Source organism: Molothrus aeneus, chromosome 16, assembly GCF_037042795.1.
Source record: "Molothrus aeneus isolate 106 chromosome 16, BPBGC_Maene_1.0, whole genome shotgun sequence".
In the NCBI taxonomy this organism is placed as follows: domain Eukaryota; kingdom Metazoa; phylum Chordata; class Aves; order Passeriformes; family Icteridae; genus Molothrus; species Molothrus aeneus.
In genome coordinates, this window is record NC_089661.1 from 10,356,208 (window position 1) to 10,500,386 (window position 144,179).

Genomic DNA, 144,179 nt, shown 5'->3' on the forward strand with positions numbered 1-144,179 from the left:
ATCCAGGGAAAGTGGGCAAAAACCTGGTGTCAACACTGTGGTTGAATACATAGGGCAAAATTTCCACCTTGACTTTTCTCTGGAGCAAGAAATAATGATTCCACCAGCTCAGAGGGCTCTTTACACAACCCACATCATCCCTCAAAGGAAAATGAAACAAGCAAAAACTAATTTTCTTGGAACTGGCTTGACTGGGTTTGTAAAGGCTTTTAATAAAGAAGCACCAACTTCCAAACCTATACACAAGCCCACTCCTGAACAACAAGTGTCTGATGCACCCTGCATTTTTTACCTGTTCTTTTTACCTGTTCTTTTGCTTCAAAAGCAAATGGGCCTTTTTTGGAGTATATGTGGAGTAATGTCTTTTGGACAGCTTTCACATTAGGTGTCATTTTATGAAGCTGATATTCTTGGCTACTCACACTGAAGCTCCAGTTCTTATAAGCACATTTTAATGCAGCAATTTATATTCAGAATGAAGAACCTATGGTTATCCCATCATCAGAAATCCTTATGAGCTCAATTTTTTGCTCTTTCCATCGTGGGGGATTATGGATTCCATAGAAAAATAAAACAAAGGTTTTTTTTCTTTTTTCCTTTCCTTTCCTTTCCTTTCCTTTCCTTTCCTTTCCTTTCCTTTCCTTTCCTTTCCTTTCCTTTCCTTTCCTTTCCTTTCCTTTCCTTTCCTTTCCTTTCCTTTCCTTTCCTTTCCTTTCCTTTCCTTTCCTTTCCTTTCCTTTCCTTTCTTCTTCTCTTCTCTTCCTCATGCAATTTATTTTTGCAATAGCAAATCTTTATGTTTGGGGGTGTGGGGTTTTTTTTTAAACCAACAAGCATTAGTTGTGTGTTACAAGTTGGGATGGAACATGGCTTTTCCCACAGATGTGTTGACCTGCTGGCCAGATGTGTACTTTGGCACATTGAATGCTGATTCTCTCATGTAAAGATCCACAGATCAGACACTTTGGGTCTGATCCCTGTTTGCATCTAGGGATGCAAACATCTTGCAATATCAAAAAGTACCAGATAAGGGTTCCTTACCTCTACACTTTTTTTTTTCAAAGCATGGAGAAAACCCTTTAAACTCTAAATGATTTATGTGAAAGCCTTGAAGTGCCTATTAAACATGCTCAAGTAGGGAAATTTTCTCTAGTGTGAGGTAGCCAAAAAAGAATAATCTGATTCTTCTCAGCAATACTCAGAGATCTGCTCCTTACTCACAAGGAAATGACACGTCAGTGTTGTTCCATTTGCCAGAATATATTTGTGTTTATGAAGGCAATATGAGCCTGTAGCTCCCAAGGCAAATTTATTTTTCCCAATTAAAACTGCAAAAAGGCACCATCTCCCCCGCTTCAGAAATTATATTTTCTTGAGAAAAAGCATCTTGATGGAAAATTCCAACTCAGCTCTTCTCAGATTAAAGGAGCAAAAAGAGCAGCGTGAATTCTGTCATGGTGGGTGAGGACATCCCTGGAGGGCAGAACCTCTCTGCACAGAGCTGCAGCAACCCCTGGGGGCTGCACACCAGCAGACAGCTCCATGTGTCCTCTCTTTGCAGAATCAAGGCCTCACCTGGTGTTTCTGAGTTTTCATTTACATAAGTATCTGTGAAAGAACATGATCTAAGTATTTTGCTCCATTTAAGCCCATAACCCCAGTGGAGGAAAGAGGAGCAGAGAGAATTTATGCCAAGATAGAAAAGGAGGTGGTTTTACAAATGTCTCTGTCCATCAACTTAAATTTGTTTGTCTTTTTGTTGCCTTCTATACTATAATTCCTTTGCACAGCAAACTCCCTGGGCAATACCTTCAGATTTTAAGTATTTGGGTATAGTGAGCATTCTGAATTTTTACAGGGTGTTCCACCTCTTTCCTGGATTCTTGCCATGGCTTTGCAAGTCTAAAGAGATGAGAATGGACCTGGGAGTCAATCCAGATATTTGACATCAGATAATGCTGGAGAGGTTTCATCCTGAGCCTATACTCTTCACTGATCCTGCTCAGGAAAGAGAGAATTTGCTGTATCTATGGGGAGAAAATGCATGTACAGAAATCTGGAGGGCAGAGAAAGATTCCTGAATCCCACCCATAACCCATTTCAAGAGAAACAGAACTTGAGCTCTTAAAAAAAAACCAAACCAAACTACTCAAAGCTATCAAAGATCCTCAGGTCTATTTTCCAGAGTAAGTTTGCTTTGGCTGCTTTGAAATCCCAGGGCTTGCTTTCCTCTCTGTGTCTCACTGTTAATCCTTCAGTCACTTAAACTGAGACAGAGTTTGCAAGAAGCTTCTTGAATGATGCCACCTAGAAAAATCCACATGCTGTCTAGAAGCAGTTCATTGAGAATTTATCCATCACTGATAGCAGAAATAGACACTCACAGCATTCAATCCAAGCATGTGACACTGCAGGAGAGAGCAATGCATGCTGAGTATTTGTATTTATGAGGAAATTAGAATGGAGAAAAGCTGGGCTTTTGGCTTCTGTCCACCACTTTCCTTCACTTTAAATGTCTGCCCAGGCTTTGCTGTACCTCTGCATATTGTATTAGCCTGGACTTACAAGCTCTGTTTTCAGTATTAACCTACAGAGGAATTATTGGAAGGCCCTGGTGTGCTGTGTATCACATAAACCCTCACTGGGCTGCCATGGCAATAGGCTGGACACCAGCACTCATTTTTAAATGCTCTGGGGATTGGACTGGTACTTTCAGGGAGACTAAATAACTTGTCCCAAACAAAGTTACTTAGAGCTCAATATAATTACATTTTCCCCTGCAGTGGTGGCAGCAAGAGACTAAACTGTGTTCTGGGCTTCACATTCAGTAACATCACTTTTCTGCAAAAAATAAAGTCAATGTCATAGTTTATCCTCATTTAGGATTACAAAATATGCTCAGGGTCCTGTGCAAGATGATTAATGCCTTCAGCTGGCAGTGAGGCAAATGGGAGTTAGAGATGCTCAGGTTTTCACTTTAGTTAAATAGATTTCTGCCTGGACACAACCCCTGGGCTGGAATCCCCGTTCCTGTGGGACACCAGTGGCTGGGGCTGCTGTGCAATTAAGGAAAAGCTCCTGAGAAGAGCCAGGCTGCACCAGAACAGTTCAGGAGCACCTGTCTCCAGCAGTGCTCATCAAAAGATGCTCAGTGAAAAGCTCAAAATGAGGATCTGCACAGACCCACCCTTCTCAGACACAATTTGCAGAGCTCCATTTCTGCTTTGTGAAGGTGATGCCGCTCCCTCAAATTTCCAGCACTGGGACAATGGCATCTCCCTGCAAGCAAAAGGCAACACTGACCTTTGTTGGAGTTGTCTCTCTAACCTGCACTGCCTTTTGCATCTTGTCCCACACTCTGAAATCTGCCCCTAGCACCAGCAGCACAGACAAATAGCATTTCCAGCCTTCCAAGAGAAAGGGAATGAAGGACAAAAATGTCCTTTCATTTTTCTTTTGCATGCTGGGCTTTACTGCAGATTTATTAATGTCTGGGCACAATCATTAGCATTCTTTAAAAAGTCTAACTCTCCAGCCAAAACTAAAATTAATTTGATAAATTCTCCTTGACTCTCAGTTATTAAGTGAGTGCAGAAAATGTTCATAAACATGAAGGACCTTGACATTGCATACTGAAAATTGCCCTCATAATAAATTAAAGATTACTAATATAATTTCTCATTGCACATTTTGCCCTGCTCCTTCTACCAAAGAAGGTTTATGTATATATTTCAAGCTCCCCAACTTTTATGTGACTGAGCTGTGTACTTTAAAATCTTGTCTTTGCCAAATAGTTCTAACAGCAAATGGGAAATAACAACATGAGCAGAACTGCTCAGCATCACTTCAAGACTTCACAGTGTGCTACAGTTTGGTTCAGATGTTCACAAAGATATTCTAATTAAAAATCCCAGTGGATTTGCTTTCTAAGGAAACTACCATTTACATGATAATGTTTTATGTCTCAGCAAGAAACTGCAAATAGGCCCTGCAAAGAGAAAGAAAAAATGCCAGTGCTGCAAGGACATTTATATATGAAAACTGGGTCAGAAATGATTTACAACGATTACAATTATTATGAATACTGTGTTTTCAGCTGGAAAATTTGGTTTTTCAAACTGCTTTTTAATTTTGATGATCTGATTGGAAATCTGGCATTGTGACCTGAGAATGACATCCCTCAGTCCTTCCATCTCCATGCAAATGAGAATTTAGCACCATGAGAGTGATGAAAGTTTGTCTTAACAAGAAATGGAAGTTGTTGTCCAACATGAGACAGATCTGAGGGGTGAAAAGCAGTTTCTTGCTGGGCACAGGTATGAGATGTTGTCACTAATGTCATCCTGAGAGATATTTTCCTGAATTTAAAACTGCAGAACCAAACTGTACTGTGTAGCCACGTGCATTTTACTAGATTATGCCAAAATCTCTATAAGTGGCATTTTTTTATTTGGTTGTTTCCCTCTCTCTACATTATCCTTCGTGATAGCATGCATATGTCTCAATTGTAAGATAATTTTTCATACATTATTTTGTCTTTTTATAAATATTTACATTGTCCTGTTTCTTCTGAATAAATAACAGTCTCTGTCTCACTGTTGATCACACTTTCACTGCTTGTAAAACTGTACAACATTTTCACACATCAGGTGAAAGTGATAAAATGGCTCTTTTGCTGGTGTGCAGCACATTAATTCAAAATATTTTTTTTCATATTTTAAACAGCTAATAGATATCCATTTTTCTGTAGAGAAACGAAATATTTTGCTTTCTCTGACAGTTCTCAGGATCAATGCCACCCTTAATTACCACAAACCATCTGAGATCTACTGACTGAGGTGGAGATACACCATTCTAACAAGAGAACACCTCCTCTCTAACATGCTGTGAAATGTGAAGATTTCCTAAAAATGTAGTACAATGAACTTAAAAGCTAAACAGAGAAAATGTGATCTTTCACTGCCTTTTTTACTTAGGGATCCCAAATAATCACAGTGACCCAGTCTTCATATGACTGACTAGCAGCTGGCAAAGACACTCCAGGAAAAAGGCTTAAACTTTCAACCTGGACATCTATCATAAAGTTTCATTACATTTTCAATGTTTTTTCCACAGTGAGGGCTCATGCTATGATGCTTTTGTCTTGGGCCATTTTAGCACAACCACTCTAAAACAAAATTTAATAACGTATATTAACAGAAGTTCAATGTATATTTATTTATACATATATATGTATGAGAAAATTATTCTTTCTCCAGGTTCTGCAGTCTTCAAAGGGCCTGAATTAGTTGAGTTCAAGTTGCCAGGAATACTTTTCCAGGCTCACAGAGAGCCTGTGCAACAGAAGGGCAGGTTGTTGAACAACTTCTGTGCTGGTGTTCCCACTGGGATTCCCTAGCCAGCTGTGTTGGAATGAGATCCCAAACCTCACATCTCCCTTGCTCCAGCAGTTCCTTGAAATCTGCAGAACTTAGAAACCAAATAGAAAAAATCAGTCTGGTGATGTATTGTATGATTAATTGTTCTGTAATCATGATTACAGGGCTCTCATCTCAGGTAACAGTAATTAGGATTTTCATTCTCCTGAACAAATTTGTGATAGCAGAGCAAATTCACTGCAGTAACACTGGAGAGGCCACATGCAAAGCCTCTCCCTATCCTCACCAACCAAGCCTTAAAATCCATATTCAAACATGTGATTATTGAAATAAGGCACAGCCTCAGTTTATGTAGTGTCTAAAGCCCAGGGGAGCTGCAGAGGAGCCCGAAGGAGGTTGGGATGGATCCTCTCTGCCTGCACATCCAGAGGTCTGGAGAGCACAGGGAGTTAAACTGGTTACCCCAGTCCTGTGTTTCAGGCTACTAATGCAGGAAAAGAAGGGAGGAGGGAGAGGCAAAGCATGGGAAAGCACAGGGGAGAAAATAAAAACTAAACCAGACTATAACTGCTTAGTAAACATAGTTTTTTCTCACCCTGGGAAAACCCTGTTTTTCTGAATGTATTCTGCATCATAATGGCACATGGAACAAATTAACTTGCAGTGATGACCTACATTAGGATCAGAAAAAGACTGTTCTAAAACAAAGTTGTGAGTGGATGTTGTCAAAATACTGAGCTGTTGTTTTCTTACAGCCTTTAGGATGATCCCCTGCAGCAAAAGGCTTCAATGTACTTTACAGCAGAGTGTGTCTCTTAATAGATTTCAACCATTTAAGTCCTCAAATCCCTGGGAAGCATGGCTATCCCTCAGTCATTAGCCTCATTTGATCTAAGGACAAGCACAAACAAGAGCAAAAACCAGGAACTGCAGGAGTGGAAACAACATTTCCCAGAAACATTCAGTAGGTGTGAAATATTTGGAGTCCCCCAGCACAACCACATCAAACCAGTGAGATGTATATGTACTTGGCACACCCGTGCTTGCTTTGAGATTGCTTTAGCCCTTTTGGCTCATCTCCAAGGTGAGGGAAAGCCAGTAGAGCCTACTCTTCTGCAGAAGAGGCAAAGCAGCGTTTGTTTGTTCAAGCACCCGGTGCTCAGAATGAGTGAAGCACATAGAAATTGCTGGCAGAAGGGTCAAGATCCTGGCTTTGAAGCCTTATTTTTTGTGACCTGAAGAAGGCAGAGAAGGGTTTCAACTGGGATGTTGAGTTCCAAGCCCACAAGCAAGCACAGAATCTTCCCTTTCCCTCTGGCTGGTTTTAGTCTCTCTGTTTTCAGCAGTCTGGCTCTGCCTTCGCTCACATTCCCTGTGTCCCAAATTCAGGCTACACCCTGTGTGTGGAAATGAGCTTCTTGAGAAAAGCTCTGCAGAGCTCTCCCTGACAAAAAGCTCCAGTGTGCTCTCCCTGCCACTCCACTCTCTGAGGCTCTGGAAGCACAGACTGACCCACAAACCAGCCCTGCCAATGAACTTAAATATCAAGTTGCAACTGGGAGGCTGCAGTTGACAACGCATGACACAGGGAGGTATGACAAGACTGACAAGGCTGAAGGAGTGCCACAAAATGTCACCAGACAATATCAACCCCCCTGGGGCCTGCAGCTTTCCTGGGGAAGGCTGCCAAGGAGGCAAGAGAGCACCACTGCTGACTCCATGGCAAGGGGCCTCAGTCAGTATGAGAGACCCAGAGCTGTCGTGTTTAAATCTCTCAAGGGTGGTGGAAAAACAGCTCATGAAAGCAAGGAAAGCAGCAGGGAGACAACTCTGGAGGCAAATGTTGGAGCATCACCGAACCATATGCAACCCTACAAGGATAATGGCCCTAAATTACCCCTCACTAGCCTTGGTTCATTAAGAACTCGATAGAGCTCTACTGGTGGCACTGGAAGCCTGTTCAGGGAGCCAAGAGGACTCTGGATCAGGCCCTGGGATTGGAAAATGTATTAGGTCATAAAGTACTGTTCCATATTTTATAAGGGAACAGCTATCAATGTCTGCTCCACCCGCAGAATATACAAAAACCAGCTGGAAGCACAAACAGCTGTGCACATCCCAGCCTCTCTTCAGCTGCAGCTTCTTTCAGATGCTCCTAAACTCATGTTAGAATGACATTTCCACATCTCCCTGTCTCTAAAAGGACTCTTAAAACACTGAGAAAACAATTATGTTTGGTGACATATGTGAGTAAAATAATTATAGCATAAATGAGATGCGCTTGACATTATTGTCAGTTATTTGAGCTAACCTCTGGGTATGCAAAATGGGGAGGATGAGAGATATGTTTGCAGGCAGCTTTAACAAGTGCTTCTGATATCACAACTTTTCAGTCAAGATTTTGGCACTTGTTAGCCAGATTTGAAACTATTCTATGAACACAGCCCAAATCAGAGCATCCATTGCTTGTGCATGAGATTCTTTCCAGAACAATGGGCAACAGGGATATGTGGAGGGTGGAGGTGCTGCTAATGAGACTGCTACTTAATGCTGAGACAGAAATTTTTAAATCTGTTCTAAGTTACCAGATTCTTTGGCAAAATTCTTCACTCTCACACACAAATTTGGTTTTGATCACACATTTTGTGCTATAGATACATTTGCCAATGGATCTATAGCATCCAATTCTACCACAGTGTCACTGGCACTTCCAAGGAGGAAGAGAATCTGTAGATGGATGGTTCCATGGTGCATCTGGATGGATTTGCATTTAATTTAGTTTTTGGTTGGGCACAAATGGTCCTTCTGGCATGATTTTCCTTCTCCTTTAGCCATATAAACTAGAATATGTGTTTCATTGAACTGTCTTCTTGATCCCTGAATCTAAATACCAAACAACTGATGAAAAGATTGGTTTACTTTTCTGGCATTATACCCCTAGCTTCCTGAGAGTAACAGATGGGTATTTAATTGTTATAAGGCTTCTATTTATTTTCCTAGAGATAAATGATAAAAAAAGAATGCTGTACTTCACAGAGTGCCCTTAAAATATAATGTCTCTGAGTGGAAATCTTGCCCAGAGTTTTCCATAACACACCAAATTAAATAGAAGCTCTGTTTGAAAGACTCCCAGAGTGCCTGAGGCTGTTTTTAGTGCTGCTCACATGGAAACGTCACAGCTCAAGTCTCCACTGCAGCCCACACAAGGCCAATATTGGTCCCCAGGAACTCAACCATGGCCTGTGCTGGTGGGGAAATGGATGTGAGTCTGCATGGATCATTGGGAGATTCCTGCTGGCTGAGCTCTCTGGAGTAATGCTAGCCTCAGCACAGGACAGATTTGAGTGATTCACTGCCTCTGACTATGGCAGAACTGCAGAAACCTTCACACAAGAGAAGACTTCTGGAGACTGGTGCTTGCTAAAGCTCGTAGATCTCATTTGTCCTCAAGTTTTAGGTGCAATGTTTCTATCATCTGATTTTATCCCCACAATAAGAAGGAGAACTAAAACAATCACCCAGTAATGACAGAAAAGCCCAAAGGTGATAACATCTGCCAATTTAACATGAAAGTTGCTGTGATGTAGAGGAATTGCTGGATGACAGTGCTGTGATGACAGTGTCCCCTCCCAACTCTTACTAGGAAAGCCTCTGGAGAGGAAGGGCCCAGAGAACAGCAGTGACCTGAAGTGTCTGAGCCACAGAGATCGAGCCTGCTGGAATTAGTTTTAATAAATATGCTAACATGGAGGAAATTCCTGAAAAGTGGATGACAGCTCATGTGGTGCCAAGAGTCAAGTGGAGCTCAAGTGTGAGCCAGCTGGCCAGCATCAATGCCAGCCAAGGCAAAGCTGATAAAAACACTGATTAATAAAGATAATTAATTGAAATAATCTAGTAGAGAAATATAATTAACGCCAGTAATCATGGCTTATGGTAAACAGGCCTCATCATATAAATCTGATGTCACTCCCTGATGAAATTACAAATTTGCTTGATAAAGAGAACCCCAGAAATGCAACACATGGAGTTTGGTGAATCACAGGACTCAGCAGAACTCAACTTGCTGGTTATAAAACCATTATAAAACATCTGTAAAGAGAGGTTGTTTGTAGCATGACAGGTTTACAAGGCAACCAGAGCCAGTGGTTGCAAAGCCCCAGCAATCTGACAAGCAGGATCAGAATATAAGGGGTTAATCATGGGGATCAACATGCATTATTTATCAGTTTTGGGCTCTGAAAACAAGGTATGTTTAATTCTACCAAACTCAAAGTTTGACAGCCATCAGTGAGGAATGTAGGTCATCATACAGACAGCAAGGAGGACTCCAAGAAGCAGAGGGTTGGGAGAGAGTTAAGAAACTGAATGTGAGCCCTCGTTCTAGAAAAGAGAAAAAAAAAGGCAAATAAGCAAATTTGACCTTTGGATATTCTAAAAGAAGAGAATTGGGGGTGGATTCTTACCTCTGCACACAGCACCAGCAAAACTGTCCTGTTTTAGCACTTGCATTTTTTAAGGCTGCTGAAAACTTGAATAAGGAATGAGTCTAAAGTAATTTAGTAAAATGTCATATACTTTTTATGGAATTCAATCAATCTGGTTAAGCAGCAAAACAATGGAAAGGTGATTGCAGTGTGTTTATACACACAAAAGGAGAAAAAACTGGAGGACCCTTTCATCTAAAGCAGCAAAGCATGACAAGAAGGAAGGTCTGAAATGTGAAGACAATTTTAAGGAAGCAATCACAGCACATTTTAATTGGGAAAGTTATACCCTGCTCATAGAAAATACAGAGGAAATAGTGGGTACTGCAGTTCTCAGTCTATACAAGTCAAAACTAGACTCTATTTGCATTTCTGGAAAAAAAGTTAACCAAATATAAGTTTTCAGGCTAAATATAGGGGTAACTGGCCTTCATTAAATAAAATGTCAGAGTAAATGATCTAAAGATCCTTTCTGGTCTTGAGCCAAATGAATCTAAAGTAACAGAGACTGCCTTTTCTTTAAAAAAAAAATCACATGATGACTTCTGGTTTTCAGCCAGTTGAGAACATGCTCTAAATTTTTCAGAGTTTTGACTGTTTTTTCCATTCTGCCTTTAGTATGTCAAGCAGAGCAGCATAAATATTGATAAAACATTTCCCACCAAAAAGGAGATTGTTCAGTCAATAATTTCCATTGGCATTCATATATTCTTATATGTTTATGACTGGCTTTACAAAGTGCTGGACTTCTCTCAGCATTTCTTGGTGCAAAACAGACATTTTGTCATTTAAACATGCACAGAATTTTGGTTTGTACTATTTTTCTTACCTACTAGCTGCTATTCTCACAACTATTCTCTTTATCTTTCTAGCACTACAGTCACAAAGTAAAAAAAATAATATTTTGTGAGTAATCAACAAAGTGAATGAACTTGACATATGAAGCTGATGTTTATTCCTATCTTTGCAGCAGAGTTACATCAGTGCCATCTGCTAAAGTTTTAATTTGTGTAGCACATGACAGGATCATGTTAAAGTAGAGCAGTTTCTCTTTGCAATCCTGTGTGTGGTGGGACATTATTTGCACACCTCCATTGCTGCACAATACATTGGATTAACAGACAACCACATGGATTTATGCAAACCTCGGATCCAAAAATAACAGAAAACATAGAAATTTAATTGACCTAATGGGATGTGACCTCCAGGGCCAGTTTTTCCCAGCATTTCTGATCTCCTTGTCTTTCCCACTGTTTTTCCATCTTGCTGGGAAGGCCCTTCTGTGCTGCTGGACCTCATGGTGCTGATTCACTTGGTCCAAAGGGCTCAGCATAGCTCACACCCACGCAGCAAACAGCTGAAGGAACAACATCCTTTTGTCTCACCAGCAAGATCAAGGCTGGTTATTTATTTTTTTTTTTAAGTGATACGACCAAATATGAGTTGGTTTATCTCATTGGGGAATTCCACTTTGGGGAAACAAAAGATGAAGTGGTGTGTTCTAATGAAAAGCATACACTGCTGCAACCTACAGGCCACAGCCAGAATGCATCTGCCAAGAAACACCTTCCTTTAGGTGGGAAGACATTTTTCTCTCTGTTTTCCTCTCAGTATTGTACTGACTGTGGAGTTATCCCTAAATTGTACAATATCAATGAAAGGAGAATTAGGACTCTATTTCCTGGTCTCTAACAAGCACCAACATGTCTTCCACCCATCTCCAACCCATGCCAGGTGTTTACAGCTATTCCCTTTATCTTTCTAGCGCCATAGTCAAGAAGTAAAAAAATTAAATCCTGCTCCACACATTTGTTTAAGGTATATTTGGAGCAAGTACATGGCAGAGTCTCAGTCAGAGTTGAGAACTGCACACAGCCTCCCTCCAAATGAAATGAAGGACTCAGGGGGACTCAGCTTGTTGTAAGCTTGGGCACCTTCCTTAGATTTTCCCCATCTACCAACTTTGAGACCACAGTTTGTCAAGCAGCTACATCCAATTCAATTCCTTTACTACAGACATGTGAGGAAGCAGTGAAAACACTTGGAAATATCTCCTCCTCCACCTATGTGAGCTCACAGCCCCTCGGTTCTGATGATGATGAGGCAAAACTCCTTCCACAATCCTGACCAAAGCATGTTGTAATTATGGGGAACATCAGTCTGGGACCCCAAGGAGCAAGATGCAGGTTTTGCCTGGCTGGTGGTAGTCAGACTCACCATCTACCCCTCCCTTCACATCATTTTTCTTCTGTAACCATCACATCACAAATTCAAAACCAAGGTGGCTGATTATACTCCACAAATAGTAAATAGCCAAGTCCCCTAAAAGGTTGTACATCTAGGACATGAAAGCTGAGCTTTTCCAGTCTTTCAGTGCTTGTTTGTCATTCATGTGGCACCTCTGTGCTTTAGAACATCTCCCTTTGTACAGGAACATTTTGTGTGCTGTCAATGATTTGCTTGAATTATACACATTTCCAAATAACTACATGATCCAGAAACTAATGGTAAGCTCAGAAACCAGCAGCAGTTTGTAAATCATTCACAGATCAACCAGGGAACAGAGCCTTGAAAGTACTATTCAAACAGCTATAATGTACTTAATAATATTGCAATAAAATTTTGACACTTGGAAATCAATAGGGTCTGACAGACTAAGTATAACTCTGTGGTCACAAACAGGAGTATAACTAACTTCAGAAATATTGTCTAGGCTGGAGGAAGATGAAAATTGGCCTTTCCCTTTACTGAGGGAAGAAAACAAGGCTTTCCTACTCCGTGTTCATGTAGAGATTTCAACTCCCTGCCGCCGTGCCGCTCTCCTGATAAGAAGCTGTTTAATCTCCCTGACCCAGGGAACACCAATTCTGCTGATTCTCCATAGGAAGTCAAGACACACAACGTGCCTTCATCTCATCCCAGACGTGTCTGGAGCCCTGAATGAGCAGCGTGACAGGACATGCAGCAGAGCTGCAGCGAGCCATGAGTCAGCCTCCTCCGGCCATAAACCCCAGTCATGGCAAAACTCCCTCCCCTTTATTCCAGCTGATCCTCTCCCCTGATTAATTTTGCAATGTTTTAAAAGAACAGGCCTTCTCCCTCAAGAAGGTACAGAGTCTCTGGGGAGACTTGGAGCAGTATTGCCAACTCACATGATTTTTATCTTGAGTCTTGATGGTTTCTGAGTGTTCTCCAGCCTTGGCTGCCAGAAGCGTGCAATGACATGAGAAACTCCGCGAGCTCCTCTCTTAATTTTTATTAACAGTAATTTTCTAGACTTTATGGTTATACCCTAAAGACCTAGAAATCAGGACACAAAATGAAAAAGGGACCAGTTTAGCCATTTTAACTGTGATTTTTAAGATTACTGTGTAATTCATGAAAACCTGACTCAATATATTTTTCTATTGAAGTTGGCAGCACTGTTTGCATTTCATCCTTGCTAAACTGCCCTTTAATATTATTCTAATTTAACTGTCTAGATTATTAAACAAATTGGAAATACAAACTCTGTATCTGGAGGTAGAACGGCAACCTGAGTAATTTTTTCAGGTAGAAAGGTCTTGTTGGCACTGGATGAGAAACAGCCATGGAGATGGTGGGGAGAAGAGAAGGAGATAGGTCCTAACTGGAAAGGCAGAGAAGAGAAAGAGTTTTCTTCTCTTAAGGGAATGACCCTCCATGGAGCCTCCCAGAGGAAGAACAGCTGTTTTGGCTGAGATGGGCTGGCAAGAAGCAAAGACATCTTCTGCAAAGCGGGTCCCCAAGCACATGGCTCATCTGCTTCTCCTCTGGTTTCCATAGGACAGAGCCAGCTCTGAGCCAAGGAAATGCTGCTCTTGGGGCAAAGAGCAGCCTGTATTAACCAGCCTTGAACCCAGAGGGGCAAATGACACACATACATGATGCAATTCTTGCAGTCACCCTGCTCCCAAGCTGGTCTGGGCTTCTCTCCCCCTGGCCTGTCCAGGTGCCAGGGGCTGAGCACGCTCTGGGTGCCTCCACAGCGTCGCTGCTCTCCAGCACACCCAGGCTTGCAAATGAACAGAGGGTTCCAATTGTTTCCTCGAGCATTCAGAAAGGGTTTGCTGAAGTCTGCTGCAGCCAAGTGATGCTGCTGGCAGTGCCAAAACCTCTCTGATGCTAACAGAGCAGCCAAGCTCCCATAAAGGGGCGCTTTGTTGGGGACAACTGTTGTGACGCTGAGGAGGCACAGGACCATCAGAGCGGCTGTGTTCCAGGGGGCAGGCAGGAGGTTGTGCACAAGTTGTCTTTGCCTCTAAGAAGAGCTGCTTTGACAGCAGTCAGACAATGGCTATCATTGCTCCTGGAGGAAGTGCCTCTGCCCAAAAACATCGTGGCAGATACTCTGTGGGTGTGTGTTCCCTCACTGAGCTGTGGCATGGTCACTCACTGGTGCCCACAACGCTCCTGTGTGATGCTTGGCACCTTTATAAAAGTGTTACTACTGGAAGCATTTAATTAACTGATAATTTTAACCATCAAAACAAACAAAACACAACACAACTGTTTTGCTCTGATGACTTTGGAGAAAACCGCAAAAACATAACCTGGGCATTCCCTGTAGGCACCGGAGGCAAATGGAAAGGTTGCCAGACTATATTTTGCTTTCAGAGGCTGTGGTTGTAAAGTCAGCCTCCTACTTTTAGAGAATCTAACATAATTTTTGCATGGGAGGAGGCAGTAACAGCTTCTCTGGGCATTATCTTTGAGACAAAAATCATTTAGCAGATGTTAAATATCTCTGGATAGTAATGGGCCAGTGAAGAAAAATGTGTTTTGGTTAAGTGTTCATTACCACTGCAAGTTTCACTTGCTTTGAAACAACTTGCATATTAAGTAGCAATAATGTAAGCCTCATTAGGGGCTTCCCATATGTCTGGCAGGGAAAGGATACATAGCCCTGGCACTGTGAAAAAAATCAAAGCTATTCCCAGCCTCTGGCAATCCCACCCTGCCACACTCCTGGGCTGACCTGCAGTCATTCCTCCTCCCCTTTATGAATAGCTACTCACACATCTTCCCATCTGTTAAAAACTGCATTACTCTGTAAGTGCAAAATAGCTGACTGGTATGTCCATTACTAGACTGGACTGCTGGTGAAATAAAGGGATATTCAAGGGAGATGAGTAAATGCATCAAAATGCAGCACTAAGGAAGCATTCATCCCACCACAAATGGAGAATTATGCTCAGCTGCACTGAGCTTGGTCCCAGAGAGAGGGGGGAACAGACCTGAAGCACTGAGCATGATAATATGTATGTTAATATCAATGGGGAAAGGGTTTTGACAAATTGAACATTTAAGTATGCAAATATACATTTGTATATTTGCAAATGTAAATTTGCACACAAAGATGTAGATTCTAAGTGTACTGAGTATTTTGGAAATGTGGAGATTTGGCTCTCTCTGGGGAAAAAAATAACAAAGAATCAGGATTTTGTGTACCAATAGCCAGACCCAACCAATAATGGCACAATTTCACCCAAAACTGTAAGATGCTTCACATTTTCAATCTATAACGCAAAACAACTTTAATTTCTTTGAAGCATGCATTTTTATGAAGTTAAAGGAATCAAAATTCTGACCTTGAAACACAATCATATTTATAGTAACAAATGACAAAATACTTACAATTCAGTTTATCGTTAAGCCTCAGTTAGATGAGATTAGCTAATCAGGCAGTTTATTTTCCAAACACCTATATGCTGCTGTTGTGTGTTTGTTTGTAGTTCTGGCAGACAGGCTTTACAAGGATGCACAACATGATTAAGGATTTATTTACATTTTCTTTAACATCAGCAGCATTATTTTATAAATGACACCTCTAATCACCAACTCAATTCTGTGTATATAATGCCAATAAATTCAGAACACCGATTTGGTTTTTTTGATGAAACTTTGCTGCTTTTATGTGCAGACCTCTGGAGCCTTATCTAACCCTCATTAAAGAATCAATGGCTTTCACAGACATCTGGGCATTCAACCAGGTCCCATCAGTACTTTTTCAATCACTGGCAATAACACAAGAGCAACAGAGAACTTGCAGCTTCACCTCAAAATATAAAGTCTGTGGTTTTAGAGCCAGTCCTTGGAGAGGCAGAGGTGAACACACTCGTTTTTACAAAGAGCAGATCTCCTCTTGTGGGTGGATTTTTAGCAGTAGCTCTGAAATCCATGCACATTTTATCTCAGTTTCAGACAGGCATAGTGTGAAGTTACTTCGTGCACCTGAGCAGACGCACTGGCTGCCATTGCTAAATGTGAGAACCATCCTCCCTCCTCCTTCAGCCCCTGCTCCAACCTCCTCCCTGCACAGCCTGGCCCTTGTGAGATCCCACTGAGCCAGTTCCACACCTAATACAGCACAAAACTGTCCACATTTCCCACCCAGTCAGCAATTTTACCACAATTACCTTCAACCCACACATGTCCACCCCCAGAGCCAACTTACTGCCAAGGACTGCCACGGTATTACCAAAGAATTATATAAAATTATCAGCATCAAATGCCTTGAGCCTGATCTTTACCCTGCACAAATCAAAAGGAACCATGCTGGAGCATGAGACAGCCATAAGTGAGGGGATATTCAAGGCTTCATCATCCCTGGGTACCCCAAATTTCTCCTGCCTTTGTGGGCTGCACCCAGGCTGTCCACTCACACCTTGAATGCTGCCTCTGAGAGGGGAGGGAAAGGAGTCAAAGAGAAACAAAGAAGGTCATCCACCAGCTGTTTCAATCCTGTATTTTAACCACAGCTGCCAAAAACTAAGAGCTGGAAAGACTGAATAGGTCACCCAAGTCAACACTCTGTATTATTTTCATGAAGGCTTTTATCCAGTTTATATTCAAATGATTCAAGTAATGGGGATTCCACAATACACCAGAATTGGCTGTTTGGAAAAAACCACACTGCCAGCCAGCTTACATTTCCTTCTGCTCATTTTTCATGCTGCTCCCACTCACTGTGCCTCCCTCTACCAACCAATACAATTTTTCCTGTGCTTGCCCTGTCCCTGCCATGCTATGCTCAGGATGGGATGAAGCCAAGGGAAAGGTTGAGTCATGTAAAATGCAGCTTGAAGCACAATTTTTTCCTCAAGATCTTGGGAATATTTTCTCCTTGGCTGCTGGCATAAAGCACAACAATCCTGGGAATATCCTGAGAGATTTCAGGCACAAACTGGTGAACATACTCTGCCCTGCTGGCTGTCTCCAGTGTCACTATTGATATCTGAATTGCACTCCTCCCTGAGCTTTCATTTAAGCATTCAGGGTTCTTTTGAGCATCCCTCTATGTAAAGCCCTCCCACTCCACTGACATCCTTCTAATCTGTCCAAGGGACCTTTTGTTCTCCCAACCCACTCCAGAGAAACGGCCCTTTACAAATGGCAGACCATCCCTTCAATTATATTTCTATTGTAATGCTGCCACATTAGTTCCACTTATCCTTGGTTAATAGTTCAGCTTATATTCAAAAAGCCATTAACATAAAATCAACACAGCAATTTTGTATGAATTCTCATATCATTAATCCATTTAAAGTGGATACACAGTTCACACTCCAAATTCACTTAATTATTGACTCAATAACATTTAAAGAGACCATGGTCTTTGGCTCCACTGGAATGCAATATAGTTTTTATTCCTCTCTCCCTACCTTTATAGGTTTCCTGCAGAAGTTAGTTCTGCAAGGTTTGGGTAATGCTTGGAGGTGTCTCACCTCACCTCACCTTTCTGAGAGAACTCCCCCTGCAACCACAGACAGTTTCAATCTCATGAGGAAGAGCCTGCTGCCTGGTTTGCTGGGGAAAGAGGGGAAATGTCCATGATGGGCTGCACAAAATGGGCCCCATTTGCCCAAATTCCTCTCAGATGGCAGCCCTGGGCATCCCAGCCCAGAGCATCCTGGGGAAATTCCTTTCAACCTTCTCCATTGGCAGGGACTGCACGAAGCCCTCAGGTTTTCCTGCCCTAGTGGTCAAGCCCTGCTGAGGAAGGGAAGAGAATTCCTCCTTCCTCAGTATTTGATAAAACAAACTTTATAGTTCTGGCATGGGCAGTGAATAGATCACAATAATTTCTAAGCATACACACAAAATTAATAGTTTGATCAAAACTGTCTATAAAGAAGCTGCTTTTCCTCCATAATTTGATTCAATACTTCTTTTTTTCTCACCTCTTCCCTGTTCCTCTTTTCTCTCCTTGTCATCATCCACAGCAAATGATGTTTGTGCTTCAGCTGCTGTTACAGGCCAAAAGCAATCAGCGAGCGGCAGGTCCTGCATTTCACTTTGAAAAATGTCAGGTTAGGACTTGTTTGAATCCTCACATAATTTGTGTCACCGTTGGAGGCCTTTCCCTGAGACTTGTTTTCCTCCAGTGGCTCTGGCGGGATTTTGGAGCGTGAGCAAAGGTCTGGGGAGGATCAGAAAAACATCTGAGAGCTGTGAGGAAAATATGTTCATGGCTGACAGGGACCAACACCCTTCCAGCCTATCCCTGGGTGCCTCTGGTGCAGAGGAAGGTCCCAGCAGCACAGTGTGCCCAGCTGGATTTTACCTTGCTGTCAAACAAGGCAGGACTATCACTCTCAAACCATAGCTAAGGAAGTCCATGCTGGACGTGCTGTTTGCCAAAACTCCTTGAAAACTACTTTGAGCCATCCCTGTGGGTACAGCAACTCATTTGATCACCTTAAAGCCACTTCTGCCTGCCCTGGCCATGTGGGAAGCTGCATCCCACAGCACAGACACATCCTGAACACCCTTTGTCCTCTCCAAGCCAGCAGGACGAGCCAGGAATCCCCACTGCTCATATATGGTACATTCACAGCACAATACTGGCAGGAAAATTCCACTATAATAGACTCAAATAGAGCCTAATTGCATCAGATTTTGTGCTGGAAATGGTCATTGGAGCCTGTGAGGCCACTCTTCTTCTCCTTGCCTTTCACAGAGAAGTGAATGCTTGGAAGATCACACTAATGTACCCTTGCCACAGACATCAGCAAGAGCAGAATCAGGTGCACACTGCTGTAGGTCATAAGCAAACATTTTAATCTGGATAGTGTGGTAAAGAAAGAGCAGAATCTCCCAGCACAGACAATAATGGTAAATGTGTGGTTTCTCCTTCTCAATTGGGCCTTAGGGTGTTTCCCACACCTTCACCATACTTAATACTGTTTCCTCTTAATTCAGGTACATGAAAATTCCCAGGCGGCATTTTCTTGGGATTGCCTTTAAAAGATTGCATTGTACTTGATACAGCTAAGTGCAGTTTTGCACCCATAGTGCTTGCTTTGTTATAGCTCTGAGAATGAATATTGTTTCCTGTTTGAGATCCAAGACATATCTGCAACAGTAAAAACAGTCCTTTCTTCGTTTAGTATCTACTGATGCATCTATTTCTGTCATAAACTAATGCTGTAGCCCAACTTTTACTATAAAATGCAATAAAAACATTGAAAGGAGTCATGAAACTGCCCCTGAAACTCTGTGACATGTCATAAACTCTGAAAGACATTTCCATGATGCCCTTCCTAAATTTGCCACAGATTTCCTAAGCACTGTGTTTAGCAAACACAGCCCTCAAAAATTCCTCTGAACAAGACCCAGAGCCCGGTTCTGGGCATTGAGCAGATCAGTGCTCTGCAGGCACCAACGTGTTTGGGATCAGGGCTGCCCCTGGGAGATGAAGTAGCTCAGCCCTTGCCTGTCCCTACCTGTGCAGTGATCACCACTCCTGGCAGTTTGAAGGGTATGACAGGACAGGAGGAATTGACTAACACAGCTCCCAAACAGCTGCATCCAGGCTGGAATATCCATTCCATCAATGTGTGACCACAGCAGGGCCTGGACCTGCAGCGGCCTCAGGCAGGGCCTGGACCTGCAGCGGCCTCAAGCAGGGCCTGGACCTGCAGCGGCCTCAAGGCCCTTCACAGAGAAAAGCAAGGCACAATTCTTCCCAAGGATTTCTGAGATTCACATTCTCTGAACCTCAGAGAAAGGGAAAACACACTTGCTGTGCCTGTGTTGTGCCAAAGTAGAATGCAGTATGGAGATTATTTCCCCAGAGTGATGGTGTTTTGTTCCTTGGCCTGTCAGGGCCTATCAGTGTGTGTGTGTCGGGACTGTCGCTGGCAGTCATGAATTCTGTGCAGGGTGTGCAGAGTTGAGTGCTTGGCAGATTCAGTTTAGATGAAATGTATATAGTATAGTATAATAAAGTAATTAATTAGCCTTCTGATATCCATGGAGTCCTCCTCATTATTCTCTCCCCCTTGTTGGAGTCACCTTTGATTTACAATACTCCAGCTCAGCTGAGCCTGTGGCGTGTGGGACACCTGGGAGAGACAGGGGTTTTGGAAGAACCACCACAGCCTTATTTCCACACAGCATTCCTAAGAGAAAAACACCCCAACAAACCCATGGTGTATGGGTACAGCATGTGAGAGGGTCAGGGTGCAGAGGGCACCCCCAGCCTGCTCCTGGCCAGTCCATGTGCTGGCAGAGGGTGGGTCCCACAGGCAGCCCTGGCAGCACTGATGGCCTCCCTGTGCTGCTGCTCACACTCAAACACTGGGAGGTGTTGGAGTGTGAGCAAACACTGGGATGTGTCTGGATACCAGGGTACTGAGCTCTCACCTTGAGCCAGCACGGGATCAGCAGCAGGAGTGGAAAAATACCTTCTGTCCATGTGTAGCCATTCATGCCTCCTGGCTGCTGCCCCCTGCTCCACTCCATGGGACACAGGAGTTCATCCAAGCCACCTTGCAGGGCTGCCCTGAATTTGGAGATTCACGTCATGCTTCCTGTTGGGCACCTCGCCACCCTCATAAATATGTACTGAAACCATGGTCCTGGTTCCCAGAATAGATCACATCATCATCAAATCTGGAACTATGTGGTTAAACATTATCTCTGGCTTCACAGGCCCAAATATTTGCTGTGGAAAATCACAACTGGAAGGGACAACTTAAGGTGAAGTGATCACAGATTTAACTCACATAGCTTTTAATGAAAAAACTTCAGAGAAGGAAAGGAACTGAGTCACTGCTGGGCTCCTCTGGGGCTTGTGCCAGCAGTCCTCAGCCAGAGGGATGTACCTGTGGATGTCTCAGCTGGAGCCAACTCCCAGCTGAGACAGCTTCCCTCTTCCAAGGAGAACTGAGATGCTCAAAACACTAGTTTCAGAAATAAAGCAAATTTCCAGGTGTCTACACTCCCATTGACTTTGGGGGGATGAAGGCTCAGAGCCCAGTTGTGGGCCTAGACATCATACACAGCTCTAAATCAAAGCATAAGCAACAAGAACTGCCTTTACCTGTGGAAGTGATGCAGACACTTCATATACCTGCCAAGAGCATTTGCACATGGCAGGCACTACACAGGAGATCTTACAGCAGGATCTGCTTTGTCTTGCAGAAACAGGACAAAGAAGAGCAATTCTTTGTTTAATTTCCATTCTTGTATGAGAACAACATAATCCTGATTACTGTACACTCCTGTTGAAGGGTAAGATGCCTCTATGCTTACATATTTTTTTCAATACAGATGAAAGAAAAATAAGAAAACATGTTCATACCAATCAACAAGGCAGATTAGGATTTTATTCATTTTATGTTTTAGACAGATGGGCTTTTCTTAATGCCTTGCACTTTCTCTCTCCAGTTTTTTTTGCAGTTAAGATGCCCAGAAAACTATTAAGTATTTTTCTATCTGTGCTGAGCCCTGCCCACTCCACAGAAAAGAATCCCATCCAAAATCTCATGTCCAGCCCTGCTTCCCAGAGCAGAGAATTCACCCTACTTTTTGTAGAATTATGTTTCTTTGGTAACTCAGCTCTACCTGAAGTCTTTAGATCCTCTCATGATTTTAATCTACAGCTCTATGATCTGCAGAGTCCTGATAATTTCTGCACAGATAAGAGGTGCAGAAAGACTGAACTATTTAAATATAACAAAATCTATGATAATGAAAGTATTTAAGGCCACATCCACCAAATCCTTGATGGGGCTTAGACCACTTGAACTTTATCAGTAAGAGCAATTTATTGCAGCTCTGGGTCACAACTGGACATCTTGTTTCATGAAGAATATGTTCAGATGAATTTCTCTTCCACAATAGAACAGACCAACATTTCAAAATTCCTGGCAAAAGAAATTTTTGAGGAAATAGTTGCTTTGCATTTATCAAAACATTTGGTTTTGGCATGAATTGCTTCTTATTTTTGACAGTTTCTATGACAGTGGGAAAAATATAATTTGAAATTCCCCAAGGGGAAATTGCAGTTTCTTATTTTACTAATGCAGACATAGACCAGACCCATGCTGCTGTAATTTCCTTGTCATTTTTTTTTCTTTTTTTGTTTCTTTTACAACAACAGCAACAACAAAATGACTAAACAACATGATTTCACAAACAGTTTTGGTTCTGGCAGAATTCAGACTCAATGAACATCCCTATGAACAGTTCATTTGTGTTGTCAAAGGTACCAGTCAACACCTGCAGCTGAACAGGCAGGTTTTGCTTTGCCTTTTTTGCTTGCCATGTGCCTGTACTGCCCAGCACCCTTTCTCACACTATTTTTTCCCCTCCTTCCTTTGCTCCATCAACACAACCTTTCTGCAGCAGGGTGGGATGTGAAGTTTGAGTTGGCCAAGCTACAGCTCAGCACGGGACTCCACAAGTGCTGGGGTTCTCTGATCCTGAGCAAGGATTTAAAATGAGAGATATTTGGTGTCACATGAGGCAGTTTAGTTTAAACTGAGGTTTTGGAGATGAGCAGGAACTTCTGCAGCTCTTCAGGAAAAAAGGCCCATCTAAATTGTTATATCAGTTGTTCAAGGGGGTTTCACAGAACTCATGAACTACCTTGGGGAGGGTGGAGTGATTATTTTTTTGCTCTGCATCAAGTACAAATTGCTGTTCATGTGGGGTTTGGCTTTAGGCTGCTACATATTTTGCTATTGTCTCTTCCTTCCCCCAAAGACATTGAGAATTCCTCTGCCTCATGTTTTATTTACAAGTTTTTGTGGGTTTGTGCTTTATCAGCTTGAGTGGGTGGGAGAAGCTCAGTTTTATGGATTTTTAATAGAAAAGCAGAGAATAGCTCACCTCGAAATCTTACACTAATGGTTTGTAATGTGTCAGGAACTCTCCTACTTTCTAGAACATCGAATATATATTTCTCTGCTTTGGGTCCTGAACTGAAACAAACTTTCTCTGAGGAGGATCAAGTTTGAACACCACACAAAACAAAAGAGCACTGCAGCTCTGGTCCCACAGTGATTTGAGGCTGACAGCTTTTTTTCCACTGTTGGTTTTGCTGTATTTGCTGGATCAGGGTAAAGCTCCTCCTGCCTTACTCAGGCATCAAAGATGGGAGGCAGATTTCCACCCTCAGAGGATCAGGATCCAAGGAAATAACAACTATGTAAAAAAATATTGCACATGAAGGGCTTAGAAAAACACAAGAGTGTGCAGAACTCCTCCCTTTTTCTGGAGCAAAAGTTGTATATATGATGATTATTTCCTTGCTTGGTCCAATCCTTTTTATCAGAGCCCCTGGCTCCACCTCAGCACGTGGCACAGCAGGGGGATCTCTGAGGGATTCTTCCAAAACCCAGGCATGGAACAGCCCACCCTAGTCAACACATGGAAAAATGCAGCTTTCAGACCCCTCAGGGGCTGGGAACAAGCAACACTCAGGACAGAAACATTCACCTCTTGGAGCTAACAAAGGGAAGGGGTCTGCATGAAACGTTCTGTCTGTGCAGGTGAAAAAAGCGCCCTTGCTCTAGCTGAGAAATTTTTTTTTCACCACCCCTATTTTTTCAGCTGCATTCAATACAGTTCTATAATTGCATTTAAATCAGCACCCTTGGAGCAGGGTGGAGCCCAGGTTTGAAAGCCAAGAGTCATTTGAAAACATCTTTCTCTGTGAGCCAAAAACTTCTCTTATTTGATAGGGCCAGAAGGATGGGGAAAGCTTTAAAGGAAGGTGCTCATTGTGAAGTGTCCTGTGAGCCAGAGCTCCCACAGAGCCCCTGCTCAGCAGCCCCTGCCTCTCTGGCTGTCCTCAGCAGCAGAAGGGTCCCTGTCCTGTCCCTTTTTGCCCTGAGCCTGGGACTGGCTTGCATTAGCAAGGATGTGCTGGTACAACTTGACTACACACAGCCCTAAGGGAAATACAGCTCACACCCATAAAAGAATTCATTTGTCAGGATAGCTAACTTGGGCTGGCTCCCTGAGCAAACCAGCTCTTACAGAAAAAGGATGGTGTTGCTGTGTAAGCATGTCTCCATTAAGGCTTTTCTCCAAAATGGAAACAAAGGGATATGTAGAAAAATCATGCTTCTGTGAAGTGGTGAAGTGAGGGTCAGCATTTGAAAAAAAAAACTAAAAAAAGACTTGTTTTGCAAAAGCAAAGGTCTATAATCCTGATCATTTTTCATTTCACTGAAAGAAATCATGGGTGGATACTCTTATGAAACAGGTTTAAAGGGAGGTCACAAAAAGATGATGGAAATTGGCTATTTAGCATAAGAAAAACTCATGGTTTTAAGTATGGCATGATTTTACTCAAGCAACTAAGATGGGTGATAAATATTAAATAAAACATAATAACATTCTATTATTTATAATGCTTACTGCAAACATGAGGATTTGAAATAGAAAATTGAGCCAATTTTATAAATACTAGTGATAAAATGTTTTAACCTCTGCATTAGCTGTTACCCATACTGTACCTTTGATTCCACGAATCGATCTTAATTGATTAAATGAAAGCTCTTCGTCTTTGGATTTTATTGCCAGCATATTCTGCCACTTTCTACTACAATCCATTTTGGAAGATACCTGATGATCCTACTCTTCTCTTTTCTTCACACTTTCATCCTCTCATTAATTATCTGCTGCCAGCCCAGCTTTCTTGCAACAAGGGACTCCAGCACACAGGCACACCTAAAATGCAGCACATCCAGCACAACCAAGAGCAAATATTCTTTTCTACTCGAGTCTCTGCCTTGGTCAATCATTGTCCACCACAGAAGACCCCTTTGGTTCATGTGTTCTTTTCCCTTGGATGTTCTTTGGGCATTTTTTAACAGGGACTCAATGTAGAGCAGCTTAATAAAGAGTTTTGTATGTGCTCCAACACTCTATTTAAATCTTGTTAATATTAAGATGTTTTTCCTCTGAAATTTACCCTGGGTTTCAGGGTACAATTCTCCTCTAGAGAACCTACAGTGTACCTAAATGAAGGTGAGGGTAGCAGAGAAAACCCGACAAACTTGGATAACATGAAAGTTGTAACTGCATTTTTCAGGTTAAGGAATTTATTCACCTAGAAGGGAAATATTCCCTGAGCAAGCAGTCAGTCAAACACCTAAATTATATTTTGCATATCTTTAATCATGAAGGGATAGGTACTCAAGCACTCACATAATGAGCGGTGTACTACAACCAAGTTACTAGAGGAATACAGGCCTGTATTTGGGTTATTTGTCCCTAGGTGCTTCAGTCAGAGCTCATCATGCAAACTCAGAATGTAATATATAATCTGACCCATATATGCTACTAGAGCACTGCACAGAGCACTGGGAAAGCACAGAGCAAGGGGAAATGTGTGAGCACAATCCCAGGAATCTTTATTCATGAGAGCCAGTGAGGTAGATAATGTGCAGCCATGGTTTAACCCCAGACAGAAACTCATCCCCAAACAGCTGCTCACTCTCTGTCCCCTTGTGGGATGGGGAGAGAAGCAGAAGGGTAAAATTAAAAAAAACCCAAAACAAACAAACAACAACAACAAAAAAACCCAACCTCAGACAGTTAACAGGTAAAGCAAAGTCCACACCCACAAGAAAAGTAACTTCAGAATTCATCCACCACTTCCCATGGGCAATCAAGTTCAGCCACCCCAGGGAAGCAAAGCTCCATCTCATGTAACAGTGACTTGGGGAGGCAAACACCTTCCCACAAATCATTCTGATTGTGTTCCCCTTTCTTTATTTCTCACCCCAGCTTTAAACATGGAGCATCATCCATATGGCCTGCAATATCCCTTGGGTCAGAGGGGCTCACCTGTCCTGGCTGTGTCCCCTCCCAGCTCCTCGTGCACCCCCATCCTCCTGGCAGGTGTGTGGGGTGAGGAGCAGGAAAGGCATTGACTCTGTGTGAGCTCTGCTCTGCAATACCTAAAACATCCCAGACTTACCAATAAATCCAGAACAGAGCCTCAGACCAGCTACTGTGATGAATATTAACTCTACCCCAGCCAAACCCAGCACATGGGCAGAAACCAGTGGTGCAGATAATTAAGAGAAAATGGAAATAAGTTCTTCAAGGGAAAAAAATGGACAATTCTCTTGCTCTGTCACTGCTTTGAAAAGGCAGTGTTCCCATAAAATAAAAAAAAACCAAAACCCTGCTTGGTTTTGAGTTGCCCTAATGACTGGGAATGCTGCCACCACCAAGGCTCAGGAATGATAAATCTGGAAAAAGTCTTTTTCACCCCACCATAAGAAGGAAATTCAAATGTGGATGGAAATACTCATCCACATAAGACACAAGCCTTGCAGCCTTCTAAGGTCAGCAGTTTTTGCAAATGACTGCCACACATGTTAGCATGGCATGAAGGCTGTCCCAGAGCAAACTGAACTTCCCCAGCTCCAAAAGCTTCAGAGAGGAGAATTACAACCTGCAGATGATACCTTGGTTACAACCCAGTCTCCAACAGAAAATACACTCAACCAACAACAGGGCTTTGCTTATACTAGAACACAGTACAAATCCATGCTTGTTTTATTTTTCATAAACTGATGCCTGCTAAGCTTTTTTCTCCTAGAAAATGTCTCTTCCAAGTTCCTGCTGCACTTAAGTTTTATCTCATATAAAGATATTTATCTTATCTACTGCATGAGTCAAGAAGGGGAGGAGGCTTTCTTATCTATCTTAGCCAACAGGGAAGAGCTTAATGAAAAAACCTTATTGTTCTTCAGGAGCAATCTGCTCCCAGCTCCCAGCCAGGCACTGATACCCAGTGGAGATACACTGATTCCCATCACACTGCTACAAACATTCCTTTAGATCCAAATCACACATCTGAGCTCTTCTACAAGGGCTCAGACAGCATTTCACCATCTTTTCCCCCTTCTTCTGCTGGACTTCTGAGGTCCATGAAGGTGTTCTTGAATTCCTCAGCTGGAAACTTGCTTCATAAATGTTGAAGATTGTTAAATGTGATAAAGTTCATCATGTTTATACATGAAAGGTGACTGGAATTAAACCAGCAGTCTGTAATGGTTGTTTCTCACTAACTCCTTGTGCAGACAGCTGTCATTCCAAAACATCATCTCCAGGGCAGACCTTTATTTGGGGCAGGCATTAATTCAGAAGTTAAGATTTCTGCTGTTTCAGGAGAACTTGGAGTCCACTTAATCTTTCTGAAGAAATGCAATAATGAGTGCAACACCTAAAGGAGAACCAACAAAAGTCTCAAAAGTCTCTTCTCCTGAAGCATCAGGAAGTATTTTGACTTTGCTAATTTATTCCTGCAAAGGGAAACAAGTAAACTAACCCAGCATTTGTCAGTTTTCATGTCTTTAAAATTTTCATGCAGGCATAAATGCAGATATAAGATTCTCTTAGCCTGAGTTAGGAACACCAGAGACTCAATTAATCAGGTGTACAAAGGGCCAAAGCCCTGACTGGTTTTGTTTTTCCTTACCAGAATGCAATTAAAACCCAAATTCCATCTTCTCCTTGCATCAAATTTGTGAAAAGGAGCCATTTTCCTGCAATAAATTCCTAAAGATTCCGTGACATGAGCAGCAGAGCATAGTACAAGTGCATAATAAATCAGTCCAAATCCTAGCTGTGTCTAAAAGGTTTATAGAAAGCTCTCTATCCATTTTGCACACTCCAAAATCTGAATTATAATTAATTTCAGGAATCAACCAACCTACCCCTTACTTTAAAAATGTCAAGCTAAGGAGTGCATTATGTGAGATTACAATTAAACACAAGTGGAGGCGCGCACACACACACACACACGTCTTCCCACTTCAATTCTTTGGCCAAAAAAATATTACAGCAGCCTTGGCAGATACTAAATGATCTTTTCAAATAATACTCCCTGATGATGAATGCTGCAGTTCTGCAGCCTTGTGCTAATACAGAGCTTTTCAGCAGTGAGCAGGCATCATTTGACAACTCCTGCATTAGCTCTAATGACATGCTGATGGCCCTGACACTCCCTGCTCTCTGGGATGCACTACCCCATCTGGAAAGAACTCCAGGGATAGAAGAGCCCAGCATGCTAAATTATATAAAAAGAATTATCAATGTTGGCAAAACATTAATGAAACATTAGACATAACTGTTTTGTAGGACGATGTTGTTATTTACTCATTTTCTTGCACAAATTAAAGGAGTTATTTATAGCTGCTGTCTTTGGCCCTAATAGTACTTCTAGTCTAATATTGCCCTGCTGAAAGGCAACTGGGCTTTCTCTGCCTAATCCTAAATATTGGGGAGCCTGGGCTGCAGTCACAACATCCTCAAGAAACCCAATTTCCCATTTAGAGCAGAGCACTGGTACCTCTCTGCCATGGCAGCAGCAGCATGCACAAAGGAGGGGCTGTGTGGGCACCCCCTCTCTGGGCAGGTCCTGCCCACACCCTGGCTCTGCCCTGCAGTGATGCCCAGCCCTGGTGCTGGGAGAGAGGACATCCAGGTCATGCACAGCACCCGGAGTTAAAGCAAACCCAAAGATGAGCTTTCCCGCCCTCCTCTGACCTTCCCTCCTCTCCTGCCCGACAATTCCACCAAGGGAAGGCAGCTCCTTTCCCTGCCTCGGCTCCTGAGGTGCTAATGAAAAGGCTGGACAGAGCCTGTACAAGGCAATATCCCAAAAATATCATTTTGCTTCACTGTCAGCTGCAAGGGGTGAGGAACAAAAATAACAGCTCCCTAATTTTATGTGGGCTTCGAATAAAAGCTCTTCCCCTTCCATTTTTCTACCTGTGGAGCTATTTTTGTCCAGCTTACTAGGAGAATTTCTCTATTCTATTATGCCTAAAATATTTTGCTTCTTTAATCACTGCACAGGGTTGGTTCCCACCTGCAGTAAGTAAGTGGACTGAGCAGACAAGAGAAATTTATTGCAGCCACCACCAGAGATCAAATTCATCTCTCATCAATTATTTGGGACACTATTGTTTCCAGCAGTTCCTCCTCTTAATAAAACTGATCACAGCTGAATGTTTGGCTGCTTCTGTAGAAAATGCCAAGACTTGTTATTTCATTATACATGTATTCTTCTTACCTGTATATTCTGTGGAAGGATTTTATATATAAGTGATGAGCATTGTCTGGTTGACAAAGTGTGACTAAAGTACAAGCCAAAGAGCTTGAAGATAAATTCATCCTTGCAGTGCTGCAGCTAATTTTCTATGCAAAAATTAATAAAATGTGCTTTTCCTTTGCTCCTCCATGAGAGGCAGAGCTGACTGTTTGGTGTTTTGTGGGGAGGAAAAATAATAATGCAGAAAAAATCTGGGCAAAGCCATCCCCTAATCCAGCAGTGAAGGGACAACACAGGGTTTGTACAGCCCTGCAGGTAAGGGCTGACAGAGATGGGGCACAGGATGGCCTTGCCCCTAAGGAATGGAACAAAATGCAGGCATCAAGTGATGCAGACTTAGAGATTACATTGTTTTTTTTCTCACGTGTAGGGCACAGGATATGATCTATTCCAAAAAAACCCAAAAAATCCCTTTTAAATCCCAGCCCACCTCTACAACAGCTCATGGGGATGGGAGAGCAGAGTCAGACAGTGCAGAGACAAGGAGCAAAGAGGAGAGACAAGAGTGCCACAAAACCAACCTGGGGAGGAGTGGAAACACAGCAGGATGCTCTGTCAGCTCCAGAGGAGCAGCAAACCCCATCAGAAGCCCCAGCTCTGCAGGGACATGACCCACAGGGGCTGGGGAGGAGCAAGCTGCAGGCAAACCCTCCCCTGGCACAGGGAGCATCTGGAGAGGGACTCAGCCATGCCAGGGAGCAGCCAGCCTGTGCCCAGCACCCTCCAGCTGCTGGAAGGTGAGGATAGACCCCAGCATTTATCACTGGGAACACAGATGACTCTCTTGGAGGAGCCATCCTGAGAGCTTCCCAGAAGCAGGAGATCACAGTGGCACAGGAGGGCATGGGCAAGGTGTCCCTGCCACCCTGAGCCTGGCACTGGTGGAAGGAGCTGCTGGGAACAGGCCTGTTTCAGATGTCTCTCTTTAAGCGTGGCACTGCCTCAGGAGGGATTAGAGTGAGCAGCCAGGGCTGCTCCCCAGCCTTACAGGAGCTCAGCATCTCATAAAAGAGACACTGGCAGCTTTAGGGACCCTCAGCATGCAGGTCCAAAGCAAAAACACTTCTTGTCCTTGAAGAAAGGGCTTTGGGCTGCTGCTGCAGGACTAAATCCATGTTCTCATTGCCCAGAATGAGAAAGCACAGAGAAGGAACTGAGAGCCCACAGAAGCACAGGAGAACAAAGCACGTTTCTGAGGATTTTAAGCCTTTGAGTTAGTGAAAGTACCGTGAGAAATCCCTGCAAGGGATGAACACAGCAGAAGGGAAATCTGGAGACAGAAGCTTGGTTGTATCTCAAGGACTTTCCTCATCCAGCCTTTGAGATGCATTCACTTGTTGTCATTTTATTGCAAATCACATCCTGGTGATTTCTCATGGGCATCACCTTACAGCACTGACTCCTTCTTCCTCAGAGCACAACCAACAAACACCATCTCTCTCCTCACCCACCTAACCCACTCTTTTGTAGCAGCACTCTTCTTATTGGACACAGCTGTGGCTTATTAAGGGCAGGCCTGTTCTAATCTTTGGTGATTAGTACAGCTGCAGCTCCTCAGGTGTGACATTACCTTCTGCACTGTGCTCTTACATTCTATCCCCCCACGTCCACTGAGTGTGATTTGCTCTGGTTCAGAAGACCAGCTCCAAAACCACTAAAATGAGTGCAGTCTTGCCATTCACCATGAGGACTTCTGGATTATGGTTTCATCTTGCACAAGTCATTGCACCTTCCTTTTCACTCACTTTATCACTTTGGAAAGCAAGAATAAATAAATCCCACTACTTGACTGAATTACCTTTGAGATTTCCCAGTTCACCTTTGAGGCCTCCCAGTGGGAATTAGAACTCCTCCAGTCAGAGCAGTCTAAGACCAGCACAGGCAAAGCACAACAGGAGACCTCAGCCTTGGGTGTCTGATTAGAGCACCAGGTTCTAGTGGGAAGACAGTACTTACTCCAGAATATAAAGAAATTGTCTTGATTCTACTAAAAAAATTTACTAAAGAGACAGATAGATGAAAAATTAAATGGCATAATTGCAAAGGTTAACAAACTCGAGGGAATCATTAGACAAACTGTGAGATCATCAGTTTTAAAAAAGAGCAGAATCAAAGATAATGGAACTCAACTGTTTCAACTCAGTTTTTCTCATTTTCCTCAGCTGAGAAAACATCATAAACCCATGTCAAACACAAGTGTTAAATGGTAATTTCTACAGCATTTCTCCTTGAGCATTAGGTTTAAATTAGGCTTTATAAGGTAAAGGCTGGTGACTGTTTAACCTGCTGTAGTGGAAAAGTATTTAAGGTATTAAACAAGATTTTAAATTATTGTTATAACCCATCATTTTCTAATCCCTTAACTCTTTGGGAGGATTTAAAATAAATTATATAAGCTTTAGTAAACAAATAAATATACCCTATAGGAAATGAAAACTGAAGATTACCTGGGAAGGCGACAGACACACTACAAGTGTGGTTGAAGAGAGTTTTCCAAAGTATCTCAATGAATTAAGAACCTAATTCTTATTTATGGAAACACTTAGGAGCTATGATAAAGGACAGATTTTCCTCAGCAAAATTTTAAACTAAAAATACATGACAGAAGTACTTACTTTATGATTTTTATGACAACAAAAATACACAGTGCCAAAAGGCTCCTGGAGCTCCTGATTGCTTTCATTTCATTTCTCACCACAAAAGTGAAACAAGAGAACGAAGGGGAGATTATATTGCCAGCTTTCTCATTATTAATGGCAAAGGAAATAGCTGCCTTAATGCATTTGATTACATCTTAATAATCACAGTCAGCCAGCTCCCTTTTAAACACACCAGATTCTGTAACAGAAAAATATCTTTACGGCGACCACAAACCGTTGGGCCCCGACCACTGACAAGTTGTGACAACTGCACTGAGCCTGCTGGGAGAGTATAAATGTAAATAGAACTGGCTTTGCACCCACGTGAGTATCATCTGTCACCAGGGCAGCATTATCAGAGCTCAGGGAAGGCAGGGCTGGGGCTGCACAACTTTCCTGAGGTGCTTTGGGAATCCTAAAGAGAGCAGAGCACCTGGAAGGAAGGGCTGCTCTGTAAGCATGGTCAGTGCCAGAGCTGCCCTCTGAATCCCTGATGGTTACAGGCTGCCCTCAGGGATGTTCCTGGGGGAAAAAATAATGTTTAATACTGGTAGAGCTGTGTGAGGAAAGAATTCTGTACCTAAAATGTGCCCAAATGCTGAGATAGGGTTATCAAGTGTGCCAGGCTGTTAATAAAGCCTGATCTTTAGCAGAGAAATAAAAATCAATCACTGGAATGTAACTGAAACTTCCCAAGCCTGAAATAGCCTTTCTTGGATTTGAGCTAAAGAAGTGCAGAAGGCTTTCAGGAGTTGCTTGACTTCTTTTTTCCTGTTCCACACCTCCCTGCAAGGTCTTGGTCTCTTTCTGAAAGCTGACCAGCCAGAGCTTGCAGAAATTGCAGTGTGGCTCACAACTGCTCCAGCCTGGGCCTTTTGTCTGGTGCCCAACAGAACCAGAAGTCAGAACTGAGCCTCCTTTGTGAGGAGCAAGTCAGCAGCACCCAGAAAGAGCAGGAATGCAAATCCAGCACTCAGCTAAAACACAGACTCGACAGTGACAGCTGCCTCTGACCACAGCTTTGTGTTCTCCTTCACTTGCTGTGAAGTGAAGGAAATTAGAAGTTTGATAATTAGATGTTTCTCTAATAAAAATATAAATCTAAATAAAGTCACATACACCAGCCCATACAGTGGGTTCTCTGCACTCAGATGTGCTGGAGAGAGCCAGCAAAGCAGAGATGCACAATTTTTTCTACCCACCAGACTTTCCTGCTGCCCAAAACCCCGGGAGCACAGTCTCAGCTCCTTTCTTAGTCCCTCACAGGTGATTGTCCAGAATGAGATCCTAGAGGGATGGAAATGAGAGAAGTGGGAAAATGGAAAAAAATAGAACAATTAGGAAGAATCAGAGGAGGAACAGTAGTTCAGCACTGCCCTGAGACTGCTGTAAAAGGAGGCTGCATATGGGAAGGGAATAATCTATCCTTCATGTGTGTGGTAGGTTAGACAAGAAATAATGAGATCAAATTACAGCTAGGGAAATTCAATTCAGACATCAGGAAATGCTTTCTAATGGTAAAGAATGTTATGTCCTGAAACAGATAGCTTAGGGACACTGGGGAGTAGATGGTGTTGGTGGTTTAAAGAGGCAGATGAACTAAGTGAACTCCTCAGGTCTCTTCCAGGCCCATTTTATTTAATTTAGGGTAAATCAGCTCAAATTTCTCCATACAGTCTTGCACCTATATGACCTCTAAGTTTGCAGACATGGTGGATGTGCTTAATTCTGAATTAACAGTGCCTAGGGATTATTTTTTAAGAATAGCATATAAACCTCTTGATTATAATTTTAGTATTTTATTATATACTTTTATCACAATTTTACCCAGACTATAGCTCCATTTAATCCAAGAATGTCATCTAGCTACATGGCCTTCACTCTATCAAGAACATCAGCCATTTCAAAGAATGGTTTTCAACTGCTTCCAAAAAAACATTCACTGGTTACAAGGCATCAGGTCTCTGGATTTAACTACCTCAAACAGCTCAGTACTGTTCTCTGGAATGGCTCAGTTTAGCAGTACTCTGGCTGGAGAGTTTCTGATAGAGTGCATTGTAAAAATTCTGTGAGAGAAGCACTTTTTGGGGTGATTTATTTAGTGTTGCCACTTATTTTTATCAAAATCATGAGCTAGACAGCCGACCTAAAGAGGCAATAAAGAAAACCTTAGAGTTCCCCTGCATGAAAAAACCAAAGAAAGGCTGTGGTGGTGGTCACTAAAAATCTGATCTTGCCATCCATTGCACACACTGGCATCAACCCAGCAAAGCACTTCAGTGCATGCTTAATTTTAAGCATACAGGTAGAGCCATTTAAACTAATGGAATCATTTAAGTGCTTTGCTGGATCAGGGCCAGCCTCCTCAGCATCTTGCAGTGTCAAGTACGCAGAGCAAGGGCTTCATCTAATTGCATCAGGCTTTAATTGACAAAAATCAAAGTAATGCAGCATTCAGACTGAGCCCATCTCTCTCAGGCTGCTATTCTAATCACAGTGAGTAGCACAGGGTTGGTTCATGCTGTCCCAGTGCCTCAAGTTGGATTTGATCCACCATGCCTCATCTCTGGCATAAGCTCTTTCCCAGCAACTCTTGTCTAAGTTTTCCATCCAGCACATTCTCATCAAAACACTCAATTTGTTCACCTGCCCCAGTGATCACACTACATAATTATGTAGTCTTTCATACCAAGGGTGTTCTATCACCTGCTATTTTCTCCTCCTGATATACATTCAAGATTAGGCTGTGCACTCTTTTAGAATGGGATTTTGCTTACTTTTTGCAATTTTTCATGCATCTGTGGAAGTACAAAAAAAATTAATTGGGAGAAATGTTTTGATGCTGCAGCAACTGAAGAGAGCAGATCACACAATGGACAAGCCTAAAACCTCCATAACCTGAACCCTCCCCCTCCTTACAAATATAACTTACTGTTCAACTGCCAAGCAAAGGAATAGTCTGCTCACAATGACACAATAGTCTCACCTCTATTTAAGCTCTTACTTTGCAGTTCTGAAACAGAATATTTGAGGGGGGAAAAAAAAGGGAACCAACACAACTAATTTAGCGTGGATGTAGAATTAACTTCTCACCACAGTGTGTTCCTTTAAACATAGTTATGAAAGGGAAAAAATGACACATCTGGGAATTTGTCAGACTGTTGCATTGAGTTAATGCAATTACTGAAAAGGGTTGATTAGAGAGCTGTGAGAGGAGTGTGGGCAGAGTACAGTGACAGTGAACTGGGGGTGCTCTGCATCTGTACAGCCACATTCACATGAGCAAGGCCTTTGCCTTATCTGCTTTTATCCAAGCATGAAACAAGTGCAAGGCTGAGCCACAAGCCAGAAACAGAAGATACAGCAAGGAAAAGAGCAGCTAGAAAAGATGGGAAGAAGTTTCCAGAAACTCAAGGGGAGTTTGCAACATCTTTTGCCATTATATTTTTCCACAGTCACCATTAGAAAATAATCATCTTTAATCTACAGTTTATGAGCAGACCTAGGTCTGAAAGGCAAATTTCCCTAGAAAATAGGGAAATAGTAAGAAATACTAAAGAAATATTAAGAGGGAGGTGGGAAGAATCATGTAATTGAACCTTGCAATGGCAGCATTTCTGTAGCAGCTCTCTGAAATGTAACTGTGCTTTCAGAAATGCAACCACATTTTCCTGTGCTTTCTGCAGGAAGCAAAATTCTGCAGTTAATTGCTCAGGAAACAGCTTTACACAAGACCTAGAAACAAAACTGAACAGTGACCAACCTCCCAGCAGCTGAAGGAGGCAAAGTCCCCCAGTTCTGTTTGTCTCATCTCTTTGTTCTCTGGTAAAACCTGCCCTGAAAGCATCCCGTAACACAGGCAAGGAGGCAGGAATAGTTCAAACACAGATCATATTTAACATATCAACACATTTTAGCTTGCAAAGAGGATTCATCTTCTTGCAGTCTGAAGAAACATAAGTATGGAAGAAATCTTGTTGACTTTCTAAGCTGTTACTTTCAAAAGGAGGCAGAAATGTGTAAGTCACGTGCAGCAACTTGAATGATGCAAAACTTCAAAACCAACCTGAAATGGGTCTTTCTGAAGAAAGACTTTATCTGTCAGCAATTTTGGAAATCTTTGACTTCTGTGATGCCCTTTTAGAATGTGAGCCTTTTTATACACACTTACAAACCAGGTGAAAAAGAGTGAGCCTCAATGCAGACACTGAACTGAACGTGAATTTGGATACAGCAGCAATTTTGGAACTCTGGATTGCAGGTACACCTTCACATCTCACTGATAACACCAAGTCATCAGCACACTTCCAGGCTGGGTTATTCCTGGGGGTGAACCCTGAATGAACACACGAGGTTTCCAATTGCCCTTTGCAACTACCTCACATGTAAGGCTCACTTTCTAAAATGACAAATATTAAGACATAAAAATCAATTCAAGGAAAAACTAATTTTAAAATGTCAACAAGACCTTCTCTTAGCATTTACTCAGATCTCATATCAAGCTGTACAACTCCACAGTGGCTGTCTCTACCAGGGTTTTTCCCTAAAAAAAACCCCACATTTTAGCTGTAAAAGAAATCAAACACCTCTTTCTTCTTTTTATTGTGACTGTCCCATGGAAAAGGACTTTTAGCTATTAACTCAAAATTTAGCCTCTAATCATATCTGCTGAGAGCAGGCCTGAAGCTGTGATGCAATGCACAGCTTTCCTGCACAGCATATGGTATTTGAAAAGAGAGTAGAAGGGAAAAACGACAGACAGGAAAAGGTTCAGACTTCTGTAGCCTTGGTTTTGCACTGCGTGGTAATTATACTGAAGAATTCATGACTCACTTTGGTGCACTACTGTGTGCTGCTAAATTAGAAGTTTGGCAAGGACACCAGACAAATGATGAAATATATAATATTGGTTTCTCTAGCATAGCTCATCACTATAGTCCCATGGGGTTTCAAAGGGCTTTTTTTAGCACTCTGGGAAAACAAGGTCTTTTTTAAACATGAAAAACATATTGAATCAAAAATGTGCTGTATGGAAGTCAGCAGAAATAGGTAAAATTCCTCTTTTAAAAAATCAGCCTTTCAGGTAGTTTGAGTAATTGCTCTCTAAGACTCATTTCTGAGTCTACACAGAGCATCTGACATGGAGACTACTAAAAGCTGTTGTGCATTAAAGCATAAGTGTGATATGGAGATGAAGCTCCTCCACTATATAACATTCATAAGAAAATGTTTTCTTTACACCAGCTTACAAATGTGTATTATCAAAATGATTTACATAAAGGCTCCCCAGTCATTTGACAACTGCAACAAGGCCAAGCGCACTGGAAGATGTACACATTGGGATAGCACTTAGGTTAACTCTTAAATCCTTTTCTTCCAAGGACTGCAGTCAGTCTCAAGTTATGCAGCACGTTGGAATTAATCCAGTTTTGCCAGGTGCAGCCAATCCCCCATGTAATGCTGCTCTAGTTATTCTGATTTGTAATGAGAAAGAAGTGGCACCAGTCATAAGAAAGAGGAACCAGCATTAAAAATATTTTGCTGCGTGACCCAGAATTAACATCTCAATTTATCCAGATAAAAACCAAATAAAAATACCCAGCTCCCCACTAGGGCAGGGATGGGAACCAACTTCTACTGGGCTTTCCCTATCTTTTCACAAGTTTACTGCAACGTTCAAGTGATCATAAAGAGTTTCACAGGAGCCAGAGGGTTTGACCATGGAGAGAGTTAAGATGTTAGCAGAAATCCTGTCTGTGAAACTTGCCATTAACTTCAAGACCTCCCTGCACAAACCTGGCAAACTCTCAGAAATATTGGATGTTAGAGCCTCCATATGCTAAACCACCACTGCTCTATGCCATGTACTTTGTTTAAAGGCAAGCACAGAGATTGCAAACAGCTATTTTTAACTCTTTTCAGCGTACAGTACATCTGTTGTGTTTCTGATTTCCATTAAAAATGAGAGTCATTTACTGATCTGGCCATCATCCAGATTTCTACATGAAACACATGGACTAAGCACAAAACAACACTGTTTTATGTGCCTGGGTGCATGTATTGTATTTATTATCTACTACAGTGATCAGAAGTACAGTTAAAAATGCTGTGGGGACTTTGAAGGAACAGATATCGCACTTATCTTATTTCCTCAAAGTCTCTGGACTCAAAACCATCAAGAACAAGGCTGTGAAACCTTTCTTTATGTTTACATGCTGCTGCTGGGACAAAAAAATCCCACTGGCTTTGCTCACTGGAGAAGAGGATCCTGGGGCTGGGCACACAGCTCGGGGTGCAGCAGATACCCTCAGCACAGCTGCAGAGAACACCCATCAAGAAAAGCCTCCAACAATAACGAGCTGCTGAAGGCTCTGCCAACGTGGACCTCAGCCAGTAAGTCAAGCAAATTAAAAGCTGCAATCACTTCTCTGACAATTCTCCAGCAAAACTTGTCCCAAGCTTTGCTTCCCTGGCGAAAAAAAACAGAGGATGATCAGCGTGCACCAGAGGTCAGTGGGCTCACACTATCTGAGACCAGCAAAGGGAGGGAATTAAAACACTGTGAGGGCATCACTGGGTGCCCTGGCAGCAGCCTTTTAGGAGCTCACTCCAAAGGCTGCTGGAGTCAACTGGACTCTCTTTGTACATGCCACCAGCTTTAGGTCACATCTCATTGCAGGGCTCCACTGTCCTTCTCTCTGCTGATTCCAAAGGCAGCAATGCAGCATTAGAGAAAAGAGGGACTTTCAAAGAAGCACCAAGTTAGGGCGAGAGAGGTCACGCACCACAGCACTGCTCTTATTGAAACTTTCAGAGGAGAAAATATAAAAAAATTCACTCAAATTTGAAAATTAATTCCAAGGTCACTGTCTGGGCAACCTTTCAGCATTTGTTTTCCATTCTTGCATGCACAGAAAACCTTTTTCTAACCAGGATCCCTATGAAATCAGCAGGCCCAAAACGTGAACAGCCAGATGTTCAGAAAAAGGTGAAATCCAAATTGTGTATTTGATTTCTGATGTGATTACATAACCTGTCCTGGAGGAGAGGAGCTGATACCCCGAGCTTACACAAGTGACCCAGATGGAGCTTTGCTCGTAGGGCAATTCCTGTTATTATTAGCAGAGGCACATCTGGCTGGCCAGGCCAGCCCAGCACAGCCAGCCCCCAGCACTCACAGGTCCCAGACCATCACCACCATGGAACTGGCAGCAACTGGGGCAGCTACAGGGCTCATCTACCTCCTGTGATCATCACCACAGAGCCCCTCACCTCAAGCAGGGCAAGCCCACGCGCCCATCAGGCAAATGACAAAGTACAGTCACTTCAGAAATGCACATTCCCAAATCTCTCCTCTTTAAAGACAAAGCTTAGGACCTTCTCTCACTGTGATTTATTCCCCTGGCCCTTATGTGCTGGCTACATATGGTAATAATTTCACAGCCATTTTCAGATGATGCAATGAGATTAAATGACATGGCCATAATAACAAAGAGATGGCAACATAAATGCAGACTCTGGGAAAAGCTCCTTGTTTTTTAGCTCTAAATACGGGTGTACCATTTCTTTCATATTGTGTTACTCCTCCATGGCTGCCAGACTTGCCAGACTGACAATAGCATCTTATGTTACAAAACCTACAGTTTAATTTAACTTCAGTGTCCTTCAGAGGTTAAATTTCCATGGGAAATTACTTCTAGAGAAATATGGCTTGCATATGTTTGTGCCAAAAAGCCACTTCTGCTGCTTTTCTTCACAACTGTGATCCGTGCATATTTTATTTCTTGAATCATGACTCAGACTAAATAAAAGTTCAGCTTGGGTTTCAAGAATGCAAATGTGAATATTCAGCATCCAGGGTATTTTCCCACTATTGGCATTAGTCTGCCCAAGCTGAAAGAATGGCACCTCTGGAGGATCCAGCTGGCAGCAGCCAGAGTTGCCCTTGCCCTCTGAACACTGGGGTCTGGAGAGCAAAGAAAAGGGGAAAATGATTTTCTATTAAAGGACTTCAGCAGGGACTGCCACTCCTGTGTCTCTCACCTCTTTAAGGCTCAGTCCTTTTTTCTCTCCTCAGTCTCCTTTACTGCAGTTTGTTCCTCAGCCTTTCTTGGCTGTCAGGTGCCTGCAAGTGAAGAACAAAATTCCTTCAGTTGGCACCTCCTGTGGGGTACAGCCAGGAGCACATTTGCTGTCTCCCCCCATTTCCTGCTACCATGACAGGAGCAGACAAGCAGCTGCACCAGAGCACGGCCTCAATAAATTTAATGGTGGAAAAAGAGGCTCCAGGGCATAGAAACTGCCAATATTTCCCTCTGGGGCAGGGTTATATATTCATTTTGCATGGCGAGGTTTGGGTAGACAGGGGTGGCTTTGGTGGGAAGCTGCCAGAAGCTTCCCCTGTGCTCAGTGGAGCCAATGCCAGCTGCAAGACTGATCTGCCACGGAGCCCATCAGCATCTCTGGGATCCCTGCTTAAGAACAGGAATAACCCCACAAAACCTCAGAACTGCAGCCAGGAGAGAAGAGGCCACGCCAGAGCAACAGCCCTGCAGACACCCAGGTCAGGGAGGGAGGGGAAAGGGCTGCTCCAAATGTCAGAGCAGAGACTTGCCTGCAGCCTGTGGGGAAGGACCATTCCCTGTCTCCCTGTGCCACTTTGGGGGCAGCAGGTAGAGAAACCACAAGTGAAGTTGAGCCTGGGAAGAAAGGAACCAAAAGAAGGCATTTTTAGGATTTTATTTCATTTCATTTCTCATTATCTCCTTCTGATTTGACTGGCAAAAAATTAAACTTGTTTAGCCAAGTTGAGACTCCTTTGACTGTAACAGTAATTGTTGATTAATCTATCCCTGCCCTCATCTCAACCCTGAAGCCTTTTGTTATATTTTGCCTCCCCTGTCCAGTGGGTACCTGGTGTCCATCTAGGGTCAATTCACCACAGACTATTTGTATTTTAGTGTAAATAAAACTGAACTCTGAACTGTTTTGCAGCAATGTTAACCTCTCCCTTCTGTGGATAAACCAAAATGCCAGATCAAGTGTGGAGTGGAAGGTTCTTTACAAGGGAAATGATTTGGGTTCCTGCTGGACCCATGAGATAGAACGGCCACTTCACTCTCATTTTGCCACAGGTTTGTGATACCAAACAGGTGGAAAACAGACTGATTAAGCTCTGTGACTTTTGTGCTTGCTCTGTAATGGGATCACCCTGGAGTGTGCTTGGGCATCTGCTACACCCCCAGAGCAGCCTCAGCCCTCACTGGGGCTGCTGTGCCCTGAGCACCAGTGCAGAGGGGCACATGGGGACCCTCTGACCCTAATTCATGTGCTGACCTCCACACCGAGTTTCCAGCTAACAGCTACATGACAAGACTCTGGAAAATGGCATTTTCCTTGGTGCAGAAAGGACCCTGTGGACTGCAGGAGTGCTTCATGTTCCTCTGCACCACTCCTTAGGCAGCAGATGGGACCAGTCACACATTGTCAGACCTCCATCAAAGACTCCTCCCCATCCTTCACCCAGCTGTCAGGAACACCCCCAAGTCCTGCCCAGACTCCAGCACTTTCCAGTGCTCTGCCCTTTGCCATCTGCAACCCCCACCCACTCCTGCCAGGGGCACACAGCAAAGCCTCCAAGCAGGTCTGGACTACCCACAGCGCTGTTTCTGAGAGATCCTAGAGGCAGGAGGCACAGCCTACCTGTAATTATTATTAGAAGGAACTTGTAATTATCTTTTCTGGGTTGAGAAACAATAAAAGAAAAGAAAATGAAAATTATAAAGGAAGTGCTCATATTGCACTACCAACACCTACACAAATGATTCTCAAAGCTGCTCTCACCTTTTGTTATTCCCTTGTTTCATTATTTTTCTTTGTCCTTCATTTTCAGCCCTCCTGTATAAGACATTTTGCTCTCTTGCTTCATAATTTTGTTCTTTAATTTATTTGTCCCTATTTCCTTTCGTTCTTCCTTTGATCTTTATCCTTTTAACTTTTGGTTTTTTCAAAAGCTTTTTTGTAAACTCTGCCAGTTTCAATGTGCTGTCTTTGATGCATTTTTGAATTTGCTGCTCCTTTGCTCTTCATGCAACTTTTATTTTTCTTGCTGGTTTATTTGTTATCTTTGGGACAGAAGCAATCAGATGTCAGGAACCTTATTGCATCCCTGCACACTGTAACTACTAAATTTAATTTTCACTTTTTTGTCCCTAGAACTTGACTTGTCCACCTGAACTACATTTGTAGTCTGGAATTCTAAAGTGGGCCCTTTGGATAACAAGCAAAACACATCTGTGGCCTTACATGGAGGTCTCCAATATCATTGATTTGAGTCTTGCAGAACTTAGTCCAGCAAAGTGGTGATCATTAGTGAGTTGGGAAGGAAGTCTCCTCACATTTATGGTGTTATTCACTATGAGCTGAGCAGGACCTCTGCTCCTGGTGATGGAATTATGTGCAAGGGATTCACCAGCCTCTCACTTCAATCTGTTCAGACCTTGAATATTAAATTTCTGTTGATTTCAGTGAGCTAGCAAGGAGGACAAGCAGGTTTTGCTGGCTCACCTCAAGCTGAGGGAATCAGATCCAACTGAGCAAGGCCCTTTCAGTCACACCAAGGCAAAAAGCTTTGAGCCATGGCACTACCCCCTCAGGGATCTCAAGCATGAACCCTTTCTCAGAGCCACACCAGGGCTGAATGGAATAACACCTATGCAAAATGCACAAAGTCCCACCCCTGTGCCCTGGCTAGCCTGCCAGAGAAGGGCACTACCTATACTTGAAAAGAGCAAGAGAGCTGCAGATGTTTGCACCACAAAATATGAGCATAGCAGAGCTTTGCAGCCACTGTCACTACAAAGCCCTTGGAATGATCAGCTCCAGTACCATCAGCAGGTATGGCTCCTGAAGGAGGATTCACAAAAATGAGTCAACAAATCAGCATTTGTATGTATGGCAGTCATGTCTGAAGGGTTCAGATGAGATCTGGGCTATCCTAGCCCTGCTCTAGCTGACTGTGCTAGGGTGTCTTGTAAAATATTTCAGAAAACAGCCACTGCATTGGCTTTTACCTCTTCTGCTTGTTTTCCTATGAGAAAGAACAGAAATCAGAGCAGACAGCCATGTACAGAGCACTAATCCAAAAGATAATGGGAAGAAACTTTGCAAGGAGAGAATTCAATTCACTTTATAACGAGCAAATGTTCATTTCTCACAGTGACATGCAGAATGAGCAATGCTGGGTTCCTGCAGGCTCAGCTCTTTGTATAAAGGTTGTGATATTTTGTCAGCAAGGAAAACAAAGGTGCTGAGATGGGCTGGTCAAAAATTGACTGAGCCTTGTTACTCACTGCAATCACTATCTTGTCACTATGTCTCTGTCTCAAAGTTTCAGTTAAAACTAGTGAATCGCCACACTGAAAAAGACTTCTTACCTTGGAAAAAAAAGGAAATTACAATCACTGACAACAACAACAAAGACTTCCTATCTGGCTTTGTCAAAGGTCACTCAGCAGTTAAGTCCATTTACACTGTGATTTCTATCAGCTGTGAAGAACACAGAACAAAGGGAACACCAATATTCACTCCTCTGGCTTCAAAAAATTTCCATGGAAACCTTTTTTATCCCCCCTTTCTTTTTAAGTTACCTCAATCTTCAAAGAGCCCAACAAGGACAAAGCCTGCACTGGAAGCCACTTTCACTTTGCATGTCTGACATTCGTGTTTCCAGCCCACCTGAGAGTCATAACCTTGACACATTTCTTGGCAACTGCCTGGAGTTTTATCTTCCAGCAGTGAAGGTAAGTGAGCAACTCCTTCTGCCACTGCATTACAGGTGCTGTGTATGGATATTATCCCCACCCTCCTTCCAGCCTGGATTTCACCTGAGGACACAGCTTGCTTGCTGTAGGCTCTGTACAAACCCAGAAGACAGAAGACACCCTGTCCCAAAGCACCCCTCTCTGAAGAGACAGAGCAGATAAATCAAATCTTATTACTCCGACTTATATGTGGAAAACCATGTTGGTCTCTCAACTAAATGACAAACCCAAAGGCAATTAGGTCTGATTTACAAGGGAGTCTATGGCAATTATGCCTCCAGCTCAGGCACCTAAATTGTCTCAATTGTCTCTGGTTTTGGACCCACGCCTTGGAGAAGCCCAAGGCCTGACAAGAAAAAAGGGATACAGAAAAACAAACTTGCCCCCAGCACCCTGCCACATTCCCAAACTCATAGATCATCCCTCCCCCATAACAGCACAACAAGGGCTACACACCTCCAACCTTCAACAGTAAATGCAAAATAGCCACAACTAATTGCTAAAATTTACTATTGCAACATATCAAAAAGAACAATCCAGAAAGTGAGACAGTATTAAAAAAAGCCCTTAGGAAAACAAAACCAGATTAGCACTAGAAGAGCAGAAATCACTGACAGCAAAACAGTTCCAAGAAAACCCATCCTGCTGATGGCAAGGGAGGGAGAAAGACCCTCAAGAAACACCACCTCCCTTGGCAAAATAACAGCAGACTCCCCACAGCTCCATCGAGGCTGAGCCAGCCCTGGCCCTACCCTAATTTGGGCTAGAATGGGTTAATTCTGAGCTCAGGGCTGTGCAGCAGGAGCTGCACACCTGGCACTGGAGCAGCTGCCTCAGCAGGGCTGCAGCAGCAGGGGAATGCCCTGGCACAAGGGGGCAAGGAACAATTCATCAGAAAGGATGCTCCCAGCAAGCCAAGAAAAAAGGACATTGCCAGGTTTAAGGGGCTTCATGACTCAAGGATTCACCCCAAAGCACAGGGTGTCTGATCTTCCTATAAAGGATATTTTTAGGGTTCTGAATTTCTCATGGGGTTAAAGTTAGGAGTATGAATTATTCTCCAAAGAAGCAAGACCTAAAACACAACCATTTCCCTCCTGTAGTGGCTTTTATTAATAGATCTCAAAATGCTCCAGGGTATCCTTCCCATCAGAGAAGGAGGCAGAACTGAAGCAACTTCTCAGAATCACATTGGCAAGGAGCATCCAAGTTGGGGAGAATCCTGGTGTCTCCCAGAGTAATTCACAGCCTATTAGGATACACTGCCTGGTTGTAAGACTTTCCCATGAGGGTTTCTATTAGTGTTTTAATTTCTATTTCAGGCTGTCACATGCTTAAAATGTCTTGTGGTTTGCTCTCAATTTCTCAGGTGGCTTTTTTTAAAATGATCTGATTGAAAAATTAGCCATCCAAGAGGAATAAAGCTCAAGTTGAGGTGTCAAAGCATCCATCCAAAACAAAATTAGACAAAAAAAAAAGAATTCCCAGAAGAGATTCTTCAATATACAATTAAGCTGTTCATATTTCTGTATGCACTCAAATGGGTCCGTGTGTGAGTGCACACTGCACTAGGCAGAAGCTTTCTGTGTGCATGGGTAGCTTGTTTTAGCAGCAGCATGCATTTTTTCCTGGCATAAATCAGGTAGCTTCCTCAATTTCACTGAAACTGCAAAATTATTTTATGTGTAGTTTAGCAAGCCATGTTTTCTATGCTTTACAACTCAGAAAGTCCACAAGGAACACAGGCTATTTGATCACAATTAATTTTAGAGGAATTAGTTGCTGTAAGAAGATGAAATTATGATAACTCAAGCACTGCATGCTCTTATGTCATGCACATCAAGATAATTTGTTTTGACTTGGTCTTAGGGATAATTTTTAGATAAGAACACAACCTCCTAATAACTAATTTTCTTTATACCATCCTACCACTCAGGAAGGTAATTTCTCAGCCTCTCTATAATGCAGCTATGTGCAGGATCACTACTCCACTTGAATGCCTGCAGCAAATGTGATCCCTCCACAGGCCCAACCCCATCACTCCAGCAACAACAAGAATTTTGTTCTTGCATGGCCAGGAAGCTCTTTGTTCCAAACAGTGGAAGAATTAAGCATTGTGGCCCAGATCCTCAGCTGATATAATTAGATGGCATTTCATTGAAACCAGGGCCAGCTGATACCAGCTGAGGAGCCAGCCCTTGATCTGCAGCAGCAACAGCTGAGAAGTAACAAACAGGCAGGGAAAAAACAACCTCCTGTTCCACTGCCTTGATAGAATAACCAGCTCAGTGCTTCCAGCAGGTTGATCAAGAAATCCCTGGGGGTTTAGATCACCCAGAATATTGTATCCCAAATTAAAGAATGGGAATACTCAAAAGGAAAAGGCTGGAGCTGGAAGCTTTGGCTTTCTGAAATCAGTTGAGGCTGGTGATGCATTTCCACACAGAGCCCCCCTTTGCCCTGAGGATCTGACAGGACCAGTCCCTCCTTTCAGCTCTGTTGAGCTCCAGCTTGCAGCTCAGTGCCCCTTCAGGCACCCTTAGCAAAGCCACCTTGGGAAGGAGCAGGTGACCACACTGCCTCTATGGTTTGGGAGTGGAGATTTGCTCAAGATTCATTCCAAAAAATACCAAATACCTAACAAAACCCTGGGCCAGAAGGCAGCCAAAAGAACATTAGTATGCATTATTGAAAAAACACCAGCACACCACTTGAAATGTGTGCTGCTGATTCTTCATACACAGAAAAAGCTGACAGTGAAATCAAGCTTATGGAACCACCTCCTGTTCAGTACCAAGTGTATTCCTCAGCAATAAAAGTGATTTTGGCAGTGTGGGAGGTTAATATGCAGTACCCACCAGAATGCCAGTGTAATCTGTGTTTATAAGGCAAAGCACCAATAAATTAGGTCAGCACATCAATCTTCAGAGGGAGGAAGGAGAGGGAGAGCAGGAAGAGCACCCTGGGCAGCAAGGCCACAGGGGCCAGGCAGGGCTTGTGATGCCCTCAGGACTTCCAGCATTACAGACAGAGGCTCTCAGGAAGGAAAATCCATTTTGCCATTAGAAGTAACAATAAAAATATTACACTGATTCAGAATGTGCAGTCAGGCCTGACTTACAGCTTGCCCTGCTGCATTCAGGCTTTACATCAGAAGGCTGTAAACCGTTATAGCAGAAAATAATAGCTGGGTATGTTTGCTCACCCCAAACCATGTTTCATTTATTCACCTGAACACACTGCCACCAACACTGACCATTGTCACTGCTCAGCGAGGCAGGCAGGCAAAAATGGGGAAAATAAACATCTACCCAGATTTCAGCAGCAGATAAGGTATTAATTCATGCACAGAACAATGAAGAAATGCCAGGACATACGACAGTAACCCCTCATGAATTCTTGATTGTATTATCAAATAAAAGCAATGGTAGAACATGCAAAGAAGTGCTGAATGCCAGTTTGTAATACCAAATTAGGAGCCTGTTAGATCCAAAGCAATCCTGGCTTGTGATTGTAGCAATTCAATGTGAAATTCCCAATAACATTCAAGTACTTCAATAAAAGAGAGGAAAGATTTTAATTCAATGACCAAAAATAAGAGTTGATGTGAATGACTTGATTTCATTTATATTATTGAAATGAGCTGTATGCAATGACTTATTGATGTCATAATATTCCATTAGGAACTTATTATTTTCTTGTTTACATAATGCCAGCAATTACAGGGGTAATGCTGGTCCAACACACAGCACAGCAGAAATAGAAAGCTCTTTGCCATGTACTGGAATTCCATATGAAGGTGTAGAGTTTAGTGAAGGAGAAATATTTAAATATTCCTTATTAAGACCAAGTTAACTTGGAAAACTAAATGATAAACAACTATCTTCTAACAGCTGTCCAAATCAGGCATGATTACAAAGACCCTGTGGCTCTATGCACACAAGTTTGGTACTTAAAAGTCTGTTTGAACAATAATCAGCAGTTACCAAAAATTTTGGGGGTTTTATCAAGTCTTGAAGGCAAATATTTGAAGCCAGAGGAGGTAACTTGCATGCACTTGCACTGGAAGGGAAGGGGCCAGGGCCTCACAGTACATGGGCAGGGATGTAGGGACACAAATCCCCATTTCTTCCCTTGCAGCAGAAAAAGGGAGCACTTCCCTAGCAGGGGTGGATCACTGAACCCCCAGATCCCAGCACAAGAGCAAACTCCTGCACCAAGCCCACACTTGCCCAGGGCCAGCAATGAGGTTGTCCTGGGAGGCTGCACCAGCCTTGGAATACGTCAGACCTGGTCCCTGAGCCTGCCTGTCACCTGGCACCCAATTTCCAGGCTATCCTGACCTGCAGCCCACTCCTGACTTCTCCCAGTGGTTTCACACAGCAACAATCTGTGGTTTCCTGACCACAGCCACCTCAGCCCTCCCAGCCCAGCAGGTCCTTCCATTCCCATCTCCCTGGCCAGAACCCCAGGCTCTCTGCCAGCCCCGTGGAATGCAAATGTGAGGTTGGCAGTAATTCTGTGTCCCCAAAGAGATGATTTACAGAGGTGAGAGGGCACAGTGACTCCAGGACAGGAGCAGGGCTGTGCTCTTGCACATGGGAAAGGGCTGTGAAAAACAGGTGGGCTGGCATCCTCCCTGTGTGATGGGACACAGGGGGAACCCACAGGGGTTTGGGAAGGGCCAGCTGAGCTCTGGCTTCATTCCCTGGGCTTCACCAATCAGCACAGCTGGGAGGCACAGAGGGGCTGGAACACACTGCTGGTGCTGATCCTTACCAGCCTTCAGGACAGGGGAAGAAAGGCTCAGAGAACAAGGAACTATGCATTTCCCATCATCCAAAGCAAAGCTGCAGGCTCACTCTCTGCCAGAGTTCACCAGCTGGCCAGAGCACCTCATTTCACAGATGACCAATCAGTGGCTGAAGGCGTTTGTAGATACTGAAGTTGAGAAACAAATGCAGAGACACAAGACAGCTCTTTTACTCTTTTATTCACATCTCTGGGGCACTTTGGTCCAGGCAAAACTTGCACACAAAGGCCAGTTACAGAAGAGAAGACAGTACATCTACCAATCTCACATCCTGAGATAAAACCCAAGTGTTGAAAAGGCTCAAGGAATAAACAGCTTGTGGAAGACTGGGAGATTCAGTTTACAGGCAAACACAATTGAGATGAAACCATACTTAACTCAATAGCCAATATGCACTAAAGGTCACACTGATGAAAACAAAAACATGTTGTTTAGAGGAATTAGTTACTTTTTCACAGTGTTGTCATTTTCACCTCTTGAAAGTCATGTAATCAACTACATCTAGTTGCTTGCATTGTATTTCAAAGCCAGTCTCCTTTTCATTACATAGCTCTTACACAAGGAGTTACAACGTTTGACACAATGTTCTTTTACTGTGAAGTAAATTCAAACAATTTTAACTTAAAAAACTCATTTAAGTAATTTGCAACTTTCTCCTCAGACCTGTTTAGTTTCACCCTCATCTAACACCACAGGCCTTAATTTTAGTAGGTCCAACACTAAGAAAATGTAGCCAAAATTTGCAACTTACAAATTCTACTGTGCCTTGTTAAAGGAGATAATGTGTTATTTTATGTCTCCTCACTTGAAGTGCTGCAAACAGCTCCCCCAGAACTCCTTAAAAAACCACAGTAGAGTGTAACTTAAGTGATACACAGGGAACCACTTACCCTGCACTCACCCCTCGCTGCCTTCTGCTGCCCTCCTCCATCAGCCAAGTAGTCAATGTCCAGACAGCCTTTGTCAAGCTGATCTTGGTGAAAAAAAAGTGAGAAAAGACAGAAAGCCTTGCTTCTGGCTCTGTAGCAAAATGTTTTTCTGTGACTGAGTGCACCTGTACTTGAAGGATCCAGCTGTACCTCTGAACCCTGGGACCACAAGGTCTCTCTAGGACAGCAACTTTTGTCTCTACACAAAGGTGCAGAGCAGTCCATAGGATCATGGTCCTGTTAGGTTTTGTTTTTTGGGGTTTTTTTGGGTTTTTTTTGGTTCATCAATCTGTTTTTCCTGCTGGAAAGTCAGTGATTTCCCTTGTGCAAAACAGGGTGACACTGTAACACTGCACTGCTCCAGAGGAGTGCAAAACACGGGGCTCTGCAGAAGTGCCAGTAAGGGAACAGTGCTGGATGGAGGAAAGACTTTTTGAGGAAAGCAAATACTTCGATGTGGTTTAATGCAGGGGAAAACGGACTGCCACATTCAGCATTGAGATGATTCTGTGGAAAGGTGGTGGTGGGTCGGGGTAAGCACTTCATCTTTCTCAATCCTCCTACAGCCCAACTCAGCAGCTGTTGGAGCACTGCTATGGACCACAGAATCCAGGGCAACGCTGGCCAAAGACAGAAATCTGAGTTCCTGCCTGATTCTGCCACTTCTGGACATCCCTGCCTGATCACCTGAAGAGCCAGGAACAGCTCGTTCCTTCCTCCAGAGTGCCCTCGCTGTCGGACCGCTGCCAGCAGCACCTCCGGGCTGCGCTGGCCCCACGGCCACCCCTCCATCAGCCCGCTGGGCCGCCGGGCACGGAAGCAGCCGGAGGGAGGGCAGCTCTCTGCCGGGTTATCGGGTTATCACCCCCGCGGGATCTCGGCTTGGACAGAGAGGGGCAGCGGAGCCCGGGCTGCCCTTGCCGGGCGGGGCCCGAGCGCAGCGGGCAATGCGCCACTGGCGGTGCCAGCCCGGGCACACACACACACAGACAGACACACAGACAGACACACACCCCGCGCTGCTGCCGCTTCGCTCTGCTGTTCCTGCCGATTCCTCTCTCCTCTACCGCTTCTCTTCTTTTCCCCTTTATATTTTTATTTTTTTTTTCCCTCCAAACCTTTGTGGAACAGACGCCCTCTCCTTGCCCCAGTTGGAGCTGCAGTAGAATGAAAAGGGGGGGTGGGAGGGAGGGAGGGAGGAGAGGAGGGAAAAAAACCCTCTTTTGGTTGAGGTTTTCCTGTTACTATCACTGTAGCGTTTATTTAGCCAATCTCCTAACTATGACGTGAGGAAGGCAGGAATCATGGCTCGCTCATAATATTTAACACACCCACTGAAAGCTGGAGCTGCAGAGCTACTAGTCCAACCAGTCTCCAGAATTCAGTGTGGCTGAAAGAGGTTTTCACTCTGCACCTGCCAAAGATCTCTCCCCCTTTTCCTTCTCTCCCCCCTTCTCTCTTCCATTCTCTCTCTCTTTAAAAGAAAGATCTGTAAGACCCAGCAGAGATCAAAGACCTCTTCGCTAAAAAGAACCTCTACTGATTTATATTAGTTTCTTTCCTCTAATCCTTCCTTCTCCCCCCTCTTTTTTTTTTTTTTCTCCTGTGCCATATTTAACCTTTATGTTGCAGTTGTGCCATCAGACAGTTTTGCAGCCAAAAAAAAACAACCCAAGCCAAAGCACAAGCCCAGCTCGGATACAGCGGCCACCCAGACTCGATCTCAGTTGAACTTACTAATCTCTCCCAAGCACTGGACGCGATGGATGAAGAAACTGGAACCGCTCTAAGAAAATGATTTTCCAGCCAATGTTCTTAAAGAGTCTGAGAGAAGAGAGGGAGCGAGAGAGAGCGGGGAGCGCTTCTGCTGCATCACTGCTCAAATCCAAGGGAAAGGAGTCAGCGTTTCCAGCACAGCCAAATATTATGGATGATTTTTTTTCTTCTGTCGCCTTTCTGCACAGGTTTTTTTAATATTTTTCTTTTCCCCCTCCTCCTCCCCATTTTTGTTTAATTTTATTTAATCAGCGCCTGTGTCTGATGCCGGTTTCTCTCCGAGAGCCAGTTTTCCCTGTTTGTTGTGATCCCTGTAATAAAAAGAGGGAGAAATCGTGAACAGATGGCTTTCTATATTACCATGCCGCTGGCATTGTTTTCCTGTTGATTTTAAAGGCTCGGTCCGGAGCTCCTTTTTTTTTTTTTTAATTTTTTTTTCCCCTTTTATATTTTTTTTTCCCTCCCCCTCCCAAGTTCTTGATGATACTGAGACATGAGGACCTATCGGGTTTAGCCTGCTTATTTCCCGGCGCCTATGGAGGTAACTTTATTGACTTGATCGCTCGCTTCCCGACCCGAGAGGAGCACGCCGGAGCCCCGGGGGGGCTCTGTCCGCCGCCTCCCCTCCCTCCCCCTGCCCCGGTAATTCATCAGCCGCCCCGGCCATGAAAATGCTCCTGGTCCGCAAGTTCCGGGTGCTGATCCTGATGGTTTTCCTCGTCGCCTGCACCATGCACATCATGATCGACCTGCTGCCGCGCCTGGAGCGCCGCGGCCCCGAGGGCCGCCCGGGCTGCTCCTGCCCGCCGCCCGCGGCCGCGCCGCCCCGCGCCGCCGCTCCGCGCTGGCCCAGCAAGCACACGCTGCGGATCCTGCAGGACTTCAGCGCCGAGCCGGCCTCCAACCTCTCGTCGCAGTCGCGGGAGGCGGCGGCGGAGCGGGCGGCGGGCGGCGGCGCGGGCGGCGCGGGCGGCGGGGGCGCGGCGGCGGCGGCGGCGGGGAGGGCGCGGCGCTTGATCGGCCCCGGGGCGCCGCGCCCGCCGCCCCCCGCCGGCAACGCCGCCCCGCTGGCCGCGCTCTTCGAGCACCCGCTGTACCGCGCCGCCCTGCCCCCGCTGGCCGACGGCGACCTCCTCTTCAATGTCAACAGCGACATCAGGTTCAACCCGCGGGCGGCCGAGCAGCCCGAGTGGTGAGTGGGAGCGGGACGGGCGGGGTGGGGACGTGGCGCGTCCCCCTTCCGTGGGAATGCGGGCTTTAGGGTGTCGTGGTTCTAGGGTGGAAGCGGGCAGAGGGGTTTCGGGGTCACCGGGAAAAAGAGCAACCGTTCGCATGCTCGCCCGGTCGTGTTCCTTCGGAAAAATAAATGCCCTGAAATACAGAATAAACATGGAGCGTTTCGGGGTCACCGGGAAAAAGAGCAACCGTTCGCAGGCTCGCCCGGTCGTGCTCATTCGGAAAATAAATGCCCTGAAATACAGAATAAACACGGGAGCACGGGAAGGCTGGAGCGCTGAGGCCATGGGGTCAGTCTGCCCCATCTGCAGCTGCAGCCGAGGAAGATGCTGCCAGAAGAACGGTGTGAGGAAGAGGGTGAGCTCACAGCGAGCCTTCCTCTCCAGCACCTTCCCAATTTCCCACCCAGAGGTGTAGGGGCTGAGCAGTGAGGTCAGACAGTAATACTTAAACTTTTCTCCAAAGCAGGCTCTAGTGCAACAAAGGCATTCATCCTGGCAGGTATTTCCGCTTTCAGGATCTGATCTGTGCTACATTTTTCATCCTCAATTAATTCCCAGTGCCCTGCACCTCCGCTGCTCTCCAGCCTTCAAAGCAGTCAGTTGCCTCTGTGAATCGTATGCCCTGCTGGCTCCTAAGAAATGCTGAGAAATTCAATGACTGAAAAATCAAAAGGGTTGTCTAATACAACAGCACCCTCTTCCAAACACACTGACATTGTAATGTTTAAACAGCTGCATTGTACCGTGCAAAAGCTCTGTCAAGCTGCAGAGCAGCCAGCATGATCTAAACCTTTAGAAAGAGAGGATAAATAATTCTGATTTCCGCCCTATGAGCATGTGAATTGTCCAGGCCCGTTCCATCTAATAATCCTAACTGACTGTGAAGGGAAATAACCTGGAAAGTTTTGGGTTCTCTGAAAGAAAAAGAAAAAAAAAAAAAAAGTCACAAATGCCTGAACATCTGGAGATGACTGTAAACACAGAGAACTCTGGATCAAAATATGGGTTAGTCTGTTCAGTAGGCGAAGAGTGAAATCAACATGATATCCACAATGCAGCTGCCTGTTGTACATATTTTCCTTAGTGGCTGCAGCCAAGATTCACAGACCTAAAGTGAATTTCAGAAGGTAGAGATCATTTTAGTTAATTCTTTGCTGTAGTAGGTTCCTACTGCTCGGGAAGGGGCAAGACCAGTCAATTCTTCTTTAGCAGCCAGTTCAGAGTGATGTAGTTTCTCTCATTCTCCCTCTTTAAGAAGGAGGAGGAGTGGGTGCATTGGGCACCACAACTCAGGTTCTGCTGAAATCTTGCTTTTCTGCCCCATGTCCCTGTAAAAAAAGGTTCAGGATGACGCTAATATTTGAGTCAGACCTGTAAAAGCTGTGTGCAGCATAATGCAACCTAAACACAAGGTAAAACTTGAGCTCTGTGTTTCTGCTACAGAAGGGCCTCTGCCAATGCTCAGTGATGCTTCTCTGAGTTTTGCTCCTGACTTTCATGGGTGTTAAGTCAGGCAGGATGAGGGGAAGTGGGAATCCATCTCCCCACTGGCCCCAGGTGAGAAAAGGCTCCTGGTGCAGGGAGGAACCCGGGATCTCTCTCCCTTCTGCGGTGCTTTGCCTTTCCAAGTTGTCACATTTTGAAACCCTGTTTCTTGATGAGTGCTACAAACTGTAACATTATTTCTTTCTCCTCAACTTTGGTTTGTTTTTTTTTTTGGTTTTTTTTTGGTGGTAGGCAAAATGAAGACCATCATGAAGAATTTTTGCCAACTGGAGAGACCTCCATAGACTCCTACCCAAACTGGTTAAAATTCCACATTGGCATTAATCGGTACGAGCTGTATTCCAGACATAATCCTGCAATTGAGGCTTTACTACAAGACCTTGTCTCCCAAAAGATAACCAGTGTTGGTATGTTTGGATATATGTTATTTTTTTATCATTATTTGCTCTTTGTTCAGGATGTCACTGCTGTTTGAGTATTAATATTTTGCATGGCTTCTCTCCAGCATCCCTGCAACTTTGCTTTCTGACTTCCCTGCTCATTTTCCCTGCTAAACATAAAGCGATGATTCCAGCTCTGTATTACTGTATTACCTGAATAATTGCCAAGTCTGCCAGCAAGACAAACCCCATTGGTGTCAGAGATCCTTTAGTCACGACCAGGCTGAAAGTGCCCTCTTCAGTTATTTAAAATAAATACGCTGACAAAAAAAAAAAAAAAAAAAAAAAAAAAAAAAAAAAAAAAAAAAAAAAAAAAAAAAAAAGGGGGGAGGATGGCTGAAAGCAGACAGCATCTTGCACAAGCTAGATTTGCATTGCTGGCTGATTATTATTTAAAAGGCTGTGCCTGGCAGCCCTGCAAGGGAGGAGAGGCTGCCCTGCAGCCCCGCTGCGGTGGCACCGCGGGCTCTGCGGCTGCAGGAGCTGCAGCTTCCCCAGGCATGGCAGGGAGCCCCAGGCAGGGCAGCCTCCTGCTGAGCAGGGCTCAGATCTGTTTGCTCTGCCTCTAAATCCTCAACAGGGATGTGCCCATGTCAGCCTGTGGCTCTGGTTAAACAAGGTGACACCGTTCGGGGCTTTTCTGCAGGGTTGTTTAATGGCAACGTGTGTCTTCTTGAATTTGGCTGGGTAGCTGCACAGGGAAAGAAATGTCACAACCTCAGATGAAAGCCCTGGGATACTAAACAAGTGCACACCCCGTGGTTTCCAGAGGCAGGGAGTTGCAGCACAGGCAGTGGTTTCCATCCACCAGGCAGAAAATGGAGTTACTTGTGCTGACCACAAAGTTGCAAAGTCCCTTTCAGAGGGATGAAATAGCAGGAGCTCTGTGAAAGTGCTGATGGTGTGTTGGCACCGTGGGATGAGGTCAGCAGGTCTTTAACCCTGCAAGGCAAAAATTCCCCTGGCTTCAGCAGGAAATGGTCTGGGCAAGAATAGCTCAAGCAGCCCTAAGGTTTACAGTTTCCATTGTGTGAATCACAGCAGCTGCTGAGCAGGAATAAAGGAGATCCTTGGTCATCAGGAGTGGGCTGATTTAGCTGGTTGGGATGGAGTAGGTGTAAAATGCTGGATGCCACAGGAGACCTTCAGCCCAGTGAATCTTGGCTGTGCTCAGTGCACGGCTCTGCTGGAGCAGCACTTTGAATAAAGCAGTTTGTGGTACCCAGGTGCCATCCCACATGTGGCATTCAAGGGTCCGGTGGACTTGTAGCTCAGGAAAGAGGACAAGCACGGGCTTGTTTATTAACCTGTGATGGGTTTTCTGTCCCCAAAAGCCTGGATCAGATTCATTAAGGGGGTTATGTTTGCCCATTAAAGCATGTGTTTTCCCTCCCCAGCTCAGAGGTGACACTGCAGGTAGCAGCAGGCTGTCCATGCTCCTCTGGCCTGCACTGGAGGGTGATGAGGGCACTGTATGGACACAGCCTGAGTGATTTTCTCCAGGACAGCCCTCCCTTTTCCTGACCTCGCCACTCAATACCCACCAGTTTTTGGAATATTCATGGCACATGCAAATGGGGATTGAGCCAGCCCTTGGTAACAAGTGTGTGAACATTGCTCCTTGGGCACATCCACCGGGGAGGGACAGATGCAGTCTGTGCCCATCCCTGTCCCCACAGAGAACAGTGCCCAGGCTGTCCCCAGAGGGGCAGAGGTGAAGCCCAGCAGTCTCATCCCTTGAGGTCTGCACAAAGAGCAGTGGCTGCAGCAGTTTGTACCACATAGCTGCTGAGTATTGATCTTTGCTCACCTCCCCAGCAGTCCAGAGCTCAGCTGCAGTGTCTGTGCAGGAGGAGAGGTCTGCAGCAAACCCAGCAGTGCTTGAGCCATGGAGTCTGTCCATCCTGCAGAGCAGGGGGTGGCTGAGGTGCATTAGGGACATAGAAGCTGGTGGGAAAAAAAGAGAGGAACAAGCAAAAATAGTAGTTCAGTGTTCACTCTTCACTTGATCTTCTGGGCTTGGCGTTCACTTGTGTTTCTGGGCACGTGGCTTCACCTCTCCCTGCTTCAGCTGGCCTAGCAGCAAAGAATTATTATCATAAAAAATGGGAGTGAGATCCTGACCCTGGTGACGTCAGTGGAAGTTTTTGCCATTGACTTCCCTGGGGCCATGATTTCACCTAATGTGTCATACAGATGTATCATGGGGTTTCCATTAATTCTGATTTTGATGGAGCTTTCTGATCAATGGGGGGAAAGGGCCATGGGAGCACAGAGGAAGATTTATGGTTGCTATTAGCAAGTCCCTTTGGGATTGTCTCTGTTAATGTTTGAACAAGGCTCTTAAGAGCATGGTAGGGCCTCTTATGCCTCTAACAAAAACACAGAGCCATGGTTTCTAGCAATGAATCAGGATAATTTCCATAAATTAAACCACGAGGTGTGTTTGGTATTGTTGTTGGCCGCTATGGGAACTGACAGGGAATGATTCCTACACATAAATCCCAGTCTAAAATCAAGTATATGGAAATGGAAGGGGACTTTTGCCAATATAGAGATGCCAGGATCTGAGTTTTGGTGTTAGCATACACTGCCTGACCCTGTGGGGATCCAGGAGCTTTGTCAGCTTGCAAAGAAAGAAAGAGCGTATTGCTAATACACATTTTAAAATTATTTTTTGCACAATGCAACTTCTCTTATGTTGCAAATTCTTTGGATGTTTAAAAATACATGTTTTAAAGCAATTCCTGCCAGTTTTCAGCTTTACTGCAGAGCAGCAGAGGGATTCAAAAACATGTAAGCTGATTAATAAAGAGTAATATATTTGACCAAAGGACATTTATAGGGCTGTTACATTCTTTGCATATTCCTGCTTATCTTCTAATTAGCCTTGGGGTTTTTTTCCTTATGGTCAATTTTTGCTGGTTTGTTTTATTTCTTTTCAAGGCAGCTGGAAAGATGTCAAGTTAGGAGTATAAAATAAATTGAAACCTTGATAATGCCTGGTCTTCAGGCTCCTTTTAGCAAGCAGGACAATTAAATATACAGGGTTACATGCATTAGGTGAAATGGGATATGGCTTTATCCAGTTTCTTCCCAGTGTTCAGATTTACTCTGGCTCTAATAGAATTAGATGATTTGCCTGATACCTGCAGTAATTAGATCCAAGCTGCAGCAAAGCAGCATTCTTGGCCACGCTGTGATTTCTCTGCTCACCCTGCATTATTTCTGGGTGAGAGTGGGGAGCAGACTGATCCCCCACATCTGCCAGGACCACTCACATCACTCTGCCATGTGCAGTGGTATTTTGAAATGAAAACGGTGACAGAAGCAATTCCCAGAAGCAGGGAGCACCAAGGTGACATTTTCTTGATGTTAAAGTTTAAATGGAACAAATCCCTGGATGGGAGGGAGCATCCCATCCCATCCAGCTCCCACAGTGACACCTAGAGCTGGCCTGGGAAAGGACAGGGTTACCCGGGCCTGGGCTGGGCATCTTTCTGTGCCCTGCATCTATACATACACATATTTCCTATTCATTTTGTTCAGCATAAAGGGATAGCTCTTAATTTGATTTAATTCACCGAAAATTTCCTCTTGCCATAAATAGGAGCCTACAGAGAATTGTTTTTCCACTGAGCACTGAAGCCTGGCTTTCAGAAGCACATGCACAGGCAATTGCACATTTCCTTTGCCTTTCATAGCTGCTTATTGCGTGCATAAATAACCATAGTTAGCTATTTTCTTGCATATTTACAAGATGTCTGTGCATAATTGTGGCAGCACTATCAGCAGCTTAGCACCAGCTCTGGCATGGGCCATTGGAGGGACACTGTGGGCTTGGTCTGGCTGTCCAGAGGAGATTCCCTGGGAGCAGAATAGGCTTTGTAATTCCTCTGAGGAGCTGGGGCTTATCTTTTGATTCTTTAATTCTGTGGTTGTAAAGAGAGCTGACTACCTGTCTGAGGTAATTTGTGAATCTGTGATGCCTTCAGTTTGTGCAGGCAGTAATTAGAAAGCAAGTGTGTGAGATTACTCACACTGGGAATAAAAGCTGCAATTACCTGAGGTGGACTCTGCTTCAAGGCAGGGAAAGAAAAGAGAAAAGGGAATGATAAGACTCTAAATATTGAACATAAATTCTGGCTCAAAAGAAAATCGTGAACATCTCATCCAAGGGAAAGGAAGAAGTGCTTTTGAGAACTTGTGAAAAACAATGAAATGTAGCATCTTTAATTTACTGAGTAAGGAAACAATGAATCTGCCAAAGTCAACAGATTGATTTAATGTACAATTCCTGATGAAAGGAGGAGACTTAAAATGTGCAGCAAAGCCTCAGAATAATTTCACAGATCTCTTCCCCTGCAGAAATCTTTCACTTTCTTGACTAAAAGTCCAAAAAGTCCTTTCAAAACAAGTTGGCAGAATTGGCCGAGCAAGGACAAACTAAGAGATGATGAGGGCCTGAATTTATTTATAAATATGTTCTTTACAGCTTGTACAGGGCCATGTCTCCAGCCTGGGGCAGAGCATTACTTGTTAAAGCCAATCAACATGTTTATGTTAGATTTAAGCTTGATCTATAAATAGGAATCCAAAATGGATCTGAGCATCCTCTGTTTCAGATGTGAACTGCATCCCAGGCTGTGACTGTATCTCACTTCTCAGGCATTAGCTCTGCATAATTAAATACATTTTAAAATGTTTGTTGGACGCTGACCAAAAGAATCAGGAAAAGTTCAGAGATCCTGTTGGGACTCTCTCTCTCTCCATCAGAAAACCATATGGTTTGGACAGGCTGATAGCATCAGGGCTGTCATGGAGCAAAGCAGAGGAGCTGGAAAGCCAGAGCAGTTGGAATCCCAAATCCCTTTGGGACAAATCCCACTGCTGCAGAGAACTGATCCTGCAGCATTGTCAGTGCCCGGCAGTAGCCAGGAACCCTGTAGCATACAGCTTGAGAAGATGAGAGATGATAGCTGAGACTCCTTTTGTATTGGATGGGGTCTCAGGGAGGGAACCCAGGACTTGTGCTGGTGAGGTGACAAGGGGGGGAAGTCACACATGGCAGGTGGCCATGGCAGCAGGCTCAGGGATGGAAATGGAGTGGGGATTTTTGCAGGCTTGATCCAAAGTCTGTCAGAGAAAACAGAAGGAATCCCCCCAGTTTCACTAATCTTTGGACAAGACTCTAATCCCAAACACTCAAGCAAAAAGATATCTCAGGGAATTTTTTCCAAAGCCTCCTGAAGTCAGGAAGATTTCTGATCACACCCTAGAGCCCTTACACTGGGTTAATAGGAAAGGTTAATGCTGCTTTCCATTTCCTTCTACTTTGGAGGGAAAAGAGAGGCTTTGAATTGCCTGAAGATGAAAAGTAATGATGGCATTGGGATTTGTTTTTAGCAGTGTGCCAGTACATCCAGGAGCTGTGTGAGACTTGATTTGAAGTACCTGCTGTGAGCTAGCAGGTTTATAAACCCTTTACAGAGCTGTTTGTGACCTATGGTGTTACAGTATATTAAAATACTTCAAAAAAATAAAAGGTGAATTTAGAGTGTGACTAGTGGTTCCTTTGGAGTCAGCACGGCCTTGTGTTGCAAGGCTTTTGTAAAAATCCCTGGAGCTGCTGATCACAGGTGTGACAGATGGCAGTGGTGCAGCACCCTGCACTCCTTGGAGAATGGGATGTGCTGCTCCTGGGTGCTGCACATTCTTCAGGAATGGGCCTGTGGGCAGCAGATAAAGGCACCAGGATGACTGGGACAAACCTCTGGAAGATGACAGGCCACAGAGGCCAGAGGGACCTGTTTAACTGAGGTTGGGCAGGAAAGGGAGGAGCACGGCTCCGAAAAGCAGAGGAGAGCCAGTGTGCAGATGTGATGCTAAGTTAGGATAGGACAGGGGAAGTGATCTGACCCAGAGTGGATCATCTCCAGTGACATCTGCTCTTCTCTGGCATTGCCACCCCCAAAATTTGGGCACCCTGGGCTGCTCCAAGGCTGGAGTTTGCAGGTACAGCAAGGTACAGCAAGGTTTGCAGGTACAGCAAGGTCTTGTCGAGCTCAAAGGAACGGTCCAGGCTTAGGTGTTCCCCTCTCTGCAGGGATTACAATGTCAAAATCCAGCCTGGATGTGGAGGCGGGCCTTGCCTCAGCCCCACCCTCAGCACAAATGTGGCTCTGGAAGAGCACACAAGGTGGGAAGAGCTGCAGTGAGTCTGGGGCAATGGGGGAAGCCAAGGTGGAACTCTGGCAATGGGGGAAGCCAAGGTGGAACTCTGGCAATGGGGGGAAGCCAAGGGGCAGCTCTGGCAATGGGGGGAAGCCAAGGTGCAGCTCTGACATTGGGGGAAGCCAAGGGGCAGCTCTGGCATTGGGGGAAGCCAAGGTGGAACTCTGGCAATGGGGGAAGCCAAGGTGCAGCTCTGGCAATGGGGGAAGCCAAGGTGCAGCTCTGGCAATGGGGGAAGCCAAGGGGCAGCTCTGGCATTGGGGGAAGCCAAGGGGCAGCTTTGGCAATGGGGGAAGCCAAGGTGCAACTCTGGCATTGGGGAAGCCAAGGTGCAGCTCTGGCATTGGGGGAAGCCAAGGTGCAGCTCTGGCATTGGGGGAAGCCAAGGTGCAGCTCTGGCAATGGGGGAAGCCAAGGGGCAGCTTTGGCAATGGGGGAAGCCAAGGGGCAGCTCTGGCATTGGGGGAAGCCAAGGGGCAGCTCTGGCAATGGAGGAAGCCAAGGTGCAGCTCTGGCATTGGGGGAAGCCAAGGTGCAGCTCTGGCAATGGAGGAAGCCAAGGTGCAGCTCTGGCAATGGAGGAAGCCAAGGTGCAGCTCTGGCATTGGGGGAAGCCAAGGTGCAACTCTGGCAATGGGGGAAGCCAAGGTGCAACTCTGGCATTGGGGAAGCCAAGGTGCAGCTCTGGCAATGGAGGAAGCCAAGGGGCAGCTCTGGCATTGGGGGAAGCCAAGGTGGAACCCTGGCAATGGGGGAAGCCAAGGTGCAGCTCTGGCATTGGGGGAAGCCAAGGTGGAACCCTGGCAATGGGGGAAGCCAAGGGGCAGCTCTGGCAATGGGGGAAGCCAAGGGGCAGCTCTGGCAATGGGTCATTTTCCAGCTCCATGTGTGTTCCACCCTGTCCTGCCCTAAAGCACCATGGGACACAATCCCCACCAGTGTCCCCCTCTGGTTTCAGAGTTCCAAAGCATCAGTGGAGGAGCCAGCAAAACTTGTGTTGAGGTGAGGCTACTGGTGCAAGCAATTAAGGCAATACAATAAGAAGGATCTAAAAAGATGAGGGAGATGCTTTTGTCTTACTTCAGCTCAGTTCCTTCTGACAGGAAACCAGGCTTTTGTGTCTCATGGAAGAATTATTCTGAATTGTTAATCTTCTTCATGCATTTCCCTGCTTGGTGATGACATCTTCACTGTTGAGTTTGGCTGCTAACAAAATCATTATCTGTTGAGTGGCTTTAATTAGCTGAGAAACCAGTCCTTTCAGTATCTGAAGCTCTGTGCCTAGAGAAGGGTGTGCTGGAACTCCATTTTTTCCCTTCTTTGCATTGCTGTGATGGCAGGGGGGTTAGATTAGTGGATTTTAAGGTCCTTTCCAACCCAGACCATTCTGTGATTCCATGTTTCTAGCTCCAGCTGCCCACACTGACCAGGGTTGCTTCCAGACTGCACAGATGGTTCCAGGGCACCACAGGCAGGGTTTGGGCTGGAAAGTTTCTGCTTCTCATTGTCCTCAGGCTCTGAGCTGGGCATGAAAAAGCCTTGTGCTCCTCCTGCCCTCAGGTGCAGCTCAACTGACCTGTCCTGCACAGAGGGGGGAGTTTAATCCAGGAAATCCCTCTGCCTCTGCTTTACCTGGTCAGTGCAAATTGCTCAATGCCCTTTAATTTCTAATTATTTATTGGTTCCTTTGGGATAAAGTGGAAAGGCAAGAGAAGGCTGGGATCAGCAAAATAGCAGGAGAGGAGGGATTTTATTCTAGGAGAAGTGTAATTACACTGACCAGATTTGCATAGCATTTTGTTGCAAAAATAGAGGTTACAAGTGCTGAAAGAGAGCTGATGACCTATCAGTGATAAGGCACAGAGATGAGTAATTAAAAAGACGTGCAGCTGATGGCTTTGGTTAGAGAAAAAACATGTACAAGCTGTATAGGTGGAACAAGGGCAACCCTCAGCCAGAATTTACAGAGCAAGATAACTTGACATTTATGTAGTTCTCCAGTTGACGTGGCTTTTGTCAGAACTGCAAAGAAAGGGATTGATTATCTGATGATTCCTAGACAGCATCTTTAGAAGACTGACTCATCCACACAGCCCTGCTGGCCTTCCCAGCACAGAGATGCATTTAGGAGCCAGGCTATAGGTCATTTCATTCATTAGGAAGCTTGTGATTGAGGCAGCAGAAAAGCAGTTGTTTTCTGAAGTATATGTTTATCATTTTTAAGCAGCCTTATCATCAAGTAAAATGCATTTTTATGAATTCTTATATATATTATTTAAAAAATCCTAATTTTAAAAACCCTATAATCCAGCTGTTACTGTGACATTGTCCAAGTGTTTCAGAATGGTATGAATGAGTATCAAATTCCCATTAGCTCCCAGCTGGGAGATGAGCAAAGTCACTGTCCTTGTCACCTTCCTGTGCCCTCCCAGCCAGGCCAGGCTGCTCTGCACAGCTCTGCTCTCATGTATGAAACACCTTGGGATCCCTGGAAGGTGATGGCTGGGCTTGGCTACATTTCCATTGTGCACAGAGGAGGGGAATTTACATATCTCTGCTGCTCAGGAACACTTATTAAAATCACAGCAGAGATCAGAGATTGCTACAGTATCTGCTCATAGTTTTAATTAAGGAGCTGTCTGCTATGCACTGGGCTGTACATCCCAGCTGCAGCTGTCTCTGAGAGAACCCCATCTCCTTTCCCAGTGTGACTCCCTTGTTAAAAGGGACTCCAAAAGCAAGAGATGGAGAAAACAAGACTCCAATTTTCTGCTCCTATGGGTACTGTTCACCTGGGATGCTTATGGAGCCCATGATGGCCAGAAAAAGGCAAAAAATGGTCAGGAAATACAATCCATGTTTAGCCCTGGTCAGCACTCAAAGCTCTTGCCTGTACTCTGCTGAATAATCTGCTGCCCATCTGGGATGGCCCTGATCACTCTGATGCCACAGGGCTGAACTGATACAGAGAAAAGCAGATATGATTTGATTTCCAGGAAAATGAGTGTCAGTAGATCCACATGTCTCATTTTAAAGCTCTTTTGTGTTTTCTCCCACAGCAATGAAATCAGGAGGCACCCAGCTGAAGCTGATCATGACATTCCAGAACTATGGACAAGCATTGTTTAAACCAATGAAGTAAGTTTAAAAAGTCTGTGATTTAAAATGTGGAATTGTGGTGGAGCAGCCATTTTCTCAGCTCTAAATTTTGCTGTAGGATCTCCCAAGGTTAATGTGTCAGGTTCCTGAGCCTTGCTGCTGAGCCTGGAGCTTCAGGGTCTGTTGATCCCTAGTCCTGCTAGGCTGGTCTTGGGAAGAGATGCTGAGGAGGCTTCAGAGACATTACAGTCTTCTCAGGAATGTTCTTCACTCTGATCTCTGTGAAATCTCCTGTCATAAATACAGGATGTTCTCAGCATTTCTATCTTATGTAAACTTATTCCACAGGTCTGAGCTTTGTCTAGTGTCAGTGCTCCTCTGGAGCATGGCCAGACAAGAGAGATGATTCAGAACAGCTTTGGGAAGAGCTGAAGAGTATTTGTCTGATAAATTAGAATTTAATCAGTTGATTTATTGTTTTTTGCATTAAAGAGTTGTATTAGTCATTTCACTGAGTCTATGCTGAGTCTGTGAAAATGAGTTTATCCAAGAGTGATACTGCAAGGTAATGACTCTGGAGAGAAAGGGAAGGACTAGGATTATGCAGCCTTGATTTGTGCCTGCCTGGATCCCATTGAGATGAGAGAAGTTATTCAGATACAAAACAGACTCCTGAATCCTGACCTGTATGTTTGTGTTGTAAGAAGGAAAATGACTCTGTGCTTGCTGTAGAGGGTTCAGCAAAGACACCCCGGGCTGCAAAGTGTTTAATGGAGCTATTCAGGATCTGTGTCAAGGATACCACTGGAATCATAAATTCATTTCCTTTTTCTGTTCCCACTGTAGGGAAGTTCAGTTAATTTCCTCTAAGATGATCCATAGAGGACTAAAGTAGCTGAGAATGGGAGGTTTAGAATATGTGTTAGAACTGTAGTGGGGAGCACAGCTCAGGGGGGAGCTGCTGGTTAAAGACTGAGAAATTCCCTGTTCCACAACAGATTTTGCTGTAGATTGACTTCAGACAAGTACAGAATTGACTTGATTTTATTTGACTGCCAGAAGGGTCAAAAAATTGGTCTGACCTTCCTTTGACCCAAGTTTGAGCAGGAGCCCTCCCTATGTGCCTCTATCCTGGGAATCACAAGAAAATCCTGTGAACTTCCAGAGAGTACAAGGCATTTCTGCACAGGCCAAATGCCTCTGTGTCATTTCCCAAATGGCACACAAATCTCTCCATGTTTCTAGGGGATTGCTGGCTGCCTGGGTGAGGCTGGAGGCAGCACAGATGATACTGGCAGCTCAGAGGGAAGGTGGTAGCAGAGAGCATCTGCTCCAGCACCTGCCCTTCCTCTCCCTGTGCTCTCCCTGAGGGTTTAGATCACCAGGGCATGAGCCCATCCCCTTTATCTGCAGGTTTGATGCATACAGGCACAATTCCTAATCATTTCTTGTCCCACAAGAGCTGGGGGATTCAGGCTGCCTTTGAGTATTTGGCAGAGTCGTGGCTGCTCTGTTGGATTTTCACATAGTGTGTGACATCCTCCTTCTACATCTCCTCAGATGCAGATAATCTCAGCCTTTGTCATTGCTATGACATTGTGATCCTGGGAGTGCTAATGAGGTCAAATCAAAATACTGCACAATGCACAGCCCCAGCAAGGTGATGGATGACAACAGAGGTGTAGCCAGGTCCCTGTGTAGAAGCAGTTACTACCACCCACTAGAACAATAACAGAAAATGATCATGTCTTAACCATTCCCTTGGCTTGATTTGAGGGGCAGCAACCCCCTCTTTTCTCACTGCTCTTTGCACTGCATAAACCCCTGGAAGGAGCATTCAGCAGCTGCTTTTCCAGGCAGCACACCTTCCAGGAGCAGCGCTGCTGCAATTGTGCTGAGTGTGGCTGAACACATTAGTGATTTGGAATGAGGGTGTTTGCAAGCATTTGTCTTCACTCTGATAACAGGGAACAGGGAGCCAGATGCTCAGCTAGCATAAATCTTCCTAGCTCCTTTGGCATCTGGTCCCACTGGCCTCTTTCTCCACCTTATGGACTGTGGTTGATGAAGTTCTTGGAAAGGTTTGCAGCATCATTTCTTTATACAGAAATAAGCAGCCTAGAATGAAATAAAGAAAATATAAAAACTAAAAAACAGGCTTTAAATCTATGAGACTTATGCTTGTAGGATCTTCTTAAGGCCCTGGACAGTTTCCATGATGTTTTTTGTGCTTCCCCTTTTCTATAGGGTATCCTTTTTGTCCAGCCTCACAAAGCTGGATGTTCCTTCCCAGGACAGGAGGCTGTAGGTAGCTCAGAGACATTTCTGCTCATCAGGGCTGGCAGACAATTATTTTCTAAGTAGTTTATTTGAGAGCCATAAAATGTCATCCTGATGGCTACTTCTGAGATGAGCTCATTGAAGGAAGCTCTTGGTGGGTACTCAGGTTGTCTCCACCTGGTGCATCACACATTTCACTTGTTTCTGTGTTATCAGCTCTGTGGCTTTTCAAAGCAGCAGAAATCACATTTTTTTCCTCATGACTTGATAAGCCTCTTCAGACAAGCAGCCTCCTTCCTGAACTCCAGGTAACACAACTATTAGATAGGGCTGAGTGTAGGATTTCAAGCCTGATCCCAAGGAATGTTGATAATCCAAAGTTTCCCATCCTGTCTGAGATCTCAAATACTGAAAGCTGCATGCTGTGAAGGTACATGGAAGGTATTCTGTAGACATGAGGCCATTCCCAGGCTCTGCTTGGATTTGATCTGCTGGAATTGCCTGGAAAGCTGTTTTTGCCACACAAAGCTGTACTCAGTGTCTTCCAAACTGAATTAATACCTGTTGGAGTGGGATTGCAGCAGATAGCAGAGACCATGCCAGCCCTTCCCTGACACAGCTGGGCATCTGCTCATGGGAGGGGAGCTCTCCAGACCTTTGGCAGTGCCTTCCACAGGGCAGCCACAGCAAAATGTGCTCCCTGGAAAACTGCTGAGCACACTGCAGAGCTCCTCTGACTGGCTCTGCCCTTTCCCAGCCTCCCAATTCCACGCTGAATTTATCCAGGGAGAAAGCCAGCTCCGGAAAAGCCCAGGCAGAATTTGGAAATGGGGAAATGAGAATCAGCCTTTGGCATCTTTTGCTCTGTGTCTGACATTAACTGACAGCTCTTCATCTGGTCATTGATTCAGGCTAGTGGAGCAAATGAGGGAAGTGTAGCAGTCAGGGAAATGTGATAGCAGTAAATAAAGCCTGATCAGCTGCAATTATTTTATTTATCCATGGCTCTGCATCTTCATTTCTGAAATAATTGCCCATAAAGTATTGCAGAAGAAGCCAAATCTATTTATAAATCCTATGGCCCAGTAATAATAATTCCAAATGCATGATAGAAAAAGCAAGTATTTGCTGAAACTCCAGGGAAGATTTAATGTATTTGCAATGTATCTTACAGTTAATGTGTACTTTTATTTAGCTCATAACAGTTCAATCATACAAAATTATTACCATATGGGACAGGAAAAAAATAGCAACCTCCCTCCTCCCATGATTAGTATATCTAACTGTACTAGTACTGTACATACAACATAATAAAATTTATTTCCATGACTGCTGATATCTGCAGTTGCAGCTTTCTGTATGACTTATCAGGTAGGGATGGGTAGAGCCATAAATGTCAAAAGATTTTTGGCTCACTTGTCCAAAAGGAGCATTTGTAGCTTTATAGTTTTATTTGGTTTCCCTTTGTTTCTGCTGGCTCGTGGAGTTAAATAGCTGGCTCAGCCACAAAACCAACACACAATTTTTTTCCTCCCAAGGCTTTATTCTTGAAGAGGGAAATTCTGCTCCAGCAGAGCCAGCATTAGGATTCCTATTGCACACACTGGTGCCAGGATTTTGAGAGAGGTTTTTACAGTTCCTTATGGAAAAGCCAAATAGGATCAGATAGGAAATTATACCTTGTTATTGGAGTTGTGAGAAAAGCGTCCTGTGGTCTGTGTTTAGGAACGACATCTCTCATTCCCATTTTTATAGACTGCATTGTACAAATGTGTGCAAGGGGTATTCATTATAAAATCTTTGAGGCTTATTTGTTCCATTCAAAGAAATACTACTGTATCTAGTGAACTCAGTTTTGATTGAACACATAAAAGCCAGTTTTGGTTCCAGCTTTAGATTTTACTTGATATTTTTAACATCTTCTTTCTTTTCTTCTGATTTTACAAGTCACAGTACAGGATTAGAAAGAGCCACATGACTTTTCTTCCAGTAGATGAAATTTGCAGTTCAAGTCTTTAAGTAGAGCCAATTAGTCTCACGGGGATAGCAGGCCAGAAGAGGATTTTGGGGTTTGAAATCCAGTCCCCTTGAATCATGAGCATTCATTAACTGATCAAACACTGCTGACTGTGTTATTTGTAACTTTCACTCTCCCTCCTGAAACTTGCTGCTGTGGAAATAATGCTGCCCATGGGAGCATCTCCATGTTCCTGCAGCCTTCAGGGCCCTGACCCATCCCAGTGCCAGCCACAGAACTGGCTGGTAGCCACAGTCTGGGGCAAACTGCTTCTCTGCTGAAACAAGCACACCCACCTTTCAGTGCTGCAATGTTCCCGGAGCTATCTCATGGCTCAAAGACACAGCTGGGCTGGCATCAAGCAGCCAAGGTCATGGAAAAGCTAATACTGTCCCTCAGAGGTGTGGATGTGACACCTGGAGATGTGGTTTAGTGCTCTACGCCGTGTGCTGGGTGTTGAGCTGGGAGCTGGGCTTGGCAGAGCTGTGTTAGTGGTTGGACTCAATGATCTTAGGGGTCTTTCCCATTGTAAATGAGAATATGATTCAGTGATTTTTGTTTCAATTGGCAAGGCACAGCTTTTCACTGGTTTTTAGGTGTCATCCTTAGAGTGACAAAGGATTAGCAACATTCTTCAAGGTTCTCTTTGATTTGCTTTTAGGACTGTTCAACAAATAATGCATCCTTTGATGGGGATATTAAATAGTCCAAACAATCTCTGTAATGCAAACAACTGTTAATCACTTTCATTTCCCACAGTTCTATCCCCTGTCTGAAGTTGTGGCTGTTGTACCTGGGAAGTGCAGCCTCCAGGCTTGATTATCATATCAATTAGGGTGGTGCAATCCTTCTGCACTGGTGGCACTGCTTCCAAGCCAGAGGAGTTGAAATGAACTCCAGGATGGAGGCTGCTGAAAGATTGCTTTCCTTATTACAGCGCATCTCATGCTGTTTTGAGGAAATACGTTTTGCCAACCTGTTACATGTGAGCTGGCAGGCATCCAGTATAAACACACTGTTATAAGTCAACATAGCAATTAAATCAAATTGCAGTGTTTTCTCTGAGCAGCTAGAGAAGTGAGATGTGCATCCAGTAGCTGCCTTGCTAGGAGCCTTGCAGGATTAGCGCTTTGGCACTCTGGAATGTGCTGTGTGACACCCAGCTGATGGCCGCTGGTCAAAGCACAGCCCAGCCTCTGAGGTTTGTCCCTGGGCTGAGCAGTGTTACTGTGCCACTCACTGCCTCTGTGCAAGGTGGGTCACTGGAGAGCTGAGGTTCAATGAACTGCTTGGAAAGGCTGAAAGTGGCAATCCCAGCACTCAGTTCATGTAGGAGTATTTTAAAATTGCCAGGAATGCTCTTGTTATATCATGAAGAGGAAGTGCTTTCATTGCTGCTGCAAGGAATAATCAGTAATCAGATATTCTATGGACCTCATCCATGAGATTTGGGGCTTTTTAAGGGCATTCAAATCCTTGCCAGCCAAATCCCTGCTGAAATGTTTACCTGAATGAGACTGATAGGCACATTTGATTGTACTTATATCAGGAATAAATCTGGAGTTAACTGGATGAATTATATCCTTTGATATTTAAAGTGCATGAGATCTGAATGTGGTCCTAAATAAGGACAGTGGAGGATGCTGTGTAGTATTTTAGCTCTTTAACTTTTGGTATATTATGCATGAACTGTTTTTCTCTTTTATAGCTAATCCTGTTCATGAGATCAGACTTCTTCAGTATTTCAGTGCCAATTGTGTTCAGGACTCAGCAGTGCCTCTGGTCCAAATCTCATTTATGCAGATTGGAAAATTTGTGGTGACTTCAAGGGGAGCTGGATCAGGATTGAGGCTGACTGATGGCCCTGGACAGCAGTGAAATCCAATCTCTGTCCACCAGTGTGCTCTGCATTTCCCCTTGCCACAGCTCAGCAACTGCTGGTTGGAATATTGATCAATCCCATCCAGCTCAGGAGCAATTTGTTCTCAAATTCTGCAAACAAGTTCATGGAATGACCCCAGAGTCAATGTCTGCAAGCCCAGGTAGTTCAAAGGTTGTCAGTTCAGATTAGGGTCTGCAGGATCCTGTGACAGCAGATTTCAGCGTGCCAGCACCAGGAGGGGAAGATAAACCTCCTTCCCTCTCTGGGCAGCAGCTCTGCTGTGCTGGCCCTGCATTATCCCCTCCTGGAGCAGGGCAGGATCTGCTCTAAGCCAGGACTGGGCAATGTGAGTCCCAGTGCTGGGAGGGACCAGACCTTCTTCAATCAAACCAGGGCTGTTTGCTGGATATCACCATCTCCATGGGGTTCAGCTCCTTCCCAGCACTGAGAAGCTGCTATCCACCACTCCTGGTGAATTATCCCCAAAATCCTTCCCTCCTGACTTCCCCATGGCACCTTCAGCTCCTGACAGAGAAGACTTTGCTCTGCAGCTCACAGAAATGCCAACACCACAATCTCTGTCTGGGGCTTTTTGCACAGCCTTCCATTTCTCCTCAGCTCGTTTGCTGCACTGTTTTTTCCAGATGATAACAGGATGCTCAATATCTCTTTTTGCTCTTGTCTTACACTGACACAAATGGGCACAGGTGCACACCTGCCCCTTAACACTGTTTGAAGGGAGACCTGAGTCTGCAGTCACATTTTACAGTACAGAATTGTCTCTGCTTGATTAGCTGCCTTCTAGGTACTCACAGAATCTTGCTAATTAGTCTTTGGGAACAAAGATATGCTGGTGTTTATTTTTTCTTTAAAAGCCAGTTATTGCAGCAGCTAACTTTTCTTTTTTTTCTTTTTTTTTTTACATTACCACAGTATATTAGGAAAGAACCATCTTCAGTGTCTGATTTTAATCAAGCCACTTCTTCACTTTAATTTTCTGCATACCAAGAAGTGCAATCCTGTGGCTTTGTCTTTTAATCAGAGAGGCACTTTAGCTCCTCAGTTCCTTACTTCACACAGTTTACCATGTATCAATGGTGCAGAAAAGCAGAGAGCTGGCATGAAATGCACAGTCTGTAATTTACTGCTGAGTAGCAGGGCTTGGCACACAGGGGACTGGTAGAGCACTGAGGTAAGATGTCCTAGTAAATCTAAGCAAAAAAAAAAATGTGTCCACAATGTTTTCAGTGGGATATGCAGATACTGCTACCCTGAAACATTCCATGGGAACTTGTCTCTGTTTCTCTACAATTTATAATCCTTAAAGTAGTCTCCAGAGGCTGAAATTCAGGGAGGGGAAAATGATTTGTGCAAGACTTGTGGCATAAACCACAGGCTGTTTTCTCTCTGGAGCAGCACACACGGCTTTGTCCTGAGGATGAGTTGCACCATCCTCATGTTGCCCTCTGGGAGGAGTTATTTTTGGATGTTTTATGGAGCTAAATTGCTCTTTCTCTGCCCCTGGTCTTTATCTCACACAGAGATAGCTCTGGGGATCACCAGCGCTTTGGAGGAGGCAAATGGGGATTTGGCCACTTGCTCCAAGATTTGTTTGAAGTTTGTCAGCTCATTTAAGCCTCAACATTTCTACAGGTTTTTGAGTTAGGGCTGCTGGCCATCCAAAGGGGCAGGAGATAAGCAGCAGTGAAATGGATCTGATGAAACAGCAAGTGTTGGACTGAGGACCTGTGCCCAGCTTCTCAGAGGTCACCAGTTCAGGCAGCAGAGCTCTGTGGTCTGGGACAGTGCAAAAATGCTGTGGCATTTAGGACAGACCCACAGCCTGTCCTGCAGGTCGGGACAGGAAGGTTTGGCAAAGCTCAGGAGAGAGGGCACAGCACAAACCCAAATGACGCCCTTGGCATGGTGCTGTGGGTGACTCACTGCTGTAAAGCAACAAAAAAAGTGTGTTTCAAATAGCCATAATAACTGTTAATAACACAGAGTTAGGGCACATTGAAAGTTCCTGAGTTTTTATTTTTTTCCTTTTCAATAGTCTTAGTAATTTTCTTCTTAATTTACAATTTTTCACCCTGCTGTAGTATTCTGCATATGGGTAAATAAAAGTGAGAAAGCCTGAAGGACTCATTTGCATGTGAAGAAGTAGCAGAAACACAGAGTAAGTAGCATCTGCAAACGTGTGGGAGCTGGAGAGTAGCAGGGGGACAGCAAAACTGTTGTAAATAGAAGCAGCTTAAAGTGCAGGATTATGTGCTATGGATAATAAAACACCCCAAGCCAGCACATAAGCCAGATACTGTTCTCAGCAGCATCATCCAAGTGATCCTGTTTGCACTTCAAGGCCCTTTTTGTAAACCTTGCTAATTGGTAGTCCAAATTCTTCCTGCCAGGGTGTTCACCTGGCCAGAGGACACATGAGGCTGGCCATGGAGACCTGTAATAGCAGAAATATTGCACACAGACCTCAGCTACACACAGGCTGTATATGGATTTTAAACTGCTTTGATTAGCTGGCACCAGCAGCAAAAGAGATGGAGATTTTAAATAAATCTGTAGGTTTAATGGGAAATCTGGCAATAATTGGTATAATTTTCTTTGATTTCCAGTATGACTGACTTGTATTTAGTTTGAGTCTATCTCATGATACACAAAAAGGGAATTTCGACCCAGTATATTTGTGTTTTCTATATTCTGTGCCTGTTTGAATCACCACTCTAAGACAACCCAGCCAAGATTTTCAGACAAACCTCTTTTGCATCTGATTCTTTAGGGGGTTTATTAGGCAGAAAATCTGATTCCCAGGGCATAAAACCCAGAGATTTTTCAGCCTTTCATGTTGCAAACCCAGGTTTTGTGTCAGGGCCCTGAGTGGGCCCCAGCCAAGAGGAGGGAGAGCAGTGCTGTAGCTCTGAGCCAGCTCTGCCTTGTGGGCTGGCAATGGCAGACAATTATAGCAAAATCCTGATTTTCTCCATAAGATTGAGATGTGGGGCTAGGGGCTGTTGGCAGTAGAAGGATGGGGAGCAGCAAGAAGCATTTGTGCCAGCCCTGGAAAAAGTGGGGACAGCAGCTGTCCCTTCAGCTTGACCCAGTGCCACCACAAGTGCAGAGTTGCTTTACCCATTACCTAATTTTCCTATTTCCAGAGCCAGCTCCAATTTTTTTACAGCCTCTCAGGTACAGGAGCTGGGTAACTGGGATTTTAGCCCAAACCTTGCCCTTTCATGCTCTGCCTGACCTACTTGTCACAGCCCATGGGGAGCCGCGGGGGTTTCTGCTCCGCTTGTGCTTCTCTTCCAAGAGTCAGGCTTTTGTGCCCAGTGCTGTCATGGTGCCTTGAAGTTATCTTGGCATACTCTGGGTATTTTGGTACAGAAGCTGGTTTTTCTGTGCTTCAGTAGCACTCAGGGCACTGCTGCTTTGCCTGGAGCAGTGCAAAGCTCTCATGCTGCAGCGTGGAGGGCAGTGCCAGTCCAGAGTGAGCCCCCAGCCCTGGGCTCTGTGAGCACAGACAGGCCCTGCTCTGTTTGCAGTCACTGAGAGATGGATTCTGCAGCAGATCCAGGCCACCTATTCAAGTCCAGGTTCTTTTGGCACCCGTGAAATTGTCTGACAACTTGTGAGCGGGCAGGGTGCCATGTGAGCAGATGGGCTGGCTGTCCTGGCAGCCAAGAGCCTGGGATGCTCAGCTGGCAGAGGGGAATGGGAGCTGAGCTCCTCGCTGCTCCTGTCCAAATGCCTGTCCCTGCTGAAGTTACCCTGGGAAGAGCAGGCCCAGGGGTGTCTGGCATGGGCACGGGGTGTTTCACAGCAGAGGTGATACCCCCACATTCTGCCCTGTACTCCATCACTGAGGATGAGGCAGTTTCTGAGGTGCTTTCAGCCTGAGCTCCCCTCTGGGGACAGCTGGCACCTGCCACCATCCTGTGTCCTCCAGAGACTCACCTTGAAGGCAACAGCATAGCAATTATTTCTTTAGCTACCTCTGCTAGGTGGTTTCCTGTGAGAAGTGAATCCTGAGATAAAGGGATTAAAACATCCTCTCTGAGGCTTCAGAAATTGTCACAAGCACTTTCTCCAGGGAAGGCCTTAATGCTCATCACCCTGAGGGGCAGCTCTCCTCACACAGGCATGCACTGCATGATGATTGACACATCACTAATTAACTGTTATTAATTAACCCCATCATCTGAAGGGATGGGGAAGGAATTCCTCGCAGGGCTGGATCCTGTCATTTCTTTGAACACTGGAGTCCCCTGCTCTGCTGCATTCCCACACCCATCTGGCTTTGGGACTGAAGAAGCTCATAAAGAAGGCAGGACTAATGAACAGCCTTTTACAGGCCCCCATCAACTGCCTTCATTTCCTGGCAGCCACAGTTCAAACAAGCTTTGCAGGAGAGCAGCTATTTGTATCTATTACTCAGAGTTTAGAGGAGGAGGAAAATGGAAAAAAAAACAAATTGAAGAACTGCTTGTTGCCTTTCTGCCTCCCCTTGTTCCCTGCTGTGTAGGGTGTGATGCTGGGAGGCATAAAGGATCTGTCCCTGATATAACACAGGTTCCACATGTCCCATCCCTCCTATTGGAATGGCTGTGACATAACCCCAAAATTAGAGCAGGAAACCAGTCCAGCCTCTCCTTGTTTACTCCATGATGATTCCCTCCCTCCCTGCAGCTCTCCAACCCCAAACTGTGCTGGAGGGCCCAGCTGCACCCAGAAGAGCAGCACAAGGGACAGGTCTCCTCCTGCTGACTTCAGCTGGCCTTTGCTGGTGTCCTTGAAGACTTTATTAAGACTTTATTTTGCTCTCATCATCTTGAGCCAACCCATATCTTGTGCCAGTTCTGCCTAGTGGCCACTAACAATGTCCCTGTCAGGCAGCAGCGTGATTATAGCTTTATTTCACTCATTTTGTCTGCATTTGCCTTTCAAAGAGCAACATTGCAGCGATTCTGAAGTCTAAATGTGGCCTAAGGGCAGAAATTGCCCTGTTTGCCCACAAACACCAGATTCCTGGGGTGATGCCAGTCTCAGTAAGACATCAGTGGTGCTGATAAGCCAATAATCATAACCACTGATCAGTGCTTTGCTGATGTTCTGTTCTGGGTCCAATATTGTTCACCCTACACTTTTGCTGTTCTGTGCTGCATCCTTTGGCAGGAAAATAACCTTGTCAGTGATCAGAATGGTACCTGGGCTGCAGGAGGTGCCCAGACCCCTGTTATTCTTGGTGTGGCTGGCTCCTTTTGCTCAGGGTTGTAAATCAGTGCTCATCCCTCAGTTCCAGGCCCGGCAGCATGAATCCTGCCATTTTGTGTCTCTGCAATTGGGAACAGCCTCCTGTTGCTGACATCTGAATCACATTTTTAACAACAATTTCCTTTGTTATACAAAATGATGCCAAAGCAAACAGTGGTGTTGGAGGCTCACTGTCTGGTTTAAATAACACAGACCTTTAAATGGATGAGGACTATGAACAATTTTAATGTAGATCCTGGGTTTGTGTTGTTTACTTGCTTGTGTTTGAAGGATTTTTTTTTGTTAATAATTTCCCTGGCAATGTAAGCCTGTCACTCTTGCAGTAGGACAGTTTGGAAAAGCTCCCTGATCCCTCTTAGCTAATTGTACTCTTATTATGTTATTGGATTCTCTCATCTTTCCCTTCTCCTAAAAAATGTATTGAATTGCCTGATATTGCACAAATTCTTTATTGCAATGTCTTCTAGATTTAAAAGCTACATGTATTGAAACTATTTTGGTGTTACCAAAGCTATTTAATATCTGTGAACTTAAGGAATATATTTTCTGGCACTCAGCAGTGACTCCAAAGCCCCAAAGAATTGCACTCAACAGCCCTGAATTTCAAAGCCTGACATCACTGTGAGCAAGGAATACAAATCCATCAACAGGAGCAGGATTTTAATTGCTTTTGAATGATTCTATAGAAATCTAAAATTCCTTTATGGGATGAAAAAAACTCCCAATTTTTGTCCGTGAAGAGGTTTTAATTCTGGTGAATAAAATAAGTGGTTGCCGGAATAATACAAGATATTTCCTCTCTGACTGTGTAGCTGTACCTACAGCCCCTGCCTGCTGGGATTTTATCCTTGAGCAGTGAGACATCAGAGTTCATCAGATATTCTACATGGCAATTGCCAAGCCAGGAGAGGCTGTTTGGTGGCTGGAAGATTTGTGCTTCTATTGCATTCACTGTCAATGAGACCACCTGCATGCTTTTGCAATGTGACCTTCTCTAGCTGGTCATGTGCTGTGTTTTCTTTGTGATCTGATCTGATTTTTTAAGGGTAATCAAAAGACCAACAGTGCTTTAAAACCCAATAATACCTTGACTCTTCTTTTACAGTTTTCATTTCTTTTTTTTTTCCTTCTCTTTTTTTTAAATGAAAGGAATGAAAACCTTTGCAGACATTTCTACATCTGGCTTAGCTTCTAGTTACATGCATCCTCAGGGAGTGCTGGAAAATATTACTTCTCCTGTTTAGAAGAGCAGTAAATGAGTCATATTTTCCAAAATAGTTTTCAAGGAAAGGGATGTCAGAAATTGTTTGTATTTTCCTGTTTAATAGACTTAGTGAACACTTAAAATCTGGTCTGCATCAGGAGAGGAGCAACACCAGGGTGTGAGTGGCTCCTTTGCCTTGGCAGATGGCAAAAGCCTGCCCAGGTGGCAGTGCCAGGGCAGAATCCACAGCTGAGCCCCCCAGGGATGGGGCAGCCTGAGGGTCCTTTCCCTGTCCCACCCCTTTCTTGTGTGTGGGGTCAAATGCTGTGGCCCTCCTGGCCTGCAGAGGAAATAAAATCTGCTCTCTTGTCTCATCCCAGCATTTCTGTGTGTGAATCAGCTGGAGGAATCCCCTTCCCCTCCCTAAAATATTTAGGATGTCCAAAGATATCCAGAGCACCCAGACTGGAGACCACAGTGGAGGCTGAGACCCTGAACAAGCCTCAGCCCAGGCCAGGGCACAGAAAAGTTTCCATATCCCCCATGTCCCCCCAAAGCAAATCACTGATGAGCTAAACCTTCTCAAAGGTGTTCAAGGACATCAACAAACATGGCTCAAGTGGGGCCACAGCAGCATCTAATACAGAAATAACATTTCCTTGACCAGGGATGGAAAATGTTGCTGAACTTGTTTCAGGGAAAACAAAACAAAACAAGGCAATCCAGCATTTTATATTTTATTTAGCATTACATTTACAAAAAGGTGATTGGTTGCAGCATTTGACATTCCTCCCTGATATTTTCCTGGAATTTGAAGCTTCCTATTGAGGGCCTTTAAATACTTTTAATTATTTTCAGGAACAAAACCAGCCATTATTGTATTTTTGAAAAACTGTAATTTTGTCCTTTCTTGCCTAACCACCTATCTTAAAAACACTTTTTAAACAATTACTTTTAAATCGTTTTGCCTTTAAATTGACCATAACAAACCAGCCAGATCTCTCCAGGATTAATTTTCCACCTAGCTGAAGAAATTAGCTCTTGCTTTCTCCCTCCCACCTCGAAGCCGTGCTAGCATGGTTACCTGGATACCCTGCCTGTAAAGGATGTATGTGCTGAGGCAATTTAAATAGCCTGATTTGTCATCTAACTGCAGACATCATTAGCAAAGCATTATCTGGCTGGAGCACTGCAGGCTGAACGTGGATAACTCCTCTGTATTGAGGAAAGATTTAATTTAACCACCTTGTGACCAAATATTGTCCGTCTTTAATGGGGAGCTGCAGCAAGGCTGGTGTGAGGAGTACAAGAGGTATCTGGGTGGGAAGTTATTTTCCTGTGGTGTAAAACTATTGGGAATTCATTCTGCAGCAGGAGGAGGACAGCTGCTTTTAAATGTGTTGGTGCAGAATCTACTGGTTGGTTTATTTTGGGGCAAGGAAATAATTTTTGTGTCAAGGAGAGGAAGAAGGGAAGAAAATAAGAGCCTGGCTTTTCCTTTTTGCTATGTAACTTTTCTCCTTGTCACAGTCCCCGTTTCAATTTATTTCTCTGGTTATCATCTCTGGTTTTAAAATGGCAATTCCATCAGGATGGAAGGATCCCTATAAGTAGATTTTTTAAAAACAAGCTGGTGAAGTTACAATGATGTTTCGAAATACGTGACAGAGTGTAAAGCAGAAAATAGTGGCCTCCTCTGATAAGACCTGCATGTCAAAAGGCAGAAATTGGCATTTCCTTGGAATCTGCCTGTGGAGCATGGTCAGGGATGTAGTCTGGGCATAACAATAAGGAACATGTAAAAACAAATCTGAGTTTAAGGAAAAGTCCTTTTGTAGTTCTCAGATCGCTTTTTAGTTGAGGACTGAATGTAACATAACCATTTTAAGGCTCTAACTGCAATCAGATCATTTATTATTGAGTCCTGTATGATTTGAGCAACTCAGCTGGAGTCTGGTGATCTGTCAGGTTCCACAGACCTGCAGCCTCCCATCGAAGGCAATTCTGCAGCTACAGCTGAATTGAAGAAGCACCACAGTTGCAGAGCTGCCAGTTTTATATTCCTGAACATTCTTCTTGGCAAATCAACTCCCAAATCATGTTCAGAAATCATAGTCTTAAATGAAGCACGGCTGCAAAATATTCTGCTGATCTATGGTGCAAGTCCTTTTCCTTTAGTCATAATTGATGTTACAAAATATTTTATGGCTTCTGTCATTAGTATTCCCAATTGGCTCAATCTACAATTTATCTCATGCTGTAAAAAATGCTAAGAATTTTCTACTGATTAGCAGCAACAGTAGGGCATGTTTCTACATTTATCAACATGGGGTATTTTTGGGTGGGTAAGGAGTCTTTTGTCTTTAAATTATAATGTGTCTAGACATTCTATTTTTGTTACAAATCTAGCAAAATGAAGATGCTTTTCAGGTAGTAATTAAATTCCTTCAGTGACATAAAGTCTACTGTGCACAAGGCTTCAGGATGATGAATATATTTATTTCCAGGAAAACTGGAGTATTTTCCTTGCCATTTGTAGGACTCAGCATATAAATAATGCAGGCTGTGCTGTGCTGATTTTCAGTTCATCCCAGGAAATTATGCCATTAAAAATGCCACAGTTCTTTCAGGCACACACAGACACAGCAGGTAAAGGGAATATTCATGTGATGAACAGTGACAGAGGCAGCATTAGCTAATGCATAACCTTGCAAAGCACCCCTTAGACAATGAAATTGTTTGCAGTAATTATTGTGTGGAATGAGACTGTTGTTTAACTTAACATCATGGCAGACAAACTGTGATCCATCAAATTTGTAACCCAGGGTTAGGACTTGGAAGTGCAAAATAAGGTGAAGGGAAATGAAGAGCTCTGGAGCCTCCCCTGCCACCCCAAACACACACAGTCGATGAGTGTGGTGAAAATGGAGATTCTTTTAAGCAGTTCTGGAAATGTAAGGTCCCCATAAATTCCTCACAGCCTTGCCTTTGTCTGTGAGCATATGTTGCTTTTTGAAATCTGCAATTCTGGTGTTAAAACCTCCCCTGTACAGAAGCAGCCGTGGCTCTTGCAGTGCTCAGAGAGCAAAGATCACTCTGTGTGTGAAAGCAGCATCGTGTCTGTGCTCGCTGAGGTGAGAGTGGTTTGTGTGGTGGAAAAAGGAAAATTTGCCATCTCCCATCCGTGGGCATTACTTATGCACAAGCAGAGCTTTAGTACGTGTTGCAAATGGAAATCAAGTACATGATGTGCCTGGAAGGAGTTTATCCCACTATTTATGGGCTGATCACATTTGGAGCTAGAACTGGCTCAGTTATTTTTAGTTCAATAACGTTTCAGTAGTAGTCACATTTATAAAGAAGTGAGAAAATTCTCCTGCAATTGACAGACCCTTCTCTCTGGATCTCATTTCCAAGCTCAGTGTCCCCACACTCTGTGTCCCAAGGAGAAGCTGGCTGCCATGTGCCTGTGTGATTGCAGGTCAAGGAGTGGCAGCTCAGACACAGATTTAAACCCAACAAAGCAGCTTTGTGGGTCTGTGCCTTTCCTCCTTCCCTCCCAGCCTGCTTGTACCACATGCTCTGCTCTGGAGGTGGACCAGGGCTGCTCTTTGGCACCCCAGGACAGGTTTTCCTATCGCTCTGAGGTGATACCTGCATGGAGCGCAGGTGTTTGCCCGGTGATGTTGGAGAAGATCAGTTTTCAGAGCTGGAGCTGGGTGGAACTGGCACAAAGGAGATTTGTGCAGGAGGGAATTCAGCTGGGCACGAGGCTTGCTGTGAAAAGTTTTGACTGGATCTCTCAGAATAGTTCAGAAAGAAGAAAAATCTCACTTTTCAGAAAAAGAAAAAGGGCTCATTTTTATTTTCATGATATAAATCTTTCTCATCTTTCTCATCTTTATTTTCATGATAAAAATCAACAATTTCAAGATATTGATCTTTGATATTCCTCAAGGAAGAAATTCCAATAATTTTAAAGATGCAGATATGGTACATAGGTATTTCATTAGCAGGACTGAGTCATTGTTCCTTCCTTCTTACAAAGAAAAGGAATTAAAAACCATTGAAAATCGTGAAATAATAAGGGAGAAGCATATAATTTAATATGGTCATCTATTAAAAATGCACACTGTGCATAAATAATCAGACATATCAGCAGGGAATCCACAGCCATCTAACAACTAAGTTGCTTTGCAGTTGCCATCTGACCTGTAGATAAGTGGAAACAATGTCTTCATTAAGCTTACAGAACTGAAAATTAATCATTAGCAAAACCAGCACTGCAAGATGAAGGAGAACTCTTGCTATGTCCCTGGGAGCTGTGTGCATGTACCTAATGGCAGGATTTAAACTATTAAGGTCATATCAAAAATAGATCTGCTATTTGTCCACGGGGCTTACTGGTCAGCTGCAAAGGCAATCAGATTTAGGATGTCATTTAAAGACTTATTGCATGTTCTGGGAAGAAAAGGTGTAGCTGGAAATATGCCCTAAAAGACTTGACTTCACTTGATTTGTCCTCTTATTTTCTCCTCTAGGTGAAAAGGATTAAGAACAACCGAGTGTTTAATTCTTATGGTATTTTATACAAACAGTGGGGTTTTGGTTTTTTTGTGTTTTCACTGTCCCCATTGCTCTGGCCTCTGCCCCTGCCAGAGCAGTGGGGACATTGAAAACGTTGTGACATCGTAGCACCAGCATATGTGATGCTGGAAATCAAAGGCTAGAGCTAATATTTTTAAAGAGGTGACTAAAAAGATCTGTATATGTATAAAAAATGAAATGTCAAATTTAATCTTTGCACCTTTGGGTCATTTTCCTTGTTTTCCTGGAGGTGAGCAAGGAGCCCACTTTGTTTTGCTTCTTTTGGTATCTTCTTCCACCTGTTTGAACCAATAAGCTGATTTAGTCCAGAGGTGCTCTGGCAGTCTGTAACTAATCCTGTAATACTTCCCTGACATTCATATTGATGTGGAGCAGTCCTGTCAATACAATCACTGCCTGTGAGCATGGAAAACAGCACACAGGGGGAAAAAAAGAAAAAAAAAAAAAACAGGTTTAATTCTTGCCAATATTTGTGATAAAATGAAGATCTTCACTCAACTTTATTGGAATTTACTCAGGCATTTGGTAATAGCAGCCTATTGGAGGTTGCTTAAGGAGGGAACTCGAGGGACCTGTAATAAACCACAAAAAGATGGTTTGTGTATTCTTTGCTGTCTGAGATCTCAGGTCCTGAAAGTGTCAGAAACTCACTGTGCTCTAGACTGAGTGGAACTTCCAATATTAATTTAATATTCTTCAGCTCCTGCTCTTTCTTAATCCTGCATTATCCTCCTTGATATTGGCAAGAGCTATGGAGGATATCATGGGTGTATTCAAACTAAATGCTAAAACCAGAGGTTATGTCTTCTGTCCCCCTCATCCAGGCATGGATGAGAACAGGGTGTTTGCTGTCACAGGTGGCTCATTCAGTTATTTGGTTGAGTCTGCATCTGCTCCACAATCCTCTGGAGTCAACAGGGAGCTTTTCCCATGAATTCACCGCCCTTTACATTTGAGTACACGCAGGTCAGGTCCCACTCTATGAACTGGCTCTGTCTTTCCTGATCTAATTCACCTGGAACTCATGGGAAACCTTTCACTGAGTAGAAGGAAAGTTGGATCAAACCCAGAGGAAAAGCAGTAAGTGCTGCAGGAATGGGACAATGAAGTCCAATGGTTAAAGCACACAATTGCTTTGCTCTGCCATTTGCTTATCCACACAGGAGGAAAACTGAAATACAAGTGTCCTTGGCTTTGGGAAAAATATCATTCTGTCTTTGAAACCAAACTGCTGTGGGCTGTGCACACACACAACTATCACTCTGTACATACAGTAGATAAGCTTCACATTTTGTAGACATTTAAACACAGTTTAAAATTCAAGGAGAGGTAACCAGACATTCAATGTTAGAGAAAAGCAGCTGCATGTCATAAATCAGCTCCATAAAAAAAGAAAAAAATCTGGCAAGAATATCATTCCACTAAAGCTTTTACTCCTCATCTTTTGCATAATTTTCCTCCCCTCTCTTGTCCTCTACTCTTGCCTGTTTTTTTCACGTGTTGTTTTTTCTGAGCTCTGCTTTTTTTTATCAACCCTCTCACACTTTATTAAAATCTCCCCTTATCTCACCAAACATCCTCAATGCAGATAGACTGTAAAGTTTAAATCAGCTGAAATGAATGTCTAAGAGTGGGGCACACCTGTTTCACATTGACCACTGGCTCAGCACAGCAGAGGGAAATGTTCCCTGTGTCTGCCTGCACACACACACACACAGATCCCTCTCTTTATCTCCACTCCAGCTCTGAGTGGGTGCATTTTTGCAACCCACCAAGCGTGAATATTGGTCTGCACCTCGAGCGTGGGAGTTCACCGAGTGATTGCACTTGATGGGAGATCTTTATATAAAACAGTGATTGCCCTGAGCAGCCAAGCCAGCCACAGCCTTCCTTCCCTTGCAGTGCCACAGAGATCTTCCCCTAACATCCTTTTGCTCTTTATCTTTTCATATGGAATATTTTTCAGAGGTTTCAATAGGTCTTTTTTTTTTTAATTATTTTTAAGAGGAGTTTAGGCCAATACTGAGCCCTTTTGAAATCCTGCATCCGCTGTCATTTTAAATGATTCTCCTCCAAAGCTGCACATCCATTTTTTCCCTAAAATGCTGTGTCTATAACTGGGATAAAAGGAGGAGAAGGATGATGCTCTGTGGCAAGCAGGGACTATATTTGCAGCTCCCCAGCATCAGGGCCCACATGGAGGCCAGAAGGTTAAAATCCTCCTTCTCAGTGGAGGTGGAGAAGAGGGAAGAGATGCTAATATGGTTTGATTTTCCCCTGGGAATAACCCAATGACTCCCTGTGGGCTGCAGAGCATGAACCCACACTTCATGCAGACAGTTGTAAGCTTAAAGGACCCTGATGTGTAATTTCCAGTGTAATTTGTGACTCGTGTGGTGCCCTTAATATAAAGTGTGGATTAGCAGGGAAGGTTTCCAGCCTGGAAAAGGAGAAGTTTAGAGAGAAAGAAAAGGGGTTTTTTTATAGGTCTGTAAAACAGTGTGATTATTCTGTGAAAAGGCTACTAAAAAAGCTTCCAACCCAGTATGCACTTTCTCATGCAATAAACGAACAACCAAGGATGAGGAAGATGGAGTTAACTACATCAAATTTAGCCAGGAAGTGAAACATTTGGGTTAATACCAAGATAATCCACTACTTCTACTCTGTTCTACTTGAGAAGCTAAGGCATCCTCTGAGTGAGGCTGAGGAATGCTGTTCCCAAGTTGTTGAGAGGTTTAGGAGCACCCAGGAATATTTGCACTTGTAAGTCACCTTGGCAGCCTGCAGGCAGTAAGTAACTCCCTGAGAAATGCTCAAAGTGGTGATATCAGCACATTGCCAAACATGTAACCCTCTGCAGATGGAAATAATCCAGGTGGGAGATGTGTGGGTGAGGGGAAATCAGCCTCAGAGGTGTACTGAATCACCTGCAGGGCTTTGCAGTGGGATGGGGCCAGTGCCAGAGCTCAGCTGGGGCATGGCCAGCAGCAAAGTGCTGCTCCATATTCCTTGTTTAGGCAAAATTCTGGTTGGGAAGAAAACACATGAGAAAATGAGGGGTCACCCACGAACTGCAGAAGCAGCTGAGGGCAGAGAATAAGTTGGGCACTCTTCACAGAGATTGTGTTTGCTGGCAGGAGTGGTAATGAGGCAGGAGTTAAAATAAAATAAATGAGGAAACAGAGAGGTTGCATGGTTTGCTTTATTAGAGCAATGAAATAACCACACCATATCAAAGCATCTCTCTTTTCTTTTGTAACCATGAAGCAGTCTGAGGCAGGCAATTACACCTCCTTTCCAGCTCAGAGAGGCACATCACCCTTTGCCACAGGTTAAGGAATGTTAACAGCAGCAGGAAGGTGAGTTCAGGGGTGTGTGTGCTTTAGTGGGAACTCACACCTCTGAGGAATTGGAAACACTCAGTCCTGGAGAGCAATTATCTCACAGGAAGCACATGCCTGCTGTCCTCAGTGGCACAATTATGGAAGAGTCTCAGGATCTGGGATTGAAGCAAGCTTGAAAAGCAGAACTGGGTGAAAGTCCTCTCTGATGGGCAGAAGGATGGGGCACCAGTGCATCCTCTGGCCCCTCTGTGGGGCATTCTCAGGGGAAAGGATGTGTGGGAGCTGGGGCTGAGCTGTCTGCTGGCACTCACAAGGTGGGTGCTGATTTGCAGCAGGAGGTTGCACAAGATGCTCTGATCCCCTATTTCTCATTTTGTACTGAAACTTTGATATACATAGCTGGTAAAGCAGCTTCACAAATAGGATTCAATGCTCTTAAAATATTGGTGCACACACTATGTAGGCTCTGTCCCATTAATGATTTTGATGTTAGTTATTTGTCTGAAGTCTTGGGGCACTCAGTGCAGTTCCATATCCAGCAGCTCTTGAATGGTAAACTGGAAATCTGAAGCCAAAAGTGTTTGAACTTCTGCATGGGCAGGTGGGAAGGGAGAAGGGAGCATGATCTTAGTTACTGGTGCTGGTTACTGCTTTAGGGTCCTTGGGACAGCACAGCTCTCCTATACAAATGCAGATATATAGGTCAGCCATGACACAAAACAAAAGATTTTTCACTTTTATTTATTCTTCTGAGCCATAGGTTTTATTCCTATTACATGATCTTAAGAACTGCAACTTCATGAGTGAGAGGGAGACACGGGGTGCAGAAATTCAAACTCTCCACTACAAATTGGAAGAGGGAGCCTGAGCCAAATGTGCTGAATAGGGAGTGCAAAAACTGTGGTGCTTCCAGAGGTGTCAATACAAAGTTCAGGCAAATTTTGGCCTGGAGAGGAGAATGTTGGTTCTGTACATTGTGCTCATGCAAGTTGCTCGTACTGCCCTGTGGCCCCTCAGCACATTCCTCTACCAGGCACAGCTCAAAAGGCATTTCAGGAGCACAGGAGCTCACAAAAGTTGTCTGAGCCTGGCTAGATCTCTTTGTTTTTGCCTGTGTGGGGCAGGAGACATATAGGAGTGTGCTCCCTGTTGGTGGAGGTCCCCTCAAAAAGGAAAGAAGCCCAGAAGTTTCTCTCCTCCATTAGGTGAAAAAGACGCCTCATAGGCCTGGGGGATTTCACCTCAAACTTAAGGATAGCAAATTGGGCAGAAGCCAAAACGTCCTGCCTGGGCAATTTACTAGAAAAAGAAGTGAACAAAGAAACTAATTGCTTTTGTGAGTTGTTTTACCAGGAACAAGAACCTCTTGCATCTTGGCTCAGTTTTTCTCTGTTTGTTATTTTGCCTTTTATTAAACCTTTTTGTTTCCAACACTGCAACAGAAGCCATCCTGCTGATTTTTATGCCTCCAAAGGTAGCTGAGCTATCTTGGGTGTGTTATAAACCTCTGAGAGCTTATGAGACCTGGCTGGAGGAAGTTAATATAACAGAGACACACTGAAAGGCAGGATTTGAGCCTCATTTTTCGCTTTTAAGGAGTCTTGATCCCCCCAGAGAACTGCAGGCCTCAGGGCCAGCCTCAAAGGTGACTTTGGGGCCTACCAAAGCCCATGGCCAAACTGACCTGTGCTTTTGGCAGAATGCTTTTTGGGAAATGATTTTTTTCCCAAAAAAGTTGTTGTCATGGGTGGAAAGAAGGAGGAGGAGGAGGAGGAGGAGGAGGAGGAGGGGGAGGGGGAGGGGGAGGAGAAGGAGAAGGAGAAGGAGAAGGAGAAGGAGAAGGAGAAGGAGAAGGAGGAGCAGCTCTGAGTCGGGCTGAGTGGCCAGGGCTGCTGCAGGGATCTTGTGCTGATCTCTGGCTCGTTCCTGCAAAGTGCTGAGCACAAACAGCTCCAAGGAAGGATTAATTCTGTGCTTGGCTGTCAAGGACACACACAGTTCACTGGCTAGATGTGTGCCCAAAGTTAAGCATGTGCTTAATGAGGCTCGAGTGCTTTGCTCAGGGCAGGGCTGAATCCCTAATAGCTCCTTGGTTTTGCAGCTTTTGCTGAAAAACGGGGCTAAGATCTTCCTGCTATCTGGGAGATTTTGAGGACAAACTTACTAGTATTCATGGTTCTCGTAATGATAGCAAGGAAACTCATGAATAAAAAGGAAGAAATTATGTATCAATACATCAGACTCGCAGTAATTACTTTTTCTAACCTATAAACCTATTGTGAACCCAGGAATTTCAATGGGCACATACATCACGTACAGTGAGAAGAAAAAATCCAAAAAGCTGGAAGAAACTTGAGCTGTGCTATGCTTCTAATATGTTTAATGTTATTGTTCCATTAAATCCCTGCCCTTAATGACCCCAGACATATTGAATAACATTCTCAGGGCTGAAGAAATGCTTCAGACTTCTAATTTTACACATAATTTTTTTCCTCCTGTGCTCTCAGACCTCTAGAAGTGTTATATATTGAAAAACCTCTGTAGAAAATATTCTGCAGTCCTTTTCCTGAAGGGAGGCTGCAGGTAACTGGGCTCACATGGAGCTCTGTTTGCTCTTGACAGTTCTTCAGAAATAGTTTTTGCAGCTGTATCGTTTTTCATGCTTGCAATTTGTGGTGAGCAGACAATGTACAGTGGAGCCTCAAAGGGATAAAACAAGGGGAAAGATGACAGATAGCATGGGCTTGGCATGGCAAAAATGCTCACACCACTTGCTTAAGAGCACAAAGGAATCTAGGCCATGCAGGGACAGAAGATATTCATGGTGGTATAATTTCTTAATGAAGATGTCTTTAAAAAGACACAAAATATCACTGCAACACCTCATTAATGACATCTCCTGCTTTTTTAATTGCTGTGAGGATTTTTTCTCCCTGCTGTGACAACAGCATCGACCATGTTAACATTGGCACTGGGAACTCTTTCGTTGTGCTGTCAAGTACCTTTTAATCTTTCAATTCTTGTATGTCAAGTCAGGTTTCTACCTCAAGGATGAACCAAACCTTATTTCTGGGTCAAGAATTTTGTTTTATCTGCAGCGTAAATTAGTGACAGGAGCTTCCCAGAGCTTGCCTTTCTTTTCACACCGTGACTCATTATTTTTTCTGTGCAAGCCCGGCTTGTTCTGGATGATGGAAAAACATTTCTACCCAACAAGCACTGCCACTTAGCCACTCTGCATCAGTGTTCATCTGCTCTCTGCATCCCCCTCCCTACCAGCATCTCAAAGAGGGAGACAAAGATGAATTTCAGCCAGTCCCACCTTTGCACCCCTGTAATTCCTGGGGGTGTGTGCTGCCTCCTGTGCAATTCACTCCAGTATGGATTGTAATCCTCCTGCTGAGCTCCCTGAGCAGGGGAAGGCTTCTCTAAACCAGGGTGGGAAGACCTGAGCTTCTGATTTTGGAAATACACACTTCAGTCCCCACTGCTGGCCATAAAGCAGCTGTGTGTGCCAATGCCTGCAGCAGGAGCAGCCCTGCAGTGGTTGTGAAAAGCAGCTTTATTTCCCTTACCCCAGCATCCAGGGGGGCTGCTTTTCCATAATAACTGAGACCAGCCCCTTAATTGTTAGAAAAACTCATCTTACCTCAAATTTTTCTAAAACTTGTGTTATTTCCAACACTATGCCTGCCTTTTACATTTAAAGATTCCTTAATGAAAGGCAAAAAAAAACCACCTCACTAGTGTTTGCAGGGTGCAGGGGAAATAGAGGCAAATGTTACCAAGCATGATCCTACTTGTCTGGTCACATCATGTCCAAACCACAGCAGGCAGTGTTAGATATTGCTGTATGTGCTGGATTGTACATTGAATGCCTCTCTGTGCATCCATCTGGAGCTGGGTAGCACTGGAACTCATCTCTCTGGTTTTGTATGGCTTGCCTGCTCTGTAACAGCATCTCATTAATGTGGCTTTCTTTGCAGCCACCTCCTAGACAATAACAACAACAAGAATAAGAATAAGAAAGAATAAGAAAGAATAAGAAAGAATAAGAATCACAACAGCTCAGAATCAGTGAATCTGAGCTCTGACCAGGTTGAGCTCTGCACCCATCTCACCCCATCTTCTCAGCCAGGGGACAGGAAGGGGACCAGTGACACCAAAAAGCACAGGTGGGGAGCACATCCTGACAAATGTGCTTACACTAATACTTTTTTTTCCATTTGCTTTTCCTGTGGTGACAGTCACCTCCTTACTGGGCAGAGCTGGAAGTGATGTTCTGAATTGCTGAAGGAAATTTTCCCAGTTGATCAAACTCTTACGTGTTTTGTGCTGATCAAAGATTCTCTGCATGTCTTATGCATTTGAAAGCACAAAAGAATGAATGAGAAAAGAGCTATTCTTCTGAGCTGGTAGACAATGAAATGATGATTGGTGAGATTATGCCTTGACTTTACTGTCAGCACAATGTCAGTAAAGGCAGCAGTATAGAGAAGGTGCATTTTGAGATATTAATACCACTAAAAGAAACAGAAAAGCCCCCAAAAAGAGGAAAATGTCTGGGTGTGTTATTATTTTTATACTTTAGTGGAGAAGGAAATGAATTTTTCATATTCTTGGATCATATTATTTGCCCTGATTATTCATCCCTTCATATTGTGTCTGCTTGTATAGGCAGGAGTGGTAACTCAATGTTTTGCTCAGGTGAAAACCTGCTTTTATACATCCATATATATTTTTTTAAAAATTTATTTATTTTTGTATAATTACATGTAGACATCTAGTGCATGGGATGGCAGGAACCTTCCACTGGTTCTGCCCCTAGCAAGGGACTGACTTTTCACAACCTTTTTACAAATGCCCTGACCTGTGCAGAGGAATCAGAGGTTGCTTTTTTGTCTTCTAGCAACAGTGCTGGTTTTAAAGGCAAAGCCTAAAATAGGCTTCCAGGGCTCTGGGTTGGTTGGATTTTTAGTGAATTAAAAATAAATTAATTGTGCTTAGTAAAGAAGGAGCTTCTGAGCTTAGGAATCTGCAGGATGTTCATTCCCAGGTCTTGGCTTGGGGTTGCTCTTTTCAGGAATGGGAGCCATTTGCTCTGGTGTGTTTGTCACATGCATCCCCCCTCAGAAAGGCACTCACATCAGCTGCAGCAGGTGTCTCTGGGGTGGTTTTGCCTTGATCATGGAATGAGGGGAAAGAGCAAGGCTGGAAGGAAGCAGGGGAGGAAGGCCAGCACGCAGGAGGGCTGTAGCTGTGTGATCACAAAAGTACATTTTGAAGATCATGTTAAAGCAATGTCTGTCAAGAATGGTTTAGCTCTAGCTGATCTCATCCTGGGGCCAGGGGATGGGCTAGGTGACCTCCTGAGCCTCCTTTTGCTTTTCCACTGGAAACAGAAAGAAAACCCACCTCAATACTATGTGTCCCTGTGGATTTTTGTACCCTCTTCTCCCCACTGTCCTTCTGTGCCAGGTAACAAGGTATTTATACATACAAGTGTGCTTTCAGAAGCTTATTGTTATTCTCTGCATAAGTTTATGGTTTATATTAAGCTAACTGGTCCTTGAGCATGTGCTGTTGTCAAGCTCTCTCCGTCTGCTCAGGAGAAAAGTGCTCTGGGGCTGGCACACAAGAGCATGATCTGGGTATTTATCCTTTTGGCAGTTTGCTAATTATTCCTATTGCTATCACATCCCTGCTCGAATTTCTCTCTCTCTGCCACAGTAAATATTCTCTCATTTTTCCAAGCTGCAGAGCTGCTACTTAAACTGGAGAAGCCTGAATATCCTGCAGGGGCCCATATTGTCATTTGGTTGATAGCAGTGAAAGGGGCCAAACATCCTTTCTGTACCACTCAAATTGCATGTCTTTGCATTCCTGCGTTGGCCACTCATTTTCTGGCCCATATTCTGCTCTTGTAAACAGCTCCTATCGTCCCTGGGAGTGCTCTTTGTAGCACAATGCTTTGATAAAGCCAGAGCCATCAGCTGCCAAGGCTCCATAAGGAGGCAGAAATAGGCACCAGATATCTCTGCTGCTGTAGATGTAGCTGCATTAGCCGTATCATTTCTCGTCCTAAGGACTTACTAAGCCATTAAAATGTATTATAAAATTAAATGGTGTTTCTCCCACCTGTTCTAACTGGTGCCAAGTGCACTGAAAACCCTCCCAGAAGATACAACTCTGCATGCAAAATCTCAGTACCCTCCTAAGGACTGCAGCTGCCTCAGAGACACCTTTTTTTTTTTTTTTTTTCCCATGGGCTGCCTCCTTTACTTAGAATAATAAGCTTTAGATGATCCCAGGGCACTCTAGATCCCCCTGCTGCACAATCCAATTTGACATAAGTGTTGCATGGAGGGGAGGGAGGGAGGGAGAAAATCTCGCAAGCAGACACCGGACTTTCAGTCTGAGTTTCCCATTAGTACAAAGAAGTTCATCAGTGGGGGCTTGGGAGATTTCATGCCTGTCTGTGCTGGAAGAAAGGCTCTCTGGAATTGATGGAGCATCTGTGCTTCAGTGGTGTGCTGGATCAAGGGGCTGCTTGTGACTTCCCAAGTCCATTCCAGGCGATAAAATCATTGAAACTGCAGCAAACTGCTGAGCGGCCACCTTTTAGTCTTGCAGTAACTATCCTTTGAGTCTGGTATTAGCTATATTTTTATCATTTAGGTAACATTGTGCATGAACTGTTAAGCCTGCAACTGGGCTTCAGGACAGGTATTTAAGTGCTCCACAGGAAGAGAGGAAAGCTGCTTTCCAAAGGAGAAGAATAGCAACTATAGCTGTGGGTGGACCCAGTTAATCTCCTGTTATCTGTTCCCATAGCCAAATTATGCTTCTATCAGTGTTAGTCCTGTCCCTGCCAATGCAATTACAAAGCCTCACTGGTTTATATCTCTTAGTGAGTTTGCTGCTGCCCAATTCCCCTGGCTGGGTCAGGCAGGGGTTCTGTCTGCAAAATGGCCTGACCCAAGCAAACCTGCTCCCTGCTGCTGCAAAGCTCCTTGTCGTGCTCCCTAATCATCCCTAATCCCAGCAGCTGATTCCCCTGATTATGTGTCAGAACACGAGGGTAGCCTGTTTAAAAGGAGCTGTTTTCCAAGCAGCAGCACTTCCTCTCCTTAGCTCAGGGATGTGGCTCTGACACAAGAGGTGTCTCAGAGATGTCTCTGGACTGCAGCATGGGAAGACAGCATGTGTCTGTCAGGATAACACTTAGCTCACTTTGGGCTCTTTGCCCTATTTTCTAGCTTTCTGGCTGCTGTACAGATAATAGAACCCCTCCAGAGCAGAGGAAGTCTGGCACTGAGCAGGATTCTTTCGAGTAATGCACGGCCCTGGTGGGTATTAATCCTGGTAGTTTAGGCAGGTGTATGCTAGTGATCCTGGAAACTAAATACAGATTTCCATGGTAAAGGTTTAGTTTTTATAATACTGTTTTCTAAAATACCAGAGTGTCTACAGAACCTGCAGTTGCCCTGTGGTGACTTGGTTCATGAACAGCAAAAAGAAAACTCAGGAGAAGTTATTAATGCTGAGACTGGGGGACCGAGTAATTGGCAAAAAAAGAAAAAAAAATGCTTACAGAAACATTGAAGAGAAGCTTAAAATATAAATATGAATAATTATTTCTCAAGCTTCAGAAATAATTTCCAGTTATTTTTGAACACAAATCACCATTTGATTTATCCAAATACTACTGAACACCAAACCAGGTCCCAACCATATCTAGAAAGGAGCTGACTCACCAGATTTATTCATGACTGTTCTTTTATCAGAGCAGCTTTCTTTCTTCTGTTTGTAAGCATGACTCACTTCTATAGCCACCAGATCAGATCACAGTTGCATCTTGTCTTGTGTCAACACAAACGTGCCCCTGTCCTGTTTAAAATCATTCTTTGCTTCCTATGTGTTTTCTGAGTTGTGCCATGGTGGGAAAATCTTCATGGGCTTTGATTCCCCTTAGTTCTTCCTTTTTTGCTACACGTGTTCCCATGCTGATTTGTCTTTTCCTCATGCTGTAATTGGGCTGGTGCCACCATGTAATTTTTAACTGTGTGCAGCATCAACAGACCTCCATCTGTCTCTCCTCCAAAGCTTTCCAGCCTGCCGTTATAAATATCTGCCAAATCCTTCTCCAAAGAGAGGATCACCAGATTCCAACTGTTTGCAAAATAAGAGCTGCTGCCAGAAATCCTCTCCCACTGTCTGCAACCTGTGCAGAACCTGTCCCTGCTCGGGGTGGGATGGCACTGCTGGCACTGAGGGGCTCAGAATGGAATTCACTGTCCCTCAGAAGTTGTGGTGGTCTCTGTGCTCAAGTATCTCATTATATGTGTCATTTTATTAGACAATAACCTTCAATACCCATCAGATAACAAAATCAAACTAACTTGTATGTAGGGGTGGGTTTTTTCCCTTTTAAAATGCAATTCTGATTTAAAACATGCATTGGTGTGGATCAGTTCCAGTGTTGTTTTAAGAGATGTTTTACTTGACCTGGAAGGGTCTGGGAGTTCATTCCCCTTTCCCAGCCTGTTACTTAGGGGCTGAAGACTAGTTACCATGATCTAAAGCTGGAGTAACTGATTGGACTTGCTGAGAGAAGTTTAATCTTCCACCTCTCTATATTTTTACATCAGAATAAATCATTAGAATTAGCAAAAACCAGACTTGATTAGATTGTGCACAATTAAAAAAAAAAAGGCAATTTTTAACATGGATAAAATAAAATTATATATCAATGCAGTTGGATGAAGTAAACATTCTAGATTATGATGGATGTGCCCTTTGACACTTGAAGCCATTCTCATATCAGTCTGTTAATGGCATTGGTTCAGAGCTCTATCAGGCTCATGTGGCTTTGTGAGTTCAGTTGTGTTTCTTGGGCTACAACCCACACACATGTTAGTGTTTGCTGGTGGTGTGGCAGCTTGCTCTGGCTGGGGAATTCCCAAGGAACCTCTTCAGGTGCTGCTGCAGACATGAAATTAAAAATAAATGTCTGCTTGAGTAACAACCTGCCTAGTTAAGGTTTGATCCAAGAAAGCAGGTTTCTGTTGTATCTGTGGAAGATTGGAGTAAGTCAGCACAAAGGATATTTCAAGGTTGTTTCAGGAGAGGGTTTCATGTTTGGATCTGCTACATCTTAGATCTGGAGAGCTCTGCAGAGGAATATAAGGAATGTAAAGCATCTTGGGGGGTTGGTAAATCCTCCTTCCAGTCTATTTTCTGAATAACATGGTATTTTCAAGAGGCAGAGAAGTGGGTACCATGTGTTGGACATGGGCATGGACCATGTGAAAAGTGGCTTTTTGTAGAGGGAAGGGAAGCACCTTAAGCACTGAAGAAACTTGGGAGTTTGTTTCATGATGTGTCATCAGGTTCAAAAAATACTGGTATTTCCATTGTCTAGATTGCACTGTGGATTCGGTGTCCGTTTTTGAAGGTTTTAGGGCAATCATTTTCATTATTTCCTTAGGAGGGTGTGCAACCACTTAATAATACTTTATGACAGCAGGAAAATTTGTACACACAAGCCTGAGCCTGCAGGACAGCTGTGCTTATTCTCAAATGAAAAATATCCTCAGCCCTTGCTGGGGGTGAAAGGGAGCACACGGGCTGGGCTGGGGCAGGGCTGTGCTTGCAAGGCTGAGATCCAGCCCCCAGCTCAGTCTGATTTTCTGCAGCAAGATTTTCTCATAAAGGAATGGCCATGGTTTCTTCTGAAGTGTCCAGGAGATAAAAAGCAGATGGCATTGATTAGTTAATAGTAATATTTTCTGCACCTTATCTGCTGTGCTTGATGTGCGTAAAGCTTGCAAAATCTTGGGGTGAGGATTTGTTGAAGAAATCAAATCTTAAAATCTGTAGAGGAGGGAAGGTTACATACAAATATGTGATTTTATGGCCAGCAGAAATAGGTTAATCTTTTTTCTTTGAATTAATATTCAGGGCTCATTCCTTCATTTTTTAAGGGAATATGCACAATGAGCTGGCAGCTCTCCTAACTCTTGCCTTGACTGCTTAGCAAGAGGCTCTGCTCTCCCCTCTTCCTCTTTGTGGTGCTCCTTCCCCTTTTGCATTTCTTATGGAGAAAAAGCAAAATACTATTTTTTATTTTATGCCAGGCTCGCTTTTAGCTTGTGTCTTTGTGAACTCTTTGTGGCCTCAGCAGCTCCCTGGCAGGACTTCTGCCAAGTGTTGGCCACCTCCATGACCACTGCTGTGACAATGGTCAGTGCCATTTTTCCAGAGCATCACTGGGGTGTTTAAGGTCACTCTGACCTTGAGTTCTGTTGGACACAAGTACCTTGATGCTGTTCATCATTTAGGGCAAGATAGAGTACCTTGCCAAGATGTTAATATAATAAAAAGGAACGTCTGAGAAAGGATATCAGGCTTTCAGACCCTGCTGGGTGCACAGCAAAATTTTCATACAGCCAAAAACCACAGGACTTATCTGGTTTCTCCAGCAGCTTGGAGAGTCCCAGGTGGGTTTGTGGACAGACAGCAGCTCTGGCAGTCACAGTGGTGGGTGGACACAGCTTCAGGTCCCAAACAACCCCAAAATTAGGACTTCAGGGGAGGTTTGGGCTCTGCACCAGCACGATCCCAAAGCCTCCCATGCACCTAGGTCCCCATGCAGGAGCTGTATTTTAATTGCCAGCAGGCAGCACGAGTGACTCATGAGCTGTCAGCTGGGCCACCTGTGGCAGCAGAGAATGAGAAAGAGCTTTGTTTTCCTCTTCTGGAGAGCTGTCCTCCCTTGCAGATGCTCTGCAGGCAGCTTTGCTGTGCTTATCTCCCTCTGAGGACTTCAAAACAGGTAGAGGTGGGACCCAGATGTTGCCTTGGTCAGCTGCTTGAGCTGTGCTCCATCCAAAAGGACTGGAAGGTGCTTGAAGTGAGACAGACAGAGCTTTGCATTTTTCATGTTCTGTGGTGTGGAAGCTTTAGCCTTCCTATCAGGATGACATTTTTTATTGGTTCTTAAACTGAAGAAACAACAAATTCTGCATCTTCTCTCAAGAACACTCTTGCTAATGTTCTTTGAAACATGACAAGTGTTGTGGCCATCAAACTGCAATGATCCTGTTCCTTATAAAATAAGAAAAACATGTCACTTTTGGCTTTAAGTAGTGCAAAGGGAGAGGCATATTCTAGATGGGAGCTGCATGGCTGCCAAAGATGAAAGAAAAATGTTATTACTTTTGGAAATTTCATAATTACAGTTAATGATAATTTAATGAAATGACATTGTCTTCACCGCTATCGCTAATGAAATGTTTGAGAGTGATAAAACAGATCTTGTTAAATAGAGCGAGAGTTTTGAGTGGAACAGCTTTGTGACAGCACACTGCCTGCACAAGTCTTGAATTCCTATTTTTTGTTAGAGTAGCTCAAAAAAAAGAAGATTAAATGAAGGCTGCATGGCAAATAATGCACAAATGAGGTATTTAAAGGTCTTCCATTAGGCAAACAATACTGAACTCCTGAACAGCATGTTGATGACTGAGCACTGCTCCTTAGGAATGCTAACCCTTCATTAAAACACTTCCCTTGTTTTCCTTTGCAGGCAAACCAGAGAACAAGAAACCCCGCCTGACTTTTTTTACTTCTCAGACTATGAGAGACATAATGCAGAAATAGCAGCATTTCATCTCGACAGGCAAGTGGAACAGATTTACATTAAAAGGGGAAATATTGTGATAAGTTGCTGCATTTGGCCATTCCTGGAACTGAATTACTTTTTAAAAGGGGAAAGTGGAACAAAGGTGGGCAAATGCCGTGAATAAATGAAATGGCAGATGATGAAAGAGTAAGTTAATAATTAGGAAATGCAGCTTACCCTGGGAATGAGAAACCTGGCAATAAGTAATTGTCAAAAAGAAAGAGAAGTTATATTGAAGAGAAGCTGAGAAATTAATTTCCCTTGTGATCTTGCAGCACATATGGAGAGGACCCATCTCCCAGGGAATGTGTCACGTTAGTATGACAGGAGCCTGGCTCACTCCAATTAGCTCCAGGGCACAGAGATCCAAAGGAGCCAAGGGGAATGGTGTATTTAGAGGAGTCCTTGAGATGGAAGGGGATTCACAGCAAAAAGCTGGGACTGTCCCACATCAGGACCATATTTATGCCACAAGTTAGTGGGAAGGAGAGGGCAGTGGTGGTCATCTCATGCTCCTGTTGCTGAAAATGTCCCCCCTCCAGACCCAGCGCAGGGCATGGTGGATACCCCAAGACTGCAGCCCTTCCTGCCCTCCCAGATGAGGGGTGGGAATTGCTAATTAGTGATTAACAGTATGTCTGGAAACTATGGCATTTCACTGAAGCATCTTTCACACTGTGAAAGGCCAAGAAACATCTTTTTGAAAGTGCAAAGCTTTGGGGCCACAAATTATTTGGGGGTTTGCATAGCATTGCTGCCTTGTGGAATGATGGCTGGGGTATGGGAACATGTCGGTGGGTGGCACAGGGTAGGTTTTCCAGTAAGAAACAATCCTGATCCAATCCTTCAAGGATCTTCTCTATTTCATTGTTGTTGACCTTGGTGTTGATCCCTTCTGCTTTATATTTTATATTGCCGTTTTAAGCAGATGGTGCTGTAGAAAAAAAACATCAGTGGAGTTCCTACAGGGGGTGTGTTAAATATCCACACACTAAGCAGGAAAAGCAGTTGCTACCCAATGAAGAAAATCTGAACAGCAGACAGTGGATATAAAAATCCTGCCTATGGGGAGACTTTGTATGGTGTCTTTGCTCTTTTACTGTATGTAATAGCAGTGCTTCACAGGGAGGTTTTATGATCTATGAAGGCAGGGGAGTTTGGGGTAGGGAGAGGCTCTTCTCCCAGCCTTTGCCTGTGGGAAGATTTTTGGTCTCAGGGAGATTGTTTAGGTTGGTATAAGGGTATTAAAACAGAGAGGAGCAGAAGGAAATAAATCAAACACATACTAAGGCTGTCAGAAAAAGAATTACATGGTGTTTATGGAGGAAAGAGGCTGAAATCCCATTCCCCAGCTCACTTAAAAACTGGTGAGCAAAATGCATGTCGTACAATCATGAAGTAGCACGAAGTGAAAAAATAAATTTTTGCTGTCTCTTGTTTTTGGAATGGTATGTATCTTCATTTTTATCATGGAACAATGCCCTCCATATTTTCTTGTATTTCACTCCATACTACGTTGGCAATGCAGAGCTCATCATTTCAGGACATATTTTATAATACATTACATGAGGAATTATCCAGTTTAAAGTGACGGGCTTTATACTCCTTAAAGCCCACAGATAAATGTGCCTTCAGAGTGTAATGAAGCTTCCTAAAACCTGTAACTCTCATTACACTTTAATCCTTTCCATAACCCACGTCTGCTCCGGCTCTTGCAGGATCCTGGATTTCCGGCGCGTGCCCCCGGTGGCAGGCAGGCTGGTGAACATGACGAGGGAAATACGAGATGTTACTCGTGACAAGAAGCTGTGGAGAACATTTTTCATCTCACCAGGTAGTCCTGGAAATAACTCTCTCTTCTCTCTATCCCGCTGAACACATACTTAAAGAAACGATGTGCAGATTGCTTAATTGCTCAGATATTTCTAATAAAACTGTCTTCTAGAGCTTTGAATAAAAATAAATGTGGCGACATAGCTTACAAAGAAGACTTTATTGTTTTGAGTTGAGTGCCTTTTCCCCTTGACAAATTATCTGGAGAGAGAGGCTTTTATGTTCACCAAAATGTATTCAAAAAATGTTTTATGTAGAACAGTTTCTAATGCAATTTTTTCTGGTGTTCTCAGTTTATCCAAACCCTTATTACCTAGCCCGTTAGTTATTCAGAAAGTTTTTTTCCCACTGCAATGTGATCTGTCACTTCTGTTGGTCAGATGCATTTATTTGTGGGTTTGACTACAGTAATAAACCTAATTTCTCAGAGCCATTCAGGTTTTATTACAACAGGAGTTTGGACAAAAAAATCAGGAAATAGATCTGTAATATATCCTGCTTCCAGCTCAAATTCTCTGTTGGGCTAGAAGTGACCTGAATTGTTCACAGTCCTCGCTCTTGCTTTGAGGCCTGACCCAGAAGCTGATACCACTCACTCCTCAGCCTTTCACAACATTTTGTGGACCTGGTCAAGGATGGACCTCCACAGGATGGGAATTTTACAAGCACAGGATAAAACCCTATCCTGCTCACCAGAATATACAGCTGGAATAGGGAAAAATGGGCAAAGGTGGGAAAAAGTGGTAACATCTCTTATTTAACATCTGAGATGCTGAGATGGAGAAATTAGGACTCTGAGTTAAGGCACAGAAATATTTAAGCTTGTTCTTACATATAGAATTGATAGGTTTTATGTTCACTTTAAAGCACAGTGCCATGCTCCAGTAGTTTAATTCATATTTTTTCAGCTGTGTGCAAGTGTGCTTTGCTGATCTGAGGCTGTGACTTGTGTAAGAGGCAATCTGGAGCAGAAACCTCTGGAGATCTCTCCCTTGCTCTGTGTGTGATTGGCCAGAAGCTGTTTATCCCAGATCCCTTAAGTCAAGATCCAAAGACTTAATTACAGTTTCTCCCAATGTAACAGTAATTTATTGCTGTTAGCTGGAAACCAGGGCCCTGTCATTGCAGAGCTTTTGCTCTTAAAATGTTTATCACACTTTTCTGATCCCCAATAAAGTAATTATTATGGCTGTTATTTTTAGTTCATATTTATGTTCATCTCTGCAGGACACAGTTGAGCAGACAGTTATTTATTCCAGGAACTTCACTTGTAAATTACATTACATAATTGCAGAAGGTTTCATTCTACCCAGTATTATGAGCATTCCAATTTTATATGCAGTTACAGTGACAATACATGTTCACCAAACCTGGTGGACACAACATTTCTGCATTTGCCTTAGTTGCTTTCTCTCCTTCTTTGTTTCTCTATATCTTTTTTGGTTTTGGCTTGATTTTTGTAGGTAAATACATACAAGAAATGGCAAAAAAAATCTTTTGACTGTGCACAAGGTGCTATAGCTCACTTTAAACATAAGCCATTTTATTCCTATTTTGGCAAGTAAGATGTGGATTAATAAGCTTGCTTGATTTTTAGTGTTCCTAGGTTATATTTCAAGACTTAGGGATGAACTTGAATTATTTCTGAGAATTACAAAACTGATCTCAAGTAGAGAGCAGCTTACAGCAGCCAGAGCAGGGCAATACAGAGTTAAGGCTGCCAGTTCTGATGAAGATCTTTATCTTGCCATTATGAAATTCCAGACATCCAAGCATAATCCTTTATTCAAATTTATTTAGAGGTCTCAGATAAATTCAATTAAAATATTTGATTAACTATGAATCAGGCTTTTCTGGAGAATAAAATGCTCAAGCAATTAATTTTTCTTTCCATTTTACATTTCCTGAATCAATATACTTTGGTTAAATCATGTTGGTTACTTGTCAGAGTTCTTCCCTACAAGTCCCCAGCTTAATTAGTCAGATTCTCATTAACATATGCCCAACCTCTGTCTTGTATTTCATACTGACCTTAAAAGGCAAGGCATTAATTAATTCTTAATGAAAAAATAACAAAGATCCTAAATTAAGCTTTTAGAAACAGCTTCCACAAGCCCAGCAGGCAGCTCAGGCAGCAGATTGAGGGCAGGGGAGGAAGAGAAGAGGCGAGACTGGGGTGAGACTCGTGGTCTGGAGGGTGAGGATGAAGAGGGAACAGGGAGCCTGAGGAAGGCTCAGAGGCTGACTCGCCCTCTGGCAGATGAAGGGCAGCTGAGGCTGTCGGTTTTGAGGGAGAGCTGCCTCCAAAGGTGAGAAATTGAGGTGAGACCTCTGGGTGCATGCACAAACCAGGCTGTGCACCAACACTAGGGCCTGTACAGGACCCTCTGGGACTCCCTTTCAGGGGGCTCTGTCACTGCATCTCCATCCCCAGCCGTGCTCAGTGACAATTAATGGCCATGGGGACACTTGGTGCCTGCTGGCAGAATATCCCTCTCTGTGCGCACATACACGGCTCTCAAAATTAAACAAGCACTAAGTGAAATTGATTTTATAGGAAGATGTTCCCCTTGAGCTGGGAGCCCATGGTTTGCACCCTCAGAGGGTGATTATTGATAATATTAATCAGTCACAGGACCATGGAATACAGAGTTGGAGGGGGCCCATCAGGCTCATCGAGTCCAGCTCCTGGCCCTGCTCAGGGCACCCCAAGGATCCCACCAGGAGCACCTTGTTGTCTCCCAGACCCGTGTGGGGATGTGTTGGAAGAAACCCCACTGCATTTCCACTCCTGGGTCACCTCCCTTGTCCCATCAGGCGTGGAAATCAGGGCCAGGGAGCCACAGGCAGCTTCAAAGCACAGCAGCATCCCTGCCCCCATGTAAAAGTGACAATGGCTGGGAGCAGGCAGGTCGGGGGATGCATTAGGCTGCGCTCAGAGAGAAAGCAGATTGCAGAAAAGTGCACTTTCAGGCAGTTTGGACTTAAACATGAGAAATGGAATTAGGTCAGTAATTATTTAAATTAATTTTACATCCTTTGCAGCAAGGCAGACTGCAGTAGCCCTGCTACTTTTACAAATGAATGGTAATTTGCTAGGAAAAAAGAGACATATTAATGATGTCAGCCTTCATTTTGGAAGTAATTGAGGCAGCAGCTTAAAGAAATCAATGTTACACAGCTAGTAAGCACTATGTTTTTGTTCATATTAACCAATTCCTAGGGATTATGGATTTTTTTCCCTCTCAGCATACAATAGCAGTTCTGAATTACCTATTATTTTGAGCAGGTAAATGAAAGATCTTTTCATGCATTGCTGTAGTAAATATTCAGGATTCTTTCCAGTACTCCAATTGCACATGCTTGCTAAATGTCCTCTATTAACAGTCGTGCAAAGCTGAATAAAAGAATTGCTCGGCCAAGCAATTTGCTTCAAGGTATCCCCCCTTGTTCCTTTTCTTCCTGAGAAGAATTATTGTTCAGCTATCAGGAGGATGCACAGAGAATTTGCAGATGAGTACACAGACACTCTAGTTCTTAATTGTTGTAATTAGTTGGAGTTTCGATCACCAGACCATGATTTTTGCCTGCATTTCATTACGAATCACATCCATTCCTCCTCAGATAATGAAAATCAGACACTGCAACATGGAGTTCTCTTGTCTTTCTGGTGCTTTGGGGAAACAATTTTTGGTTTGTAGTGAAGAAGTGTTTTGCATGTTGGAAATGCTCAGCACTTGGACATTCCAGCATGTATAAACATCCCTCCCTGTCTGGTTTGCCGGCACTGCTGCTGTTGCCATTCCTGCCCACCCTGCAGGAGCACAAATTCCTGGCTGTTGCTCCTTTTGCAGGTGTACTTATGCAAGAAACACCTTTATCTGGAGAGAGGAACATATGGTTTGGGCAATTTCAGTGAGAGGAGAAGGACTGTGCCCCAGTAGGGAGCTCATCTCCCCTTTCTCGCTGATTTTTGCTTTGGAAAGCCAAACCCTGCTCTCAGCGTGGGATTGCCATGAAGAGCTGGGCTTGTGTCTCTAGCTGGAATTTCACCCTCAGCCTGCTGTGCAGAATGTGGGTCACCTACTTAGCTTTCAAAGAGTCTTGCTACAGCACCTTGAAGTCTTAAATGAGATCTGTGGTTTTCTATATTTGGTGCCTCTTTTTTTTTTTTCCTTACATTTTTAAGAAACCTTAAAAATTAATGTTTCCCCAGATAATTCAGGCTGCTTTATCTTACTGCTAGTATGTAAGGACTAGGGCAGACATAATAAAATGTCTTTTCTGTATCAATCAAGGCAGTTAATTTCTTTAGCTTGAGATCCAGCATCCTTTCACCTCCACTATCCCCAGAAACTGAACAGGAGCTGCAGGGAGAAGTACCACAGGTCTGAGCCCATGGGGGGAATAACTGCTGGCAGAAAAAGATTTGCCATTGAATGTAACTTGTCAGTGAGAAATACACTTGTGGTTTTACTGCAAGCTCACTGTCTCAATGGCAGGACACATCTTGCCATTGCTCAGGGCACTGGATGCTGGAGCAGGCGATGGGGCTCCATGGAGGATCAATAGCTGGAAGATGCTGGCAGGAACGAGTGGGATGAGTGGAAGGCAGCACATGTGCTCACTGCACAGCCCTGCAGCAGCAAACAGCAGCACTTCCCCAGCTCTCCTCAAGACTTACCTGGATACCAGTGTGATTACTGATTAGCCCCAGTTGCTTTCGTGACAATACAGAGCAGGGTTTCATTGTTCCCCAAGCTGAATACAGAAGCAAACTGTTAAACAGAGTATTTATCTTCCCACTGAGCAAAATGCTGTGTTTAATACAACTCCTTTTTCTTGAAAGGTCAGATTTACATAGTGAGCAGCAGAGGCTGTGATGGCATGGGGAGTGTTTGCTGGGACTTTTGCTCTTTACAAAACCGATCCTGGAGGAGATAAATGAGCACTGGCTTCCTGCTGCCAGGTGGAAGTCAGGTCATAGAAACCCTGGAAGATAAGTTATCTCCGGCAGTCAAGATAAATCTGCATGTTTCCCTCCCTCCACAGATGAGGGGGTGATGCTGACACAGCTGAATTAAAGCCCCAGCCCCACTGCAGCTTCAAATCAGCAGAAGCACAATTTTTAAGAGAGGAGATTCTGCTTGGTAAAACACTTAAATTGCAAGCTCAGAAATACAGACATGTTTGAGTGATCTCTTCCTTTTGTAATTTCTGTTCTTCCTTTTCTCTTCCCTGAAGTACTTTTCTTTTCCTTGAGTAATTGTCAACAAGCTTTTTGGGCACAGAGTAAATATTTGTGGACTTAGCCAGGATATATTTAACTACTATGATCCAGCCCTGTAAATATAAATGTACAGTTTGGGTAAGTTGCTACTGAGCATGGATGGATAGGTGGCCCTTGTGAGTCAGCCACAGCAGGCTGATGCAAAAGGGCTGTCTTAGAGTAAAGTAATCACAATTTCATGGACAAATCAGGTGGCCATCAACAGAGAAAGCTGGGACATCAGTGGGAAGCTGGGACAGATTGTCAAGTAGCAACACATCAGCCTTGTAGTGTGGATATTTGGTATAATTCCATGGTTTAAGAGCCAGCCCCAGATAATGCAGCTGATTAATCAAAGCATCACGAGACATTTTTGCTGTTCCATGTTCCCCTACCTCTCCTTCCTCAAACACAGCTCCTTGCTGTGTTCCTCCCTCCCTCCCTCCTGTCATCCCCAGAGCTGTCCCTGTCCTCCTGGCTGACCATCTCCCCCTGGCAGTGCCCCCTCTCCTGTGGGCACTCTGCTGGATGTGGGTTTGGGCTGGGGTGTCACAGTGACGGGCAGGGCTGTGTGCTGCAGGGCATCACTGCCATGCAAACCCACACTTCCCTTCCTGTGGCAGGCAGAAAATTCACCTCCTGCTACACCCAGCCCTTCCTGCCTCATTTGCACTGAGCCTGCCCAGAGGGAGAGGAGCTCAGAAACAATATTTGAATTTAGAGGCCTTGTGGGGAATTAGGAAGCAATGTGACTTCTCAGCTTCATGCATTACCATGAGGAAAAGGCACAGTCTTCCTCTAATGACATTTTATGTGCATAAAGCAATGTCACAAGAGTTGTAGCACACTGACAAGAGCAGCAGTGTGCTCCTATTCCTGTTCACAGTCTGGTGTTGGTGGGCTTTGGGGATGAGCTGCTCTCTCTCACCTTCAGTGAATTCCTGTGGGCAGGATGTTCTTGTAAAGATGTGGGTGTTCCTGTTGGTGCAGAAATATGTGGTGGCAGTTTTGGGGAGGCTTTAAGGTAACACACTGTCCAAAACCTGCTGCAGATTCTTTTTCTGTGGTTGTTGGAGTAATGTGAGGTGTGGAGGAAGGAATTAGTGTTTGAGATGTGTGTTGACAGCGTTACGTCCGTGCTATTTCCACCTTCCTTGCACACCCCCACAGGACTCTGGATGGTAAATAATTCTCCTTGCAAAAACTGCCAGTTCTTCTCATACCAGCAAGGAAATGAATGAAATGTTCTCTGGTATTAAAGAAACAAGCCAAGATTTTGAGAAGTGACTTAATCTTGGGCGCATGCCACTTGTTCAGCTGTGGGATTTGGGGTTCCAGCCTGGGGTAGCAAATAACTCCCAAGGAATGTATCAGTCTGGGAAAATGAAAGGAGAAAGGACAGGATTTAAAAAAAAAAAAAAAGGTTTGGGGAATATAAATAGGCTGGAAATACAGAGCTTTGCACAGGGCATGATCCCAGCTACTGAAATAATGTCTTTCTAGTGTTTTCAGTGGAGGAAAACTGTGTGGTAACAGGGGTTTGGATTTATTTTTGCTCCTACATACACCAGTGCTTTTATGAATTCTCAATACTAATTTAAGGGTAGGCTTTAAAGCTCTTTTCCTTTCTTTCCCAGCCAACAACATCTGCTTCTATGGGGAGTGCTCCTACTACTGCTCAACAGAGCATGCCCTGTGTGGGAAACCAGACCAGATCGAAGGGTCCCTGGCTGCTTTCCTGCCTGATTTGTCCTTAGCAAAAAGGAAGACCTGGAGAAACCCTTGGAGGCGTTCCTACCACAAGCGCAAGAAAGCAGAGTGAGTAGTGGGGAGCAGAGCTGCACAGGGTGGCAGGGAAATAACCCAGTCCCTGCCCCCTGGGAAGGGACAGGGCACTGCACGTGCCAGGAGCTGCAGTTTGTGGTCCTGAGCCCAAATTCAGTGGCACAATTCCCTCGTGGGACAGGTGGCCCCAGTGGCATGGACAGGATGCAATGGGACCTGTCCAAGCCCTGTCAGAGGAATAAAGATGCACTGCTCTCAGCAGCCCTGAGCTGTTTGCACCATGTCACTGATGGTGCAGCCAGTCTCCTAAGTCCTGAAGCAGATAGCTTTCAGTCTTGTGATTTTCTTCCTTTTTCATCAGTTACAATCTTCTTTGCAGGCCTGCATTGCTGGAATTTGCTGCCCCTACCCGACCCTGCCCTTAATCAAACATGATAAAAGTAGATCTTTGCAAAATAACTTTTTTTTGGTCATTTTCACTAAGCTTTGTATGTCTCATAAAATATCAAAATATTGCCTTTTTCAGATGGGAAGTTGATCCGGATTATTGTGAAGAGGTTAAACAAACACCCCCATATGACAGTGGGACCAGAATTCTGGATATAATGGATATGACAGTTTTTGATTTCCTAATGGGTATGTTTCATCTCTTTCAAAAATTAAATGCAACATTTAATTAGAATAAGAACCATTTCTTTCTGCACTGCTCTGCATAGCTCAGCAGTTTGCTAAAGCATGGCTGAAGCTGCATTTACTGTATGTGCTTTTCTAGATGATTATGGGAAAATGCAGATTTACATGGTTCTGTATTCCCATCAGTGCAGATTAAAGGAACAAAGATGTTCAGAAATGCAGAGTGGTGATGAATGCAGGTCAGGTCAGTCTCCTTCACAACAGTGAAGGGCTTCACCGTTTGCTTTAGTGAGTGCTTTGCCCCTGTAATATATGGCTCCTGACTGCACATGCAAGGACTGCTCATTATGGTGCTTTGTTTTCATCCTGCAGGAGTGTTCTCTGCTGCTTCTCTATAAAATGTCAGGGCTGGGGGGGAAGAGGCATTGCTTTGTCACAAAGGCAGCTGTGGATTGTATCAGGAATTTTTCTGTTTATGTAACCTGATCTCAATTAAATAATTATTTACAGCCAGGTACTAGTGATCCATTCTAAGCCTAATTCTCATTCTCATATGAAAACTTTCCTGCTGCAGCAAATACACCTCTAAGTTGCCAGCCTACATCCTTGATGCTTGGGCACATGCCAGCATGGGCACATCCTGTGCCATTGCCTCCACTGAGATTCCTGCAATAGGCTGCAGCAGGAGAGGCCAGGTGACAGCTCAGGAGCCATATGTGGCATCTATAAGTAGCTCAAGACCCCTTCCAGGGAGACAAAATTCATAGCTTGGCAGCAGTGCTCTGCACATTGGCCTTAGAAAGCAGCTCACGCAGGGGGAGCTGTGCAGCTGTGCAGATCAGCACCATCCTGATCCATATTTTACAAACATGAAGCTGTTCTGGCTTCCCAGGCAGCCAGCAACTGGGGCAAACTTCTTACCAGAGGAAAACCAGGATGTTTGGCTGGGGTTCAGGAAGCTGAATGCAGTATTAACAAAGTGATCAGGATTAACACCCCTGCTCAAAGCAGGGCATTTTCTCCTACCCTTGCACATGTAAAATGTACCATGCCAGCTTCACTCTCCCTGCTGAGCCCAGGCTGCAGCAGCAGGGCTCCTTGCCAGCAGGAAACACGGCTGCCCTACAGGTCACCAGGCTCCCCAGGCAGCTGAGATGCTCTTTGCTGGAGAGGGGGTTCCTTGGTGCACCCCAGGAGGGGCTGCTGGAGGGGGGAAGGTTGGCTTTGCCTCCTGAAGGGCCTTTTAGAGTTTAAGTGTAAAAGCCACAGAGAACTTGAAAAGCTGCCAGGGGTTTCTCAACCCTTCCAGTATCACACACTTTGGGTGTCTACAGGAGGAGCAAATGAGCTCTGCAGGTTTGATGCTTTCTCTGCTCTGTTTTTGGGGAGCACTGGGCTTTTGCACTGCCCTGACCTGCAGGCTCAAGCCAGAGTGAAAATGGTCTTTTTCTTCTCTTTGTCCCGTAGGTAACATGGATCGACATCACTATGAAACCTTTGAGAAGTTTGGAAATGAAACTTTTATTATCCACTTAGATAATGGAAGAGGGTAAATACCTTTAATAATCCTTCTGGGGTTAAAGGGAAAAAAAAAAGTAAGTCTTTAAAACAGCCTTTGTTACATTCTTGCTCTTATCTTTAAATAGGTTTGGAAAATATTCCCATGATGAACTTTCCATTTTGGTGCCTTTAAACCAGTGCTGCAGGTATGTTTTCCCTCTGGAGGTGTTTCCTGGTTTGTGCCATTGTTTCCACTAACAGGACTGAAAATGTTCACGTGAATCTTTCATTGCACACTGTGGAGAGGAGGAGATGGAGTGATCCTGCCCAGCTAGCCCTGAGCATTGGCACTGCCACATTCAATGCTGTGTGGGATCAGGGCCTTGCAGGAACACAGCTGTGAGACACTGGGAGAGTAGCTTTGGGACCAAATACAGATCCCGTGGAAGTCAAGTGACAAAATCCCAGCTTGTTCACGTGCTTCTCAACAGCTTTCCTTGGTGCCCATGACCAGGGTTTTCAGAGGGTGACATTTAGAGTTTCAGCCCTGCAGGGTGAGCCTGAGGAGCCTCTGCTGCTGTCACACATCCCTGCTCAGTGCCACAGGTGCCACACGTGTCATTGCCAAGGTGGACATGGCCCTGTGAATGCTGCACCAGCTCCACTCGGTGCCTTTCCAGGTGAGGGATGCGAGGGCTGCCTGCTCTGCCCCTTGGATCTGTGCTCCAAAACCTCTGCACCTCTGAGGGCCCCCAGGGATCAGTGACAGGTGACAATGCCAGCTGCTCGCTAGGACTGTGGCAGTGCCTGGCTCTCCTCATTTCAGATCACAGAATAAGGCTCTTACACTATAATTGTAATTCTGGCCATGAGCCTTTTAGCGCTGTCAAGATCAACAGTGATGGAAATAACTGATTTGCATTTTTTTCCTCTCCTTTTCTTAGAATCAGGAAATCTACCTATCTGCGATTACAGCTGCTAGCCAAGGAGGAGTACAAGCTCAGTCTCCTGATGAAAGAATCTTTGCTAAAAGACAAAATAGCTCCAATCCTCTACCAGCCTCACTTGGAGGCGATGGACAGGCGGCTGCGGATTGTGCTCAAGGCTGTCAGTGACTGCATAGAGAAGGATGGCTATGACAACGTGGTGGAAAATGACTTTAACACTGATGTTAACACTGTTCCCACTGAGAGGTAGTGAAATGGCAAGACTACGTTTATACCAGCCGAGTCAAGAAGATTCAAAGAAGGAAAAGAAACAAAAGAACAGCAACAAAAAAAAATAAAAGTCTTGCAAAAGACTGTGTATGCTACTCTGTGAATTCAGTGAATTCAGAAATGAGATATAATTGTTCCCAAAGTAGGTAAAGTGTAGACTCAGCAAAGGATTAGTTCATTAAGAAAAATAAGTCTAATGTGATGCTTTTCATTAGTTCCTGAAGAGAGATTATGAAAAGATTCAGAAAATACTCGATCATGGACAGACAGCAGTCTGATAGCAAAACACCTCCTGTCCTTTTTGTATAGAAAGGAGGCCTTTACTTAATATTTTGTATTTATATATGGTATATCTATGAAACCCCAGACCTACCTTCCAAATTTAACTAAGAGGGACAGCATAGTTTTGTGACTCACACTTTATTTGTGGTGACAGTCCACTTAGTATTTTGTGTTAACCCTTTAAGTGCTCTAATCCACTGTATCTTATTTAAATTGAATGCTTATTTTCCCCCCAGCTACTCAGCATTTAAAGGGTTAAGGCATTATGAACTTTTAAAGGCAAAAAAAAAATAATAATAATAATGATAATAATGATAATAAATACAGGGGTTACCAGAAGGGAATTTCACTAATTGTGCTTTGACAGGAATACTTGAATGTTGGTTTTACAAAGTGATGTAAAATGACAAGTTGTACTATTTGTCCATAAGGAGGTGGCAGCTCTTATCTTTCTAGACTATCATAGCTGAGCTGCTACTTTTCAATTTTGCTTTTGATAGTTTTGTGTAAATATATACATATATGGGTAAAAAGCTGCTTTCAGCAGCTCTAGGCTTACTTTTGCAGCATTTTTGTGGAATTGTTTGCAACGTGGTAAAAGTGCAATAAAGATATGCAAAATGTGTAGCCATCTTGTCTAAACGGATTCATTCATCTTGTTCAGAGCAAAGCTCTGTGCACCAGCCAAGTGTCCCAGAAGTGGTTGTTTAAATTGTCATCCCCTTTTGTAGAATAGCAAATGGGGCTGGAGCAGAGAATTGGGGATTAATTGGTGATTCATGCACACTGCAATGCCAGTAAGGGCTGGGGTATTGAAAAGGGTCAATCTTTCCTATGAAAACATTGTTTTGACTGTCATTTCAGCATCCCTTCCTCTTGCAATTATGGCTGTGGAAACAAGTTATGGAGCAACACCTCTCAAAGATTATGCCTTGACACACTGCCCAGAGGATTTAGAAACACCAGTGCCTCTGACTTGGGCTGCAAAAACCTTTGCACAACCTAGAAAATCCCAGCCTAAGTTAACTGGAAACATGGTATTCTTATCCAAATAGCCTTGAATCATGCTCAGCTGCATTTATTTAAGATTTGTGGAGACTCTCAGCCCAAAAGCAAGCTATAAATTGAACACGTGGCTGTATTTGACTTGTGAAAACATGGTGTGGTACAGCAGGAATCCCTCATCACTCCTCTGGGTGAGGAGAGAATTTATTGTGACAGTGTTCATCACAACCTTAATTCAAAGCTGCCATTTATTTCATTTGATGTCTTTTTTCCCCGGGATTCATAACCATATACTTTAAAAGCCAGGTAGACTAAAATGTAGACATTTCAGCATATTAAAATTATGAATGAGAGAAAAGGCTGCTATATGATCCCATCCACTTCTTAGGTTGATATATTATCACTAAAAAACACATGTATTTTATATTTTATTGCCCATTTCGAATTCCCATGGTTCTCACATACATGGCATACAAAGACAACAGAAGATCTCAAATTGTACAGCTGTTCATGAACTTGGAAGTTTTCTGGTTTATTCCATGGCTTTTTTTCATCTTTGAAGACTCACATATAATAACAAGGATTCCTCTGCAACACAGCACTGGAACAGAGTTCCCTCCCCATTAGTCCAAAAAAAAAAAAACCAAACCAGAACATGGGAATATTAAAAGGTGAAATGGGTGGTATTATCCTTGGTCTATCTTCATTTCCTGGCTGTTGTTTTCCTGCAGGTGCAGCTTTTTCTCACCATGAAATTGTGCCAGGACAGCAGAGGAGTGATAGAATCACCTTCCCAGGGCAGCTCTGTTCTCTCCTTCTGGGCTCAGCTCAGCAAACCTGGTTTGCTTTTGGAAAGCAGCACTTGGCAGCCTCTTTGTTCAAAGAGGATCAGATCAGTGAAGGTCTTGGCTCTTTAGGGGCTGGGTGTAGGTCAGGGGCTCCTGGCAGGGTGGTTCAAGCTTCTCTCTCTGCAGAAGGCTGCCTGGTGCTGTCAGGGATATGAGCTTATTGTTATGGATCTGGTTCTGAATTCCTACAAGCAAAATCAGCAGGTTTTTTTATAGATTAAGTGTTGTAAAGTATGGAATAGGTAGTGTTTGTACAGGGTGTAAAGAACTTAAGGCCATTAATCCTTGCCACATTGTAAAGAGTTCTGAGGGCCTCCAGTTTCCTTCTCCTGGACTTTGATGCTCCCCCTTGTAAGCTCTGTGCTGCAGCTTTCTAGACTTATAAAAATTCTTCTCATTTCTAGTCTTAAATCAGGCCTACAGAAAAGCTGAAGGGGAAGCTTTTCTTTGGCATGAGACGTGCACATACCTTGGAAGGATGGAGAGCCTGGCTCACATGGAGGAGAGGTTTCCTTTCTCTGGTGCCTCTGATGAGAAACTGGGCTGAATGAGCCCCACGTGGGCCATGCAAGTCTGGACTCACTGCAGGGTGCTCAGGAGATGGATGGCAAGACCTGAGCCCAGAACCCACCTGTGGTCAGGGTAGCTGAGGACACAGCTCATCTGGAGGATACTGCAGGGCTGGAAGGGATGATTAATTAATTAAAAGGCTGTGCAGTTACTTCTCAGTATCTACCAGGAAGCTCTGGTGTGTTTGCATTCCCACTGCCAGGCAGCTGGAGCTTTGACTCATGTTCATTTTCTAGGATTTTGGGAAGGGAAAAGAATAATTGCCTTGTTCTGTCCTTTTTTATGTGGGCAGGGGTGGGTGGGCACGAGAGACAGGAAACTGCAGCCAGGGAGTGAACTTGTGGCTCTGCCTTGCAATTCTTGGGGTAACACAGCCCTGAGGATGGCTCTGTACAGCCCAGGGAGGGGCAAACCCCCACTTTTGGGGTGCTTCTGCATTGCCCCAAGACACAGCTGGTCTAAATTCCTTCTGGAAACCTCGTGGGTTTGCCTTTAGGCAGAGGATGTTGCTGTCTGAGCCCGTGGCTCTGAGAGGGCTGTCATAGTGTGTTTGGTCAGTAATCAGGAACTGAGGAGGATTAGTGTGACGTGGTGTAACATCTCTTTAGGAGCCCTACATATTTACCAGACAAAAATGTTCGCTCTAGGAAGATAAATAAATGTCAGAATTCAATTGGTTTGTCTCTGAATCTCAGAAGCTGGTGTAGCAGCAGGGCCCAGACAATTAACACACTGAGAAATCTGAGATAGCCTGTCAGGGGCATAATGTGTTCAGCACAATAAATACAGTATGCACAATAAATAACAGATAAAAATAGATAATATATTTCTAAAAGCACCTAATTACAATGGTATCTGACAGCTCAGAGTAGCTTACCGTATTCTCCTGAGTAATTCAGAGGAGAGCTTCATTTGTTTTTGTGGTTTTTCTGTTATTTAAGCATCAAAGGGAAATTGCAGGCAGAAAGCTCTCATTGTTTGAAGTAGGTATCAGTGTTGTGATCAGCAGAGCCCGTGATGTATACACAAGCTGGGAGCCTGAAGCAGATTGCAGTGTAAGCAGCAGCAAGATGTGCTGTGTAGGAGGAGGGAAACTGGGATTTCAGCCTGGCTGCTGCCCTTGGGCACTGAACTGAAAATGAACTTCAGTGGGAGTTCCAGGGAGGAGCATCCAAAGGGTGTTCAGGTTCCATCGGCTGGGCCTGTGCATGGTGTAGGTCCAAGGGGGACACCCTGCTGTGCCCTGCAGTGTGCCATTCACATCCTCTGAAAAATAGGATTATGCACCTTCCCCCAAGATTTTTCTCCAGGGAAGCTGAGAAGCTTCAGAGAAAAGGAAAACAATCCTTGTCTCATTTGCTTCTGCTGTGTTGTGCTCACGTGTGGAATGTGTTTGGAGATTGTTCACCCACAGGCGATTGATTGTTTCATTGGTTTCTGCTGTGAGTTGTTTCCACTCTTTGGCCAATCAGGGCCAAGCTGTGTCAGGACTCTGGAAAGAACCACGAGTTTTCATTATTATCTTTTTAGCATTTAGTAAGCATCCTTTCTGTATTCTTTAGTATAGTATAGCATTCTTTAATATAATGTAGTATCATAAAATAATGAATTAGCCTTCTGAGAACATGGAGTCAGATGCATCATCCCTGCCTTTGTTGAGGCATTCCCAGCAAATACAACACTGCAACAATGGCTTTGTCCCCTTGGCACATCCAGGCCCCACCTAATGACTGCCAGCAAGGCTCTTGTGACCCCAGCCTGGAAGTGCTGGGTGTCCTGCTCAGAGCTGGACATACAGTAGAGCATTGATAATTTGCTTCCTGAGGGAGCAAATCTTTCTTCTAGCACTGAGTGTATAACCATAAAGTTCATTTTCCAGAAATTACTCCAGCTATCGGTTGTTTCTATGGAATTTCTTGCCCATGGTTGTTTATTTGGGGCCCAATACACAGAAATAATTGTGCACAAGGAAAATTCTTTTGAAACTAAATTGAGTGTTTGGAGGAAATTTTGAGTGTTGTGGGATGAGTTTTCACATGGAATTTCAAGTTATTACCAGTTGGAAGCTGATGGATTTCCTGAGAATAATATTTTTTATGCTTAAAGTCTTCACAGGTAGCCTCCAGCCATAACTCTGTCTGACCAGATCAAACTCAATTATCTGCTCCCTTCTCCATTTGCATCAGTAAAGCACCACTTCAATGCTTTTGGGGGCTGGCTAGAAAAAAATTAAAAGCAATTCAATTTGGTGGGTCAAAAGACTTGAGAATTGAGGTCAGACAAGTTCTGGCCATGGTTAGAAATTAAGCATCAGCAAAAAGGAGGCTGTTGATTTGGCAGCACCAATTCCTCTTCCCCCAATGCAAGGGCAGAGCAAAGATTTGTGTGTAGAAAAGAGCTGCTGGAATACCAGGTGCTCCACATTTTTAGACATATTCAACACTTTCCATGGTTTTCTATTTATGCTACTCTGATGTAATTATGATGACCAGCTAAGGGGGTTTTGAGCAGGAGGGGGGGAATGCTCACATTTGTATCCAATCTTCTCTGTGAGGATTTGGGTGCTGGGAGATCAGCTCCTCTCTTTCAAATGACCTTACTACACAATCAGCCCCATCCCCTGTCACAATTAACTTGTGTTAAGCCTTGAATCTTGCTCAGGTATGGGCCCAAACCCAGCAGCTTGCAGATGGAATCAGCAGCTGGAACCAAAGCAGAACATCTCAAAATTGGAGATGTCAGGTCAGAGCACTCTCCACTTCCGTGAATGTGGGAATCTGGGTCACGTTGTGCCTTGGCCACAGTCATGAATTTCATTAGGATCTCATCATAAACTCCTCTGACACTTCTGGAAGGGTGCTGACTGACGGACACATGCACAAAACCACCTATGGCATCTGCTAGTTGATCTTGACATAACTTTAAAATACATCCCAGGGTGCCTTAAGACAAAGAATTGAAAATCTCAGCCCCCCAGCTGCTGTGGCTGTGCCAGCACCAGCCCTGTGTCCCTGGAACATGGTGATCCCTGTGCACCTGCTGGAGCACCTGGGTGTCTGCAGAAGGTGCCATAAATCAAGGCAGGACAACAACCTGCCAGCATCCTCTGACTCCTCATGCACACATGAATGAGAAATGAGAGCTAAAGCTGAAAGCAAAATGTGAGGAATGCAGCTGAGGGAGCTGGGGGAAAGAAACAACCCAAAAATTACAGAAGCAAGCTGATGGTCAAATCCATTCTTGTGAACACCACTACCTAAGGAACAGCCCTTATTGCTGTGATCATAGGCTGAGCTTTGGAGATGGAGGACAAATCTGATTGTAAACTAAGCAAATCAGGCTATCCAAAACTGCAAAATGCTTTCCTTGTAGCTTTCCCTGGTAGTCCTTCACCATAACAAATTTATGGACCAGGAGTCATTGCCACAGGGAGCATTTACAAATAGCAATGATAAAAAGCATTTCTGGTTCATCCATTGAGTGAAGTTTGCATTGTTTTCTAGATCAAATCAGAACCCTTTCTGCTGATTTTTAAGCAACTCTTTCCTAATCAGTGAAGTTAGTGAGAGTTTCACAGACGTAGAATTTAAGTGCATTATCTTCTTCCACTGCCACATTTACAGATGAATGGTCTCTCTGACATTCCCATGGCTTTCTTAGTTATAAGCTTTAATTATTAATTATTATTGTTTATCTTTTCCCTCTATTTCTAGATGTTTGCTTCACTGATTTGCACTGGATTTCCATATTTAATGGTTGTGGTTTTTGCCTGAATAAACACCAACATTCATTATTTATAACTTGAGGCATCTATAGCCAACTCTTTCATTGTAATTAGGGCTTTTTTTAAATGTCGGAAGTGAACTTTAGCTTCTAGTTTTGCAGCAATTTCCTTATATTGATGGTGCCTTCACTTTGTGACATGTCTGGTAGACTGAAATAGGAGCTTGAGTGATAATCCCTGGAAGTGTTCCAGTCCAGGTTGGATGGGACTTTAAAAACCTGATCTAGGGGAATGTGGTCTAGGGATGTTGGAATGAGATCATCTTGGACATCCCTTCCAACCCAAACCATTCTAGGATTCTGTAGTTCCTGTGAAATCACTTATTCCTTCTTAAATTTATCTGGAAGGATTGAAAATGTTGTTGGCAAAAGCACCCCCCTTGTCTGGTGTAAGAAATAATCCAATCTCATTGATTCAGCCCCTACAGATCCTCCTGACTCCAGCTGTCATCTTGGCCCTTGCATTGAACCTGGTGTTTCGCACTTCCAGCACTGCTCAAACACCAGGGTTTGTGTGGGGTTTTCCCCCTGATTCCTTCATGTCCTGAAGGCTCCAGCAGCTCTTCAGAGCAGGGCAAACAACAGGAGCCTGCAGGAGCCTTCAGGTTTGATGCAGGAGCTGGAAGGAAACTCTTCTTTCTGGAGAAGCTCAGATAAGGTTAGAAAACGTGTCATGACTCACGTTTCAGTGATAGCAAAGCGCTGGAACAGGCTGTCCAGGGCAGTGGCTGAGTCACCATCCCTGGAGGGATTTAATGATGAGGTTCTGAGTGACATGATTTACTGGTGGACTTGGCAGTGCTGCATTAATGGCTGGGCTCAATGATTTTAGAGGTCTTTTCCAACCTAAACATTCCTGTGATTCTATAGCTCTAGTGGAAAAATTGGTTTTGTGCTGTTCAGGATGTGTGGTCCCCACAGTGCATTTTTTCACCTATTAAAGAAGCAATGGCAGAGCCATCCCATGAAGCCTGAAATTAGGAATATTTTCCTGTTACAGCACCCAGTCTAGTGAAGTTAATGGAAACCTTCTCAGCTGTTTCAATTTTCTTTGGATCCAGCCTACAGCAGCTGCAGAGATATGGAGCTGCTCACCTGAGCTTCTGAGAAATATCTGAAAACAGGGATGTTAAAAATTACAAGTGTTTTTTTGACCTGGTGGTGGTATATGTGGTTCCTGGTTAAAGAGTAATGCCATAGCTGTTTACCTGGGTTTCAGTTTTGCAACAGGAGAAAATAGATATTCCCTACCAAGGAGGGAGGGTAAGAAGTCAAAAGAAAAAAATATGGACAACACCATCCTGTGCAGTCTCCAAACCAGCTGGCAGGCTGCTGCATATTTATGACAACATCTCACACATCCTCACCCTTATTAGAGCATCCTACCTCAAGCCTGTGATGGTTGATTAGCATTTTGAGAGGTTGAGACACTATTTTTGCCAGGTCTCCACACTTTGCACCCCAGACTGAATGATTCCAACAAGGAGCGCTGGCAATTTGCAGGGATGTTGCCTGTCTGACAGCATCCCACAGCAGCCTGAGAGTGCTTCACAGTCCCCTCTGGTGCTAGGAATGGTGGTGAACTGGCTGTTTAGACTCTGCTTCAGCCAAACAAGCTTCTTATTCATTCATCAGCCTTCAGGCCCCTTTGCAGCAATTCAGCTAACCCTGCACAGCATGGAGCTGTGGGTTATCTGTGCTGCTTGGCCATCTGAGGCACCTTCAGAGCAAAGCTGTAGGGACAGTGGTGTCCCACTGCCACAAAGGCTATGGAAGATGCCCAGCATAATTCAGAGCATAAATAAGTTTAAAAAGTGACATAAAACAAGGAAACATGCTTAAATAGGAACACTGTTTAAATAAAGTCAGCAGTGCACCAATATCAGTGAGTTTAAAAGAGCAGCTCCTACTTCCACAGCTCCTGTGCTGCACCAGCATGCTTGGCACACCCTGCTCCCCTATTTCCAGGCACATGTGGGTGTCCAGCTTTGGCTGGGAGTGAAGTCAATAGAAGGGCTCCAGCAATTATTCTGGTTATGAATCACACCTTCTCACCAACGTCACTCGGAGGAAAAGATCCTTGCTGTCAACCTGTTAGCAAGACTGGTGCTGCAAGCCCGTCAAAACCCAAGAGCTGGTGAAACTTTTCTGGAAACCTCTAGATCACAGCATTCAGAGGTGTTGGTGCACATCCTGCAGCTGTGGAGCAGGTCTGTGGGAGTTCTATGGGTCACTTACCATGGACTTCCCACTACAGGAATATCCTGTAGGTGCTCTCCTGATGGGTTTCTGGCATCTGAATTACTCTGGGAAATAATGTATTTTTAGAACTATCCTCTGAGTCATTAAAAGGGGAAATAAAAGCTCATTATTTGGTTCACTTGAGCAAGAAAAGTTGCTTTCCTTTGAGGGAAGGATCATGCCTGAGCTCCGGATGCATCCTGGAGTGGAGGCTGGTGTGGGCTGCCCATGCCTACCCCTGTGCTTTGGACTTTGCTGGTCTATGAAAACATGACATGGCAAAGCATATTTGAAAATACAGCTAAGGGCCCCTTCCCTTGCTGCAGCATGGGTCTGGGGGTGGCTGGATAAACTCCCTCCCTGCCTTTCTCAAGGCATCTGTCCAAAAGCATTTTTTTCTTTCTCTCTCTTTCAGGGAACGTACTACAGGGAGCTGCATTTTCTTCTTTCTCTGCAACATGTTCTAATTTATAGGATGAGATTTGTGATAATTGAGTTCAGAGCTGAGTGCTGAGCCTTCCCCATAGCCCCTGGGGTTTTCTTGGGAACAAGATGGATTGCCCAGTATGCTTCACGCAAAAGAAATAATGAATGAATAAATAAATATATGAATAACAGCATGGCTCATTTTGCCTATATCTTAGCAAGAGGGAAAGCTAATTCTTTAAGTATCAGGAATGTGCTCATTATGCAAAAATGACAGAGCAGATGCACATATTCAAAATACATATATTAAAAATCTCATTTTAACTCCTGTAGGACAAGTGCAATTGCAAAATTGGGTGCAATTATATTTCTCTTCCCACCTATGGTGTGTTCTCTTTTGAATAGGTATTTGTTTGAGCTGGTTGCATCTAGAAGCATGGAGTTTCCTGTGATTGAAAAAGGAAATTATTATCGCTACCAGCTTGTGATACTTTACATCAGAGCCTGGCTCCAAGATTGTCTGAAGTGACTACAAAGGCTCTTTTTGAGTCCAGCTGGCTTTGCATGCAGGCAAGGGCTGGTCTCTTGTGCAGCCATGCTAGGCATGTGTTAATAGCCACACAAAAGAGGACACAATGCAAGTGGGGCTGTTCATTGTAACTATAATTTAATCCAAATAAATGATGAACTGATAATTGGATGTCCTTGCCATGACTGCCCAGAGCCAGAGCCCTGGGCAGGGTCCCTTTCATACAAATAAATCAGACAAGGAGTCTGCTGTGGGCAAAGAGATTAATCTTTGGCATGAGCATGAACAATAGTGGAAATAAGTGTTGCTCATGAGACCATTGCTCTGTGTCTGACTGCAGAAATATGCTTGGTGCTTGCCAATGAAAGGAGCTGCTCTTTCCTGCCCTTACAGTAGCATTAAATATTGTCTTTAAAGATTCTGCATGCCCAGATTTATGAAAAGGCTCTGGTGGGGAAAACCTGACTGGGTCTAAGGCAGCTGCTTTCATGATGTACACACTTCCACTTCAGCAACATAAAACAGAGGTGGAGGTATAAAACCAAACCCAAACAAGGACAGAGACTTTGGGAAAAGACCTGGAGAATGGACCCACCCAGGCAAGGAAGATGAACAGAGTCTTCCATGGGAATTTAGCTGCAGGAGTAATCCTACAGTATTTTTTTTCAATTGACAGTAAAAGTAGGATTTATGTCCCTAAATGCCAATCCCTACACTATCTGGAAAAGCCTAACCTTTTCTTTAAACTTACGAAAAACAGGGCTTCAAAGACCAAAAGTCAGATAAACAGTAAGGAAAAGAGCTTTTTTTTCCACAGGGGAAAAATTAGTAAGAACAAGAAGGTGATGCTGAAAATGCTCCTTAACAGAACTCATTCCCAACACGTGGCCTCACAATAATTTAACTGAAAATCCTGTTCACCCCTGCCCAGCTGTGGTGCCCTGGCAGTGATGCTGCTGCTGTTGGGGTGTTTGGGTTCCCTCTGGTGCTGCCCTGCACGGGTGATACCTGATCCACATCCAGCCCTGCACTGTGCACTGAGCAAAGCGTGGATTTTGTCTGCTGCTTTGATCTGTTTTTAACTGATGCTATTTCCCTGATTCCCCTGGAGCAGGCAGAGCTCCAGCAGCATCAACCAGGCTGGATCTCCACAGCCCCTTCCTGCCCAGCCTGACCTGGGGGAGCTCTGGCTCCTGCACACACCAATTCTGCCCCTGCACACACCAATTCTGCTCCTGCACACACCAATTCTGCCCCTGCACACACCAATTCTGCCCCTGCACACACCAATTCTGCTCTTACACACCAATTCTGCCCCTGCACACACCAATTCTGCTCCTGCACACACCAATTCTGCTCTGGCAGACACCAATGCTGCTCCTGCACACACCAATTCTGCTCCTGCACACACCAATTCTGCCCCTGCACACACCAATTCTGCTCCTGCAGACACCAATTCTGCTCTTACACACACCAATTCTGCTCCTGCACACACCAATTCTGCTCTTACACACCAATTCTGCTCCTGCACACACCAATTCTGCTCTTACACACCAATTCTGCTCCTGCTCACACCAATTCTGCCCCTGCACACCCCAATTCTGCTCCTGCACACACCAATTCTGCCCCTGCACACACCAATTCTGTTCCTGCACACACCAATTCTGCTCCTGCACACACCAATTCTGCCCCTGCACACCCCAATTCTGCCCCTGCACACACCAGTTCTGTTCCTGCACACACCAATTCTGCCCCTGCACACACCAATTCTGCTCCTGCACACACCAATTCTGCTCTTACACACCAATTCTGCTCCTGCACACACCAATTCTGCTCTTACACACACCAATTCTGCTCCTGCACACACCAATTCTGCTCCTGCAGACACCAATTCTGCCCCTGCACACACCAATTCTGCTCCTGCACACACCAATTCTGCTCTTACACACACCAATTCTGTTCTGCACACACCAATTCTGCCCCTGCACACACCAATTCTGCCCCTGCACACACCAATTCTGCTCCTGCAGACACCAATTCTGCCCCTGCACACACCAATTCTGCCCCTGCACACACCAATGCTGCTCCTGCACACACCAATTCTGCCCCTGCACACACCAATTCTGCCCCTGCACACACCAATTCTGCCCCTGCACACACCAATTCTGCTCCTGCGCACCCCAATTCTGCCCCTGCTCACACCAATTCTGCCCCTGCACACACCAATTCTGCCCCTGCACACACCAATTCTGCTCCTGCACACACCAATTCTGCTCTGGCAGACACCAATGCTGCTCCTGCACACACCAATTCTGCTCCTGCACACACCAATTCTGCCCCTGCACACACCAATTCTGTTCCTGCACACACCAATTCTGCCCCTGCACACACCAATTCTGCCCCTGCACACACCAATTCTGCTCTTACACACCAATTCTGCCCCTGCACACACCAATTCTGCTCCTGCACACACCAATTCTGCTCTGGCAGACACCAATGCTGCTCCTGCACACACCAATTCTGCTCCTGCACACACCAATTCTGCCCCTGCACACACCAATTCTGTTCCTGCACACACCAATTCTGCTCCTGCACACACCAATTCTGCCCCTGCACACCCCAATTCTGCCCCTGCACACACCAGTTCTGTTCCTGCACACACCAATTCTGCCCCTGCACACACCAATTCTGCTCCTGCACACACCAATTCTGCTCTTACACACCAATTCTGCTCCTGCACACACCAATTCTGCTCTTACACACACCAATTCTGCTCCTGCACACACCAATTCTGCTCCTGCAGACACCAATTCTGCCCCTGCACACACCAATTCTGCTCCTGCACACACCAATTCTGCTCTTACACACACCAATTCTGTTCTGCACACACCAATTCTGCCCCTGCACACACCAATTCTGCTCCTGCAGACACCAATTCTGCTCCTGCACACACCAATGCTCCTCCTGCACACACCAATTCTGCCCCTGCACACACCAATTCTGCCCCTGCACACACCAATTCTGCTCCTGCAGACACCAATTCTGCCCCTGCACACACCAATTCTGCCCCTGCACACACCAATGCTGCTCCTGCACACACCAATTCTGCCCCTGCACACACCAATTCTGCCCCTGCTCACACCAATTCTGCCCCTGCACACACCAATTCTGCTCCTGCGCACCCCAATTCTGCCCCTGCTCACACCAATTCTGCCCCTGCACACACCAATTCTGCCCCTGCACACACCAATTCTGCCCCTGCTCACACCAATTCTGCCCCTGCACACCCCAATTCTGCTCCTGCACACCCCAATTCTGCCCCTGCACACACCAATTCTGCCCCTGCACACACCAATTCTGCTCTTACACACACCAATTCTGTTCCTGCACACACCAATTCTGCTCCTGCACACCCCAATTCTGCTCCTGCACACCCCAATTCTGCCCCTGCACACACCAATGCTGCTCCTGCACACACCAATTCTGCTCCTGCTCACACCAATTCTGCCCCTGCACACCCCAATTCTGCTCCTGCACACACCAATTCTGCCCCTGCACACACCAATGCTGCTCCTGCACACACCAATTCTGCTCCTGCTCACACCAATTCTGCCCCTGCACACACCAATTCTGCTCCTGCAGACAGCAATGCTGCCAGAGGAAGGGAGCTGCTGCCTGCCTAGTCAAGGTGCTGTGTAATTCATGTCAGCTGAAAATCTGCTTTTCAAGCTTTGGTGAGCCAGGATTAATTGGAGTTTGGCGTTGCAGGTTCCCACTTGGCTCCATTTTGTCAGTCACATATTATGTGTAATCTGAAGCCAGCTATTTTTTCTCCTATTTCTTTTTCTGGTCCAACAATAATTCTCTTACCTTTTCTCTCTCTCCCTCAAGCAAACAAGTTAATGACCACGTTTGCTGTTAATTATCCCTAAAATAAGTGCAGCTCCATAATTTGAGAGTTGGAATGTCTTTAATTTAATGAGAAGCAAACTTAAAAGAAAAAAGCAGACCAAACAAAATGTAGCATTTTGAATAGTACAATATTCAGCATCTGTGTCTCTAATTTTATATCTGGAATGAGTGTTGAAACCAGGGTGATGGGTACCAGTGAGACACTACAGCAAGAATGTTGGTTACTTATGTGAAGAGAAGAATCTCTGACAGATTATTCTGGGGTTATCATAAATATATCCAGAAATAACAGAAGACAAAAATTAGCTGCAATTGTTAACAGAGAACCCTGTGTGGAATAGGAAGGGAAAAAAAAACCCAAACTGTGCTTCTGGGACTATTTTTATTTCTACAAAGAAGACTTTTATAAGATATTTAATCCTCACCATCACACAAGAGGAAGGTTGTCTGCTTTCCAAGGTTTAATGAGCAACACTTCTGAATACTGCTGTGGACTTAGAGACCTTCTAATGAGTATGGTGCCAGTGGAAAGCCACTGCCTTCCAAACTGAAAGAAAATATTACTTAAATAACAGAAAATCTAACGTTCAAGACTGTGCCTGGGAAATCCAAGAGCCCAGCCCTGCCACAGGACCATGAGGCTGACACAGGCTGCAACTTCAAGGTATTTAATTGGGGCATTAATTGGGTATTTCATTTAGTTCTGCTCCATAAGGTGCCTGGGCCCTGTGTTTGTTCCTGATGGGGCTGCTGGGCCAAGTCCTGCTCTGTCTTGATTTGGACCTGGGCACAAATCAGAGGGGATTTGTCAGAGGGGAGAGATCAAGACTGAAACAGTCTGCTCTCCTTCTCTAAAGGGTGAAAGGAGAAGACAAAAGTGCAGCTGAAATCAGTTTTCTAAAAGAAACTAAACCAAGACAGGTTTGTTTTTGGGTTTTTGTGGTTTTTTTTTGCAATCTATTCTTTATTTCCTTAATTAGCTAGGACCAGCAGAAGCAACACAAATAGAGTGTGGCATTTAGCTGGACAAAAAGCAAGATGAACTTAACTTCTAATTAGACCTCCTGTATGAAGACAAAAGACATTTTCCAAAATAGCTAAATATTGTACTTTAATCCATAATTAGGGCAGGATATTGCCCCAGAGGGTCATGAAGGTAAGAAGACATGGACAGGGAGAGAGGTTTTTTATAGCTGGGTTTTTTTTAGGAGATCGTTAAAATTGTCACTAGAAATTTACTGAAAAAGACAAGTTTGTGGGCAGAAGAACCACAGAATGAGGGAAAAAAATGCCACAGGAAGGAAGAAGAGTAATTCTAGGAGTAAACAACTACTTTTAGAAAATACCATCTGTTCTGAATATGAATTTGCCATATACTATGACTCAAAAGATTTTTCCATTGAATTCCCAGCTTGGTCTTTGTTCAAAGTTGAAAATCTTAACCTTACTTAGACAAGGTCACGTCCCATCATTAATGCATCCCTTCATCTGGAGCCAAAGGTTACTGGAGAGGAAAATCTCCATTTCCAGAGTTCATCTCGACTGCCCCTGTGGTCTCATGGTGTCACTGGGTTTTTTCACCTCCATTTGTCCACCTCTGGAGCCTGGCAGAATCTGTATCCCTTGGGGAGGGTGTGGGAGCCTGGTCCCACTTGCTAATGCACATGGAAGATAGAGCAGCATGCAAACACCAGAAGTCACTTCATAGTAGATGCTAAAAATATGATATTTTTATCATATTTCAGCTGGCAGAACATGGACAACAGGCAGAGATGGAGTGGCCTTTGCCTTTGGCATGGGAAAGATCCTGGGATGTCCAAAAGGCACAGGGGAATGGACTGTTTTAGGTAAGAAAAATATGTTAATAAACAGCTTCACAAGCCATTTATATTCAATCTTCTAATTACCCACAAACACTGGAGGTGGGAAGTTGTCTTCTGAAATATGTTATTCTCCATCAAAGATTGTTTTCTTCAGGGTTTTCTGTGATATCAGTAGGAAATCAGAAAATGAGAGGGAAAACAATTAATAGATATAAACATCAATCAAGTTGGAAAACAGGCCTAATGATTTGATCCTTTGAGGGAAGGAGGCAGGCTTTCATCCCTAAGTCCTAGAAAACTCTTAAAGGATGAAGAACAGAGCAGTGATGGAAAAAAAGCCAGACCCAGTTGAGGGTTACATGGGAACAAGCTTAGACAGAGACTGTCCCCAAATGGCCTTGTTAGGAACAGAGACTTTTCCCCTACATTTTCCCTGGAAAGTCTTGCCTTTGAATAATAAAATGGAGTTAGGGACAAAAGCAAGCAGGGACAAAACCAAGCAGGAACATCTTGGGACTTCTGCTGCTCAGAGTGACCCCGGGATGCGTCAGAAATTCTCTTTTCCCAGCCCAGCTGTTGAAGAAGGAGTCAGAGCTCTTCAGTTCTTGTTCTCAAGGTTGTTTATTGTTTTTTATCTATAAAATTCTTTCTCTGGCCTGCCAAGGTCCATTCAGTGGGTCAGACAGAGGCACACTGGTGTTATCTTTTTATACTAAAAACTACGTGTACAATATTTATAGTAACTTCCCAATACCCATCACCTATGTTAGACAGTGAGCTTCTACTCTAAACCAATCCAAAAGTGCCACCATCGCAGCAGAGGATAGAAGCCAAGAAGAAGAAGGAGAAAGGCTGGACACACCCAGATTCCTCCATCTTGCCTCCTCAATCCCCATTCTAAAACTCCCCAAAAATCTATTTTTCACCCCAGGACAGACTAACTATTATTCTGCTTAGACCGTCATGGCTTGCAGATCCTCATATAAGGTTAGTAATTTTTTACATGGGTCATAATCAAAATCACAGGCATCTTGGGCTCTGTGCCAAGGTCTCTGAGCCCCTGGCAGGGGTTCAGGCAATCCAGGACAGCCAGAGCCGTGTCCTGAGTTCCAACAGGAACAAAGAGTTCTCTTGGGTAGTTCCCCACACCCTTGCAGAGGCAAGAAGGGGATTGTCCCTGTCCCACCTTGCACATCTGGAGGGGCCCAAACCGCTGATGCCTCTTGTCACCCACCCAGGCCAGCCCCAAAGAGAAGGGCAAGAGTGCCCAAGAGGGGTGTGTCACACCAAAAGTTTCTTGTTGTTAATCCTGGCTTAACGTGGTTTTTAATAGGGCCCTTTTTATCTGAACGTGATAGGGGACAATGGATCCATGAGGAGAAAATGGGAGTGAGGGTGCAAATGCTGGGTTTGGCTAGAAAATAAAGCAGCAGGTGCTGTTCCACAGTGTTTGAGGTAAAAGTGACCTTGTCTGGAGATTGCTGAGTGTGGTGTGGCACATCTGGGACATAGAGCTTGGCTGATTCCTTTAACTCTGGTTTCACTGTGCTGGAACTTCAGTGTTTTCCATGAATTTTCCACCTAATTTATCCAGACAGACTTGTGATTGGAGTTTTTTCTTCATTTCTTTGTGTCAACTCAGCAAGTCCTGCTCAGGGGCTCTGCTGCTGAGCAGCACTTTTCCCCACCAGTGGCTTTCTGGCTTTAAGAGGATTATTAGTGCAAAAAACATATCCTCCTTACGTTGATGTAATGGGCATTTCAACACAGCCTCACTGAGTTTTCCAACACCAGCTGCAAACACTTTTCATGCTGGTGGCCACCCATTTGGACATTCAAAGTCAGATGTCCATGGAAATTCTCCAATTGCTTCCTATCAGCCTCACCCTCTTCCCTCTTCCTGCAGAACTGGAATAGGGATGCCCAGGGCTCGCTCTGTGGTGTGGCTGTGGACACACACACACACATGGGCTGTATTTTACATGAACGCTGTCCCTCCTCCAAACCCTGCTCAGCAGAGGAGTCCAACCACCACCTGCTCCTGGTCACCAGCACAAAGAACAAATGATGCCTATGGAAGGAGGGAGGGAACTTCAGGGAGCCACTGCTGCTCTTAATTAGCAGCTATCTCCAGCAGCTTTGTCTGATTAACGGCTGCAGCTCACGCTGTGCCTGTAGAAAAGGTGCAGGCAAGGTGCTTGGAAAGTGCTTTGTCCCCCATAATTACTGTGGACACTGGAACAGTTGGCATCTCTTGTCAGAGTAAATATTTCAATCCTTCCCCCAGCTCAGCTCTGTGCAAGCACTACAGATACCAACAGGTCCTGGGAGCTGCTTTGGGTGTTGGGGCATTGCTGGTGCAACTTCCAGGCCAGACCAGGCTGCTGAAATGGTTTCAGAAATGTGGGGTTGGGCATGTCAGGGAGATGTGACTTCAAAATTGTGTCCTCCCCACCACAGATCTTTGGGCATAAAGGTGCAGGTAATAACAGTCACCAGCCACAAATTTGGAGATCTTGTCAGAAAAGATGTTTCACCAGCCCCAAACATGGCATTACTATGAACAGGAATGCAGCAACATTTCCCAATCAAAGCTGAATTACATGAAAATTACAATAATTTCATGGCTATCGGGACAACTCTGTTCTAAACCTTGCTTCCCTCTCCTTCTCAGTAAGTTCACTTAATTGCACATTCACTGCAAAGTAAAGAAAGGTTTTAAAGTACATTTACCTTGTAAAAATATCATATCTTCTTTAGAAACGAGCACTGGTGAATTATGAATGAAGGCATGCAGTGCTGAAAGTTCCTGCTTATACATTTTTAAATGTAGCCTTTCACTTCTGATAACGCTTTTAAAAACCCACTGGGCTGGAGCTCACATTCTATTGCAGAAAACAGCCACATTCTTTGCCACCACATTCCCTGTTCTGATGGAGCCACAGCTGCTCCAGTCCTGCTGTCCCCCTTGCAGCCTGGAGAAGAGGCAAAGTCTGAGCAAAGGTCACTCCAAAAGGGCAGGAGAGGGAGAATTCATTGGAAATAGCAATTGCAAACTGAGAAGAAAAAGTAAAGATTTCAAAATTAAAAAATTTAAAACCCACAAAAATTAATTGAGACAAATTTTCAGTTTTCTGTTTTGACTTGTTGCTGGGCAGGATGGTCGCTGGTGTGGACATGCACAAGCTTGAGATAAGAAATAAGTAAATTCAAATTACAAGAACAAGGGGCAGAAGAAAACTTCCAGCTTTTCCTTTGCTCTCATGCACTGTCTTTATCAATCTTTCTTCAGAATGATTTTCACAGCTCCAGAGTTAAAGGCCAGGAAGAGACCTCAGTCCAGATCTAAACCTGATCTTCCTTCTGTCAGCATTTCACTCAGTATCCCCAGACTGACCCCATAATTATATGACCACAGCAGTTACCTGAAAGGCAGCTCCAGTTGGTTTGAAACCACAAGGAAATGACAAAGTGATGATTTGCTCCCTTGGCCATTCTCCTACTGCTCTCCATTCCACCCCAGTGCCTCCTCTCCAGCCTGAATGTGTCACTGCTGTGCTGTCCCCTTCTCACCACGTTACACAGATCCTGCAGTCACATCCCCTTGCAGCTTTCCTTTCAGCTCAGCTTTTCCAGTTTGGCAGTGCCAGTCTCTGCTGAGCTCCTGTCAGCCCTCCCAAACCCCTCCATGCATGAACAGTCCCAGCACAGTCACCAAAACCAAACCTCCTCCTGTCTGCCTCCTCTCCAGTCAGATCCCACCTGGGAAACTACCAACTTTGTAAATCTAGGCCTTATCTAGAAAATTTGTTTTCTAATTGATTTGCAATAATGATAGTCCTGTCCATGCATTTTATCTTCATAGGATTCACTCTTCACTTCTGGGATGACAAAAAGTCCCACGAGCAGGAATGGCTGGCCTGGTTCTAATGCTGGTGGAGCAGCAGCATCCTTGTAGTTCTGGACTTTACTCTGTTCAAGCTACCCAAAAATGATTTCTCATGGGCCAGAGTTTTCCTTGGCCACTTCCTCTGAGATGCTTAGTGGTGAGAATAATTAAATCTGATTTTCCCTCTAGCAGATGATGCCCAATGTTTCCTAGCTGGGTGGACCAGGAGGTAACAGCCAAGGCTGTGTGAGAAGAGAGTGGCTTTCCAAATACAGAAAGTATCTTCTGGATACCTCTCCCTTTCTCATGGCTGCATCAGCATCAGTATCTCCACCTAATATTAGGCCAGTGGTGTTGCTAGGATATGTTTTGTCTTGCAAAAAAATATCTTTTTTGTTTTTCTTAACCCTTCCTGCTCTGGATTTTTGGATCTGTATCTCCACCTCATTCATTTTCTGTACCAAATGGCATCCAGTCTGAGCTGGCTGCTGCCCATCCCTGCACACACATCTTCCCATGTGGTGTAGATTGCTTTTTTCACTCCAGCTGGTGAATGTATTTCATCAGAGGATCAAAAGCAGGCTTTCACCTCAAATTGCTGTTTTCTCTCTTAGGTGAAGATTTTGCATTTTAAGAATTGGCATATTCCTATTCCCATTTTTCTTTCCTTTTCTTTTGGTTTTTCCATCAGTTCCACTTGACAGTGATCAGCTTAGTGAAATATCTCCTTTGCAGAACAACATATACACTACTGGCTTTGCTCACTAAAATTTTGCAGTCAGCAACCTGTGCTTCCAAGATAGAAATACCCAAACAATCAAACCAGGTTTTGTACTCGGGTCTGTGATTATTTCCCAGTCTGACCTCTAAAACGCATTGCATTTCCTTACATAGAATCCTGGTTAAAAGGAAAAAAAAAATCATATAGAATAGTATAGGTAGAAACTTAAAGTGCAAAATGTGTCAAGGCACAATACAGTATAATGTACCAGGTTTTACAAAATATGCATAAACCAGGTGGATCAGGCTCCCACTCCTGCACTTAAGGGAATTACCAGCAGTGCAGTGTTCCAGTTTTCAGCTATTAGCAATATGCCCTCCTGTAAATGCAATTAAAAAAATCTCTCCTCCCCCCCCCCAAAAAAAAAAAAATAAAAATAAAAGAAAAAAAGGGAGAAGACAAAAAAAAGAAAAGTCGAAGCAAATTATTGTCTTCTCTCAAATTTTTTATCGGACTGCACCATCTAGAGGGCAGCAGCAGCAGCATCACCCAGCTCAGGAGGGTACCAGTGATGGAGACATCGCTCTGTCCCACTGCACAGAAAATACTCCCATATCCCTGCTATCATCAGGGCAGCTCTGCAGGAACACAGGTTGCTGAAAAGACTTTCCTGTCTTTGTGTGAATTGCTGTCAAGGTGAGCACAGGACATGGCCCTGACCTGTGGCCACCACCTGGAGCCAGCAGCTGTGTGTGTGCTCTTATTAAATTCACATTAAGCTTGGTAGTGACCTCTTATTTGGCAAGGGAAATATTTCCTGCTTTGCACTGTGACGTCTGATAGATCAAACCATTAATCAGTTTATTATCAGGTTATTAACACCTACAGCCGTGGCTCAGCACCGGGTCCTGCATTTGGGTCATGACAACCTCTGCAGTGCTGCAGGACTGGGGCAGAGTGCTTGGAAAGCTGCCCAGTGAGAGAGGACCTGGCCCACAGTGAATGAACACGAGCAGGCGTATCCAGGTGGCCAAGAAGGCCAATGGCACCTGGCCTGGGTCAATAGTTTGGCCAGCAGGACCAGGGCAGGGATTGTCCCTCTGTGCTGGGCCCTGGTGAGGCCACACCTCAAAGCCTGGATTGAGCTTGGGGCCCCTCATGACAAGAAAGACATTGCATGTCCAGGAAGCAGCAAAGCTTGGCAAATCCACCAATCTCTGCCTCCAAAATGCAGGTCAGTGTGGGTCAGTGTGATGTCCCAGACAGCCAGTAAGTGATGTGTCCAAATTCAGCTTTCCCATCAGCTAATAAAGAAATCATCAATAATATTAATTCAATAACAGTCTCAACTGCTGCTAGAACTGTTTGAAATAAGCTTAGAGATTGAGGCAAGAAACTTCCTGATGCAAATAGACCATGTCTTCATGCAATTCCCATTTTTGCCAGTTCCTGAATGCAATTTGATGTCACAACTTGAAACCAAATTGCTTCTGATGACCTCATGCAATGCAGGTTTTTAGGATGATTTCATTGCCTCCACTGGATTAGCTTCCTCAGAATGGACACATTAGTTATTTCTTCTGAATACTGAGCATTTACATCAGTTCAGCCCCTTTGAGTTGTGTTCAATAACCCCCAAATGGATAATCAGGTGCTACTAATGGAGCAGCATTCCCATTCCAGCACATCCCCACTTCCCCTCCCATCTCCTCTCCCACCATGGCACAGCTTGTGCCATGTGAGCCCCACAACAGGGGGGAGCTGATGCCAGAGTAGGGGAACAGGATGAGGAATCTATTCATCTGAGTGCTCTTCCCCAAAGGTGTTGTCCTTCCCTTAGACACCCCCAGGAAATTCAGAGGATTCCCATCTGGCAGCAAAATACACTGACAAGCTGCAGGAGAGATGTTTGTAGGACTCAGATTGCTGCAAGATGGAGAGGTTTGTAAGATTCAGATGGCTCAAACAGCTTTACACTGTCCTAAGGAAAACTGGGGACACCCCTTCAAACTGGGGAATGGTTGCTCTTCTTTTCTTCCAAATAAAGATTAAGTTCTAAACTGCCCAAATCAGATATGAATGCATTGGGGTTGGAGCCAGGCAACAAGCTTCAGATCCAGACTTCAGCAACCAAAAATAACCTTGGGAAACAATCTTCTAAACTCCAGGAGTTAATTAAGAACATGTCTATTCCCACTCATATTCCAGGGAAATTACTCTAAATACATTTCTGGCTCTCTGCTCAGTGATGTTCAGCCCTGTACCAAACAAACATAAAAAGCTGCAATGCCTTTTATTTTTTCCTAGAAGATGCTTTACCCACAAAAGATAGAGATATGTAGGCCATTAACCACAAAAAACTGAGATGAATTCTGAATGCTCCAAATTTAGAGGGTTTTAGGATCCAAGATTTCTACTGAGTTCTATTTCAAAATGCAAATGAGAGTTCATCATTCAGATACCCTTTCTACAATTTCCTCATCCTGGTGCCTGATTTTTACTTATGGGATAAAATGAACCAAAAAGATGTGTTCCCTCCCAAGCTCAGTTAGTGCAGAATAGCTCAAAGTACATTTTATGACCCCTAAAACTCCCATGCTCCAGTTTTCTCAACCACCAGGGCAGAGTGATGCACCACCAGCAGATCTCTCTGCAGCACATGCCAGAATAGAATTCTCTGCTTATTTTAAGTGAAAATTTGCCTTCTTTGCATCCTGCTTCCTAGAAACCCTTTTCCCACCCCGGTGTCCTTTGTCAGCACCCGTGCATTTGAGCAATTTTCAAGTTTTTTTCTGTTTGTAGGCTGCTGCCACAGCATAAATGGCCTTTAGCAGCCCAGAGCCCATCTCAGGCAGCAGAGGGGCTGCTTCAGGCCTTTCCCAAACTCCCTGAGGAAATCACAAAGAGCCACCAAGCCCAGGTAAGTCACCAAAGAGCTCTGCTGTTGGACACTGGTGGGAAAGGCAGCTTGCAGAGTGGAGTCACTTGTCCTGCAGATCACTGCTTATCATTTCAGCATGGGCAGTGTTTCTTGGGTGGAATAAAACTAGAGAGATGAAGGGAAATAACCAGGACTGTCTTGTACCATTGCTTCCTTTCAACCATGCAGGGTGCTGGGCAGTGGCAATGCATGATTTGGAGAGTCATTACATTCTCCATTAGGATCTGAGCATTTAAAATCCTTTTTGGCTATCTTTTTATTTTCCAAATTGACTGGTATTGAACAAAAACAAAAAACAAAAACAAACAAAAAAAACCCCAAGGAAAAAAAAAAACCCAACCAAAAAAACAACCAAAACCAAAAAAGAACATATGGTTGAAATAATGGTTGGAAAATATGGATGAAATGGAAAATATGGTTGAAATTATGATGGCAATAATCCATATCTCACCTCCACCCACTGATCACCCTGCTGAGGAGCAGCCTACAAATGGTAACCCCAAAGTTTCTCCTTCAGAGTATCATTAACAGCAGGATCTGCAATTAAATATAGACACATTCCTTGTTGTTTCCTGGTGACTGCCTTTGCCACCACCCACACAGCCCCTCCTGCTCTGCTCCCATTCACCCAGCAGCTGCCATGGTGTCAATTCACCCAGGCCCTCTGGGGCTCTGTGTGCCAAGTGCAGCTTTGGGCTGTTTGGGTGCCCTTGGAGTGGTGGCTGCAGACTGGGGGCAGCAGAAGGGGCACAAAATAGCTCTGCTGCTGGTGGAGCTTCATGCTGTAAAATACCTCATAAAATGGCAATTTCACCACAGAGCTGGGTTGCAGCTGTAGGAAGAGATGTTGGGCTTTCTTTGGAGGCCACTCACTGCTGTTGGAGCAGGTGAGAAGAGAAGATGTTGAATTTAGGAATATCTTCCACAAGATATTCCTAAAAAGTGCTGACTTGGCTCCCCTCTGATTTCCCAGATTTATTTTTTTTTTTTTAGTTTTGGATCATTCACAGCCAAATACAGAGTCCCTGAATCCTTGAAGTTTCATAAATTGCTGTTTGCCTGGAAATTCACACCAGCAGCAAAATACTATAAATCATCTTCTATTATTTCCCTAAAAGCATTCTAGCCAGAGCTCAACAATTAGGACCATAATTTCTAAGTTCAGAACTCCTGAGAATTATTCATAGGAATCGAGGAACAACTCGGAAAATAAGGAAGATAATAAAGCAAAATAAACTACTCTCACAAATACTCATTAACAGAGAGATGTGCTTGTGAATAACCAGTCCTTCACTTACACACAGCCAAATGAGCTGCTGCAGAAGAGGTTAGTCAGAAAATACACAGGATTTGACTCTCAAATAACAAAATCTACTCTTAATCAAGATGTGTGGTTTACTGAGAACTTGCCTATATATTTCTAAAAGCACCATACAGCAGATTAATGGGAAGAAGCTGAGCTTCCATTAAAATACTTGGCTTCTTGAAGGTCTCATTTTCTTAAATTCACCTGCCTAAAAAACACTGAAAATGAAAAACTTCTAGTGCTACAAGTTGGCTTCAGCCAGTTTTAAATCCCAAAGAAATTTCAAACTGAAAACTGATGAAGAAAAATAATCAAAAGTCAAAACTTAATGAGAAGAAGCAGAAAAAAAAGCTGGTTTATATTTATGTGTAGAGTCTTTTTATTACACTTAACCAGCTCAAACATAAACCATGACTTCACAATCAGGCACACACAAATCTCCCAACCTTGTTAAATTCAGCAGCACCGAGGACTAGCATTACTCTACAAATACTTTCACCTGAAATTACTGATGGTGAGGATGCACTTGAGGTGGCAGAGATCAAAGCTTATTTCTCTTGATTCTGCTGTGTGCATCAGAAAGCCTCTCATAAGATGAAAAGGATGGAAAAAAGCAAGGAGGGAGTTCACACCTCTTTAAGGAGCTATCAGCAGTAACCTCAGAATACAATGTTAGCTCTGGTTCTCTGCTGCAAGTGGCTTTCATGTGGTGGAAAACCAAATACTTGTAGGATGATAAATGATGAATGGTGAATGGTAGTTCTAATTCAGAGGAAGAGAAGGCAGTTTAAGTCTGGCTTTGAGGAAAATGTAATCCCATGTCCCTGACACATTAACCATCAAGTGTTTATCCTGGAAGGAAGGTGAATAGTTTAACTGGTATTATCAAAACATGAACTGTTTTTAATTTTTTCAGAATGAAGAAAACCCTTGATAATTGAATTTACTTATGGGGTGAAATACATCAAATCAGAATTGTGAGTGAGGAGGGTTGAGTTACGCAAGAGAAGAAATCACATTGGTAATGGTGAAATATTATTGTCACTTGGTAATTAAGATTGGGAATCAGATCACAAAATGTGATCCTATTATAAAGGTGGGGATTGTGGAAAACTGGACTATCCTGGGGGTTTGTGCATCCACAGGTTGCACTTTATGGAGAAATTTGAAGGGATTATACCTGAAGAGAAACCAGTACATTGAGAACCTGAGGGGAGGTAATCCTGCACTCAGTTCTGAAGGAAGGTGGTGTTCCTGCCTGCCATCCTCTTCCCCTAAAGGAATACCAGTGCTTGCATAGGGGCCAGTTGCCAGTTGCTTTTCCCCTGCCAGTTTGATCTGCATTGTTTTGGGATTGCTCATGCAGCTCCCAGAAAACCTCTGTGTGGGAGAGACCTGTGAGTAAGTGAACTGGAATGAATTACTACTTTCAAAGGAAAATAAAATCAACAAAACACAGTGCTGCCTCTCCCTATCCCTCCTGCTCCCTGAGGTGCAGGGTTTGTAGCAGTGAAGGAGTCAGCAGGGTCCAGGAAGAGGCAGTGAGTGACCATCCCCTGCTCAGCTTCCCTTGGCTGATCCATCAGGGGATCCTTGACTCCAACTGACCACTCAGCCTTGATTCAAACCATCCCTGCAGGGTCACAGCTGCTCCCAGGGACCAGCTCTGGTGGCTGGAGACGCAGACACTGCTGTGCATGGGCTCCAGCTGCTCAGAGCCCCCTCCCTATCCACCCACTGCATCATCCATCCATCCATCCATCCATCCATCCATCCATCCATCCATCCATCCATCCATCCATCATCCATCCATCCATCCATCCATCCATCCATCCATCCATCCATCCATCCATCCATCCATCCATCATCCATCCATCCATCATCCATATCCATCCATCCATCCATCCATCCATCATCCATCCATATCCATCCATCCATCCATATCCATCCATCCATCCATCATCCATCCATCCATCCATCCATCCATCCATCCATCCATCCATCCATCCACACATCCATCCACCCATCCATGCATGCATGCATCCATCCATCCATCCATCCATCCATCCATCCATCCATCCATCCATCCATCATCCATCCATCCATCCATCCATCCATCCATCCATCCATCCATCCATCCATCATCCATCCATCCATCCATCCATCCATCCATCCATCCATCCATCCATCAATCATCCATCCATCCATCCATCCATCCATCCATCCATCCATCCATCCATCCATCCATCCATCCATTCCCCTCCCCATCCATCCACTGCATCACCATGGGCCATTCACTCCCTTTGCACTTGCAGGACCATGTGTGTCCAGCCAGCCTGGGCAAAGCTTGTGCTCCTTGCATTTGTTTGCCCTGAATTTGTCCATTTTGTCCATATCAGAGAATGAAAACTCCCAGATTGTCTGAAATGTGTGCAAGGCAGATGGGAGGAACAGCTTTGGATTAGTTCAAATTTGCTGTTTTGGATTTGTCAAGTGCTTGTGTGACCCCCAGAAAAATCCTTTAAACCAATGAATGTGTGGTCTGTGGTGACAAAGCACCACAGACCCAGCTCTGGCCCTCAGCTCCTGAGTAGCTACCTAAATATTGCAATTTTCTCTGAACATCACTGAGCTTGATGGCCCTAGAAAAGACACCCTGCCTGTGGGGTAGCTGACAGGAATCTCTGAGGGATGCTGGTACCACAGCAGCAGACCTTTGCTCAGCTGAGGATCTGTTCCTTTGCTCCAGTGCTGCTCCTCCATGCCTGGCTGACTCTTGCCCCTTCTCCTCTGGAATAATTATGATGGCTGGAAATAAATGTGTGGGACAACTCATGCCAGTTTCCACAATTTAACAGCACATGGACATTTGTGTGAAAGTGTGAGCCAGGATGTTTCTAATTCTCCTAATTCTCCTGACAAAATGGTTTTATAAATAATCAGGCCTTAATTGTGTGATTCCAGTTAATGCAGAGGGAGTTAATTAACATCTGGAACAAGTTTCCTGGCCCGAGTTATTAGCTGTGTCTGGTGCAGAATTCAAACAATGTATGAAGGGAGGCCTTTAGCCAAATGGTTCTGGACAGCTGGAATGAGCAATGGCCAGAGAAGGAGGAGGTGAGGCAGCTGTGCCAGGGCTGTGTCCACATGTCTGGTAAACAAGCTCACACTCAGCTGGGGTATGAATGTGGTGCCAGGCCAAGGGGTGCTCTGTGTGGCAAAGAATGGGCATCACCTCTCAACTCACCCCCATTTCAAACCCCGCAGCTCTTCCTTCTTGGCTCCAAAAGCCCCATGGATCAGGATTTCAGAGGCCTTCATGGCTGAGGCAGGAAAAATCCCACTAATGTATAGGATAGACTACATGTTAAGAAGAAATTCTTGGCTGTGAGGCCCTGGCACAGGGTGCCCAGAGAAGCTGAGGCTGCTCCATCCCCGGCAGTGTCCCAGACCAGACTGGATGGGGCTTGGAGCAGCCTGGGATGGTGGAAGGTGTCCCTGCCCATGGCAGGGGTGGAATGGGATGAGCTTTAAGTCCTTTCCAACCCAAACCATTCTGTGATTGCTTGGCAGGTCTCTGGTGCAAGCTTGCACATCCCCTCCTGTGTGTTTCTATCTGCAATCTCAGACTGAGGTATTTAATTTTGTGCTGCTAAGAAGAAGAAGAATACCAAATCACAAGCACACAAACTCTGAACTCTGCCTTGTGTATCCATTTCAAAAAGAGAAGCAGGGATGCATCCTTTTAACCACCAACACCCCTCCAGCAAAAAGGCTGGGCAACCCAAGGACAGAATAAAAAAATTTAATTGTCCTTTTGGGTCAACCCAAACAATTTTGTCAAACCAAAAGTGATTATTTCTTTATTTATTTTCCAATTATTTGTAAAGCTTTTAAAATATTAAATCCATTACATTTAGGTTTAAGTAGAAAATGTGTTTAAAAAAATTGCAGAATTTCACTTAGTAAGTGTCTAAAAGCTAGAGACTTCTCCACATTCTCCCTTCACTGTCATGAAGCCATGAATCCATGACAGCAAAAGAGTCACAACACTAGAGTAGGTAGAACAACTGACTTTTCACCCTGGGAATCCTCCTTTTCTTATTTTTCACTGCCAAAACACAACTGAGAATCTCCAGAACTGGATTTTCACATGTGCCTTGTGAATCTCCTCATCCAGCTAGGGCAGGGATAATGTGTCTGAGCATCTGTAGTTGCTCACTTATTTACCACCTCTGATGTGATGGATTCTCACTGAAGGTTTCTTATCCACGTTCCTGTTTTGGTAGAAACACGTGCTGTGTTTTATGCATGAGCTCTACACTGCTGCAGCTAGAAGGCATACAGATGAGGAATGCTTTTCCAAATAACCCCCTAGCTAGGAAATATAAACAATTCTCACTGAACTCCAGCAGAAAACCACAAATTGTGGTGGAAATTTTATTTCCATGAAGTCCTGCATGTGAACACAAAGGAGATGCAGAAGGGAAGGGAATTCAGCTGATGGGTGTAGGTGAAGCAGAGAGAAAATTAGGGTGAAATTCAGGTGGGCAGTGAGGCAAGCCTCAGCCTTTTCCTAGGAAAAAGGGTCACCAACTTGAATGCCGTGAGATCTCTCATAGGGAGAGCCAAATACCCATCCAAGTTTGGAGAAATCTCCTTCTCCTCATCCCATATCAAAATAACCGCAAGAAAAAGTGCGCAAGAACCTGCTTGCACAAGAACCCCACTCTCTTCTTCACCAGAGAGACAGATCTTGTACTAAAAAGTGCAAAAAAGAAACCAGTTTGCTGCTGGTGTAGGTTGTTGTTGAGGGATTCAAAGCCTGCTGAAGGACTCCACTGGTTTTCACTGGTTTAAACTGAAAGAAAGTAGACTTAGGATGAATAGAAGAAAGAAATTCTTCCCTGTGAGGGTGGAGAGGCCCTGGCACAGGGTGCCCAGAGCAGCTGTGGCTGCTCCATCCCTGGAAGTGTCCCAGGCCAGGCTGGATGGAGCTTCGAGCAACCTGGGACAGTGGAAGGTGTCCCTGCCCATGGCAGGGGGGTAGAATGAGATGATCTTAAAATGTCCCCTCCATTCCAAATAATTCTATGATTATATGATAAATTTTAAAGGTTTGGAATAAAGTCCTAAACTGCAACCAAGTCTGAGAAACAGCAGAAGTTGTGCTGCTGGGAGACACCAGTCTACACCAGTAAGAAGATGGAATGGCAGCATTTAGTCCCAAACACTGCTCCCTGTTATTCTGTTATCCCATAATGAGCAGTAATTCAGCCCTGTTTGGATTTATGACTTGTCTGAATTTCATGTACAACTTTCATGATCTCTGTCATAATTACAAAAATTGCAAATAACTTTTTAATACCAATGTTTAAAAAAATTAGTCAAATCTTTCACGGCATTTTTATTGCCTATTTACTATCTCAAATCAAATGGTTTACAACTTTGTGTTCTGAAAATATACAGCATAAGAAAACACTAGCCTGGCAAAATTATGCTTTTATGATAATGACAGGGGTGAGTTATAGTTGCTTTAGTTAAACTGTAATGGCTGCACAGATGCTGGGAAAAAAACTATTGTACAACATGTTCTGCCACCATAAGCATGGCACCTGCTCACTCCACCATGGTACATACAAGAGCATGTTAACATCTCTTTATGAATTTTATTTTCAAGGATTATAATTGGACCATAAACTCTCACTTGGGAATAAAATATAAGCATGCAGGCTTTAAAAATTACCTTGAGAAATATTCTGCTAGTTTTGCATATCTGGATTTCAGAAGAAGTTTATGAGCGATCATATATAATTTGTTTCTGATCTTGTAGGACTCAGAAATGGCTTGTGTTCTTAGGGCCTGCATGAATTTGCAGCAGGTGAACATAGTGATATTTACAGAGCCAGAAACCAAATCCTCCAGCTCTCAGGAAGAGATAATGTCTGTCCCCAGACGATGTGTGACACAAATGGCAGTGGCAGGAGTTTCCTGTGTCCTGTCAAGCTGCCCCTGCACCACCCACCCATGGTCCCACTCACCCCTGAGGTGATGCCCAGGGACACCAACCCAAGATCTGACTCCTTTTGCTCAATTTAGCCTCATAAACCAACTGCTGAGATGGAAGTTTAATCCAAGTGTATTTCCCACTGGAGTGGGTGAGGAATACAGTGGCCATGAGCTGCAATGCACATTGCAGATGTGCTAGAGATGGACAAGTGGGTTACACTCACCCCTGCAAGAAAATACAGGAATAATTAACATGACTACATACATGACACTGCAGTCATTTGCTCTGATTGCCATTACAGAAAATTTCACCTATTAAATGCTTTCAGTAAATATGTGAGGATTTTGGTCAAAGTGTGCTGTCTGACTTTTCTTAAGCCAATTTTCATAAATAGAATACAAATACCTGAAAAAAAGATGCTTAGAGATTGGGTAAAAGCAGTCAAACAACTCAGTTCTGCTTTTTGAAATTGCTGTAAATCAGAAGCAAGATCTTTTTTAGTCTTTAGTCTATGTTATTGGAATTTCAGTGAGGTAAAACACCTCCAAAGAGAAGAACCACTGCTAAAAATCAAAGTGGACATCTACTTGTGTCAAGGATCATGGGTTTTAGGGAGGGAGAATCTTCCCATATTTGTGACTTGGCTTCTTCCTTACTTTAAACCTTCTAGTCCAGCTGGACGGAGTATGAATGAAGATCATACATTATATATTTCATTTTCCTCCACTGAATCTCCTCTATCTTACTCAGTATTAAAGCCCTGCTAATGCCTTAGGCAGCAGTAGCTGACCCTTTGAATTAACACCTCCTCTGCAGTGGATGCCTCATGCATATGCCTATTGATGTATTTTAGAGTGGAGATAATTTTTATTTTGGCTATCTGCTCTGGTTTAATATTGCCAAGAAAACACCTCATCTTTATGTTTTTCTCATGCCATTCTCCTATGCTCTGCTACAATGTCTTGTTATTTTCCACACAAAAAGCCTTCTTATGTCCATCTTTGTCAGAACTCTAGGAGCCACTAAAACATCATTTTAAAGGACTCTTTATCACTCAGATGAATTTTCCTCTAATTGTATCCTTTAACTCCAAAAGGGTTCCGGGGACATACTTTGTATGAAAGATGCTACAGAAAACAAAAGTTGCATTGCTAGTTGTTCTGCTTTTATATTTTCATCCAGGGTAACTCTCTGCACACCAATTTGCTTTCTCTTTTCCAAAACCCATTTCCTCCTGGGGCTATTTCCTGGGACAGAGCTGTCTTCAAATAATTTAATTATCATGTGGCACACACCTTTTAAGTCCCCCTGAAATGGTGCGTGATGCCTTTGGTTTACATCACTTGTTGGAAAACACTCCAAAGCATTGAAAAACTATTAAATTGTTACAGTATTGGATGCCAACACACAGGGCTATTAGTCTAATTCATCCTTCAGATCAAAGCCCACACAGGCAGCTCTCCTGCCTACAGCTATTTTCCTTTTACTTTCCTGCTTGACAGTAGTCCCTCACATCCCTCTGTTCTACTTTCTTTGAACATACAGATTTTCCTTTAGTCATGGAAATATAATTTATGTCTATTATAGTGCATTATAGATTGCAGATCAGGACAAGCGTGCGTTACTGCCTGGAACGTCTGTTTATTGTACGTCGGTTTTCTAAAAATAAATAATTAAGAAAGGGGAGAGAAAAACCCAGAGGGGGAGCACACGGGGGCTGTGGGGAGCTGCACTCCGTTCTCAAAGTTTCATTTCCAAGCAGGGACCTTGAAGCATGATTTATTAACATCATGCTGGTTGCCTTTGTCACGTTGTGGATGTGTTGGGGGAGCGCTGGCCCCTCTCCAGCCAGGACCACCCAGCGAGAGGAGCGCGGCTACCGGCACCGCACAGCCCCTGGTCTGGATGCTCACCCCAATTCCCAGCCCCAGCAGCCTCCAGCAGCCTGCCATGCCACCCTGCTGGGGGAAACAGCAAGGACAGCAATAACAACACCCCCCCAAAAAATAATATCCGGACAGACGGGCTGGCTGGGACGCGAGAATTGCAAAAACAATCCCCACCCCATCACGGAGAGAGAGTGTGTGTGCACGGAGGAGAGGGAGTGTGAGGAGGGGGGAGAGAGGGAATGAGACAGACAGAGGGGAGGGAAGAAGGGAGGAGGGAGTCCAAGCTCTGAGAAACATCACTCCATCTCTCTCACTCCACAGGAGCTGAGCAAGGAGCAGGACGATGTTTGACAACACGCAGTACCCCTACAACTGCTTCAATTATGATGGGGATGATTATCCTACCTGTAGTTCTGACGAAGAGAAAAAATTCACCAGACCAGCGTACAGGTAAGATGAAGTTTTCCAAGTCCCCCTGTCTCTGTGAGGTTTCTGAGCTCTGGGCTGGTGGGATCATGGGGCCAGGTGTGCGCGACGGGTCTGGCCCTGCTGCAGGCACTGCAGTGGGCAGGCTTCCCCCCTTTCTGTGTGTGAAGTGTTCATGATTTGTTTCCTCCCATGAGGGTCACAGCAACTCTGGCATGCCCTTAAGCTTCCAGATCTCAGACAGTCTCCAACCTCCAGGACCCCTGGGAGAAGGGAATGAAATGTTTCAGTGTGGCAAGGGATGAATTGGATGCAGAAAACCCCAGTGTGGTGGGGAGAGGCGCAGTGTAGGTGTTCACAGGGACACCCAAGGTCCTTTCCATGAGCAGGGTTGGTCTCCTGTGACAGTGACTCTGAGCCTGCTCTGCCTCACTGCAGCCTTCCTGCTCAGAAAAACTTTTCAGAGGGAGTTGGAGAGGTGTGTGATCCTGTCCTCTGCACGGGGTGCCTGGCACTGACCCCGCTGTGTCACCTGGGGCTCGTGGAGGACAGGCAGTGACCACACTCAGGACTTCTCCCCGGGACACCTCAAGTCAGGGCACAGATCCACCAGGGGAATTTTGGAAGCAGGATATAGGCACACATGTACCCATGTGGTCCTAAAAACTGAGTCTGTGAGTAGGGCGATGGTGTAACAGCAAGTTTTCCTTTTTCCAGCTACATTGCCTTAATTGCAATGGCCATCCAGCAAAGCCCTTCAAATAAAGTCACCCTCTCTGGCATTTATGACTTTATAATGAAGAAATTTCCTTACTACAGATCAAATCAAAGAGCCTGGCAGAACTCCATCCGACATAACTTATCGCTTAACAGTTGTTTTGTGAAGGTAAGATCAGTTACTGTGTATTTACATACACACTGTGCATGGCTAAAAAAATATAGGCAGCAATAATCTCATCACTAGGAAAGAAGGGAAACAAACAGCTGAGCTGCAAATCACTTAAAATCTCTCTGAGTTGTCAATTAGAGAGATAAGGACTATATCCTTGTCTGATGTATGCTAATAGATAACAAATTGAAGAGGATGGGGCTTACATCTTACTCATATAATGACAGAGAATAGGCTTAAAAGTCTTGTCATATGTGTTTACACCATTCTTAAATGTAAATGAATGCAGATGCTAAACAGCAGCATCTGTAACACATACAAACACTGAACTGCCTTTAAATAAATACAGGTTCCCAGAACAGAAGGGAATGAGAAGGGGAAAGGAAACTATTGGAGCTTTGCAGCAGGATGCGAATCCATGCTGGATCTCTTTGAAAACGGGAATTACAGGAGAAGACGGAGGAGGAGGAACGTGAAAAAGGAGCACAAGGAGCAGAGACCTAGCAGAGTGAAAAGTCCTTCATCCCCCAGTATCTCTTCTGTGGACTCTGCTTTGAGCAACATTTCCTCTTCTGAAAGTAAACATGAAAGAATTGAACCAGGTCCAAAACTTCTGGAGCCTTGTGGGTTTGCTCCAAACAGCGTGACCAGCAGGCAGAGCCTGAGCAGTTCCTCCTTAGCAAAATCGGATTCTGAAATCAAATTCAGCATCGATTACATCCTTTCAGCCCCTGACCCTTTGCCTGTCCTGAGGTCTCAGTATAACATGCAAGAAAATAAATATCACCTCCTGGAGGCCCCGCATATTAATCTCCAGTTCTGGACAATGTGATGTTATTTATTGGTGGTAACAAAGTCTGAGTCAGTGTGTTCAGCAGCCTCATGTCACTGAAAATCAGCCGCCTGCCTCCTCGTTTTCCTCCCAAGCTGTGCTCAGAAAGGGTTACAGACTCACCACACCAGCTGATGCCCTGTCTGTACCCAAGGAACTTTGCTAAGATTAAAGCATAAATAGCTGTTACCAATATTGGTCTTCACCATGCTGACATTTATGAAATTCTAGCTTTATTTTCTAAACTGTCTTGGACATCATTCAGCACCACAAAGAATTTCCTTTCTCAAGCAGAAACCGACAGAGAAGAGACTTGCTTATCATCCGCTGCTTTATTAAAGACAAAGTGAATTTGATCCCACTTTCAGTGGTGGAAATTAGGATTAACTCCACTGGAGTATATAGGTCAGAACTTAAGCTGATCTAAAACAGTGTAATTCTGCCGACTTACACTGGCTGGGAATGTAGGGGGGCAAGGGGGTGGAAATCTGTTTCTTAAAAGGAATTATAGAAAATCGCTCTGTCTTCCCTGATTTTTTTTTTTAACATCTTATTTCAAACTGTTTTGCAGCTTTAATTCATCGTTCATTAGGAAACGTAGTTGTTAATAAGTATTTCAAGTATATTTTTGTTTATATTCGGGGCAGAATTGTTTAAATTGTTGAAGTGAAGTTGTATTCGAAATAATTCCAAGAGACCTAATTGCAAGGACGCTGAGCTCTGGTACTTTGATGGGTAATGTGACAGTCAAAGAGTCTCTTAATGCCTTGGTTAAAAAAAACCCCAACACTTCTTCCCTTGTACTATCAGAAATCTTCCTGAGATGCTGCAGAAAAGTCCTTAACCATATTTCATTTAACAAGAGTGAAGGGAAACCTGGCACTGCAAAAAGCTCTGTCGAGTGTCGAGCAAAGCTAAAATTCCACCTACCTGCTCTGAGACAAGTTGTATATTCCCATTAAACAGATTTTTATTGATCCTTCTTGCAAGCAATTACCAAAGTGGTGCTTGATATGATTTCAGCTAAACTGGTGAGATTTATAATTTCCAGATATCAATGTTAGCTCATGAGCTCCATTTCTGAGAAAGCCACTTCATTATCATTTACATGCAGTGGGATATTTTGGAACAGAATCTGATGGACAATGATGAACTATAACAAGCTTTTAAGAAGCTGCTTTTATACAACTTGTTCACAATGAATTGCTTCCCAGAACATAAATAGTGTTAGCAAAGGGTCCACAAAATCCTGGCTTTCACTTGGCTATTACAGTCTTCACCTACTGCAGATAAAAGGAAAAAAAAGACAAGAATTCTGATGGTTTTAAGCAATTAAGTGCAGAGATAAAATTATCTTTGCAAGAGGAACTAAAGGTAAATGAAGGTATATGAGATAAGATTCAGCATAGAGGTATGCTCAGGCATGACTTGAATTTTTATGCAGAAGCTTTGACATTTCACTAAGTTATTTTACATTGTGTCTAATATATACTGTACATTTATACTATATATTCTTATATATTGTTATTGAGAAAGGGAGCAATATCACTGCACTTATATGT

The 144,179-nt window shown here is 44.1% G+C and overlaps 2 protein-coding genes across 2 annotated transcripts; both read left to right on the forward strand.

Moving 5' to 3' along the window:
• The first annotated feature begins 50,759 nt into the window (after positions 1-50,759).
• On the forward strand, positions 50,760-109,204 carry FAM20C (FAM20C golgi associated secretory pathway kinase). Its single transcript, XM_066560516.1, has 10 exons — positions 50,760-52,429; positions 54,213-54,388; positions 63,715-63,793; positions 95,963-96,055; positions 97,777-97,892; positions 104,798-104,978; positions 105,472-105,581; positions 107,046-107,127; positions 107,225-107,284; positions 108,023-109,204. The coding sequence occupies exons 1-10, from the start codon at positions 51,903-51,905 to the stop codon at positions 108,273-108,275; spliced, it is 1,677 nt and encodes a 558-aa protein (XP_066416613.1). The 5' UTR covers positions 50,760-51,902; the 3' UTR covers positions 108,276-109,204.
• Positions 109,205-140,576: 31,372 nt separating this feature from the next.
• On the forward strand, positions 140,577-142,697 carry FOXL3 (forkhead box L3). Its single transcript, XM_066561117.1, has 4 exons — positions 140,577-140,663; positions 140,792-140,920; positions 141,614-141,782; positions 142,135-142,697. The coding sequence occupies exons 2-4, from the start codon at positions 140,814-140,816 to the stop codon at positions 142,615-142,617; spliced, it is 759 nt and encodes a 252-aa protein (XP_066417214.1). The 5' UTR covers positions 140,577-140,663; positions 140,792-140,813; the 3' UTR covers positions 142,618-142,697.
• Positions 142,698-144,179: the final 1,482 nt, after the last annotated feature.

Excerpts from the sequence above, each read along its gene's own strand:
- FAM20C (XM_066560516.1), top strand. The coding sequence starts at position 51,903 with ATGAAAATGCTCCTGGTCCGCAAGTTCCGGGTGCTGATCCTGATGGTT. Across the intron at positions 96,056-97,776 it reads GCAGCATTTCATCTCGACAG|GATCCTGGATTTCCGGCGCG; the intron begins GCAAGTGGAACA and ends CGGCTCTTGCAG. Across the intron at positions 104,979-105,471 it reads CACAAGCGCAAGAAAGCAGA|ATGGGAAGTTGATCCGGATT; the intron begins GTGAGTAGTGGG and ends TGCCTTTTTCAG.
- FOXL3 (XM_066561117.1), top strand. The coding sequence starts at position 140,814 with ATGTTTGACAACACGCAGTACCCCTACAACTGCTTCAATTATGATGGG. Across the intron at positions 140,921-141,613 it reads TTCACCAGACCAGCGTACAG|CTACATTGCCTTAATTGCAA; the intron begins GTAAGATGAAGT and ends TCCTTTTTCCAG. Across the intron at positions 141,783-142,134 it reads TTAACAGTTGTTTTGTGAAG|GTTCCCAGAACAGAAGGGAA; the intron begins GTAAGATCAGTT and ends AAATAAATACAG.